Consider the following 104,321-nt stretch of genomic DNA (forward strand, 5'->3'; position numbering starts at 1 on the left):
AGCGCGTTCGTAGCCATGCGTCAGTAGTGCTCGGTTCAAACAGGATGCTGTTGCCAACTGCCATCGTCGAGCGGATGCTCGCTGCAGCGCCAAATCGTCGACTCAGCGATAGTCCCCTCGGGATCCACCGCTGTAAAGCTGCAACGGACGGAAGGAGGGGGGACTACAACGGTTCCCGTTCCAACATTGGTGTGCATGATGATGTTTACCGTCGTCTCGTTCGAAGGAGGCGAGATCTCAGCTGCAAGATTACACAGCAAATTACCCGCGGACCATTCCGCTCGCTTCATTGTCTGTCGACGTTAGATTGGACCGTTTCGGTGCGTCACATGTGGACGCTCATATGCTCCAGCGAGTGGTTTCCACTAATGTCAGCAAACGGCACATTGAGTCGTGAGCATTGAGACCTTACTCAGACGATTGCCTTCGATATGCCATTGACGCTTTGATCGCTGCGTGGAAGGTTTTTTTCATACTCCAAGCGTTAAAGATAAACAACCGTCAGCTGTAACTAAAGGCAATCGCGGATTGAGCCTCGTTGACGCATAGGTTATTACTTCAACAGCGGCCTAAATCTTGAAATCTCGCTTATCTCCTTTTTAGTATGAACTTGCTCTGAAACTTCAGTGATATTAGTCTAAAAACAAACCAGGATACTTGGAAAGTTGGCTATAGTTTGAAGTATTTCTTTATCCTGTTTAGAAGTTGTTGTTTATGAATATAGACATTATCAACAACTGTATTTACTTGTACAGTTTATCATTCTTTGAAGTATAGCTTCTTTGCCTTAAGAACTTGTGTATTTATACAAATAGTAGTCAAGACCAATCTGGAGACTTTACTTGAAAAGTGTATTATACCTTGACGTATATCTGTGGTCAGACATTAAAGCGATGTTTTATGGTATTGTTGACATCGGTTTTTCGTTCCTCCTAACCGTCTTTTGCATGAGTTTCCCGCGTTTCCAATCTTTTGAAAACGCCAGCGGGAAGCTGCATTTATTGTGTCAGATTAACCAGAAAGAAGGGCGACGCGATTGCTTCTACCGACCAAGCCAACAGAGCTCCCATGGGGTCCCACGGATCAGGTTCCGGAAGAAGAAACCAAAACACAAACTTGCACATCCCTCGCTTTTGCTGCATGTTTCGTGCATTCGCTTGCGCCTTTCTGGGCACTTGCTATCGATCGCGCTGACTCATGCGAGCTGATGAAGTCGCGGGCTGTATACGTAGAGAGAGAGAGAGAGCGAGGCCATCGCGAACCTCTGCAGAGGCTCCGTGGGGATCTCGGTGTGTGGCCACGGACAAACCACTGGTTCGGGAGGGCGGAGGAGGACACCAGGGTTTGGCGGCTTACAGGTGGCTTAATGATGCATCTGGTCGAGTTGCTGCCCAGCGCTGCAGCTATGCTATGCAATGCAGCAGGCGAAGGTGCGCGCGCGCGCAGCGGTGGGTCACATCAATTACCACCGTGTCGACGATGATCCGCGCGGTAGCCTGATGGCTATCGGTGGATCTCCGCCATCTCCGGGGCGCCGCACGTTCGGCGGGACGTACGTTCCCACCATCATGCACTCGAGGCGCGCGCACGCTGCGCTTTCCGTGGTGGCGTCATGGTCATCGCACTATCCCACTCCGCGGCTCCCAATCGCTGATGACTCGTTGAAATCACCCTCGGAGTCGGCGGTGTCATTTATTGGTGCTAATTTCGGTACCATCAACCCGCCGGTCCCGGTGATGAAGATTATTACGCATTAGGTGTAAGGGCTAATGGATTCTCCCGTTGCCGTTGTTGGGAAAGTCGTACGACGATGCTCGGGGACGACAAATGAGGAAAACTTGCCAGGCCAATTGCGCAGGTGTCGAGTGCGGAGTCACGATTCGTTCAGTCCTATGCACACTCTTTCACTCAGTTGCTATATGACCACCTCGATTTCCGTGAGTTTGAATGAGTACTTCTGAAAATTAGTTATAACTCTTTACATCATTGCTTTAAAACTAAAATCTTGCTTATACGAGGTTCCTAAGTTATCATACCCCGCCTAAAATCTTTTGGTGAACCCTGAAAGTACTATGCAGTGATTGTCCTAATGCTCCAGGACCAGTAGTAAAGTATCGAGCAATAAAGACCACTGGCGATATAAGCTTGATCATGAATTGAATAAAAATATTACAAGAAACTTTAAATTAAATTCATTTACAAGGTTCATCTTTTTGGGATTAATAACAGAAACGAAAGTGATTAGCTAAATGTGCGCTTGTCACTGTCATTATCAGCTATTGCTGTCAAAATGGAAGGTAAACGTAAAGATCTCCTTGACTATCCAACTCTAATTTGGGATCATTCTTTTGATACAATAAGTCACACTATCGGCAGCTTGAATGTTTAACTACAACAAGTTGGAACCATATTTGTTTGTCGAGTTCACTCAAAGTATCTCAGAACGAACTTTTCCAGACATCCTGTGGCTTGGAATGACATTTGTTAACAGTTGCTAGAGAAATCTGGGATAGGTATGATTGATGACATCCATTGGAAGATAACGCCACTATGCCAGTTACAATGTATCAATGGAGTTTGTATCAATCCACGTTCGATCCGTCCAGTAGAACTTGACTAGGTTGATGAAAAGCATCTACCAGCTCACTTTGGCTGAGAAGGCGATAAATTGTGGTCTTGCAAAACGAAACATCTATTACACTCTCGGCTCCACGCCCTCCAACCCGTGGAGCTGGAGCTCCGGGAGCACAAAGAGACAACCCACGTCGGCTCGGCATAATTCTAACGATCTGTAAACAGCTCCCGATTCGCCTCACCTCTGTTGCGCACCGTAGGCTGAAAATGAGGAATCAAGGCGCTCCAGATCCTTGTGTTTTCTCCTGGGACACAGCTGACCAATCGCTACGGTGGTTCCTATACATTGTTGTGTGAGGTTTCACCAGGTTTGATTTCGCCGCTCCCTCCTCCGCGATCGACAGCGTATATCATTAGCATCAGGCATCAGTTCGCCCTGCCTTCTCTCTGCACCTGTCAAAGCCCTTTTGTACGCGCAAGGTACACCCGGCAGTAGCGATTGGTCGAACACATTCGCCTTTTGTTGGCGTTCGAGCTGCTTTCGAGTGGAGTAGGGGAGTACCAGCGGCTCCGGCTACATTGTAGCTACATCTTAGTGGTTTTCACCACCGCAATGATAACGGTGATAAAGCGGGTGCTCTCGTGGGGAGGAAGCGGGAAGGTCTCGCCCTAGGAATCAGCGGCGTTATGTGAAGTGGATGCATCGACTATTCTCACCAGATCTATAGCTCTTTGTATCTCTGCTCTACGACGGGCTGAATTAGCTCAGCCTGGACGGTCAATAGATGGCTTTAAGATAAAGCTAACGTCTCCCAATAGACTTGGTTGGTGATTACTCCCCAAAACGGCAGATATTGATAAAGAAGGAGTACTTAGTAGGAAGTGTCTTAAAAATGGTTGCTATAGCTTCCCGCCGGTTTAAACGTTTTCGGCATATCTCTGCCGTAAACCAGTTTACCAAGGTGGAGGAACCTCGTGCCCTAAACCGATTACAATTTGCCTAACTGTACCTTTTTGCAATTGAGACGTGCCGAGGATGCCTTCCGAGTGTTGCGCGAGCGTTGAAATGTCGTTTAAGATTATCGCGGCTGGATCCCCAACCAACCGCACATTCTTTGCGCCCCTTTGGGGGGCTCGAGCGCTTGAGCTTTACGCCCCGCTCTTGCTGTATAGCGGTTGCAGTGCATACATCGGAAGTGGCATGGTAAATGAGATTACAGATTAACCGTTCGCCGCAAGCTGATGGTTATAGAGGTTCGTTTGGTGCGCGCGCGTTCCTTGCGAGCGGTGGGATGCGTAGATTGATGCGCCGATACTGGAGTTAGGTCCGTGGTCAACGTCTCTTGTGCACGTCCTTTCCGTGCAGATAGCTGCCGATTACACCCCGGCTTGGGTTTGGGTTTGGGACAACAAATTGCGGAAAGATTGTTTCATCATCCACCCAAGTCGGTGAGGAATGTGGCGCGCTCGCACGCATAGGGCTCAGGAGTTAATGGATTTCCCCGCAACCGCCTTACATTCCCTAGTTCCACAAGAGACTGAGGTGGCTACACCTTTCCCCAACTTCCCATGCACCCCAAAACGTCATCAGTAGCGCTCGGAACAAGCGTGGTGACGTACAGCGCCCCAGTTTCCGATGGTCCCGGGACCGGAGAGTCCTAATGTCGCTGAGCCACAGGCTCAGTCCGCTGCTCCGTACTCTAAGGCTAAGGCGGGGGAGGGAAGGCTTATTTATGGAAACCATTTGTTTATTAAATGCGCACATCGTGCCGGCCCCGTAAGAGGGTTCCGGAACGTCGACGCATGCGTGATTGCGTGATTCCGGTGCGCGCATAGGCCAACTAATTCCTGGGAGTCCCTCGCCCCGTCTGCGGCGGCTTTTGGTCCTTTTGGCTGCAGGCCTTTGGTGTTAGGTGCAGGAGCGCCTTCTAACGTTTGTTGTCGGTCCCGCGGCACACGCTGATAATGATTTTATAGCCGCTCGGACCGTGCCTGAGGTCGAGGGAGCGTCACGGGCAGCAGTGTGCGGAGAGGAGATCTACTGTGGCGGCCAAACGCCTTAGGGGTTTCTCAATCAGCCTGAACTACACCGAAAGCCAATCCGTTAGGTGCTTCTTATCTTCCACCCACCCACCTATACCATACACCGTCTCCTGCGCCAACCCTGGCCTCCCTCCACTCCCTACCCCAGCCTTCACCTCTTCCTCCTCCTATAGCTCATGGAGTGAATTATTCGGTTATGAACCTCGTACATTCGCTCGCGAACGAGATCCTGTCCTTCCTAGCTCTGCACACCCATTAGGTTTAGGTCCGAGAAAGAAATGGTAACGCTCCGGTTCAACACCAATCTGCGACTCCCCCTCCCCCCTCCCCCACGTCTCTTCCCTTCCCTCCCGCTTCCTCGTATAAGCAATGGCGGGCAGTTTGCTGCACGCGTAATCAAATTAATGATCGTCTCACTTCATTCGTTTTGCCCGGTTTTTTCCGCGTGTCCGCTTCTACCACGCGCACCGTTCTCACACGTGCACCTCCTGTGCCTCCCTGCCAAACACAAAAAACCCACCCACCCACCCACCCGGTATAAGCGGTGTGGAGTCCATTTGTCTTCCTGCCTTTTCCCTCCGCCGGTTGCGCCGGAAAAACCGAAAAGCTCTGCGCCAACAAATTAGATCGCTTGGAAAGGGACGCTGGTAGTGGGTCAGTAGATAGTTGGGAAATTAATTTCTCTTCCAGCCTCCCAATTTATAGCCCTAAAGCCAGGTACTCCCCCCCCTTTCCCTGCCTTTGGCATTCTTAGATCGATTACACCTTTTCCTTCGGCAGATAGAAAGAGAGTGCGTTGCATTGCACATGCACTTGGGTGGTGGGTGTATGGTTTTAAATTACGAGCTCTTTATGTGTGTGTGTGTGTGTGTGCATGGTGGAGTGAAGTGTGCAACCGTTATTATAGCGCGCTCGCGGGAGGAACCTCGGATGTGTACTTGCACATTCCGAAATCCTTCGATCGACGGCGCTGCACCTTCGCCCGCGGTCACGTACACTCCAGGTTGTGCTGCTGCCCATGATAATCATGATTTTTCACGACGACCCGACCGCAGCATACCGCCATTCTTCCCCCCCACCCCCTCGCGAAGCGTGTGCTTGTTTCGTGGCTTCATGACGTTTTTCTTTTTTTCTCTCTCTTGTAATTAGTTTTTGTTTGCAACCTATCGTACGTCCAGCTCCGAAGGCTCGAAACTCTGCGAGAAGAACGCGTTTGTCGATTATTGGCTGTAATAGTTCAGGAAGTCATCAAGCCCAACAGCCGGCTTTGCGAAAGCGAACAGCTTGCCTACCAGAATGTTTAAGTTTTACTGTCTTTTTGGAGTTTTGTAGAAAAACTTTCTTCTTAAAGTGAACAGACAAACTAGAAAACGGAAATGTTGTCGTTGTTTTGTAAAGTTTTCTACCTTTTCGTTTCTTTCTATTGAAATGTTTATTTTATTTGACGACTGTTTGGTTTTACTTGCAACGCCATCTTTAATCTAGTGCAGTCTTGTTTGAGGAAAAGTGAGTGAAATCTGTGAAACAATTCGCAACTTCTATCGATACAAATTGTAAACAACAACACTCCTATCTCCATGATTTGATTCTATGGTAATTGTAATGTCATGTCATCAGAAGCAAATGAATTTAAGACCTAAAAGTGAAATACTCATGACTCATTTGGAAGTCTTTAGCAAAATAATTACGTTTGCGAATCAAAAAAATAAAAACTAAACATTCAACATTGCTTTACACAAAGAATAAGTACTGAAAGTATAACGAAAGTACATGCTACAGGGTTGCCCTAGTGAACTATTGGAGTTGTGGTGTGAGAAGTGAGTTGGAAGGAAAGAATCTGATCTGAAAATCGCGCTCTACATGTCGATTACAGACCGAAATGACGTGAGGAAATGGATTAACCTACCTAATCACACATCGCTGGTCCTATCCTTCACCTTGCTTCACCTTTTCTCTCCTTCTGGCCGGTTAATTTGCGTAAACATTCTTCGCAATGCTGGATCTGTCGTTTTTTTGTGTGTATTTATTTTATTCCATTCACTCATTGCGTGCATGCTTGTTTCGTTCTCCTGCTTTTTCATCTCATGTTTGTAGTTTTTCACTTCATTTCACTTTGGTTACTTTTACGCTGTGCGTCTTTCCGCGTAACGCCGCATTGTGGTCGGCTCCGAACACATCTCGTGGATGATTGGATAGCGGCGTGTGGTGTTGGGTAGGGAACAGGTGAGCCATCTAGCTCACTCTGCGGAGGTGTATCTGGTAGCTCAGCGAAGAGCATCATCCTAATTCTTCTAAAAGCCAGTGGCTCAGCAATGTCAGTTGTTCAGTTAGCTTTCCAACTCTCGTAAGCTCTGAAATTGATCTTTTTCGAGTGTAAGGGGCTCGCTCTGCTCTGCTCATTCAAAAGAGCTACTTGACGTAACACTAGCAATGCGTGTACCTCCTTGCCCTTGCGAGCGCTTCCCTTTTTTTACTCGAGGGGAACGGTAATTTACAAGATTATCACACCGCCATTAACATATTGCATTATGGGGGTTTTCTGTCAGTTTCGCTGCGTTTCGTACGCGATTCCGGGACGCGTACGGTACGTGCCGGGTTTGATTTGCTTCCCTTCAATCCCCTTCCCCCACCCCCTCTTCAACACATCTCTACATCATTATCCTCCGCGTGCTTCCCCGATCGGTGATTTTCCCTTTTCCTTTCGTACGCCGGAACGAATTATTTGCAATGCATCTACCCCGTTGCTCGGAAACGTGCATTTTTATTTTGTTTTTTGCTTCGCATAGCACGGGTTTTCGGGGTTTCTCGCACACTCAGCACTTCGCTCCGTCCTGCCAATGTTGAGGCGGTAGCACCGAGTTAAGACAATCTGCAAACCGACTCTCTCAATCCCCTTATCCGGGATGGTTTCTTCCGTCCCATGTAAACGCCTTTACGCCTAACATACAGGGACAGCTAGGAGCGTGGATTGTTTAGTTAACTAATCCCTTCCTTTCCCATTCTCACCCTCTCTTCATCCTTCGCCGAGATCTTAATAAAACCAATCGTTTTGTGGAAACTAAAAGTTGGCCCTTGAATAAAAATAATAAATATACAAATGGTCGTGTGCGTGTACGCGGGTGTGGGTGGATGGGTGCCGGGCGGAGGGGGAAGTGTTACCGGAGATTTAAAAAAAAAACCCCCACTTGTGGAGAACAGTTAGCGCGGGTGAGGTTTGTTTATGGGGCTGCATGATAGCTTAATATAAATAATTCCATGAACCAGCTATACGCACGCACACACACACACACACATGCAAACCCCGCACGAAAAGAGCCCTTCCACCTTCGTTCTGCACCTTCACGATATGCAGCGCGATCGGGCGCATAAATTCGCGTCCAACGCGACCAAACCAAATGGCAAAGGGTGTCCAACGGCTTGCGGGTGTGTGTGTGTGCGCATTTATTGAACTCTCTCGGTGGTTTGATTGAGTTGCTCAACTTATGTTTAGTGCCGGCGTTATCCGGTTGGGCATTGCAACATCTACCTGGGTGATTTGTTACGTTCGTGAGACATTACATCCGCGTTATTTCTAAATGTTCTTGCAACGATTATGGGCTTCTTTTTTTTGTTTTATTTTCCTTCCCTTGTGACATTAGGAAGAACTTTTTGTTCATACAACTTACATCTGTTAGTTTATTGATCGAAATTCAACATGAAATGGAAATTCTTAGTTCGTCAATCAACAATAATAAAACATATAGCAAAACTAACAGGATTATGTATAAATAGTAATTAACAAAGAAGGAAATACACAGTTTATATTAGTTCTAATTGAAGAAAAAAACATTAAGAAGTAAATCAAAGAGAATAAAACTTTTCAATCAGCTAACTTGAAAGGTGAAAAGTACAAAGTGCAAGAGAGCATTGCAACAACACTTCTAAAAGTAAAGTAAAGTAAGTAAGAAATGTGAGAGTTTGTGAAGCCATCCAAGACGGAAGGCGACAAAATAAAAGGAAACACAACCAAGTCATCAAATCGGCAGAGAATCTGTGTTCTGCACGTCGCAGAGCCTAATGCAGTTTCCCTCCGAGCATTTTCACGAGCCGCCAAAACGTTGGCCTCAACCCGTTTCGACCCGGATAATCGCGCTGGCAGCAGCACCCAGCGGCAGCATGCGTTTCAGCGCAACCTTTCGGATCCTGCGTTTCACGCCCGGCTGCATTCCTTTTTATTTCTTATTATTGTTTGCTTCTCGGCTTTTACTTCTTGCTTACTTTATTGGTCTTCCGTGCGCTGCGGCGCAATGCAAAGTGTGTGCGCGCACGCAGTTTGTTGACCACCACTTGCGCCCTGCTTTGGCGGGCTCCCGACGGCCCAGGCCTTGAGTGGGTGTGGGTGCTGCACGGTGGGATGTGAGGTGGACGTCTCGAAACAAAACAAAAGTCGAACAGTTTCGATCGAAATGGTAATAAGCCTAAAATGAAAGTCGGATAGGTAATAAAGAAAAAGTCTTATAATCAGTTCCAAACATTGGTGGATATTTGCTTTGCGTTGAAAAAGTAAAAAAAGTTTCATTTTCTTTTATAGCCAACACGCCATTATCAAATAGTTATGGTTTTGTCAATTCGAAACGAACTCGAACTTTTCTTTAAATATTTACATGTATAAGGTATGTTTTAATAATATACACATAATTTTATCATTCGGGCAGCTACAAATATTGAAGTAACATAGAAAATGAAGAAAAAGCGAGGGTTTCAAAGTACGATAATGAACAAAAGAGTGTCAAAATGTATTTGGGAAATAGTCACTTCATAGAAAAACATATCAACAATAAGTTCTGACAAATTCAGCTACCCGATTTTAAGATAGAGTCTCTAATGTGGTGACTTCACTTAGTAAATTTCCTTTTTCATGCTACGACGTCATATGGATTTTTAATAAACTTTTTGATGTTTTTGAATCAATTTTGGTTAAAAACAGTCAAACTCAGTGGGGATTTCATCATAACTTGGAAATGTCCGCTTGATTGTTACTGCGTTGTCCCACGGTGCGCTGTGGGCGTGGGTGCGTTGGAGTTCCTTCGCGCGGCAAATCGGTGAAAGCTGTGCCGTGGCGTGCTCCGTTGCTCCAGGTGGAGGACATACACATACAACCTTTACTCTTCCGGGCCTGGCAGCACCAGCAGCGGCAGCAGTGCATGGTTAAGTTAGCCAGTTAGGCAAGCAGATAAATAAAGTAATTAATGAGTCCATCACTCGCTCGCCAGCCCTACCATATATCCAGGCCTCTGCAACTCGCTGTCTGTCCCTCTCTGGTGCTCACACGCGGATATACCAGTACGGTGCGTTTGGGCCACGGCGCGCAACCCTGGGCGTGCGTAAATCGTTCCGCGGCTAACAAAGACACACACACACACACACACACACGGCACGTCAGAACTGAGCCCTCGCCACCGCCAAACGCCCGCCAGAGTAGCCGGAGCTACTTGTGAGCCCTGTTCCTGACTCCGCAGGGAATCGTGATCGACGATGCGTGGGCCGTGCCGACACAACGAGCGTGCAGCCCAGGCACACACACACACACACATACACACGCATATTGGGCAGGGACTGAATGATGACCTAGCAAATAGGCGAGTGGTATGCGCCCGCGACATTAGAATAGCACACGCACGGCAAAGAATGATGGCGGGTCTCAGGAGGAGCTAACCCTTGGGTGCCGAGCTTGATCCAAGCCCGCGCAAAGGACACCTTACAGCCGCGAATAGCTTATCCACCATCGAACGCTCCACCAGCTCCGTCCCCGAGTGTACGCAAATTTGATCGTAGGATCTTCTGGATCCTTCCCAGCCTCTGTTTTTTTTTGTGTGAGTCGGAGCGCGAAACCCCGATGAAATCCCGCACGATACCGGGTGCCGCGGTAGGATTTCGCAAGCGCACAGCACAATCACAGTATGCACTTTATTAAGATTTATTCGCCCAATAGTGCCACTACATGCGCCTGGTACACATTTCTCCCCGAAGGTATTTTTCCGCCTCGAAATATACATGTACACACAGCGATCTCACACCAATCTCTACCGGGTGGAACTGGAGGTGGAGGTATCAGAAGTAGTAGAGAGGCCCCCTTTCCCCCCCTCCCTGAAGGTAGCTGAAGCCAGTGCCTCAGCTGTGTGGCTGTGGTGGAGGGAACGCGAGGCCTGGCCTTACAGTAAATATTTCACTTCCCGTAATTTCGCAGTCGTGACCGACCGAGAGTGGCCAAGGAAGGGGCCGGTTACGTGCATACGCAGCGATCGAAAGGCGTGCAGCCTGTGCCAGCGCAACGACATAGACCCGCAAGCTCGCGAAATAGTTGGACAAGTAAAAATAACAAATCGCATAAAGTAAAAACCAAAGGGTGCATTTGCGCGGCAACTCCTCTTGTAACGCAACCGCGTGCGGCACGCGGTACGCGAAGTGTCACATTCCATCGGTAATTAGTGTGCCGTGTGTGCGCACTGAAGAGTGAGCTGGGGGGAGGAGAGTTAGCTGCTGCTGCTTAGTTTGCCTGCAGAATGCCTGCGGATGCTGGGATGCTGGGATTTCCGACATCCTTTTGGTGAGGGACTTGTCGTTTTGATTTCGGAACCCCGTACGTGGGCCGCTGCGCCGTACGCGCAGCTCCAGGAACTCTTGAAGGTCAGCGAATGGTCACGCTGAAGGGTAGCGCGCGCAGGGCCTATGCAAATCACCTATCGCACTGAAGCCCGCACACTCTCCCGCTAGCCGCAGTTTGACATGGCTGGCGGGCTGGCAAACCTACACACCAGCTCCTCTCCGATGCGTCACCTGATAACTGTGCGCGCTGTGGGATGGGTTCTATCCATTAGAGTTCCCTATAGTTTCATCGCCCTGGTAGTCATACCGCGGTCCTACTGCCTACGCACACCGCACACCGGTAGAGCTGGGCAGCAGAAGGGTGCCACGTGAAACTCAACACTGCATCGGATAAGCCGACGGTGTACACACGGTGGCGAAAGTCCATCACACACCTCTCGTCGTTCGAGAACGCGCTGTATCAGCATTCGTTGATCTAAGGCTGGGACGCGCTCTCTTTCAACTCTCCCGTTCTACAGCGACTCTGCCTGTAGTGCGACACCAAACCCGCGCCCCTCCCTCCTGTGCTCTATCAAATTTCCAGACCCATGCCCCAACTTCCCTTCTTCCGAACGCACTCTTGCGTTCCTACGGGAAAAAAAAACTGCGGGGCGACGAAAGCCGACGGAACCGATCATCGACGCGATAGCCCAGATGAGAGTGCGCACGATCAAATCCGCACTCATCGCCGCATCGGGTGAAATCGGTCGCTGCGATCTAACCGGGGCTCGGGTACTTCGATTGGCGCTGCTGATAACTTGCTGCTGCCACACGGTGCGGGTGCATCTGGCGCCGATGGCTCGATTATGGTGCCTGGGGTTCGCAAGGGTTATCGATTCCCTTCGATCATTCGCAGTCTCCGGCCGGGGCTCTCAGCCGCACACAGGGCATAGGCAGCAGCAATGGTCCGGGACTGGTCGGTGTTGAGTTGGGACACCTGCAGAGAATGTCGTTTGCACCATTATAGCACCGCTGCTGCGTGCGTTTAGATGCGGTGAACGATCGGCTTCTAATACCAGATCATGTACAATGTCTTTCAATAAGGACTATACAACTTTGACAATAGATTACCCCTTCAGCAATAACGCTATAGATGTCTAGTAAGCTGTAAATTATTCTGTGCGGGTTAGTAACAAATTAGCTTGGAGGGTTATAGCGTCCTTTAACTCCTCACTAGTGTCAGAATTGTATTATCAAGCAGGATAAGACTAGTTACCGCAAATGATAATGAAAGATACAGCATAGAACACTCAGCTTGACCTAATTGGAGGTAGTACAATCGGTGTTCTGTAGAGCTGAGTCAGATCAGATTCAGATTCATAAATCTGAATGACTCTTTGAACCGATTTTGCGAATCGTCAGAGATTGATGAATTCCAAAGAATCAATTCTCATGAATCTTGGTTAAAAGGTTCGTATGGTTAAATCGCTAAACGACTCATAGAAGACTATTGCCTAATGAATTGTTTTGAGTTATGAGCTAGAATTAGTCTAGTTCATTTGAACTCGTGAGAATATCTTGCCTGAACGTCAAATTACTTCAAGTAACCTTACAACTTTAAACCGAATGTTCCGTGCCTTCTTTAGCAAGCTTTTGGCAAGGTTTCGTTCTGCATTGCTTGGGAATAGTTAAAGTCTGTTACGTGAACAGCTGGAGTGAACAGGTCTTCAAACATTCTAAACATAGATCTAAAACATTCTGAAGGTCTCAAACACATACACACGTGCACGTCCAACAGCGTTGTATCCGTCGAGGGGCAAGCGACTACTCATCACTGCCGGCGGTGTTGTGGGTGTCGATCCCTGTTTCGTGGGTGATGAACCGGGGGGGAAGGGAACTCGAAGTACGGGACCTTCGCGGACCGTGTACCGCCTGTTACGAGTGCATGTTCGCTGTCAGGTTTCTTTTTTGCAAGCATAGGTGTGAAGCACATGTGGCGATGTTTGGTGTGGTGGGTCTCCTCTTCGTGGGCTGCGGAAGAGACAACTCGTGGGGAGGGGGTAAGAGGGGAAACATCACACGCGCACCATTGTTGCCCATCTTGCCGTACCGTACCTTCGAAGCAGGATCACAATCTCATTTTCTTCCGTTCAGGGAAAAGCTTCCGCCGAATTCGCGGTGAAAGGGAAGTACAATCTGAAGGAGTACGGAAAAGAAGGCCAGAAATGAAGTTATGTAAGAGAAAGCTGTCGTTAGAAAATTTTTGCGTTTCGAATCACCAATGAATTTTCACTGAGACATCTAAAAGAAAAACAAAACAGAAGGCAAAAGCTAAGCCAACACCCGAAGCAAGCTCTATCTGCAAACACAAATGTATTACATGAAGGTTAATACGAAAGCTTTCGTTGTCCAAAACCGGGATGTTAAGTTTGTTTATCCCTTTACGCAAAACAAAGCAAAAGAAAAACAAACAAATGATACGAAGTTTGGAAAAACAACTTCTGATTGCTGAAAGACTTGTCAATTTGGTGCATTTGTTTGTTTTATCTACTGCTTGAAAAGTTTGACACCTAACAGTGGTTTTACTCTATTCTTTGGAGATGATGTTAAGAGTTCCCTTTTGTTTTCATTTCAGAAAGTAAAGAACTTGTTTCTAGACTGTATTTTGCTTCCCGTACCCGAAATCCTATAACGTTCTATTTGTTTTTGTGTTTGTATATTAAGTGCATTATTCTCTCGCTTATCATGTTCTTCAGTTGTTTGTTTGTTTGTTTATTTTCTTCTCTACAACGTGTGACACCTCCAGTGTTCTACTTCCTTTTTCACCCTTTTTGGGATTTACTTATACATACACATACCTTTTTTTCCCTTTTTTTGTCAGCAGTACACCGCTTTATCCACGTTTCGTGTCGTTTAATTAATCTTTTCCGAACTGTTTTGCTCTCTTTACTTTCCGGTGTCGCCCCGCACGAAATGCAGCAGCGCAAGCTGTCACCGACATGGGCAGTGATCATTACTGCTTGAGGTGGAACAATCATCAATCCAACCTTCTCGGGGTGTTCAGTCAGTTGCTCCAGGACGAGAGTTTGGTGGACGTCACACTCGCTTGCTCAGAGGGCGCCTCCATCCGTGCCCACAAGGTAAGTTTCCCCCCCCCCCCCCCCCCTCTTTTGCTTCCATTGCAGATTGTAGACGCTCCTGTTGCATGTGGAAGGGCCCGCGCAGGTCAGGGTCTGTGGTCTCTTCTTCGGTGGAAAAATGGCGTCGCGTGAGTCATTGTGCGCAAGAACCCTTTTCCTAACTCCTGCGGCAGGAGCGGACGGGGAACACTCTCACGTCGTGTGTGTCGTGAGCGTCGTGAAAATATCGCGGCCGATACCGCCACCGTTCTCCTTTGCCTTGCCGGTTCGCCCAAACCGGGTGACCCGGCGTAAACAAAGAAGACCAAAGATGCACTTTTGCTGCAGCTCCCGCGCGATTAGGGACCCACCTTCGCGGTGCCTCACCTCGGTTCGAGAAGTTCGTGTCCCCCATCCCCGTCCGCGTCCGTGTTTCCTTTCCTTCCACAAAAAAGTGGGGGTGGGGAAGGCAGGCCCGGGGCTAGTCGATCACGATTCTCCTGCGCCGCACTGCGCGGTTCTCGGTTTTCGGGCCCTCTCAACAACCGTCATCTCGTATCCCATCCGCCATCATCTCTCCGGTATCATGATTGGAACGCGCAGGTCCCGAAAGATCGGTTTCAAGGCGAGAGATAATCTGCCAGAATAGTACATCCTCTCCGCCATCGCTAGCTTTTGTTCTGCTTCTCGAAAGGGTCAATAAAGGGTGGGGGTTGGGGGGGGGGGGGGGGGGTTGTAAACTTAAACGTGCCCACTCCCCTCAATCCCCCCCATTGCCGGTCACTTCTCGTCTACACCCACCGCGGGTACCCAAGGCTTTATGATGCGTCTAGGTTCTCGCGAGAAAGCTCATCACAAAAATTACACACAAAAAGGCAAAAGTCCCGGAAGGGCTCCTGTGGAAGGTGGTGTGTAAGGGGTGGGGGGGGGGGGGGGGAGTGGGGGGGGGAGGGACGGTACCAGGGCAAGCGGTGAACCCACGGGAAAAACAAAACGAGCTCTCTAGCTGAAGGAGTAACATAAAACTAAAAGATCACGAAACACGCCAACAATCGCCAATAAGTAACGCGCGCGCGAGCGCACGCTGGGTCGTCGCCTTACAGCGGCCTGTATAGTGTCCCGGTGGCGTTCGCCACCACCACCCATGGAAACAACCCACCCTCCCAGTCCCTACGTACGTCACTGCACCCTCTTGTTTGAACGCTCCTCTAGTGCTCTTATAGTCGCTATTTCTGGGAGTCCGGAAGGATCCCGAAGTAGGGCGAGCTTGAGGAGTTGCGGTACAGGTTATTTTTCCTCTCATTTTCTCTACCGCTCCCTCGCTCTCGAGCTCCCCCTGCCCCCGGTTGGCTTCCTCCAAAGACGCTGCGCTTTGCTATGCGCTTTGTTTTGCGCTCGGTGTGCCCTAAAGGCATGTAGTAAATTTTACGAGGAAGAAGTAGGAACTTGAGCGCGCGCGCACGCGGACTCACAGCCGCCGGTACGTGCTCTATGAGCCCTTCGCCCTCTTCCACGATGGGGGGAGTTGGGGGGGGGATGGTGCATCAAGAGCTCGAGTCGCTCTAGAAACTGGGCCCCCGGAGCCTTCGACGGGAGAGATCGCCCGGTTTTAAAATCCGCGAACGTGACCTAAAACGACACGTTTCCTACACTTCGCTTGCGCCGCCCCCGCAAAGAAAGGTGCAGTGTGTGTGTATGTGTGTGTGTATGTGGGAGTCTCACGCGCACCGTGTGTTTGCAAGCTCCGGTTTTCATCGCCAGAAGCAACGAAACCGGCGGAGCAAAAGCGCGAAACGCCTTGTGATCGTGATCCCCCTGCTTCGGAAAGTCGACATTACTACGACGAGCCGTGGAGGTGGAGGTAGTCGTCATCTCTAGTCGGTGCGTTCTGGACAGTTTCTGGCCGATGTTTTATAGCCCCAGGGGAGAGGGGGAGAAGGGGGGGGGAGGATGTCGGGGGAGTGGTCGGTGGCGAACGAGCGCGTTGGCGTTGGTGGGCGCGGGTGGAGGATGATGATCCTCCGTCGAAGCGGGTAATTTTTTAATGTCGCTCTCGAACGCTGCAATGCCCTGCAATGGTTTTATGATTATCTCTTCCCCAGTGGTGGTGCTGCTGCCTATCTCCTACAACATATCTTTCCTGAAGACCTCGACACACCTCCTCTCCCTGCCCTCTGCTCGCAAGCAACAATACACAATGCTAAGCGAGGTCGCACGAAGACGGTCCGTTCTGGTCTCTCGGCGTACGTCGACTCACCGCAATATGATGGAAGGTCTATCGAACTTTTCCTCGTGCTGCTGCTGCTGCTGAGGTTGCTGGTGATAGGCTCCTGCGCGGGCGGTTTTTCTGCCCACCCACCCCCTCCCGCCCTTGGAATGTTCCTTGATGTTGAGATTATGTTCAGAGTATGATTTTGATTTTGGTTCTAAGCTTCCTTAACCTGCACACGCTGCGCTCAGAAGATTGAGTTACGGGAGGTTAGGATTTGCACGGAAAATATTATATCGTTTTGCCGTTGTAGCGCTTCAGGTTTCGTAAAGCTGAAGAGTTATACTTATTTTGGGTGGGGAAGAGCTAGTTCTAATACAATACTATCTAAACTGTAATTGGACCGTTCTCACTACTAATTTTGTCGACATTTTTATCTCATGATGGCTTTCGAGTAAACAACACGTCAGACCCCTCCATTTTCTAATAACGTTGTTTACTATTTGTTCTAGATTTTGACAAGTTGTGTCGAGAAGGCCATAGTTATATCGGAATGGACGCTATTGACCTGTGTTTGGTTCGTTTAGACATGTGAATTTGAGGCGCAAAATTCTTCTTTGGCGGAGTTTGGTTTTTATTTGTTCCAAAGAGTGGCATCAGTGTTGTATCTTCTAGCGGATGAAATTCTAGTATACGAGACCTCTAGGTAACTGTTCTGAGTCCTATACATCAGTCAGATGCGTTGGACCTAAAGCCAGTTCCCTCAAAGACATGGATGCCTTAGATATTAAAGATGATGCGCTAGTTCAAAAGCGTGTGAGTTAAGCGCAAAAATTAGTGCAAACGGTTGTACCCAAACATAATTAATAACATCTCCTGTATCTCACCCGTGTGTGTTAGCGGGGGAGTTATTACCGGGTTCTACGCCGTTTCGGAAAGGGGGGACCCCAGTGGAAGCGGCGAAACAACTTCAACGGTTTATGATTTTTGCACAAAACCGCCTGGAGCATTTGTTTTGTTGGCCATGTTACCGACTCGATAATGCTTTCCAGCCTCTCCTCTGCCTGGTGGTGGCCTTGGGACTGCGAGACGGCGCTGATGACGCAGAAAAAAAAACAAAACGTAAAAGTAAAGTATTCATGTCACTTTCAGAGCACATGAAAATCACGTCGCCAAAGGGCGGACTTCGAGACGTGTGTGTGTGTGTGTGACGGCGGGAGTGGAATGCGTTGTCGTTCGCCTCCGGTGACTTCCGTACCGAGGATCAGTTGAGCTGCCAATGACGCGTCGGCACTCGTATGCTCATCTGCAGGACGCGAGTCGCGAGTCTTGTATTTCGATCATTAATTTGCCCGCCGGAGCCAAAGGTTAATTGATGACCAAATATCCGCTGCTTCTGCCCACCCAACTGCTGCTGCCGTCTGAGGACGTCGCGGTTGGAGGCGGGGTCTGCAGCTGCAAGCTTGATTTGCATTTTCGCCACAGCGCGTGTACCGGTATGAAGGATCTGATAACCATTCCACGCCACCACCGAGCTCTCGTCGTCGTCTGGCGATCGTGACGAAACGGCGCTCGGCGGCCTATCTTCCACTCGGCGGAATATCCGGGTGGACCTGATGCTAATTACCAGATCTAAAAGGCCCCCGCTTTCCAGCTCGAACAAATCGCGGCAGATAAGCTTTGGGCCGCGTTCCTCAGACGGTGTCATGTTTTTCGCCTCTTTCTGTGTTCTGGCTCCGGTGGCGAAACATGGCCCCTGCGACAACGGCAACAACCGCACGCCGACGAAGAAGGTGCCTTATGGAAAATATAGAGTAAGAAGGAGTGTCGGAGACAATGCGGCGGGCCCAACAGCAACACGTCACAACACACCGTCCATCCGGAGGCCAAACATGACTTCGGACTTCATTAAGAAACATGAGGCGCACATGAGAGGGCACACGCGAGCTGTTCCACCGGAGTATAATTCTGGTTGCCTTTTCCGCGATCCAATTTACAACGCGTCGTTGCTGGCGCGGCTCGTCGGAATCGGTGTCTTCAAGCCTCCGGCACATGCGCTGTAGCCTGGTCTCATTTGGGGGAAAACGAAATCATCACCGAGCGATGTGGCAACACCGACTCCTCGGTTGCACAAATTGCTTAAGCTGTTAACTTCAGCCTCCCCGAGCGCCCTCTAGGTGTGTTTTGCGTAGGTCCTGTTCTTTGATGGAAATTATTCGCCTTGTTGCAGACTCGTGTTACAATTCTGCCTACATTTTACACACTCATCACCAACTAAGGTGTATTGTTGTGTTCCGATTTACTTTCTGGTGTGATTTTGTTAGTTCTAGGATTCAATGTGGAGTTTGCAAACCTGTTGGTGCTGGAACACGGACACAACTTTCAGTTAAAAGCAATTTTCTACAACTATGTGCCATCTCTCGGGGAGAAATATTGATTCCAACTTTCACATTTACAATATAACTGTCATCTGTCAACGCAACTTCCAGACAAAAGAAACTTCATAAACTCGGATTTGGTATTTTGTCGACGTCTAGTAACAATGACAAAAACAAAAGCAGTAAACTTGTTACAACTTAATTTAACGGATATTGCTGACACTTCATTGCAATCTCCACTCTGGTTAGAGAAGATGTCAAATGAAGTTACTGCTTGTTTACATCTCCGTTAGACGAAAGCAATGCAATGAAAATGTCAGATGTTGTTTGAATGCAGTTGCAATTTATGTTATTGCTGCCGTCTTCCAGCACCATAACACTAACGATCAATATATTTATTGCTTCATTTGCACTGCTCGTAGTTATATGCATAGTTAATCCTTCAATAGCCGGTGACACTTCCGCTTATGACCATTGGAACTTGTTGGACTGAAGTGGCGGACTTTTCGATACCATCTTTCGGGCGCTCCACCATCCAGCGCCATTGCGTTTGGAGGGTGTGTAAGTGGGGGTGCGTAGTCATAGAAGCTGCGCACACGCAGACACACACTCTGCGCGCAGGTGGTTCCGTTTCGCAAGCTTTCGTTCAGCTACGCATTTTCGGCGGTTTCGCTTGTCTTCTCCGTCTTGTGGCGCATTTCTGCGGGTGGCACCAACACCAAGAACAATGCGTCTAAGACGCACGTAGGCGAAGATATTAAACGCGTTTGGCAGGTGTGGTGGCTGTGTGGGGGAATTGGGAAATTAAGTTAGGTAGAACTTTTGCGATCGGATAGAGAGAGGAGCCCATCCGGGGGTATAACCATTCGCGAGCCTGTTTTATGTCCAGCGTTTGGGGTTTTTTTTTCCCCCGTCTGTTCTTTCATTCCTTGCGCCGCGATCTTCTTGGGTGGATCTTTGTTACATTTTCGCGTCACTCTCCCATTCTTTTCGTTCGCTTTTCTATGTTTCGCAAATTTAAGGTTTCCGCTGCTTGGCGTTTGAAGCTGGTTGTATGTTTTTTTATCGCCATTTCGCACCACAACGACGCGTTGCGTGGTTTCGGTCCCGGCTGCGTGTGTTTGCCAGGGTTTCCGCGCACTGGTTCACGCATACACGCGCGACTGATGGTTGTTCTATGATTTGCAAAAAAAAAAAAAACACAGCACATCCAACGTCATTCGAACGCCTTTTTGCACACAAAACCTTCGCGCTTGTCTCGATCCAATTTCGGAGCCCCTTTTTCGGGAAGCCCTTTTCGATGAGTATTTCTAAATAATTCGGCGAAAGACACGGAGGGACTGTGTTTGTCTTTCCTCCATCTTTTTGTTTTGTTGTTTCGTTGTATGCCTTCGAAAAAGGCGTTTGGAGAAAACACAGCCAACAATCTCGTTCTCGATGTTGCAGGATGTTAGAAGCCTAAAAAGGAGTAGGAAATATTTAAACCCTTTTGCCTTTTGCCGGGTGCGTGCTTCACTAGGCAAAACCCGCCGGCGCGCTGAAACTACAAACTGCAGGCTGCTGAACAGAGTGAACGACAAAAAAAAAAAAGCGACGGTGAACTTACGGCCCGCGAGCAGATCGCTGTGTCGCTCGGGTTGTTTTTGGTGTGTCGTGGTATCTCCCGTCATTGAAGCATCTATCGTGTGCGCGCTATCGCTCCCGCACCCGTTTCCCCGCCTTCATCTAGGCCCCCCCGCCGCGTTCTCTCGTGGCACACAGCAGTTTTGGCGCAGGGGCATTGAACTTCGGGTTTCGGTGGTGCAGCAAATGGTGTGCGTGCGCCGGCAGCAAACGGTCAAACGCGAATGTCAAGGTGCTCGTACGTTTTGCGAGGCCTGCTGATGAGGCTCACGCGCGCGCGTGCTGTTAGTTTGCTGTTGCGCCCCGAAAATAACACACAAAAAACTATAGACTGCGCTCGGTGGACCGTGGCGAAAAGATGCGAACGCGGGCAGCCGGGGAGGGCAAACTACAAGGAAGAAGGAACACGCACACCACACCGCCTCGAGGGCAATTTGGCACAAATGACAGCTGTGTGGCGCGCGCGAACGCGTCGATGCGGGATTAGTGCGCGGCTGTTTTTTTTTTCTTTCGGTTGCTCAATTAAACGCATATTTCGAGTGGATGTGCGATGGAGTGGAAGCTACCAAACGGTAGGGAAGCTGTACCTGCTGATACGGCCTGGCCTATCGCTCGCTTATGGCTCGTGTTCTATTCTCGTGGAAGTCGTTAGCCGTAATTTCGGGAAGCTCCAATTTGCACTCCAACGCGCTCGCGTTGCGGGCTCGCGCACGCACACACACAACACCCGGCGAGCGCGAGCGCTCTAACGCACATTTTGGCAGCACGCACGGCACGCAGCAGCGTCTACTAATTGGACGCGCTCGTCCACCATGTTTAAGCCATTCTCCGAACTCGCTCGAAATTGCCCGGCTCGGTTGCGGGGCGCCAGGAAGGGATCGTTCGGGTAGGGGGGGGGGGGGGGGGGGGGGGGGGGGGGAACATAAATGGAGCCGAAGGGAACGCGAAATAGGGTTTGGTGTATAGGCGCGCGCTATCCTGTTTCCTCGAATTCGCTATCCCGCGAACACCAGCGATGTGTGATTGTGTGCGCGATGGTGTTTTTGGAGCCGTCGGTGGCTCAGATCCCCGCTCCTCCGCTCCCGCTCCATCTCGCATCCTATCCGTTTTTTGCACGCTAGCCACATGTCAGCCCGTCTATAGCGTTTGATCGGGTTCCTACCAGAAATGTTTCCAATTTTGGCCACCGAAAGTTCTACCTCGATTGTGTATTGGACCTTTCACGGCAACTATTTGAGAACGGATAGCATTTCTAGCGCGTCTCTAACGCACCCGGATGTTATCTGACAGCTGGCAGGTACACGGGAACACTAATGATACCAGCGCGTCAACTTGACACCTGGAATTCATTCATTTGAATTCATTTGTCCACGTAACGGGTTGATATATTAAAAACAACAAAAACGGTCTTAGGTATTTTTGTTTACATTATACGAAGTTTTTATACTCACTGTGTGCGAATTTGAAGCCAATATTTTTGGCACTTTGTAGGTTTTTATCCCTTAAAGATATTTTCATACCCATGACATAACGCGTTGATATTTTAAAGTGTGCTAATGGCGTCATTTTATAGTTATGAAACCGGTTTTCGAATGTGGGTGTTTTACATTTTTTTGAGGTAAGATTTTTTTCTCCGCAAGTTGGTAAAAATGTTTCTCCAACTCGGTCTCTTACCCCTTTTCACTAACAGAGGCGATAAGTCGTGAAGCCAAAAACGAAACATAATGTGGCAGACTTCAAATTCACCTTTTCACCAATGCTGTTTGAAATATGAAAATATCTCCGTCAGGTAAAAAGGCACGAAGTGTCAAATTGACACTGCTGCTGATTTGATTTGGTACACTCTTTTTTCCCGGTATAATTAGTGTTAAAAGCCGGGATTACGTTAAGCGTACCCTTGTTTCAAGCCAAAAGCCTTTGTCAATTTCAAGTTAAAGCTCGTTAGACACGAAAAACGGTTGGAACGATTGTGTTCACGGACACGATCCAGAAAAAGCAACGACTTCTAACATTTTTGTTATTTTGATTTATGTAAAAGTGATCAACGATCCCGTTCGCTTTAATTGAATTTCTCGACGGGTTTAGCATCCCCGTGTAGGACAGTTTGCGCGAAGTTTGCGCGTGTGTTAGTCTGGATTTTTGGGCGATTCTATCCCCCCGTTCCCCCTCCTTCTTGTTCGCTTGGCCAATCTTCCAATCTTTCGCAATCACAATATTAGTGGAACCAGAAGTATCACACAGCCGGATTCGCGGCGAATCCGGGGCGGGTTTTCTAGAGGCCTCTTTTGCCTGCCTCCTTCGTTTACTTTGCTCTTGAATCTTCGGTGTACCCATCCGGGCGGACCCGCTTGCGTCCCTGCGTAGACACACACACACACACACACACGCACTCCTGCGTCCTTTCCACCCCTAAGTTTGAAGCACCGAAAACCGTTGGTCGTGGGTTCGAGGAAAGATAAGCAACGGTGGAGGGTTGCGGTGCTCAATTTCGGGCGCGTGGGGTCAACGGCCTGAGTCGCTGATGATGTGTGGCGAGGGGTGTGGTGGTGTGGTTGTGCGTGTTGGATGGACGTGGGGAGAGAAGGTGGCTCGCAAGGGTCCGCAATAGTGTTGGGTCTTATGAATCTTTCGACGAGATTCATTCACATGAATCTTTTACGGAAGATTCATTCAGAATCATTCATGAATCTCTCGGGATTCATGAATCTCTCGGGACTCATGAATCTCTTGGGATTCATGAATCTCTCGGGATTCATGAATCTCTTGGGATTCATGAATCTCTCGGGATTCATGAATCTCTCGGGATTCATGAATCTCTTGGGATTCATGAATCTCTTGGGATTCATGAATCTCTTGGGATTCATGAATCTTTCGGGATTAATGAATCTTCAGATTCATGAATCTTCATGAATCTTCATTGAGAGATTCATGAATCTTCGTTGATTAATGAATCCTTAGGGATAGGAATCTTTAGGGAACAAACTAAAACAGACAACGACGATGGTTTGCCCCACCGTAGGAGGTACAGTCTGACAAGAAAGTATCCGTACAGTCATCAATTTTAACTTCAAGCCTAGTTATCTCAACGACTACGTGACCTAGGACAACCATTTAAACGACATATCGTAGATAAACTTCTACTATATCCAATGAGGTCTTAATATTTCGAAAAAGTTACTTGTAGGTCACTTTGTTTTATAGAAACCATAAAAAAGGCTCAAAATCGATGACAAAAAAGTATCCGTACATGATGAGTATTGATGATGTGCCATCGGTACCTGATGTGCCAATATGTTACAATCAATGCCACTTGCCTCAATAATGGCCAGCAAGTGCCAAGGCATCATTTTTTTTTTTCGAAAGATGCTGTAAATTTGACCCGATTTCTATAATGTTTCTAAAGGGGTCTACTAAGATCAAGATAATGTCCCGTTCATGGTAAATCTAGGTGTCTTTCGACAAATGTTGTACAGAGATCGATTCCGTAGACTTTGGGAGTATCGTCAACACTTGTACGGTCTCATAAAGTGGTAATTCTTGGACAATACATGGTCTATTCTTGGGATCGTTATTTTACTCAGAGAGCATATTATTGAACATTTAAAGTTTAACCTAGCCCTGGCTTGTCCAAGTGACAAAATGGGCGAAGTATACTATGTCCCACAGATGATTCATTTTTAATTCAATAATTCCAGTTCGATTAATGGTCTTAATGGAACACCATAACACAAACTCTCAACTACTGTGTTTTATAGTTGGAACAACGTTGCTCGTAATGATGGTTGAGTTCGACGTCTGGTGTGTATTGTTACTCGTTTTTTGGCCAAAATTGCTTAATTTTGTCTGTATATAGTGTATAAAACATTGAGCCTACACGCCAATGGCATCAAAATACAGCGATTTGCAAATCCCCAGTCTTTCTTATTCTTTCCTAGGAAATGAAAAGTTTGCAACTTACAATAATGCAATGTAATTGTTATTTACAAAAAACCTTCTTAAGAGTTGAAATCCAAATCATATGATTGATGCACTAGACACTTCGTTCGTCATGTTTGAGGACTCGAAGTATGAAGTACTTAATAGCTTTTCGAGCAATCACCCTCCCATAGCGATTGAGTAACCACGAAAGGTGTCTGTTTGCGGGGTTTAGTCTAGTTGCATCCTGGTTAATTCGACAAATTATAAGTTCCTGAGACTTAGCATGAGATTTTTCACAGGGTTCATAAACTTGCCAAGTTAGGTTCCCTTTACATCACAAGAAAAAGATAGCTCTGTATCGGTTGCAGCTGTTTGCCTAGTTTCACCGGCCATTTCACGTTAAAATATAAAAATAGTAGATATAAAATTGTTGCCGCCATACTTTTAGACACTTGATAACTCTAAATAATGACTAGGCTGATATTTTGACTACTAGAACCTCACCAAACCGGTGTTTTTGGTCAAGAAAGTCGGGTGTACGAATACTTTTTTGTCATCGATTTTGAGCCTTTTTTTGGATTTCTATAGAACAAAGTGACCTACAAGTAACTTTTTCGAAATGTTAAGACCTCATTGGATAGAATAGAAGTTTATCTACGAGATGTCGTTTAAATGGTTGTCCTAGGTCACGTAGTCGCTGAGATAACTAGGCTTGAAGTTGAAATTGGTGACTGTACGGATACTTTCTTGTCAGACTGTATATATTTTCCCATCATCTCCTATTTTAATGAAGTGGTTGCGGTTGACAAAAATTCAATTTTTTTGCAGCTTTCATGTAGTTACGATTACCGAAGAATGCACTTGGAACGCATGATCGGTTCGCTTAGCAAGAACGCATACTCGAAACGCATACTCCAGACGTTATATATAATAATATATATATTTGATAATATATCTTTACTATTAATTATATATATTATTTATAGACATGTTAACCGTTACCCGTTCAACCGCCTACCTGGGTAGTTTTTGGATTTATGTTTTTAAATAACTCTGGATTGGATTGGCGTATCGGCATGAAACTTTTAGAATGCCTAGAAAAACTCACTTTCTATCGTTTTACTAAATAAAAAAAATTTCCAAGGAATTTAAATAATTTTTATTCGAGTTTTTCGGTTGATACCCCTCAAACGTTCAACCGGACTACCCGGGTAGTCCATACATTTTGTATGGGAGATTCCGTTTTCCTGTACTTCAGACCAAATAACTTTTTATCTAGACGTCGGGAAGATTCGAAATTTTAAGTTTGGTAAATTAGCTCGCGAAAAACGCGACGTCGCTTTAGCTCTTGTCAAATGTCAATTCAAAACGTAAACAAACCGACAACTGGACAAAATGTAGACAAACCGAAACACAAACGCGAACAAAACGAGCAATATTCTCCACGAAACATCGGAGTTTTTGTTTTACTACTTATTTCTACTCTTCTGAAATGTAGTTCAGTTATAAAACTCCGTTTTAATTGATATTCTTACCAACGTTTTTCCGGTGCCGAAACGAAAACAAACTGGCCGGTTGATAGAAATTTAATTTTTTACTGCTATCATGTAGTTCCAGCAAGAGTCCCAGCAATCTGCCATGGAAAAACTTGCTGTTACTACATGACAGCTGCAAAAAATTTGAATTTTTGTCAACCGGGTGCACTTCATTAAAATAGGAGATGATGGGAAAATATATACCTCCTACGGTGGGGCAAAACATCGTCGTTATCTGTTTTAGTTTGTTTTCTCAGTGAATTTCTTTTGCGCCAAACTAACCAAGGTTGAATGAAATACGTAACTAAACAAATGTGTCAAAATTCAACAAACTTTTTGGGCCGAATTTGTGCTCAAATGTAATATATATTTCCCAAAACTCCCCTACCTCTATCGCGCTTTGCTGTTCCCTAAAGATTCCTATCCCTAAGGATTCATTAATCAATGAAGATTCATTAGTCAATGAAGATTCATTAGTACCGAGAGATTCATGAATCCCGAGAGATTCATGAATCCCGAGAGATTCATGAATCCTGAGAGATTCATGAATCCTGAGAGATTCATGAATCCTGAGAGATTCATGAATCCCGAGGGATTCATGAATCCCGAGAGATTCATGAATCCCGAAAGATTCATGAATCTTCATGAATCCCGAGAGATTCATGAATCTTCATGAATCCCCAAAGATTCATGAATCTTTCGTTCAGCGATTCAGATTCATTAATTTTGTTGAAAGATTCATTCAGATTCATGAATCTGAATCTGAAATACACAACTCTAGTCCGCAACCTTGAACCGATCGCTCGGTTTCGCTCTCCCCCTGTGTCACCCCGTCATCCCCCCCCCCTCCCCCCCCTCCCCATCACCCTAGCAACGCATGGCTTGGGTTGGCGATTCGTTGGAATTAATATGAATAAATGTTTCCCTACCCTGTCGTGGATCGCCGATCTGAAAATTCGCCATCATCGGGAGGGAGGAAGGGGGGATGTTGGTGGAACCTAGAACCGCGGGGTAGGTAACCGGCGGACATTGTAGCAACGTGTTTTTCATCTATCAAACGCTGTGCGAACGTCGCTCCAACTTCCCTCGATCGGTGTGGAGTGTCGAGAGGCAACGCATTTTCCGTCTTTGTCCGCCGATTTTACACGCGTGCCCCCGCGGGTGCGTGTTGCGTGTGTCTGCGTCGACCCGGTGCTTTGTGAGTGTGCGTCTGCTTTTTTTTTCGGGATCGCCTCAGCCCAAGCGCGCGGGCCTTAGGTTGGCTTCTGGTTGCTACCCAGTTTTGGAAAGATGATATAGCAACAAAAAAAGGGAGAGAGAGAGAGAGAGAGAGGGAAAGAGAGGGAGAGATGGCGCGATGAGCGATACCCCAACACATACACACAACACACACCCCGTGGAAGCATCTAATATTCGTTTTTATTGAAATTGATTTATTTTCGACCTCCTCCTAATCCTTCCTAACACACTGTTGCGTTTGGTGGGGGAGCTTAGAGGTGTGTGCGTGTGTGCGTAAGCACCTCCTTTCCCCCATCCCCCCCTCCCTCGGTATGTGCGAAAAGTGCGCGCCAAAAAAAAAATGCTGCGGTGTATAAAAGTGCGTACGGTTGCGTCGACTCAGCTTAGTTCGGCCAAGTCGGAACCTGCGTACACCTCCATCGGAGCCATCTTGTGTGGTTCCTTGCCCTCTCGAAGGCTGGTATAAATGCAGGATTACAATCCGAGACCCGGAAAGAAAATGGCCGCAAGGCTTCCCCAAATTCGTCCGATCAAAAATCAATCAACACCGAGTGTCCGGGAAAACCCTCACCAGCGTCAGCTTCGTTCCGGCTCCGGTGCGGTTGTGTTCTCTTCAGTGCTTCTCAACGTCGATTCGTGCCAACCCGCGGATAAACCTTACGCGTGTCCTGCCCCTGCCCCCGAAAAAAGCGTTTTGATTATCGCAAGACCTACCAAGTCCTTGACCGACGCGAGGAATGAGCCACTTAACGTGCAGTGTGTGTACTCCAACGGTGTGGAGTACAGCTCATCCAGCACCGGGCAAACATTGCCCCATCCTTCATTAATTACCTTCACACCACCGATAAGTGAGTAAGATGAGCTCATTTCTCCACCGGTGGCGGAGACGCATTCCAAAACTATTTTCACCGCAGTGTATTATGTGTGTGTGTTTGTGTGGGTGTGTGCATGTAAAAACTGCCGTCAGCCTCCTCCTCCCGTACCGGGGGATCCTCCCTGAAGACCACATTTTAATGTCATCTGTGTGACACGGTGGTTGGCGTTGTTAGATTTGCGCGATCCGCTCCTGTATTTTATATTTGCGCTGATTCCGGCGAAGGTGTACTTATACACCATCGACTCCGGGTGAAGCGCTTGCGGCAGTGATGCTCAAAGCGGAGAGATGTCTTCTTCTGTCGTCCAAAACCCCCTTTTCCCGCGTTCTGGCGACTCTCTCGCTCGTAGTGGAGGTTTAGGTTGAGAACCGCTGGGTGCATTTGGACGAAGTGGAGGGGAAAACATGCTAATAAAAGGAGTGGAAATCACCCCTGTGATGGGGAGGGGGGGGGGGGGGGTTTTGCCTACTCATTGATCTCACTTACCCCCGTTTCGCGGCACGCACGGTCACATTCAATTAGAAAAATTGACAACCCCTGCCTCCGTGGTGGACGCACCGAGATAAACGAGTGAGGGAGAAAGAGGAGCGAGAAAGCAGATCTTGATAGGAACCACCATCGTCGCCACCCCGCGCGCGCGTGTGTGTGTGTGTGTGTCAATGTGTTTGAATATTGGGATGTCATTTTGGATGTGTTCCTCATTAATATTCACTCGCCGTTCACCCGCCCCCCCAAGTCTGGCAGTTCCGCTTGTCAGAGAACGGGTGGGTTCAGGAAAAATGGACGCCGACCACAGAGCGAAGCGGACATGGGCCCCTACCGATGGTGTGATCCATTAGTCCCCGTGCGCGTGGAGGTACCTTTTGATGTCTCCTACCACGATCGCGAGACACACCCCCTCCCCAACCCCCCCATTTCTTCTCACAAAGGGGGAAAAAAGAAGGACGGGAGCAGCAAATATGCATCACGAGTGCGCGCACGGTAATGACTCCTCCCGGGGAGCTACCACCTCTTATCCATTACCACCGGGTGGAGGGCTTTTGCCTTTTGATCTGCCTTTCTCATCGCGCCCTTCCCCCTGCCCGTGCGGAATGTGCCGCAAATGACCACGCTTCTGTCTGATCGACTTCTGAACTACGCGGTTCCCAGTCCTCCGCACCTTGCTTTGCCTTTTTCCCTAAGAGATCGACGCGCTCTTCTGCTCGCGAATCGATCTCCGGATTGCGGGCCTGCTCGTGGATTCTTCACGTCAAGGGTGAAGGCGGCGGAGAGGTTAGGTAGCAAAGGAGAGAGCCTGGAGGTCGTTGATTGGGTCGTTGCCGTTGTTTGCACTAGAAATTTCACTTTGTAAAAACCCCGGCACAACGATCATCATTTCTTCTTTCCTTGGAGGGGTGGGTAGGGAATGGAAATCGGTGATGTGCGGGGGTGTGGGGGCGCTTCTTTGCCTACGTGTTTTTCCTCGGGTTTTTACCCTTCCCTTTCCCAGGTGTCAGAAGTTTTGTGTCAGAGCTGCAAGTCATCAGCACTTACCCCTGAGGACGGCAACTATCGGCAATTGAACCATGGAACAATATGTCCCCCCCCCCTCCCCCCCCCCCCACGGATAATGCTGTGGAAATCAGCCGATGTAGTAGGAAAAACTCCTCCTACATGTGCATTTGCAACTTGCTAAACAAAGTTCCTAACAAATGGTTTCAAAGGAGTCGCGTCACCTGTCACCTTATCGGACCAGTTTGATACCCGGATCTAGTGCGGTGCGTCCCAAGCAGGGATTCGAATCCTAAACAGATCCCAAGAATAATAATGCACAACCTCACATTTTAATATAATGTTTTAGAATCCCTGTTTGGGAGTCCAATTGCCGTTTGACAGTTGAATCTGTGTTTGGCATTCGATTCCTTGTTAAGGATCCAAATCTATGGTGACTAGTAATTCTTTCAATTCTTTGTTCTCCATTCACTGTTGGGAACTCATGCTAACTCATTCACTCCTCAGTGATTCATTTCCCGGTCAAGAGTTTAAATCTCTAGCTCTAACACTTCATCCCAAATTCGTTTGAAATCCCAAAGGAGTGACTACCAGATTCGAATCAACGACGATTGTTCAGCCGGGTTCATAAAAGGTTGAAAGGATCATCGCTACTCTATAATTTCTACAATCAATTGTAGAAGTACAGATGAAGTACATCAGAGAGACTAATTCCTGTTTAAAGGTACAGGATGTCGAACTTGACCTCTCTCCGGTAGGAGCTACTGTTAATCCAGAGTCCCGAGAATCAAACCCATGACCCTCTAGCTCGCCATGAACACCCCCGACTCATAATAGCTACCGTCTCCTATAATTTATCGCCAGTCTGTTGCCATGATGGACAGCAATCCCGCGCCCGAGTTAGGCGGGATGACATCTCAGCTTTCTCCTTTCGGGAAGAGTGGAGTTTGGAAAAAGGACCACTGCGTGCGCTAATGGTTGGCCACCGATGGGCGGTTGACAGGACAAACCAACTTGACAGTGAGGCCTCTCCGGTCGTTTGATGTACGGAGATGCGACGTAGTTTGCCGCGCGTTTGTGTAGTTTGACGTGTCGGGAGCTTTTGCAGAGTCGTCAGAGGCGGCTTCTCCTGGAACTGGATATACTTTTATTGCCCACGTCGATGGCTGCACTTTGATGGCGGCGCGATTCACTGCTATTGCGGGGTTGTACTAACCGCCTACTTTACCCTATATATCGTCATGTACTATTTATAACAAATAATTTTAAAGAAAGTACAACCTGAGAGCTTCAAGCCAACACAGTTACTTGATAGAGAGACCAAGAATGAGTGTTTTGAGAAATAGGCGATGATGCGATCGGCTGTCAAAGTGTTAAGTTATTGACGTCGCGCTCCGGAAGCGGACCACAAAGCGGACAGCAGCTACGCCCGTCGAGCGAGATGTGATCTTGCTTGAGCTTATCAATTAACATAAATAGGGCTGCTGCTGCGTTGGGGTCTGTGCGTGTGTGTGCGGGTTGTCTTTCGGCAGACACACACCCCGCCGCGGCATCCTCAGCAAGCGAACGTCGTTGCCTTGCCCTGCGGAGGAATCTCCTGGCAGATTAGACATTCCTGACGCCTAGAGAGAAACTCTGCCAATTCTTACCTGTCATGCCCAGCCGTCGCTACATTGTGTGTTGCGTTGTACGTCCTACCGACGCACAGCATATTTGATGGTTTTGACTGATAAGGTTGTCGACCTGGAATATTGATTTAAGCCGCACCAAAACACGATGACGACCAAGCGTTTCAACCTAACACTTCCCCCCTGTCCTTTAATGTGTATACCAAACAAAAACAAGGCAGAGGAACAAACCACTAATCCCATTTTTATGCTGTTCGCAATTCCCCCCCGCACCACCTCGCAGCGGACAGCGATGATGTGGTGAGGCCGTTCGAAGCCGCCAATAAATCAATCTTACAGCGAAAGCGGAACCTAGAATCTCTTATCTATTTATTCGCCCCTTTGCTAAGGGGGGGCGCGTCTTCAGCGCTTGGTTGAGGTTTGGGATGCCGTTAGCTGGTTTCGCAAATGCTAATCACATTCGTCACAGATGAGATGCTAGATCTTAAATAGTTTGAGGTCAGCAATGGGTAGCGAAAGTTGGTTCAGTATCAAATGGAAGTTTGTTTATGCGTCCTGGCGGATTAGCACGTTGACTGTCAAGCGTTTTTGATACTTTTTTTTAGTGCAACATTTTTTGATAAAATTGGTTTGTAACACTTATCAAATCAACGGTTTTTGATTTAGCTTTCCAAAGAATTGGATTTTATTTAACTAACACGTTGACTGCCTCGCGTTTTGACACTTTTTTTAGTACAATAATTTTTGATAAAATTTATTTTTAAACCGACAGTTTCGGACTTAGATCGACATTCCCAAAGTACTAGTTTTAAATATTACTATAGTTTTTATGTTAGATTTTTTATTTACTTATGCGGCAAAAACTTTTAAGAACTAATGACAGCTGGCTATCAAAAATGTCGAACTCTTTTAACCGGCGAAAAAACCCGCAAACAACCACTATTATAGATGACAGTTTGGAAAGAAATTGGGTACAAACCCTGGCAAAACAAACGGAATCAACCACAAGTGTTTTTTTTATCGCGAAAATAAACTAAATGTTTGTTTTTTAAGACAGTTACTACTGCTTAAAATGAGTCTATAAAGTTTGCTATTTGTAAATATACCAATGCTATTTGTAAATGGTTAAATTACACTTGTATATTATTTCTTCATCTTATATATTTGCTTGCAAACCAGTTTGGTTATTATCAACTTATTTGGTTTTTATTCCTATTGGGGTATTGTAACAATTCTAGGGTAAAAGAAATCAATTAACGGCAACATAAAAGACTCATCGGGCATTAGCCAACCCCGGAAACGGTTGCTTCAGGTTGTGCCCACATGATGCCTACTGTGCAATGGTGGGACGCAGTGGGGGTTAACGCTCATACGCTGTTGCGATCCTATGCAAAGGGCCTCGCTAGCGGACAAAGGGAACGGCTAAGCGTGCCAGTTTCCAGCCAGGCAATGGCGGCGGTGCAGGTTGCGGCTGTCATGCTGTCAGTGTTAAAAACAATTGACCGACCCGTAGCCCGGGTTGGAGTGTTCCACCGGCCTTCGATGGCAGCAAGGATGCAGGCCAAGTGCGGCCTGATAGAAGGGCTACCGGCAAGCAACATCCCTCCGCCCCGCAAGTGCGCTCTATTTCTCGCTGCAAACAGAACCTGTGTACCTTGTGTGTGTGTGAGCGTTATTTCCTTCGCTTCAGCCTCGGCTGCGCTGGAATTCTATCCGCACGCGCACTATTTTCTCACCCGTCTCCCTGTCGGGCCGCCATCTTTTGCTGATCTCTGCAAGGTCCGGGGAGTGCATAGAAACGGTAACACCAACCTGCCTTGGGCTTGCCTTTGCCCTTTGGCAACACTGCCCGTCGACGAAAATACAAGAAATAACGCAAATCTCACACGGGGTAATAGGTTTGCCTTTACTTCGATATTCACATTTAGCATTAAGGCCTTTGAATATCACTAGATCGAAGTAGATTGGTTCTCATGTTCCCATGTTCTCAAGTTACCAACAGCTGATCACCGATCTTCAGTGTACTAAGCTCAACAACAACTGTGTGTTAAATATTTCTTATATGAGATCTTAAATATTTCTGTATTTAATTACCCTTTCCAGTTTTAGGATTTTTCAAACCTTTTTATCTAATTTCCAATAATTTCTATTGACTTCGATGCCCTTCTGCAGCTGCTGCACTGTGGGATAACACAGAACAACCAGGCGGACATGTCAGATTTTGTTTCATGAATTTCTCGAAAATTTTGATTGTTTTTATTTCCAACTGTTTTTCCACGTAAAACGACAATATTTACATTTGACATTCTAATGGCCTAGCTGCAACATTTTCACTCGTTGACTGCCAAACGTTTTTAGCCCAAATTTTTAGTACAATCTTTTTTGATAAAATTTGTTTATAACATTTACTAAACCGACGGTTTACGAAGGCCGAGCAAAGAGTTTGCTTTCCAATAAATTGATATTAAATATTACTTAATAAAACTTTTTAGAACTAATGACAGCTGGCTATCAAAAATGATAGCTATGGCCAATGCATCATGTTGTTGCACCAAAAACAACTTGCGGAAACGTAATGTTTTCAGGACTTATTTTTTACTTTTACTTTACTTTTTTTAAATTCATTTTCCAACTTTGAAACCATTGTTTTGGTCTATTTTTCCACAAAAACTATTATTTTAGTGGTTGCAGATGTTTAAATGCAAAACATATTCTTGAAAATCTCTTCTATATATACTGAAACATACTGAAAAATATTACATTCTTTCAACTCAGCTGTGGTTAGCGTTGTTTAGTATTTAGTTAAGTTAGTAGTAAATATGACACTTTTCTCACAAGCTCAATTTAAACATTGCTGTTGATTTTTGTTCTAGTTGACTATCTGGCTGACATTTGATTCATAGAATCACTTTTATCCACCCCTTATCCCAACGTGCGAAGGGACCAGCAAAACACCAGCAGTTGCTTCTGAGAGGTTTTATTTCCTCTTCCTTCCATGCTCTACCCTCGGGAAAATGAGTACAGAGTGTAGGGAAAAAATAAAAACTATAAATATTCAATTCCCGATCGCTGCAAAATGTCCATTTAAATGGCAGTGCTGCCAGTGTACCGTACGCACGTTGTGACAACATCCTTCAAACATGAAAGCGAAAGCTCGGAGGCACAATATGCTTCGGTCCGCACATTGTCCTTAAGCTTTGCTGCCGCTTGCTTGGACGGGGAGGTGAACGGCCGGGCCGACCACCCGCCTTCGGAAAGGCGACACGCGGAAAACACGACGTCACCGCGCGTCTTGGTGGTGGACAGCACAATAAGCCACCGGCGACGTTGGGGCTGTAAAGAAAAGTGCCCTCAAAAGAGGGGGAAAAACAACAAGGGAACCTAACGGAGAAATGGGGGAAAATATGCTTTCAAAGTGAACCTACCAAATGCAACCAAAGCGAGAGAGCGAGAGAGAGAAAGAGAGAGAGTCAAACTGCATTGAGGTTGAGATGTTTCCTAACTTCAGCAGCATCTCGGTGTCAGCGAAGTCACTTCTTGGGAGATTTTTCAAGAAACCTATGTACAAAAGGCCTCGCAAACGGACGCCCTTCAGTTGTTGGCCCTTTTTTTTTACATTGCGTTGGTTCGGCTCGCTTCACCTTTTGGTTTTTTCCTCTTCTTTCCGCTCCCCGCTCCGTTTGGTGCAAGGTTCGTCGCTTACGCAACGTGCGGGGGGAACAATAATAATGATGAAATAATTCAAACTTCCTTCGCTTTTGCTTCCTTCCTGTTCTCCTCGGGCGTTTTGGTCGAGCGGGGAACAACTTTATAATCAAATCATGTACCCGTGCGCTTAACGGGCGCCTCGCAAGTATGTTTACATTGCGCACTACAATGCTATTTACTTAATCGGTTTCTGTTCGGTGCAAGGGTAATGGTTAACGTTTAGTAAACTATCAATTAAAACTACGAAGAACATTTGCAAACAGGTGAACAACAACATTCAATTACCTTTACCTATCAGACGGTGTTTTTGGGTATTATCATGTCATGTCAGTACATGAATTGCTGAAAATTATGCATGCTTTGGCTTTAAGTGTAGTTTTACTTTTTTTTTGATGTCTCTTGACCAACATTTTATCAGCACTTGAACTAAAGCCTATCGTTTAAGAGGAATACCCTAAATAATAACACAAATTGCCTATGTTTTTATAGAGCAAACTAAATTTTCATTCATTTGAACTTATCTTTCTTCTTCTTCACGTTAATCGAGTTTGTTGGAAATAAATAATAGTTCCAATCGATTATATTTCTTGAAACGTTATTTTTTGGTCTACTTTTAGTTTTGGTCTACTTTTGATCTACTTTTACTACTCAAAAAGCAAACAAATTTGCAAATCGACTTTTTTACCTACTCTTTTAATCAGTCTCAATGTTTGAAAAACGAACACACTTATTTAGTAAAATGGTATTTTATGTTTTGCTAGGATTTTGTTCTTCAATGGAGTAGTAATCTTTAAAATAACTGTAGCAACTTATACAACTCTGTTTCTGTTTTCTACTTTATTTCCTGTTCAGGAACTGTTTTCAGTTAATCTTTTCAATATTGTTTAAAACATTTAATTTATCATCATCATCATTTTTAATTTGTATTTCTCACTTTTATTTAACTAACGATTTGTTTACCCATATCTCTTTGATGAAACGCTATCGAAAGAACGTGGAAGCAATTTCCTGATCGCTGGAAATAGTTGAACTTCAATTACCCACTGTTTAGCCTCCCTGTTATCCCGCTTCCTCCTGCTATGTGAATGTATAAGGTGATCTTTTTTCCGTAAAATTCGTAGTTAGCTTTCGTTTCCATACATTTTCCTCCGGACGCTTGCCGGGAAGGCTACCCACTCGCTAAAATACGTCCCCCCCTCGTTTCCCAGCCACCTTTTCCGCTTCATCCCTTCTAGGTTCCTTCTTTCTAAGATGCCGAAGGTGCTGTCGTTAGTCGTGTTCATGTTTTTAGCGTGGCTTTGTTTCGCCCGCCACTGAGAGGTGAGGTGGAAGGGAGGGAGAGGGCAGGAGCCCGCGTTACCAGGATGGCTAAATACCACTTAATATATCAGCATATTTGCAAGGTCTCGCTAGACACGAATTTTATTTGTTTTCCTGTGCACCGCTTGCACCGTTTCGCACCTTCACACCACCACTACCACCACATAGGGCTGCGATGCCAATCGGTGCACCCACCCGCGTTCTGCGCCCGCCCCCGCCCTCCCTTTGCACCGTTGCACCGATGCATTTTGTTGTTATGAGACCGTTTTGCAAGTGTGCGACGCTGCTTTGCTACGTCTTTTCCTTCCCGCTCCCCATTTCCACCTGCTCAGATTTTGCTACCGGTTCTCTATCGTTCTCTCTTGCTCTTTCTTTATGTTTTTCATATTGTTCGTTCTTTGATTTGACTGTTACCTTTTTCTACCGGACACTTTTTGGTTGGTCCCTTTTCTAAACGAAGGGCTAACTTGTTCAAGGAGCACACTTTACGCTTGCAATTGGTCTCAAAGTTAACAGTCATCTTGTTTAAATCATTTTCTTGTTCTATCAAAGTATTTCAATGCTAGTTGTCTACTAAAATATTATTTAGCTGTTAGGAAAAGGGTCTCAAATTGTTTAATTATCGATGTGAAATATGCCTACGCTATACAATCTACAATTTGTGTATGTTTTATGCTATTTTGAAATCGGACTCTTCGACACCTCGTCCATCATTTGTATCTAGAGAACGTACGAGAGTGTTAATTAGCTGCAGGAAGTAAAAAACCCACAGCATCTCATTAGAAAGCACAGTTTTCTTCCATCTTTCCCGCGCTTTGGCTTGGGATGGCGTTGAAAATTGGGCACACCGACACACATCAGCAGCGTGGAAAATGGGATATGCACACACCCTCAGCACGATTACCATTCATCAGCCAATCGAACGCGCCAAGTGTGGCGAACCATTGGGTGGCTAATCCCACGCCCGTGAGGGGGGGAGGAGGGTGGGGTGGAAGTAAAGCATCGGATGTGTCCTTTTTCGGTAGCGAAAAACGCACGCGCACCAATCGATATTCAAAGCAGCGCGATTAAGTTGGTGCGCGTCTCGGCGGCGGCCAAGCGAAGCCAAGGAAGAAGGGTTCGTCGCCTGTACGCCGTGTGTCGCTCGCGCAAGTCTTTCGTATTTCTGTTGGAAGCCCTCCGCTTACGCAATTGATTGGCGTGTGAATTCATCCGGGACGCAGCCTCTCTGGGAGGAGGAGGGGGGGGGGGCGATTGTGTGCTCTCCCGTTTGACAAAAAAAAAGAAGAAAAAAAAGAAGCGTGACGCAATTTTCGCATACCGCGGATGTTGTTTCTTTCTTTTTCCGCACTTTTATGCTGTTCTGTCGTTTTTTCCCCCCCGTTCGGATCAAATTTGAATACGGCAGAATTAAGTGAAACGGGCAGTGAAGGGGGGTCCAGGGGTGTTCCAGGTGTTGCGCGCGCGAAAGGTGTCACTTGGCTTTGGCACTTGAAGCACTGCGAACGTGTTTTTAGAAAAACGAATTCGAAGCGAGAAAAAAACAGGACACCCAAAGTGCGCGGTGTTACTCCACCGGCACGCAGTTTTTCTTTATTCAAATTTATTTACCTGCTTCCTTCCTGTCAAAACATGGCACACAAATGGTCCGTTCGATCTAACAGTAAGATATACGTACTCTCGTTCGGAAAGAAACGAATTGGGGGTGAAGTGTTCGCCTTAGAGTTCGATCACTTGAATGACATTTCTGTTACGAAACTGACCTAGACGGAAATGGCAGCGAACATAGGAATGAATAAGAGTAGAGAATGGAGAAAACAGGACAGAGCTACATTTGTTTGTTGTTTTGCGAGAATATTTTTCGGAAGCTCGTTGAATTTAGTATAAGTATTTCAAAGAAGTTCCCCATTTTACGAACAACACGTAGTTTACGTTACGAGGAATAAAAGCTTATAATAATATACAAAATAATGGAATATTATAAGGATTATTATTAATTATTTAGGCAAAAGTCTGTATCTAACTATTGCTAATATGTTTTTTCTAACAAATCGTTTCGTTTCACATATATTTTAAACTCATGTTAACTACTTTACAAACAATTCGATGCCGAAAAACTGAAGTATGGAACCTTTACACCATTAGAGTAATATTCACAATTCACTTAGATAAGGATACGAAAATAAAACAAACTGCCCCCATATTTTATTTAAATTAAAAATCGATAAAAAATCAATGTGTAGCAGGAAAAGGCAAAAACTAAACCATCATTGGAAAAAATATGAAAAGGAATAGGTAGAAAAAAGGATTAAATGTAAGAAAAAGAGAAAATTAGAATGAACTAAAGCAAGTTAGTTTAGGGATAGAAAAAAGATTCAAAAAGTATGTTTTAGACTGACAAGCTGTTATAACTTGCCTCTCATCATTAAACCTTTGCAGAGGTCTTAGCATAAAAAAAAACCATTGTGCTCCAGCTGTTCCGTCGGGAATGCACATACTGTGAAAGGGCAGATCAAAGATCAAGCTAGAGAAAAGTAAGAAGAAGAAAAAAAAAGAGCTGAAGGACGGACAACGGTATCGGACTAACGCAGCGAATACGGAAGAATACGGGGCTGCTTTGTGACAGTAATGAAACGGCCTAATGATTTGCTAAACGGTCCGGGAGCAAAGTGGGAAATAAATTATTCGACCCATGGCACCAGTCACCAGGCCACGGACACACACACACACACACACACTTCCCAGATATGCATGTGTTTTACGATCCCCAACGCCGCGTTCTTGGAGTTGTTCTGTTTTCTTTTTTTTCGAGGCACACTGGTACTGGTTGGCACTTTTCGCAGCATGCACAACCCCGGAGTATATCTCCCCCCTGTGTTCGTTGGGAGGTACGATAAGGAGCACCCTCCACCCGGGGGTCCCTTTGCCAGGTTGTGCGTCCAACGCAAGAAGCGAAGGGTTACGATTTGAGGAGGGAGGAGATGGCGGCGGGGAGTACGTTGGCAGCAGTTGGCAGCTGGAGGTCGCCGTTTCATGTGTCGTTAGAATTATTCGCTTTGGCGCTCGTTGCGGACCACAGTGGGGACACCGGTTGGACATATGCAGTCGATGTATGTAATCAATCGGAAAATACTAATTCAATCCATTGCAAGTTGAATACCGAAGTTGAAGTAATTGATAAAACGGGTCGAGTGTTGTGCTTTTTCACTTAACAATAGTCCTATTTCGCTAAAACTCTTATTACCGGATATAAGCTGAGCGTGAACAACTGCAAACATTCAAAATAAGCTTTTTCAATTTAAATATCAAAACAAAAAGACACACAAGCCACCATTGCATATGTTTCTTAGACGAAAATATAAACAAAAAACATGTACAATATAAAAGCAGTGTGAAACGAAACCTAAAAACTATATCAAAGTTATTAAACGAACTGTTTTCGAAAAGCAAGCAAAGGTTAAACTTTTGTAACAATTATAGTTCACTAGTTTATAGCTCTAATACTATACTAGTGTAAAGAACTTATAAAATAAATGAAAAAAGCAACATAAAACTATAGTAATATTAAAAGCAAGTTCTTTGGGAAGCTTAGTCTTTGATTGGCCTTCATAAATCGTTGGTTTAACAAATGTTAATAACAAATTTTATTAAAAAGGATTGTACTAAATAAGTGTGCTAAAAATGCTTGGCAGTCAACGTGATAAAAAACAACAGAAAAAAACATGCAACTCCAACTTTGGTGAAGAGGATAAAATGGGAATGAAAATTTGATTTAGTTGTGACATTTTTCCCGCAGTAACATAAGCATGTCTTGCAGTAAACTTTGCGCGTTTCAACTATCAATTGAATTGTTGATGTTGTAAAAAGATAAGCAAACATTAACATGGGTTGCAATTGACATTAACCCAACGTGCGCGATTAAGACGCGATTGATAAAGCAAACTATGGCCATAAAATTATCGATAATCCAATCCGGGTGAATGTGAGCCTGAACCGCCGGTTGCATCCTATTTGTTTGGTCGTAGCTTCGCCTCATTATCATACTCCGCGCTGCGTTGCGCCGGAGCAATTAAATTAACAGTAAAATAAAAGTTTTCCAATGACAGCCGCCTGCTTGAGCCGCGCGTCGCCGTACCATCATGATGTAAGACACGATTGTGTTTAGTATTTTTTCAAATTAATTATCAACGGATGATGCAATTGTGCAGGGAATTAGCGGGGGACGGACCGAAAGGCATAAAACGATGATCTTGAGGCGATGGATGATTTGAAATGCATATTTACGCTTTATGGTTGTAGCGAGCGCTTTTTTAGAAAGGTTGCAAACAGCTGCGCACTGCGTGCCTGAGACCTTATAACTATCGAAGGGTTGTAAATCATCAGGAAAGATAAAAAGACCGACTGTTAGAATGTGGACATAAAAATGTGTAACCTTGTTTTAATAGATTGAAGTTTATTTCAGCTTCAATAGCTGCCTTTGCCATGATCTTTCCACATTTCGTCTCCTTTCTAGTAGTTGTTGTAGTAAAAATTCTATTTTTCTTACTGGACAAGGAACGTTTCAATACATGTTGGTCCCAAATCTGGCTTCCTTTCTGTTTTACACTCTCGGCGGTCTTTCCACTTTCAAAATATGTTTTTTCCCAAATTTAATTCTTTTACATTTTCATTGTTTTGTTGTATTTCCTTTTCTAAATAAGTTATTGTTTCTTCATGCTTTTATCTTACTATACCTTCGTATATACTTTGGCGAAGTTTTCGTTTTTGTTGTTTTGTGTTTTCATTATTCTATTAGGGTTTTCATTCCAACTTTCCAAGCTCGGATGTTTCCCACATACTTTTGATTTACATCACATTAACCTTCTTTCTACTAGTTGTTGTAAAAAAAGTTTTCCCTTTCTCAGCTGATCTACTCAGCTTGGTCCTAAATCTGGCTTCCTTCTTTTTTTTTGCTGTCTTTTCATTTTCAATGAAGTTTATGCTTTTTTAAATCTTATTCTGGACCAGTTTCATAATATTATCTTCTCGCTGTATTTTTAAATAAGTTTATGTATATTTAAACCGTATCTAGGTCTACTTTTGCATAGTCTTCGACTTAGTTTTCGATTTTGATATTTTTGTTTAAAATTGATCGCCTTTTTCATTTAGTTTTCATAATTGAACACTCAGTTACGGATTAAGGTTTTCACTTCAGCTTTCCGAGCTCGGATGGTTCCCAGAGACTTTAGGGTTTGCAACACAACCACACGCTGCTTAAGCCAATTGAACCGTGTATGTACCAGACGTATACTCATGCCCGCCATGAATGAACAGTCACTGCAGGTTCAATCGATCCTGTCGAAAGGCGCAAAGAATAAAAAAAAAAAAAAAAAGAAGGAGCCGAACAAAGCACGCCCTTATTATATCACTACAAAGTGTGGCCCTTTGCATCGCGTCTCTCGCCACATTGTGTACGCCCCTGGGTTTTGTGCAACCTTGCATACCGTGGTTCCTGTCTTTTGTTGCATTCCCGGCTACCGCTGCTATAAGCCGCGCAGCGCAGCTGTAGGAGCCGTCACACACAGTTCATCATTCGCATACTGTTGACGCCAGTAATTGAGAGAGTGAGTGCGCGAGCTCGCCTCGGCAAGTGTGGGAAAGTCGTCCGCAGGGATGTTAATGATGTGCTTTTGATGTGAGCGCGCGCGCGCACGCTGCACGAAAATGGAAGCAAGCGACGAACGGCCTTACGGCGCAGAAACAGCGCACGCGCTTCATCAAGTGCGCTTTCGCGCGGGGGGGCAACAAATCTGTCTTCATTTGTTCCTTTTTGCCCAGCTCTTCGTTCAAGGGGGTGAAAAAAAAACACACCCGAACGAAATTGCACCCAAATAAATCGGTCGGAAAAAGGACGAATGATAAAAGCTCTCTCTCCAAGCAAGCGATGAACCCTTCGCTTCGGTTCGATTTATGTTAATAACAACTTTGTTATACAAATCACCATTTCGTTAAACACCGGTGCTTTTCCAGGTGCACATGATGTACCTTTGCTTCCCGTCTCTATCCCCTCCCCCTCCTCCCCCCACTACTTGATAGCTCGAGGGATTTCGATTTGTCACCTTAAGTGCCGCCAAGTGCGAGCCCGCCTCCGTGCACCGCCCCTAAGTGGCACCGAACATTTTCCATTTCCCTCATCAAGCACTCTCGGAGGGGGGTTGGTTCCTGCTTCACATCATGTTTCATTCCCTGTACCTTGCTTCTTGTTTTCTTCTCCTCCTGCGTTTATACATTCTTGCTTCGCTTATTTCTTTTTGCAAGCCGTTTGCAGAAGATTCTTATTGCACAGGTGGCCAGCAGAACAAAGCCACACAGACATAAAAAAAAGCTCCGCGCCGGCGACGATGACGATAATGATGATGATGATGAAGGTTCCGTCCGGGATTTGCAGCCGGTTGCGAAAGAAAGCGCTCGTCCTTCGCCCTCTCCACGTGACGGAAAGAAATGGAATAATTATAGACTTTTATTATCAATTTGGTGTACATTAACCGCAACACCTCGTTGCCAGGCGTTCCTACAACACCTCCCTCCCCTTCGCTCGTTGCAATTAATTGTGTGCGAACCTGTTGCGCCGCGGGAAAACCCCTCCGCGCGGTTAATGTGTGCTTGATGTGTTGGTTGCTTGTTGTTTTTTTTTTCTTCTCTTTTCTTTCACTTTTTCACCTCAATCTATTGCGGCCGTGTGGTGTCCTGTGGTCGTCGTGCGTTGTCCGTGACTCACCCGCCACCCTTGGTTTCCCGGCGGACAAGACAAATGATCGTCCGACGCGGGAGGAGAAAAAAGGGCTTTCTGATTTAGCGATGGTTTTTCTTCTCATTGCGCTTTTATCTCCCGTATCCACGTTATCCTGCATGCTGTGTTTGTGTGTGTGTGTGCTTCCCATTTGAAACCGACCGACGCTCTCTAGCTCCTGGAGATTCCGCTTTTCCCTCGCTACGCACGTTCGCTAGTGTGCGCACTCTCGTCGTCATTCATCAATCCGATGTCTACCTCGGGCAACGTTAACTGTTCGATGGGGGGTAATCAGGTGTGCGACACGACGGGGTGATGTGTGCTGTCCTTCGCTGCCTTTTTTTGTGTGCTGCCCCTCCGCCGTTTCCATTAATGTCCTGCGGAAAACGGAACAGCTATATTAATGGAGCAGCGGGAGCAACCCGGAGTCGGAGTTTGAGTAATATCGTTGGGCGGCGCTCGAGCTTTTTAGTTTTGATGTGCGGCTACTGCGCTACTGGGAGCCCTCATTAATTTTACGCCAGCCTCTGATCTCCGAAGCCGCCTTTGGCACCCTTAATCCCTCGTGGTTCGTTCGGCGATTTTTATAAGCTTTTCTGCGCGCGCAGAAAAAGGGCCAAAGGAAAAAAAACCGAAACTGCCCGATACTTCGTTGGAAAAACGGGCCAAAAGAAACACACAGACACAGGTTGTGATTTTAAAATACACACTACGCGAACTTTGTTTGCTTCAATTGCTAATTTAATGTTTTTGTTTTATTTTTCTATCGTCAGATTGAAGACCCAATTTCCCCTAAATGTATGCAATTACACACTTTGTGAAATAAGAATATCACAAAGTAAACCGATCTAAACATCTACCAATCACGAACTGAAGTAAGACGGTTTAAAAAAAAGATTTAAGTTAAGCTTACGTCCTATTTAAGCGAACACAACAATAGCGAAGCAATGAACTAGAGAAGAACAACATCCAAAATCCTGCAGAGTTGTAACTTCAGGTGGAAAAAGGAGTAATCAATGTAAAAAAAAACAAAGCGACTAACGGTAATCAATTCGACACTAGAACACATTGCTTTGGAATTTAGCGATAAAACTTTTCTATTGTTTTGAAGATTTTTAAAATCTGTAAACGACTGCTTTTTATATATTTGCGGGCTATCTTTTGGCATTTTTAAATTTTGATGTACCTCTTTATCATAATCATAATGTCGTATTTCATAGATCTCAAGTAACGCCAGAAATTGATCTAACAGTTGTGGTTTTTTTTTCAAATTTTCCATAGGTTGTTTCTGTCCTGTGCTTTGTTCCATTATTCCATAAAGTTTTATATTTTTGTTCAATTTTTCCCTTGTTTAGGTAATGTTTTCTAATACTTAGACTTTGTTTTTGAAATTTTGGTTTTGATTATTCAACTTATGTTCGCATCCAGTGACGGAGAAATAAGTAAAAATAAAATTCCACATTTACGGAGCTCTTCCTGGTGGCAAGCGATGCATGTGATTGCATTGATTACGCTGCTGCAACATCGGCGCTGAAGGGGATGACCTTCCGTGCAGCTTTCTTTTCTGCTTACCCCGTCGCGCCTCTCCCTTCACCGGGAGGATGATGTCTTGCTCTTCCTTGCGCTATGCTAATCCGCGTCCAATCATGACCGTTCAATCATTCGTTCGTTTCGAACGCAAAGCAGCCGAAGGCCTCTCCTGTATGGGTGCATTTGCGGTTTTCGGGATGGCCTGGTGTAGCCGTTGCCGGCGGCGGCGTCTCGGTTTGGTACCGGGTGATTGATTTTTGTCTTCGTTCTGCTACACCGGAGTTGTTTTTATGCAAATGACAGCTTGGAGACAAAAGAAAAAAGCACCTCAAGCTAATGAGAAACCACCGTAAACAAGTGTTGAAGCATCTCTTACTATGTTCTTACTCTGTTTACGCAACAAACGAGGGAAGTTACTAACAAAATGTTGGAAGTTTTACTTAAAACTTAAAATTCACTTCAGCTAAGATGCACAACAAAGCTCTAAAAGGGCTCTAATGAAAATGTTACTCCAAAACGCAAGAATGTAAACGGGTGCAACAGTGAACCAAGTGAAAAAAAGGGCTTTACACATTGATTGGTTTGCTGCGCGCCTTCTCCGTTACAATGTGGTTTTATGTATGTGTATTCGGCGTTCGGCGTTCGAGATGAATTATCTCGCTCACCCTCACCCTCTCTCTCTCTCTGCGTTTATCCAATCTTTCATATTATGCCACCGAGATGACGCCAGGACATTGTGGACGTACCCAGAATGCATTTATGTGCTGAAACACACACACACACACGCGCGCGCGAAAAAAATGTTTTAACAGATAAAAGCAAAACTGAAACAAAAATTGATGATTCACGGAACCTGATGTCGGCGTGCGGAAATGCTCTAAAAACGCCAAAAAGATTAAACTTTGCGTTGTTTTTTTTTTGTCTTCCCTCCCCACCGTCCGTGCATCGCTCCGAGATGAAAGACTTCAACGGATCCGCAAGCAGGAAACCTTAAATAAAATTAATGCACATATCCCGAGCCTTTTTTCGTGGTTAATTTTTCTTGGTTGTGGAAGCATTTTCCCAGCGTTCGATTCGTTTGTCTGAATTGAAGGGTGTTTTTTTTTCGTCTACCTTTTGTTTGTTGCATCGCCCTTTCCCCCCCCCCCCCCCCCCCCCCCCCCTTTCCCTTCCTGCGTTCGCGCGCAATAACTTACTCGAGCGTCCTGCGTGTGAAGCGCGCTGCAATTGAAAATTATCAACCGTGATGAGTTAAAAAAGGATTGTAATTATCGTAACAGTGGCGCGGACCCCTCTCGCCGACTGATTTATGCCTTGTCCGCCGCATCTCCGCCAACTTCACCCTCCTTCTCTCCATTTCGGTTTTCTCCAATCCGGTGGGAATCCGGCGGCGAAAGATTGTAATCTTCCCTTTTGCGGTAGCAAAAGTGGCGGCAGTCGCTTTTTTTCGGTGACGCGTGTTTTTTTGTTCTGTCTCTTCTTCCCTTTTTTGTTTATAAATTGACGAAGGAAATCAGATTAAGCATTAAGTGTAACGCGCACAGCCGGTGGAAGCGATCTACGCACCCCCCCTATTGATTACTTAAAGCACAAATTCTGTAAGGAACATGAAAATGGCGAAATTCTTTTGCTGAAACTGTTGTATTCTTTGATTTATCTTTTGTATACTTTTCTCTTCTTTCTATTAACCATCACGTACTTTAATTGATCAATTTTTGATGTCCTTTTTCGTTTCCGTTTTACGGTTTTTATCATTTGTTGATAATTGTTCACACTAAAATTAAACAGAAAATATCCTTTAGCATGTTCCCAATCCAAGGTTCTCACTAGAGAGCTACCTTCAACTCCTTTACGTCAGCATCACCCTTGATTGTGACCTATGACACACTTATTGGATTGTTTTATGTTACTTCACCCGGGCAACGGTGATGCTTCAGCTTCTTCATCAATTGATTTACCATGACCATCATACATACACGTCCTCTGTGTGTGTGTGTGTGTGTGTGTGTGTGTGTGTGTGTGTGTGACGAGACATGTTTTCCTGGTTTTGCATTTGGTTTTCTGTGTTTTTTTTTTTTGCTTTCTTTTAAGTCCGTCTGCAAACGCGGTCAAGTTCCGTCCCGGAGCGAAATTGGTCGTAACTTGTTTTATGATCATCACCCCTAAGTGAATTATGTGCGTCGTTTGTATGCGTGCGAAAGAAGCGACGTCTTGGAAAGGTATCGATCAAAGCTGTTCGGATAACCCACCTCCCCCACGCCCCCTCCCCCCCCCCCCCCTTTACCTCTCCTTCCAACGGGTGTGGTTTGCTTATGAGTATTAAATTATTTAAATTCTTTACGACCGCCCGGACGAACCGGGGGGGGAAAAGAAAGGAAGAAAGGATGACCAGAGGTCCGTGTAGATGCTCGCGCGCACTCCAGTTGCTGCGCGCCCGGGAGTCTTATGGCGTTCTGGTGTTTATGCTTTACGACGACCTCGGCCGAACCTCCTGCGAGCCTCGACCATGTTTCCCTTCCGGAGGGATTGGTTATTGTTTTTTTGTTTTGCTTTGCTTTAAGCAGACCACAGCAGGAACTCTTCGAAGGAACTCAATTACCGGCATCCCATGTATTTTTTTTTACTTTTCGTTTCGTGTGTGTGTTGCATTTCACAAGCCTCTGCGCTTCTGCTGCGTCTAATATGTTCGCGGCAAAAAAAAAACAAGACACTGGAAACTTTGGCCCCGGAGGGAGGGAGTTCGAGTAAAGTTCGCGGAGAGCGATAGGACGGGCGGGTACGGATCCCATTTCCCGTTTTACGAGCACCTTTTACGATAATTTTCAAATGTAAATTATAATTGCATCCCGCGGTAATTACTTCATAAATAAATATGCCCACGGACCGTCGAAGCAGACCTTGAGACGGAACCCAGCAGCAGCAGCGTCGTAAATGTCGCTCGCGCAGCAGCTCCGGGTTCCGGGACGACAAGGCCTCTTCAGCGTTTGGGTCTTGATCCATCCGAGACAACGTCGGATGGGCAGACTGCCAGAAGCCGGATCGCTTTTTGGCTTCCTTCTAGCTTCCGACGTTAGATTAGGCCATTTCCCCCAAGCCACCCGGAGTTGCGGAAGGTTATAGGGTCCGAGGTGAGGTGAACGGACGAACTCTTCGACCTCGCCCTGCCGTAAAAATACAGCGTCAAACGGGAGACGCTGTAAAGGAATATAACGCGCGTCGTTTCGACTCAACAAGGATCAATAAATCAATCGTACCGGGAGATGTGTGGGAGATTTACAACGCTCCTGAGTGCCGCATCCGTGCTCTATCGCTTTATATATATACAGCGAAGGAGCGTTCCGCGGGGATTGGTAGACCGGGATCCGGCGGCGAAAGATTGTAATCTTCCCTTTTGCGGTAGCAAAAGTGGCGGCAGTCGCTTTTTTTCGGTGACGCGTGTTTTTTTGTTCTGTCTCTTCTTCCCTTTTTTGTTTATAAATTGACGAAGGAAATCAGATTAAGCATTAAGTGTAACGCGCACAGCCGGTGGAAGCGATCTACGCACCCCCCCTATTGATTACTTAAAGCACAAATTCTGTAAGGAACATGAAAATGGCGAAATTCTTTTGCTGAAACTGTTGTATTCTTTGATTTATCTTTTGTATACTTTTCTCTTCTTTCTATTAACCATCACGTACTTTAATTGATCAATTTTTGATGTCCTTTTTCGTTTCCGTTTTACGGTTTTTATCATTTGTTGATAATTGTTCACACTAAAATTAAACAGAAAATATCCTTTAGCATGTTCCCAATCCAAGGTTCTCACTAGAGAGCTACCTTCAACTCCTTTACGTCAGCATCACCCTTGATTGTGACCTATGACACACTTATTGGATTGTTTTATGTTACTTCACCCGGGCAACGGTGATGCTTCAGCTTCTTCATCAATTGATTTACCATGACCATCATACATACACGTCCTCTGTGTGTGTGTGTGTGTGTGTGTGTGTGTGTGTGTGTGTGTGACGAGACATGTTTTCCTGGTTTTGCATTTGGTTTTCTGTGTTTTTTTTTTTTGCTTTCTTTTAAGTCCGTCTGCAAACGCGGTCAAGTTCCGTCCCGGAGCGAAATTGGTCGTAACTTGTTTTATGATCATCACCCCTAAGTGAATTATGTGCGTCGTTTGTATGCGTGCGAAAGAAGCGACGTCTTGGAAAGGTATCGATCAAAGCTGTTCGGATAACCCACCTCCCCCACGCCCCCCCCCCCCCCCCCCCCCTTTACCTCTCCTTCCAACGGGTGTGGTTTGCTTATGAGTATTAAATTATTTAAATTCTTTACGACCGCCCGGACGAACCGGGGGGGGAAAAGAAAGGAAGAAAGGATGACCAGAGGTCCGTGTAGATGCTCGCGCGCACTCCAGTTGCTGCGCGCCCGGGAGTCTTATGGCGTTCTGGTGTTTATGCTTTACGACGACCTCGGCCGAACCTCCTGCGAGCCTCGACCATGTTTCCCTTCCGGAGGGATTGGTTATTGTTTTTTTGTTTTGCTTTGCTTTAAGCAGACCACAGCAGGAACTCTTCGAAGGAACTCAATTACCGGCATCCCATGTATTTTTTTTTACTTTTCGTTTCGTGTGTGTGTTGCATTTCACAAGCCTCTGCGCTTCTGCTGCGTCTAATATGTTCGCGGCAAAAAAAAAACAAGACACTGGAAACTTTGGCCCCGGAGGGAGGGAGTTCGAGTAAAGTTCGCGGAGAGCGATAGGACGGGCGGGTACGGATCCCATTTCCCGTTTTACGAGCACCTTTTACGATAATTTTCAAATGTAAATTATAATTGCATCCCGCGGTAATTACTTCATAAATAAATATGCCCACGGACCGTCGAAGCAGACCTTGAGACGGAACCCAGCAGCAGCAGCGTCGTAAATGTCGCTCGCGCAGCAGCTCCGGGTTCCGGGACGACAAGGCCTCTTCAGCGTTTGGGTCTTGATCCATCCGAGACAACGTCGGATGGGCAGACTGCCAGAAGCCGGATCGCTTTTTGGCTTCCTTCTAGCTTCCGACGTTAGATTAGGCCATTTCCCCCAAGCCACCCGGAGTTGCGGAAGGTTATAGGGTCCGAGGTGAGGTGAACGGACGAACTCTTCGACCTCGCCCTGCCGTAAAAATACAGCGTCAAACGGGAGACGCTGTAAAGGAATATAACGCGCGTCGTTTCGACTCAACAAGGATCAATAAATCAATCGTACCGGGAGATGTGTGGGAGATTTACAACGCTCCTGAGTGCCGCATCCGTGCTCTATCGCTTTATATATATACAGCGAAGGAGCGTTCCGCGGGGATTGGTAGACTTTCTTTCCACAAAGCTTGACACGAATAGAAATGGCCGGTTTTTGGAAAAAGTGACACACATTGCAAGTAACCTCAAACTACTTTAGTTACATGTGTGCTGTACCAATGTCCAGAGAAATCATCATCTAGCGTTATTTTTGTCGACTGGAACCTCAATTCCTGGTTATCAATTGAATATCTTACCGCTAAAACCTCAATTCTTTAAATAGCGCATCAATGTTTGTCTCTAAGAGGTCTCCTTTTGACAGAGAGCATCAATGTTTGCCTAGAAGGGATCAAGTTTGTGTCCCTGTTTGAAAACAAGAAAGTTGAACAAAGCTTTGGTTAGTCTCGACCTAAGCTCAAACAATTATAAACAACCATGTTTACAGACACGAGTACATTTTTACTTGATTTTCTTTTACTCAACTCGATAAGCGATGAACTCCGCGATAAGAATTTTCATAGAAGCTCTCTCACCAACTTCACTTGTTTCGTTTGTTGTTGATACTCCGGCGGTAGATGTGTCAATTTTCGGACATTATTTCTCATCAACAATGCATAGTTTCTGTTTTGAACCCATCTATTTTAAATCAAAACAAATTTTAATCTTCTTATTGAAACTCTTGCGAAAGAATAAACATGAAATTTGAGCGAAAAGTAAATGACTACGAGACAAAATACGTTTGCGTTAGAGATAAAACTGTTTGCTTTAGAGACAAAAGCTATAGAAGATAGCCTCTTATATCTTCCTTTCTTTTCCTTAACATAGGCAATGCCTGGTTGTCAAATTGTTCGCGCGCACAAGTTCGCAACGTCTACGGCTTGCTTTACATCCAGTATGATTGTTGTCAAATGACAACGTTGACAGGACTCCAAAATGGTGTGATCGGATGAAAACCATGATAAAGCTTAAACTATTACTTGGGTTGTTACATAACCTACCTTGTCGAACGCTTCGGTGAAGCTTCCCCGATGTACGCACAGCTGCTCATATGCTTCTCTTCCGTTTCGTTGTTTTCTTTTCGGTGTTTTCCCATCCAGGTTGTTCTATCGGCCTGTTCGTCGTACTTTCAATCGCTATTCCTCGACCACCCGGCCCGGCACCCGATTGTCATACTGAAGGACGTTCGCTTCGCCGAGCTGCGCACACTGATCGAATTCATGTACAAGGGCGAGGTAAATGTCGAGTACTGTCAGCTTTCGGCACTGCTAACCACAGCCAAATCGCTGAAGGTAAGTTGCTTCCCTCCACCGCTCCGGTTCGGATTTCGCGTGCAGCGATGAACTAACGCGGGATGTTGTTGTTGTTTACATTCGACCGCAGGTCAAGGGTTTGACGGAGATGACCAATCAGAGCAGCCCGCTGACGGAGCCGAAGCTAGAACCAGAACGACTGAGACCGCACAGCAGTAGTCATGGCGTCGGTGGAAGTGGCGGCGGCGGCGGAGGCAGCAGTAGCAACAGCAGCAGCAACAGTGCAGCAACCGGAGTGCTGGCAGCATCGGAGGCCATCCTTCCCACCAACCTCTCGACCACGATCCCGACGGCCACCATGGCGCACTTGAGCAGTGGGAGTGCGGTAGGCGTAGGCGTAGGCGGCAGCAGCAGCAGCACCACCAACACCAGTAGCTCTTCCAACACCGACGTCACCACGACCGCTCCAAGCGTCACCCACAGCAGCAACAGCGGCAGCACCAGCGTCACCACGATCACCGCCTCCACCGGTGGCAACAACGATGCCCCTGGCGGCTCCGAATCGCTGGACGCTGGCGGTGCACTGGACACCAAACGGTCCCATCATCACCAACATCATCATCACCATCAACATCAGCAGCAGCAGCATCATCCTCACCTGCACCAGCAGCTGCTGCTCGCGGAGCAGCACTACGCGCCGCATACGGCCCGTCTCACACCCGGCGGCGTTGCGGACCTAACCTCGTTCGGCAAGAGCCACCCGGGCGGGGTGGAGGACGAACCGGAAGCGGCCCGCTGTCGGGGTTCGCCGACGCGCCTCAAGCTCTCCCCACCGACGACGGGAGGTGCACCGCTCTCGCTGACTCGCAAGGCTCCTCGTGATAACCCGCCGGTGGGTGCGTGCTCCTCCTCAGCCTTAACCTCACCACCACCACCACCACCACCAACGGCGGCGGCGGGAGGCAGCGTGGCGGTGATATCGGCGCCATCAGCCTCCTCATCAGGGTCGTCGAAATCAACCAGTTCCTCGTTCTCCTCGCCCACCAGCCGGCCACGGGCCGTTTCGTCCACGACCAAGGATGGGAAGGCGACCCTAGTGTCGCATCCTACCGCGGGCGGTGACGAGGGTATCCTGTCGTCGCAGCTCGCCGCCGCCGCCGTTAGCAGCGAGAACGATGGTAGCGCAGCAACGCCGCTACACGAGCAGGAACCACCGGAACACGGCGACGATGACGACGACGAGGACGACGAGGACGACATTCACCATCACCCGGAGCAGCACCCGCACGGTGAACAGGGTGACTGCGATGGCGATGCCGGTGGAGGAGGTGAGAAGGATTCGGAAGGGCAGGCACCGTTGGTGGCGTTGGCGGAAGGTGCGACTACCAGCATGTCGCTCGCTGAAGAGAGCCACGGCCGGGTCGGCGGGAAGTCGACGGTTGTTAGCAGCAGCGGTGGAGGAGGAGGTGGTGGCAGTGTTACCGACAAAGTGACCAGCGACGGCACGAGAAGCATAGCAAACGCCGACGAGCGAACGACAGCTGAGGGAAGGGTGATAACCACCAGCAGCTCCACCGCGAGCTCGACGGAACCCCCGCCACCGAGTAGCACCCCGCCAAGGGTGAAAGGTGGTCACGGCACCCGGCGCACCGTCTCCCGGAGTCCCTCGGGGGAGGCTGACCGTCCGGTAGGCAAGTCGAAAGAAGCGCTCCTCGTCACCGACGACGATGACGTCGATGAGACGAGGGTCGATGGTGCGGCGGACAATGGGGAACCAGCGGACGAGCGTGCACTGATGGCCGGTCACGGGCGGCACGAGCTCCGGGTGGGAGTAAGATCGGCCGACCGTTTGGAGCAGCGCCGTCGACGCCTGAGGCCACAGCAGGTGCAGGGAGAGCAGTGTGGCTCACCCAAAGGAGGGGGCGATGAACCGCTGATGGGCGGCGGTGTAGGTGTGCACATAGTGGACGACGATGTGGTCGTCGGTGCCGGTGCCTACGACGATGACGACGACGACGACGATGATGACGACGACGACCACAACGACGATGATGACGTCGAGGACGACGATGACGACGATGCGGAGGGTGCGGGTCCGCACGATCTGCACATCTGCAGCACGGGCAGCACCGGCAGTGCGGGCAGTGGCAGTGGCATCCTGCGCCACGGGCACCGGCACCTCAATCTGCTACATCTGGCTGGTGGCCACGCGCATCATCCGACTCAGCTGGAGCTGCTCCGGTCGGCCGAGCAGCATCACCAGCAGCGGCAGCTGCTCCAACGCAGACGGCGCTCCTCGGAGGACGACCTCCCGCGACACCACCACCACCACAGCGGGACGACGAACAACACGCACGCCAGCTTCACCAACAACTCCGACGACGAGTATCAACCGCCGGTCAAGATAAAGCACGAAGTCGGTACGTACGAGCTCGGAGGCCTTAACCTGCACGTGAACGATGATGATGATGAGTGTCATCAGCCAGCAGATTAGTGATGAGAATAATAACTCATCTTACAGATTAGAATCAGATTGAATAGCCTCAACGTTGAGGTGCTACTACTCGACACAAATATCCAGAACAGGGATTCAAATCCCAAAAGAGTGAATGAGTCATCCTCAGTCAAGTTATAATCTGTAGCAAGGAATCGGAATCCAATCAGAGATTCAACAAACTTCTCTCTTCTTGTGAGATTCGAGATTCCTTTTACGTATTCAAATCTTCGTTGCGACTAGAAACTCTTTCACTTGGGATTTTGAAACTCTACCTGGGATTCGAATCCCTCATTGGGATGCACATCTATGTGACATCTATTAACTCTTTTACTGCCTCATTTGCTCTTTTGCCATCCGATTCCCTTGAAAGGATTGAAATCAAAAACAGAGTTGCACAAACATTCCGCGAGGATCTAAATCCATCAACTCAATAGTGAAATTCGGCTCACACTTCGTTCTTAGTCAGGAACCACATCACTGCACCAGATAAGAACAATGTAACGATACTGATTGTTGATTCCCCTTTTGCTCCGCTTTACCCTACAGCAGACTTCTCCGCGTTCCCCGGACTGAACATGACTATGGGCACGACCAGCGCGAGCACAAGCCTTTCCGCCGTGCTGAACTCCACTCCCGGGACGACACCCGGGAGCCTCCTGCTCGCTACCGACCTGAGGCCATCGTCCAGGGGTATCAGCGAGCAGCTACTCGCGGCGACCACCAGCACCACCAGCAGCAGTACCGTCACCGGTGGTTCCTCCGCGCAGCTCTCCTCGATCGAAGGCAAGAACGGTGAGCAGCTGCAGCAGCAACATCAGCGCAGCTCCCCGCAACACCAGCAGCACCATCCGCACCAGCGGTTGGGAACTCACCGCGCATGCGAGTCGTCGACGGCCGTCTCCGCGGCTACGGCGGCGGCGCTGGCCGTGTTCAACGCGAGCGGTCTGTCCAGCCCGCTGCCCGAACCGATCGCGGGACCCTCCGGCATGATGGGACCCGTCCAGCAGGTGCCTCTGGTTCGTAGCAGCAGTACTTGTTTACCCTTGCGACACTAACCTCACTTTCTGTCCTTCCCAAACAGTCGCTGAAGAAGGAGATCGACTGGGACCGGAGCGACGACAAGTCGTCCGGCGAGAGCTCCCTAGACTTCCGCCATCCGCACGACTCGGTAAGTGGCCGAATCGCCGGCAAACACACCTCTCCTTCTTCTGCAATGCCTTTCACTTGTACGTTGTTGTACTCAAGCTCCACCTTCCTTCCCTGGGGAAAGGAACTCCGCTAGTCCTCGTATAGTTGTGTGTGTGTGTGTGTGTGTGTGTGCGTGCGTGCGTGCGTGAGTTTCTGTATGTGTGTTTGATGTGCCTTCGCACAAGTGTGTGTGTGTGTGTTGGTGGCGCAGATATATGGAGTGCAAGCTAAAAACTTCGGACTAGCAAAGGAGGGCAAAGCAAGTGGAAATAGTCTCCGATCGACTTGCATGTGTTATTTGATGTTTTGTCGTTGTTGTTGTTGCCGCGTGGTGTGCCTACCTACGCCACCCGGTCGCCAACATTTATATGCGCAACACACACACACACACGCGCGCGCGCGGTACAGCCTTTATCAATCGTATATCAAATGGTAGCTCTCTGTTGTATTTCCAAGTTGTTTTCCTTTGTTTTCCTTGTGTTTCTCGATATGTTTTAAACAGTGATCTCATTGTTCTGCCAATTTTTACCTACAACTACTACTACTACTACTACTACTTTACCATAGATGTGCGTGTTTACGTGTATTGTTGCTGTTTTATCGAGACATTGAAGTTGTAAATGGGAGTGTTATTGTTGTGTTGCCCGGCCTCGCCTTCGCTTGCCCCTTTTTGCGGATGATGCGTGTGTTTGTTTGTGTGCGTATGTGTGCGTGTGTGTAAGGCAGGTCAGAAAGAGAGAAAAAGAGAGTAAGCGAGAAAGGGAAAAGGAGCGACTACTACTTATTGACTACTATTGTTTTGACATTCCATCCGTGTGTTTACATAACGAAAAACTTCATCAAAGAATCTGAATCTATGCTTCTTTCTAATGTATGCGAATACATTCGTGTGCATGAACTGAGTGGTGCTCCATGTGCATAATTCTGTCTGACTGGTGCATGGTGTAACGTCTGGCGGAAAATAGCAATATTAGATACACGAAAACTCCCAGGAGACGTCAAAACATCAGAAATTTTGTATTCTCGTTTTGGAGAAGCAGAAACTTTTCGAATCAAAGTACTTCTATACAGACTCAAATACACACCTCGTTTAACCTGCTCAGGAAAAACTCGTCCAAGCATAGAAAAGAAAAATGATGCTGGTTTTACTTTGTGGCTTTCGATAGCAACCCTAGTCTAAAAGTGAATACAAAACAAAGAAACACATCAAAATTGTCGGATCTATCAGTAAGAATGCATAGAGTAGAACCAGGATATCGACACAGAGGATCACATAACTAAACACATCAAAATCCTACCCTTCCTATTCAAAACAACACGTTCTGCACAACAAAAGGTGCCAATTGTGCGTGTAAACATCCCCATTCGCAGCAGTTCTTATTCCTGCTACTTGTCTCAACGTTAGAAACGCTAGTGTTTGTCTGTGTTACTTGTGTGTGGCAGGGTCTTTGAACAAAAACCAAAAGAAATTAAGGTGTTGTAATCATATCTTTATTTTATACCATACACTATTGTTTATCTTTGTTTATCTGTCTGACACAGAGCCATGCATGCGCCTTTTAAGTTTTGTGTTCCCCATTTTGTCTAATTTCCCTCGTTCCGATTCTGTTCTCTCATTTCCTCCTCCTTCTGCCTTGCCTTGCTTTGTTTTACCTTGTTTGACTATTGATATTGTTTTCTTTGTATCTGTGTATAAGTGTACATTTTTGAATGTTTTTATCGATGTCTCACTGTCTCTGTGTTGTTTCTGTCGTTTCTGTACGCCGTGGATATCGTTTTCGGTCCTCTTAAATGTATTTTCCTGTGGAAGCGTCTTGATTAGTTGGTTCTTTTCTCTTATCCGGGTAATTAAGTCCATTATCTCATTGTGGCACACGCTGGCAAACTTGTGCAAACAGACTTATTCGTATTACAATCGAAAAAATTATTGCAATGGTACAATGCTATATGTGATGGAAATTTGGTTACCAGAATTTTTGTTGCATATTTTTATTTAGTCGTTTAGGGTTTTACTCTTGAAGTAAAATATTTTGAATACACTTTTAGTCACATCATTCGACTATCAATCGTACGATTTGATGGACGCGGGCAATGCTTCCTACAGCGAGCTGTCATTTACTGTCGCTCGTCCGTTTTTTTTTTGTGTTTGTCGTTCAACGCCAGATTAACGCTCAACTTTGACGGGTCGGATATGATTGAGTTTACCTTTTATTATTGCTCCCCCTTCATGCTCTTCCCACCTGCCCGAACGGGATAATAAATTGCAAAAGCTTGTCGTGCGAAGTGCCGGATTTAAATTTTAATTGTGGAGTGCGAGCCGCAGCTCACTGTCTTCCTTACGCCACCTTTCCGCAAGACATCGCAAATGCGGCGGATGCGTTGTAAACTGCGAACGAGCGGGTCAACCGTCTGGCTGGCCAATGTATGATGTGTGTCCAGTTTGATGATTTTTTGAGCTTTGTGACGTGTTCCATTCGAACGACGACTTTACGTAACGTGAGGGAAGTGTGTTTTCCTCCCCCGATACGGTAAAATATTCATACATCGTCGTCAGCTGTCGCCACATTGTGAGGGTAGGGTTTCCGGCGCTCTTATCTGAGGGTTGAGCAACGAGCAAATGTCAATCCATTTTTAGCTTTATCCGTGGAAACACTGGGAAGTTCTTTTAAAGTTAGCAAACATTGTGAATGTTTCGTACATGCACATAAGAAAAAAGCTTGATCGAAAATTAACACCGATGAAAAGATTTTGATCATCAAAGAGAACTTTGATATTTTCAAGTTGTTTGTGAGTTGAAACTGAAACCAGCAGCTTTGCAAATCTTCAAAATATTCGTCACAATGATGGTGATGCAAAAGTCAATGAAGATGTTATCTTAACAAAACGAAATAAAACCAAACCGATGAACCAATATCCGATTGGAGACGATTTAATCGAAAAAGCAGCAAATCGAGTTCCAAGGAACAAAGCAGAGCCTTCATTCGAAATTTTCTTTTGCCCATCGTAACAATCCGTTGGAGGCAGTTTTCGCCAAATGGTGATAGTTTTCTTCCCGAATTTCCCAATTTCGCCTCGGAAATGCAACAAACAGTGTAGAATGGTGCTCCCTTTGTTGTGTCCGAATGTTTACAACACGAAGTTGAACTTGATATCCAGCGATTAGAAAGCCTTTTACATAAAAATGTTCAATGTAAACTTGTGTTCCATTTCATGCGCCGGAATGTATGCAACGGTAGTTGCATCTTCTTCAACGGACATTTTATAATAATTTTAATCCAAAACTTGGTGTATTATGAAACAGATGTGCAATATTTTTAAACTCCAGCACACATTTGGTTACGTTTTTCTGCCACTTGAATTTACAATGGCCGCAGAAATTTAACTCTTGTATGAAATCAATTTAGAAATCTTTTCCATTTACTAGTTTTAACATTGAAATTTGACAAGTTTTCGAGTGTCATTGTGCAACTTTGGTTGGAAATATTTTGTTTCATGTTGTAACCCTCAAACCCCCCCACGTTTTGCTTTAGAGACGGAGACGTTGATCCGCCTGCGACTTATTTTAGAAAAGTGTCGATGCTTGCTCGCATTCGCTTGCGTTTGCAGCCGAACACTTCCGCTCCCACATTCCCGAACCGATTTCCCTCGACAAGCGTCGAACCGATCGATGACGGTGCTGTGCCGGTGTTGGTAGCTGTCCACTATTTTGTTGCCCATTACGCCTGCAACCGTAGGTATATTTCGACATTTTCCCGACAACACACAAAGCCGTACACAAACCGTACTGTTGTCGCACCGTTGTTTGAGGAGAGGGGGGAGGGGGGGGGGGGAGGGGGGGGAGTGCCCTTCTACAGTTCCATGCAGCTGCAATTACCGCGCGCTGCGTGTTTGGGCAAAACCCGACGTACTATCGATCCACTCCGTGTAACGTTGTTCTCGCGCCGCAAGGTCGGCGAAGTTGTTGCATGTGGGCTCTTCCTGGGGGGTCTGAGTTTGGAAACAACATGCACTGCAAGATAAGAAATGCATTCCCCAGCCCCGAAAAACATCCAAGCACTAAAGAACGAAGCTGAAATGTTTTTAAGGAGAGAATAGTCTCTTGTGAGTTTTTGGAATTTTTGTAAGAAAGTTAAATTGCCTTTACATAAGCTAGAGCTGTCTTATGAATCTTCGAGATTCATTTCATTCATTCACATGAATCCATCACCTAAGATTCATTCAGATTGATTGATGAATCTTTCGAAATCTTGATGAATCTTGAATGATTCATTCCAAAACGGGGTGTCTTTTCGCAGATTTTGAGCTTTACTTTTCTTTCCTTTTAACATGAGCCAATCTTTGGAAAATTAATCTCTCATTGGAAAGATTCATGAATTTCTAAAACAAAGCAAAGCGTAAGTGAGATTCATGAATCTACATCTCTTTTTGATACGTAATCTTTTATCGTGCAAAAATACAGTACCTTTTAGTACATAACACAAACACTAGTGTTTAACACAATGTTCTATTTATTAGACAAAGGCAGGCTTGACTGACCATCTGTACGTTACACGCTAACGTTACAGGTTCAAGGAAAATCCAAGGTCAACATCATTGCAAGAAGTCGCAGACTTAATTCTTCTTCTGTAGATTTTATACACCCTGGTAGATTTCCTAAAAGCCATTACGGTTAATTTGACAAAACATAACAAACACTCTTCAGCTAATTCAATAGTATCCTTCAGCTTTTCCCTTAACAAAACGCACATCATGAAAATCCACCTCACGAAATGTCAAACTCCTCGTCGTCATTCTCTGGGACGACATTGTAATTTGCGTCGCACGTAAATAGCTTCGACGTCAGCGTCTGCTTCTCTGGCAACTGCAACACACTCTCTCACACACACACACACCACCCAAACGAGACGAAACGTCAGGCAGTCTGGTCTTGGAAACACCAGCTGCAGGATTGCTCTCTGCGTATGAGTATGACGACCCAACCAGGACCTATCCCACGCGGAAAGATGATGTACCACTGCGCGCGCCCTACATTAAACGTCAAAAGAGAAGTGGGACCGGTGCCCCGCTTCCACCAGGAAACATCCGTCATACTAAATCGTGCTCCAAAGCAAGGATGATGTGGGTTGATTTTAGGAGCTCCAATGGAACCTAGAGTCCGGTTTATGGCATGATGTGTTGTCAGTTGGTTTTTGGACACTTCAGAACAACGAACAAATTATCCTTCCGTTCGTTCTTTCTCTCCAATAAATGGTTCCGTCTCACTTTCTTCCAATTGAATCCTCCGAACCATCGTTACTTCAAACGTCCTCTCAGTAGACTTTTCTACCACATCCTACTTGCATTCCCTCTAGAGAACCTCTATACTGAAACACCGAACATGCAAAAAGCCTCTCCACACAACTGTCACCAATATGTACCAGATATGCGATAGGAAAAAGGGGGAAAAACAAGTAAGCAAAGCAAACAAGAAAAGAAATTTACCCAACGAAATAGATTTTCCAATACCTCAACCCCGTTTTTCCCTCCCGCGCTCGCCTAATACCCGAGCAACCAATGTTCGCTGTTGCAGGCTTCACCTTCCCCCCATCCTTCCCCCGAAACACATGACCTTCTTGTGCCCGACCGGCTGGTGTTTGGTTCCAGCCGGTTGATGGCCTAACTTACACCTGGATATATGTGGCTACCCTTCCCATCGCACCTGCCACACTTCTCACATGCATGCATCAATGCACACACGCACACATTCAGACGATACAAAGAACAATCAAAACGCGGGCGACCGAATTACGTGACCACCAGACACAAGACGGATCGATATAATAAAACGGGGACGGCATATTCCGGGCATTGGGTTGGGGGTTTGAATTTCGGTGTGTTGTTCGCCTAACGAACCACCAGCCCGCACGACAATGCATTCGTTGGAGGAGAGGGGGGGGGGGGGGGAGAGGATTGGGATTGGGACGCAGGGGTGGTGAGAGATAAATTCAGAACGCGTGTTACACAGTGCGGAGGAAGGGACGTTTTCCAATCGAGGTTGATTGCTTTGTTGTGTAGGTGAGTTAGGAGAGCAAAGGGGTGGGGGGGGGGGAGGGAAGCTAGAGAGCTAATAAATCATACTTACAAACACACACTCGCACGTTAGTGCAGGGTAGACACCAGCAGCACACAAAAAAGAGAAGCACACTGCAAAACGAGGACACGAAAATGTAGCCAATTCATTGAGCTTTGAGCCAAGTGCATAGCCTGAGCGAGAGAGCTGGAATAAAAGAGGAGAGAGGGAAAGGGAGAGGGCACACAAGAACAAAAGAGAGGCCTCGAAAAAGATAGCATTTAGGATGCGAGAATGGTGATGGTGGGATGCAAGATAAGTGGGTGGGTTGGGTCCTCACTTGCGATCGATTGAATATTGTGTGTCATATGTCCCTGTTGAAGCCTCCTCCTCCCCCCTCCCCCCGGTATCAGACCCAGAATTTGCGTCTCCCAGCGTCATTGTTACCTGTTTCCGTTCTCCGTTTTTCTCTTATGCGAGCGAACGCGACTGGAGAGGAGTCCACTCAGCGTGCGATAGGCAAAATTGTAGCAAGGTTAATTGGCAAACCGTCAGGTGTGCAGCGTCGAATTGCAAAAAGGGGCCGATGCACGACCTTCCGATGCTCTGGTGCGGCTCAAGCATTATTTATGGTCGCAAGCGAATGCGTTCCTAATGAAGGACCAGGCGCCTCCACTTACCAGGCACTAGGCGCCTCCACTTACCGGGCACCAGGCGCCTCCACTTACCAGGCACCAGGCGTCTCCATTTCGGGTTCGTGGTCAGGTCGATCTCAGCCGACGTTACTAATTGTAAACGTGTGATTCTCATTACAAATTCCTCGATTGCTCTTCCTTGGCAAGCGTTGCTCCACCAAACCATTGACTCTGCTGAACGCTTCAACCTTCAACCTGTTCCCGCACTCTACTCCTACTCGTCGACATTCGTAAATGTGTGCGCCAAGTTTTATGCATAGTGTTTCACGTTGGGTACATGTTATCGGTGTGTAAATTCTACTGTTTAGCGATGTTTCCAAGTTGTTCTTTGTTTTCAATAATTGACTATCTGTGTTTTTAACCGTCGCCTGCTCCTATTGATTGTACCCTTTTGTTTGTTCGTAGCTGATTGTCATTTTGTTTGCTTTTTGCCTTCCTCCATCGCTCCCTTCCATTCCGTTCAACCCTTTTCACACCATCACTATCACCTTTATCGCTTTCGAACTATTTTGCCAACAAGCGGGGCACAGCTCAAAGGCACCATTCTCTATTCTTTCTACATTTGCTTGATATATGGTTTTGATTGCTTCCAACCGTCTTATACCGTTCCCCTTTGCTCCTTACTTTCTCGTCTCGTTGCCGTTTCCTGTTCTCGATGTGTTTGATTTCATCTTTCGTTCGGGTTTTTATTTTTGTTGCTGTATGCGTTGTTGTAGTTTTTATTTCCTTTTTGGTGTCGCTCTGTCTCGTGCTCTCTTTAACACATTGAAAAACAAAAAGAAAAACCCCCACCTGGACTAAATACTTTCCGTGTGTTTTGAGTCAATATTCTTTTCACTTTTTTCCTTTTTCTTATTTATTTTCCTGCGTTTTCAGTTACTATGATTAATTGTCAAGAAGTTGATCTACGTTTTTTGAACATGGTTGTGCTAAATATATTTATTCTATATTTATACATAATCGACTCAAACTGTTTTGGACGTCAAATGAATGAAAAAAAAACCAAACCAAGAACTTTCAAGCTAAAAACATTTCAAAAATTCAAACCAAAATTTTATATACACGTGCTCTAGTATTAGCGTTTCTTTGCATATGTCTATTATTGAATAAATTTCGTTTGTTTTCGTTATTCTTTTACAAATACTTTTCATTACTTTATATCAGATTGGCTTTGGAAAACACACTTCCCTCCCAAATTCTTTTCAAATAAATATCAATGTATAGTAAGTTCATGCTACATATTTCAATATGTACGTTTTCTTTCCGTCGAAATTTGTAATTTAAGTTTTCCTTCAAACGTTATCATTTGCTACTTTGACTGTTGTTTCTTGTACGCGTTTTCTTTTGTCACTTCTCTTTATTCTTCGCTGATTTTTTTATTCTTTTTCTCAAAATCATGTATAGACATAGAAAGCTCAATATATTTTAGTTTCGATAGCAATACAAGCTCACATGATGTTTCTTAGAGCAATGGATTTTCGTTTCCGTTTTTCTTTGTTTTTCCATTTTATCTCGTGTTTTCAAAATCCAAACTATTCTGTGTATATATCAATTCGATATTCGTTACGTTGTTCTAAACAAAGTTGGATTTTTGTTTCTTTCGTTTTGCAAATTTGAATTTACATTTGTTACAACAACAACAAAATAAAATAAAATAATAAAAACATTGCCGAAACACTGAAAAGCAGAAAGTATCGCGCGATTCGGAAGCAAAAAAAAACGACTCTGTCATTTCTCAAGTCAACACATCGGTTTTTTTTCGGAGTAGGCGAAAGGTGCTGAATTGTGAAAGGAAAAGAAAAAAAAGCAATAACTGCCAGTGTGTTTGGCTTGTTTTTTTTCTTTTCTGTTTCCGTGCGCTCGAAGTGTCAACACACAGTTACAAACTAATCCTAATTGGTCACTAATCGGTCTTCATCGTTACACCAGTAACGGAAGAGGTAACAACGAAACAAACGAACAAAAAAAAATAGTTAATGTGCTATAATCAATCGGTAACACAGCTGTCAAAATCTGTCAAATCGATAGGCCTAGCCCTCGACGCCGATACCGACGCCGAACGCTGACGCTTCTTCGCCCTCCCCCCATCGGCTAACATGTTCGAACAGCTCGAGCGTAAAACTCCGACACGAAGCAGACGCTTCGACGCGCCCGTCCAGCAATGGGTGGCACACGTGAAAAATGGTGAAACTTATGCTTGCAATAAGAAACCACAAGAAATCAAATGCAAACCAAATGCAAACAAACGAACAAACAAAATCAAAAGCAACCGCAGCAAAACCAAAAAAAAAAGAAAAACAAATCAACCAGACAAAAATCGAATTTCAACTTCTTGTCAATATATTTAATACCACAACAAAAAAAAAGAATAACAAATCGAAACACCTAAATACTATCCAACTCACAGCAATCCAAACCAATCGAAACAAAACCAAACTATTAGACGAAATCTCTTCCTCCATTATAAACAAACGAGCCCCTTGTTAATAAACATAGAAAGTAGAACGAGAAACCGAAGCAACATAGCATACACTGTACTGGAAATTGCGTCTCTCTGACATTCCCCTTTCATCACCTCCTTCGTCCTCCACCCCTCCTCCTCTTCTTCGGCCATCCAAGGTTGCTCCAGGACGGACTTTCTCTCCTCCACTGATTCGTTGGGTTGTCATCTTCGACAGTCAGCTTAGGTTCCAGTGTCAGGTCTTCGGGACCACTATTTCGCCTACCCTCATATTTGATCATGTTATATGTTCGATTTGTTACCTTCCAGCTTGTTTTCATATTGTTTCCTTTCATCCACAAATATAAAACACCTATATCGTCTGAAGTGTTCAGCTTCTAAACTGTTCGACCTTAGGACGAGTTGGTTTTTCCAATACTGTGTGATGTTTTTGCTAGCAAAAGGGGAGAACCCTGCCCCCCAAACGTTAAGCTGTTCTTTGCACTTACTTCATATCACGTGACAACCATTTTACACACACACATACACACAAACACTCTCGCAGTGCTTAGTCAATACACCATTTTGTGTTTGCTTAGTCTTATACCTTTCCACTATCGGGTCCTTTGCAACATCTCCTCCAACCGCGTTCAACATTCGATGCCGAGGGTCCGGGGTGGATCCGTTGTTTGTTATCTGCCCAAGAAAGTTGATCAGATTTCTACAATCCGTTCTCAGAATGATTGATGTAGTGAAGCAAAGTCTATGTCTAAGCAGAAACCGACTGGAAACCCTTCAAATAAAGGGAAATTTTGTGAAAACACTCATATGTGGGGTTGACAGAGGGTTGGACCTGTTTTCTCGCTGTATAAATTCTCTTCCGTCCAACAGCGTTGGCTTCTAAGAGGTCTAAGAGCGCTTATGCCAGATCTTTCGTGTGCTTCTATTTCGCGGAAAGGTACATTTCTGAGGATAAGGAAGAAAGATCGCCACCCGCACAATCCGTACTTGTTGATTGTAATAGAGATATTGGGGGATACACCCCTTAGCCTATTTCTCTTCCACCCTCTGAGGCCTGATCGCATCGTCAAAATAATTATCCGCAGCTCAGTTTGCTGCACGGAAGTTCCCGGTGTCCTGCACGCACAAGCAAACACACGCCAAAACACACAAACACAACACTGAACGGTGTGGGTGTGCACGATTCGATCATCATTCTCATCCACCGCATCCTTCAAGGTTCGCTTTTCTTTTGGAGTACATTTATCGTTCCGTTGCGTTGCCAGTTCTGCCCGTTTTCAGTTCGTTACCAATACCAAGCTAGCTGATAAGTTCGATTACTCATAACCTAAAGGCAGGCTTTTTGGAGAAGGGCTCTTCCCGCGTTTCTACCCACTTTACCCAGGACATTTTCCACTTTAGAATTTTAGAAAAATTTCAGCATTTTCTGTTGCTTGTTTTTCTCTTCCTTTCTAATTCTATCGTTCACCTTCTCTTTTGTTCTGGTTCGAGTTTGACCCGTGTTTCCACCTCATCACCTTCACGTTCCCCCCCCCCTCCCCCCCTCTCTCACGCTTCCTGCCAGATGTCATGCCAACGGAATGTTGTTTTCCCAACAAGGACTAAATAAAATTGCCATGTAGTCTAGTGTCGTACTTTAACAGGAAATTAGAGATAACAAAACAGTAGCAAGACATCCAAAGCAGCATGTTGTACACAAACACACACACACACACCTTTCGCTAGACCTCCTTCCCTTATTTCTCCTCCTAAACAACTCTTCTTCCATTGTGATGTAAGGATGTTAAACGCAAACCGCGCTTCTCTTATTAGGAAAACGCGACTGACGAACACAATATCGCGCAAATACACACCCACAATTCGTTCACTCAGCTCCGAACAACCGAAACAAATGAAAAAAAAATATATGAACAAACAACCCCCCCGAACAACGAACATGAAAATAAAACAAAAACAAACAAACAAACAAACCCCAGAAACACCCGAAAAAGAAGTTGACTTTCCCGATTTTTGTTTGGTTCTTCCCTTACAGGAAGCGTTGGAAATGCTGCACGGCGGCGGAAGCGTTGGTGGTATTGGTGGTGTCGGTGTCGGGAGCACCGGGAGCGGTTTGAGTGCCGCCAGTGGCGGCAGCGGCGCGGCCGGCGGTGCTAGTGGAAGTGCTAGTGGTGGTAGTAGTGGTGGTGGTGGTGGTGCTGGTGGTGGTGGTGGTGTTGGTAGTATCCTGGGGCTGTGCAGCAGAGATGTGGCGCCCGGGGAGCCGGGTGTGGGTGGCGGTGGAGGACGCGGGTCCGCCGCTAGTGTGGGCAGCAGCGGGGGTGGTGGTGGAAATGCGGTCGGTGGTAGCGCCGGCAGCGGTGAAGGTGCTGGCGGTGATAGTGGGGTTGCTGGTGGTGGTGGTGGTGCAGGTCCCTCCGATGGTAGTGGTGGTAGCGCGGGTGCGGGTGGCAGTGGTGGTGGTGGTGGTGGTAGCGCCGGTCCACCGGGTTTGCTAGGTGAGCACCACCGACACCATGCGACGTCGCACCACCATCATCACCATCAGCAGCAGCAGCAGCAACAGCAGCAGCAGCAACAACAACCTCAGCAGCAGCGGGAAGGTAGCGGAGGGTCGGGCTTGCCGATCCTCACCTGTCTCTACTGCGGCGTCACGTTCCACCACCAGAACAAGCTGACGCGGCACATCCTGACACACTCGCTCGAGTCGCTCAAGTACCGCGAGGTGACGCACCTCATCCACCCGAGCCACCTGGCGCTCCACCACGAGCTGACGCAGGTGGCGCTGGCGGCGCAGCAGGCCCAGTCGCCGTCGCCGTCGCAGCTGCCCTCGCCGCACTATGGCCATCACCGTGGCAGCGGGCCGCCCACGATCACGCTCGAGCAGATGCTCGCCGAGCAGGCGGATGGCATGTCGGAGCTGGAGCTGGCGGCGGTGCTGGCGGCGCAGCCGGTCGGCGGGCTCGGGATGGGCCCGGCGGCGGCGGCGGCGGCCGCGCTCAGCGGTAGCCCACTCGGTGGCGGCGGCGGCGCGCCGGACCAGGGCAACAACGTGGTGCTGTGCAAGTTCTGTGGCAAGAGTTTCCCGGACGTGACGTCGCTCATCACGCACCTGCCGGTGCACACCGGCGACCGGCCGTTCAAGTGCGAGTACTGTGGCAAGGCCTTCAAACTCCGGCACCATATGAAGGACCACTGTCGGGTGCACACAGGTACGTACCACAACACGCAACACAGATCCCCGCACGATAAAATAACGAAACAGGCCACCAACATCGAGCAGCAATGCGTAGCCCAGATGGTAGAGGCGCAGCGTTCGATTCTACCCGTCATGGGTTCGATTCTGGCTGCCTCTCTACGTCTTTTAAACAACTTCCAGTTACAAATATCTCAAACAAAGCTGCTTGATCTATTCCAAACATAGTTTGCATGAGAAGAGAGCCATTTTTTTATTAACTCACAATTATAATCATTCAACTCACACAGAATATCCTGATGATTTAGCTCACCCAGAGTGAATTGGCTCACTTAAGTATACCTTTTGTCTACCAAATCCGGTCACCGAACACGTCATTATAAGTGAGTCAAATAGAGTTGTGTAAATCTGATTCACATTCATGAATCTGAATGAATCTGTACGTTTTAGGGATCCATGAATCTTTCGTCGGGAGATTCATGAATCCTAAAGACACTCCAACTGAGGAAAAATCACCAGCCAAAAATGGGTAGCGGGACTCGTGACAGATCCATAAAAGATTCATGAAAGATTCATATGAATGAATCTCGCCAAAAGATTCATTAAGCACAACACTAGAGTCAAAGCATTCTTAATGAGCTAAATTATTCTGATTGAGCCAAATAGTTCTTTGTGAGCCGAATCATTCTGAGTGAGTTGCGCCATTCTGACTGAGTCGGACACCTTGGTATCTCTACGTCGAGCGGCATGAGCACTTAACATTTTACACATTTTTTACATTTTGAACCCAATCTCATGGCTCACTCCGTTCCTTTCTCCTCTACTCTCTATTCAGGTGAGCGACCGTTTCGGTGCGGTATGTGCGGCAAGACCTTCTCCCGCTCGACCATCCTGAAGGCGCACGAGAAGACGCACTACCCGAAGTACGCGCGAAAGTTCATGTCCTCCCCGCCGCCGATCGACGGAAAAGACGACTCGCCGCAATAGTGCGACGACCTGCATCTGCTGAACTTTCTCCTCCTGTACAATCTGCAACAGCAGCAGCAGCAGCAGCAGCAACAGCAACAGACCCAGCAATCGCAGCAGACACTGCTGTCACGTCAGGTGCTGCTGCAACATTCACATCCACTACTGCAGCAGCAGCAGCAACAACAGCAGCATATAGCTACGACGAACCAGCAACATTACCATCACAACGATCACTATCCGCTGCTGCTGCAGGGGATGACACATGAGCAACAGTTGCTCCTTCAGCAGCAACAACAGCAGCAGCAGCAGCAGCAGCACCAACAGCAACAGCAGTTGGAGCACCAGCTGCTACCACCGTTAGCGGACCAACCGGAACCGAATCGAGCGAAGCGAAAGAAACCGCTGTATCCGAGGAGCGACAACCTCTTCGGGTTCACGTAGGGCCATCGGCTTCCTCGACACCAAACTACAAACAAAATAAAAAAAAACCCACATAAGGCTGTGACAGGGCGAGAAAAGGCAGCAGACGCACAGACACACACACACAAGACGGTCACTGCGGGGGAGGAGGGAGGGGGAACTAAGCCGTTCCAGTTGTGGTCGTCACCTCGCGAGTCGTCTCATCGTGAACGGTCACGAGGAATAGCGAGACAGAGAAAGAAAGAAAGAGTATGAGGAAGCTTACAGAAGCTAGTAAACCTTAGCGTAAGATTATCAAAACAGAAGCCTCCTTCGCTCCCGATACACTAAACATCTCCTCACACTGACACATCCATACACACATACACAAACACACACATCGTGTACACTTACTACAACTATTAACTACTAGCGATTAAGGAAGATGATGTCCCAAGGCACAGGCTGAGAGGCTGTACACGCGGTGTGTACCACAAGCGGCAATCGTATAGTTCGGAACTAGGAACGGAAACTCGCGATGAGAGATGCATGGATTGGAAGGGATGGAACAAAAACACCCCCCAGTGAGCTGCGGGGAGAAGGGAACGTGAGCTCCTCCTGGGAACGCCTGCAAAACATACACTCCTCGTGCTGATTTTCCAAAAAAAAAAAGGAACTATTTGTTGATGGTGGTGACAAAGCCGTTTAGCGTAGGTTTAATTTGATTGTACATATATATATACATACATATATATAACGCTCGACACAGCGGTTGAACCCCAGCGTCGAACAGTCGGCCCTTGCGGGACCGGCGAGGGTGGGTTGTAAGATTTAGTTTATTTCTTTCTTTGCTCTTATAAGTCAAGTACACACACAAACACACACACACACTTTTCTCAAACCGGCAACGTGTCCGATACTGGGACGAAACGGCGCTTACCGGAATGCTGAGCGGAACTGAGCCGCGAGAGGGTTTTGTTTCGGCGAGGCAACAACATTTGCGCAAAAGCATTTGTTGTGCAATTTACATTAGTTTTGTTGAGGTAACGTTCGTTTCGTGGGTTTTTGCAAAGAGAAAAGCAATAACAGCAATCGAATAGAGACAACATGAAAGTTAGGGTGAGGGAGGGGGAAGGGTGGGCAGCCATTGAAAAACGATAACCAGGCGGGAAAGGATCAGGTGTGTCACAAGCGAGTTGAGGTAAATGTCAAAACGGGATGAGATAGAAGGACAAATGAAACGAAAAAACAAGAAACAAGAAACAAAAGCAAACAACCGAATAGGCAAACCATTGTTGCGCAATCACTTACCACCCTGCGAAGTACGGAATACCTCTCCGCAAGGTCCTCCCTTTTTTTTTCAATTCAGCCTTGAACTTTTTTGTCACTTTGTTACCACGTTTTAAAAGACATCTGTGATCTTATCCAATACGAATAGATTGATTTTAATTGCGATTAGTTCCATGTTACCGCGCTTAACATTTTCATTGCAAATTGATTTCGGTGGTTCCTGTTAGGGTAGTAGTAGTCGATTGTTTGCTCGATTTTGTCCCAGCCCCCCCCCCCGCATCCCTAGTGGGGCTCAGAGGTGTCCCACCAAAAACCCCGCAATGGATGGAAACCAGCTGTTCGATAGCTCGTCCATTTCCATTTCATGTTCCTTCACCGACACCCGTTCGGCCGCCGTAAAGGTTATCAGTTTTTCTTTGGGCTCGCGCGGTTGGGAAAATTTTTCTTTTTTTTCTTTCTTTTTTAAACGTTTTCCTTTTTAATTCCTCATCTAAACGTTAAGCTGTAAGCCTTTTACTTTCCCGTTTGGTTTTTTTTTTTTCATTTTAAGTTTCGAATTGTAGCGGTTAGAGGAAAGAAACACGAAGACGGAAGCTTGAAAAATTACACCGATTTGGCAAACCTTTTGTGATGATTGTAGTTCAAATTTTTCGCGACACCTAAATTTTTTGCGTTAGGCTAAAAGAAAAGGAGACAAAATTTAGTTTAGGAAAGGAGGGGCGGAAAACAAAATTTACGTTTTTGTGCTTTCCATTGTTAGGCAAATTAATTTTACGCAAAACGGAACGTTACACGGTCTCGGGTTGTGGGAAAGCATACGACTGGAAACTGCGGGCAGCCATTTTAAAAACCCCCGCTTCGGCAAGTCATTTGTAGAATGGCACGCACAAACACTCACACAAACACGTGTTGACAACAAAAAAAAAGCAACAAACTCGTTTCGGAAACTATTGGCTGTGATTTGGATCGGAGGAGAAAATGAAAAACAAAAACAGTGGAAAATCTACTCATAGAAAAGCGCAAAAATAACAAACGAGCTTGCCCGAGCGGAGGTTTGCGGTCAGGATGGACCACCCACCCGTCACAATCGGGTGGTTTTGGCTTTCATCCGTGCCGTTGAGTGTCACCTGCTTGCGTGAAAGTAAGCCGATAAGCAGATCATGTGTAAAACAAAAAGACAAGACAAGAGCGCGGTTCTGCGGGAAGGAAAAAGATTTGATAAGAAAACAAAAGAACGGAACTCACCTTTTTAGCCCCATCTCGTTACGTTTGGCTTATTGATATTAGGAAAACACAAAATTTGTACAAAATTTTATACAAAATTTACTCTAAACTTATACAAAATGTGAAACCCATTGGATCTCAAAACGCGACACATGTGATCAGTTATGTTTTTTTTTTTATACAAAATTTCTTTTGAAACCAATTTTTAGGATATGTTATGAACTCATTAAGAACAAGTTTTTAGGCTTTAAAATTCTAAATTATTACCGAAGCGTAAAACCCGGGCGAAAGGCGTTCAGTAAAACAAACAAACAAACAAAAAACACATTTATTAAAATGGCAAAAAAAAACAATACACGAACTTCGTGCGAACTGTGCTTTTCCCAGACAAAATTGTGATCTTTCGGCCATATTATGTTTTCGTTTTTCTTAGTCAAAATTTTTTGCTTTTACGATTAACCGAACCAAATGTTGCGTAAAAAAGAGAGAGAGAGAGGGAAAGGGAGAGCAAAACAAAAACTCCCAGACAAACCGAATGAAGGGAAACAATTTAATTTAGTCTTCTTAATTAAGCTGCACTTTGGCGTAAACTATCCAATAATAAAAGAGAAAAGAAAGAGAACGAAAATAAAAAAAAGAAAAGAAAGTGCGAACGAGAAAACAGAGAAAGAAAACAAAAGACCCGTTTGCAAGCGTTAAAACAAGTGAAGCCGGCGCGAGCAGAATGCGTTTTGAAAATCGTGCCCCGTTGATTGCAAACGCGGCAGAGGAAAATTAAGGTTAGTCAAGTTCGGCAACGTCTCGCGTATGCAATGCATAGTTTCCGCGTTGATCAAGCATTACACATTAAGAATATTTAGCGTAAGATCTTTATAAAGACGGACAAGAAGCACACAAATTCGATGCCATTTATCTCCACTTTTAAGTTTGCTTGTTCCTTGTAAGAAATTCGTTTGTGTATGTGTTTTGGTAGAGCGGCATATAAGCGTAAGGCATGCTTGCGGAAGGCACCGGCCAAAAAATGCCGAACAGACATTTAAAAAGCACACACACGGTATGATGAAACAAAAACAAATTTGCATGGTATCGAAACAATCAGCACGAATATGTACGTTTGCCCGCAAGAACATGGCTTGAGAAAATTTACTCTGCAGTACACATGTAAACGAAATGTGACTCCGTTGCGCACTCCGTGTGGAAACTCCTCTCGAAAACTCATCAAGCACTTGAGCCAATGCGAATTCGTAGTATGTGACGTATTCAGAAAGCTCGCAATAACAGGCATAAAAACATTGACTCATACGCTTACACAAACACACAAAAAACACATATACTCACTGACACACACTTAGGCACACACACACCCATCGCGGGTCTAGATGGGTGAAGAAAAATTAAAAATTAAAAATACTGGGTTTAGAAATTCACATTCCAAGGTCGCGCAGGTCTAGGCAGGAACACAAAGTTGCAAACAAGCAAAAGGCTTAACTTAACACCGAACGCGTCGTGTTAAACATGTGTCTTGATTACACGCTACAAAACCTCGTTTAGGGAAAAACAAAACTCTTTCTTTCGCTTCAGAAAGAGCAACTGCAGCAATATGGGTTTGCAATTTGTTGTTACGAAACTTGAAAACCACACTTTTGAATCACACAAGCGCACTACTTTACCGTATTGTGCTCTCAATTCCACGTAGGCACGTCAAACATATCAGCACCGTTAGTCCGGATCGTTCGCCACCCAATAATATCCTCCTAATGACACCCACTCCCCTCTCGCTGCCCTTCTTCGAACCAAAACAATGTGTGGCTCAGACTGTCTTTACAGTGTAGTGATGGGAAAAGTTTTAATCTGCCGGCTGCTTTGGCTCCACCTTACCCGCCAAGGAGAGACAGATTATTAACGTTAGCTCAGCTTTTCCTTCGTGTAACATAGCAATAACAAGAAGCAGAAAGGGCGGTAGGAGTATTTTCCTGCTTCGCAGCCTCCTTCGCGCTTTCCCATCATGAAAAGGTGCAAAGCCGAAGCAGCAGTTATATCAATATATATCTAATATACATATATATTGTCAGTATATATATATTGTTACGTCAATATATATACATATTGATTGATGGTATATGTATCGTACCATAGCACAAAGTTCCTCTTTTGTTTGTTAAAATTGTTATTTAGCTTCTACATAGATGTGCATATATTATTATTTTATATCTGTGTATATTTTTATTTTTCTTTATTTTCAAATACATGCTCTCCTCCTCATTATCCGACTGCTGTCAGCCAGTTAAGGCACGCAATAGAAACGGACAAGATAAGAAAGTAGACAATTTTACACTCCTCTTAAAACAAACAAACAACACTCGATAGTAACTAATTGTGTTTGAAGATCCGAAGGTACCATTCGATCTTTTCGATGTGAAAATGTGTTAACCATTTTTTTTTTTTTTATTACAAAACTTACAACAATACCGAACCGTACTGGTGCGTTACTGCGTGTGTGCGTATGTGACAAACACACCAGCGGCACGCGCAATCAGAACATATAAAATGTAATATTTATTTCACTTTTAATATTTACACCATAAAACGCAGTTGCGCATAAACGTTAGAGGGGGGGGAGGAGAAAGATAAGGCAAGAGCAGAGGGCACGGGTTTCTTTGTTTGTTTGTGTTTTTCCTTTCACTTACAGTGTGGCATGGTGTAAAACCCCGACGCTGTAGTGGTGCGCGGGCAATAGAGGAAGACAGCAGGCAAAACCCAAATGGCGATTGATCGAGCGAACGCATAGTAAAACAATAGACGAGTAAACACTAGAGGGAGAGTCCTTACAGGATAGGAGGGAGGTGTACTAGGGTGTTTGTGTGGGTGTGCTGGAACAGAATCTATGTGAGGCGTTTTACAAGCATAATTTTCCTGTTGAAAAAGCAAACAAATATTAAGAACTGTAGACATGATCGCGACTTGTAATGAAAGAGGTGGAAGTGAACAGAGGAAAAGTAATGGTAAAACTAGAAATACAATTGAGAAGAGCGAGTGTATTGTACGTACTGAAAGTATATTTAGTATGCAGAAGAGTACATATACATTTTAGGTAATGTTTGATTGGTTTATCTTGCTAATATTAGTAATAATGGATGATCGTAGCATACCAGGATATTACGAAAACAGTTAGTAAGGATAACGTAGACGCAGGCTGCCGGAAGGCAACAAAAAAACCTATAAACATAAGGACAGCGGGGGTGAATTACAGGGGAGGATTCAACTTTAGCAGCTAAGAATGAACAAAATTAAGGATAGAAAGTAAGCAACACTGCAAAACACTAGAAGGTAATTTCTAATGTCTACTTGGGAGAAGTAAGTATGCCAGATCCTTCAATACCATCTAATCTAGGAGCAATTACAAATCAGCGCGAAATCCCCGTAGGTAAATGCATCAGTACAGCATGTAAAATAAGTCAACAAAACAAGAAATAAGCTTTAGTTTGAACGTAGCGACTGTTCAACGGAACGATCAGTCAAGAGTAAAAGAAAAGAAGCCCGGTTAGGCAGGAAGAAGGAAGGCACATACATTGGCACATAGCACCACAAAAAGACGCATATGAAAGACTGTCGAAGCTTGATTGCACTGTTTCGACGAGAGAACGGAAATTATTTGGCGAAAACCACAGCACCCAAGCAAGAGCCCATTTCAATTGTTCGGGGCGTGCTACAAGAAAGGAGCGTTTAAAATAATCCTTACACCGTAGGTATATTTAGAGAGATGAATAACAGGCATTAGGTTTGAATCATTTAGGCATCAGAGGAAATAAAACATACACAAATTTATCAACAATAAAATTGAATACATTTCGAATAACACGTCGAACGTCGTACGGCTTGACATTTAGGTCCTTTCAAATTGGTTTTCGCATATCTCACGTACACGCAAGAACACACACACACACACACACATCTTCACTTGATGAGAGTAATCTTTAGATCGCGCATACTAAAAGCAAACGTTTAGAGTGACAGGCTTAGAAACACGCATGGTTGTTAATGAACAGCCACACATATTCTCATATGACCCTCGACCCTTTTCGGTGTAGCTTGCCACCTGGATTCGTTTGACTGAAGCCTCTGTAGTGAACCACGCCCAAGTGTCTACCCTGTAAGATCCAACAAGTCCAACTAACCTACATCTATCCTTGTCCATATCATGGGAAGTGCTCAGTGAACTAGCAAAAAACAGAACAAGCAAACAAACACTGCGAGATATAAGCATGTTTTCTTATGAACTTACCCATACATTAGTTTATTTCCTCCCTCGGCGGAAGTTGGAAATTCCACGGCGGCACCAATTTGTGAGCATTTGCTATTTTTCTTGTGGATGACGAGCAGTATCATACGCGTGAAGGTTGGAAAAACTTGTAGATAATTATGCATGCAGGCCACGAACTGTAACCGGAGTATAAATATGCATATTATACTTAAACAAACTCCAGTTACTCATCAAACAAACAAGTACCCAATTGAAGGTGATCCTCTCGAAACTAAAGGTATGCTAAACGGTAGAGTGGGAAGGATAAAGCATACAGTAAACTTTTAAACAGATACACACATATACATACACACTCACACATAGACAGAGGCTGAACAAATAAAACAGGAAATGAGGTGTATAAACAATAATCTGTGATTTCGATAATAAACACAATGAGTTTAACAAAACATTGCAGCACAGAGGACTTGTGCTGACGCGGGTGGCAAAGAGGATAAATGAAGAGATGAATGTGTCAGATAAAGGGGAGATAAAAGCACGGTGTAAAAGAGTGGAAGAAAAAAACCAGAAGGACGAGAGAGAGAGAGAGACAGAGAAAGGATGCAACGGTATATCCAACCCTTTTTCTAACGCCAAGCATAAAAAGGCAAGAAGAAGCGAAATAAAATAATTACTGTTAGTCAACACTATTAACAAAACAATTGTGCAAGCACGGCGTCGGAGAAGCAATAAACACACAAGAGAGAGAGAGCAAAAATAAACACATTTTTGAGGATAAATTAACTAACTACTGTTGCGCGGAGCGGCGCAAGCAGAGTAAGCAAACAAAGTTCACGACGGAAAGTATCGTATCGTGGTCAACCAACATATTTCTTTGGCAAGTTTTATATACCGCGTATGTCACGGTGCGCATAGTGCACTCACTACTTATTTCCTACGGCTAGGATAGAGCTAGATGCAAAGCATAACCCTACAAAGGATATAAATATAAAGAGCAAGAGACAAATATATTATAAACAAAACGGAGGAAGGTAAACGGATAAACTCAAATACTAAACGCAAGGGAGACAAACAATTGGCTGTAACTTTTTGGAACTGAGATATTAAAAATTTAAAAAATTATTATATCGTAAAGAGAGGAAGCTTGAGATCCGTAATCATAAAACCGGAGATGGCTCCACGCAGAAGAAGAAAAAAAATCTGTTGATGAAAGCTAGGCGAACACAGCATGGACGCTCCCGATATTCGTTGCCTTGGCACACCAGTGTGCATGCACGCACTTTCACACCGTAGAACACACATAAACACGCGACACAAACACATACACTGGGTTGGCAGGACGATGTAAACGATACTCAACCATTGTTTCGTAACGAATCTAGTCTAAATTCAAAATTCGGTCGCATCGCACGACAAACGAGGGTGGAGAGGGTGAAAAAGGATATACCAGCGACAAACTCTCTCTCACACACACACATACCCCTGAGGGCTTTAGTTTCCCGCCGTCTGACGATTATGGCTGGTGCACTAACTTAGTCGCGACTTTCCATCACCTCTCTTGTAGTAGTTTCAGCTCTCACATCCCGGGCTTGCTGCTGCTGATGATGGGTCACTGTTTGACAAACACACACACACACACACATACACCCATACAAACACACAGTTGTACACACGAACCGGAAGGCGAGCTTAGGAGCCGGCATTAGGGGAAGGAACCAGGCACAAAAGGCACAATGCAGGGCCGGAGCGGAAGCAAAAGTCGGGGTGCTGCAAGTTGCCTAAGTTTTGCAGCAGTTGTTGCTAGTTGGTACTACTCGTAGTGTTAGAAGTAACGTAGGCACATATCAGCCATTGCAAAGCAAAGCGGTCGCGAAGAAGATGAAACAAAACCCCTTCGATGAAAATGGAGGGCTAGCAGGAGAGTGTAGAATTTCTGTAAATCGGACGATCTTGTTTACGTTAGTTTTATTCAATCTTTAATCCTCGAGAAAGATATAGAGAGAGAAAAAGCATACGGAGTGAGGCAGGAACAGTGCAAGATCAAATCGATCAGGGCGAAAGGACGTGAATCGAAGGTGCCCCAGATAAAAAGGGCTCGGAAAACTGCACAACACTCGCGACACATGCCCCCACACACACACAAGAATCCTCTACTAATTGTTTTCAAACACAGTAGACAGTACGTATCTCGATTATCCGCGGATAAGTCGCAAATATGCGAAAGATCTAAAAACACAGTACAAAACAGCACTTGCTGGAGAAGTTCATTTCAAAACCGATGTGTTATTTACTTGATTCGTAATATTTTTAAACAAATAACAGTGATTAGATAACTGTTATTGTAACTGGATACAGGCTGAGGGAAGTCACTTGAACAGTTGGCACGTTTCCTCCATTATCTTCTTCGAAATAGTTTTAATAGTAGCTAGTTTATTTTAATGTTCTTGTGCATAATTTTCTTCGTATTGGTAACCGAGCTTCACTATGCTACATGTCATCATCCTTGCTGAATGCTTCTAAACCAGCGTTCTACTGAGGAAAGGAAACAAATCGTTAAAATTCGCGAATGTCCTGAAAAGCGACCGCGGATAGTCGGGAAACTACTGGAGCTAGCATACTACACCAACCAAACCCACACCTACACACCTGTGCAGTGACGAAAACCCGATTCTTAAGGACAGCGTGCGCAAGCAAACACACGAAGCAAGACTCTCCTCAGATAAAAAAAAAAATGGAAAAACAAAACTAAACCACATAAATAGGATAGAAAGGTGTCTATAGTACAGTAAGAGTTTACAAAATGGCAAAACAATAAAATCAACCAGCAACAAACCAGCAAACAAACAAACATCAACAAACAAAAAGGATACAAACAAGCAAACGGATAACCACACATGCAGGATATCAACAGATAATTATTGAAATAATAGCTCAGGGCAACTCTAATTCTTCCATAGCGTATCAATAGAGCAAATGAAAACCCCTCACATATATACAAAACCCACACACTCTATCCAGACACAGGTACACGAACATACGGAACACATAAAAACACAAACACACACATACACACATTCACACACAAATAGGAATGCAATATTTGCGTTCGCCCACAACAACCCCCCCCAACAAAGCAGTAGAGCCTGGCGTATAGGCGCAAAGGCATATAGCAAAAGCAGAGACCTAGAGTAAAACACTTAGATACCGACGATAGCCACAATCAGATACGATATCCAGCGACCGTGGGGAGGAGGAATAGTTTACAAGGGGGAGGCACCCGAGGGAAATTGATCAATTCTACTCAACGTACAAATAAGAAATACATTGAGACACGCCATGTTGTAAGAGGAGCGTGCTTGATTTCAACAGTTAATCACTGGAAACGGGAGGACCCTGGAAAATGCGCCTGGTAGCACCCAAAACGACACTGCATATTGCAGTGGATCTCGAGGACAACGCCTCAATGCCCATTGGAGAAAACAGAAGAGAGAGAGAGATGGAGAAGGAGATCACGCTATGTAATAAGCGAGTCCACAAAAAAAAAAAACGGAGCAATAGATAAGTAGGGAACGGAAAACAAAAGACAGATGCAATTAATTTGTAACAATGAGTTGAGATCAGCGTTGAACACTGTGTTAGTCCTCCAATTCGCCAAAACACAACTTGACCCAACTCCGTTTTGGATGCACGAAAAACTGCAAAACGGAGAGCATTGAACGGTAATTCCAAACATGCACCATTTCTCCAAACAAACCCAGCAAACAACAACAACAACAACCGACAAAACGAAAATCGCAATAGAAATCGCTCGCACTCTTTCTAAGACTCGAGAGGAACGAAGAGTGGGTGGCGATGGTACGAATGGAGGTAATGAAACAGGCTGAGCGATATTCTTGTTTTGTTCGTCGTTTTCGTTATACAATAGAATCAAATATACAAGTATATACGACTTCCGTTAAAAGTATACACATAAACATATATAAATATATATATATATACACATAAAAAAAACAATATATATATATACATATACAAGCCGCAACAAAAAACAGGTTGAACAAATGGTGAAAATACAATACAATAGCTACAAACTTAAAAAAACAATAGAACTGGTGAATCTTATAATGAATATAATTATGAATTTATTCGAGGTTTTTATTATTCTTTTTTTACGGGCACGAAGAAGCGCAGAACCGGGACGGGACGCAAAACGCCCGGGAGTTGCAACATCTGCAGCTCATCTCTTGTTTCTGTTGTTTGCATTGCGATGCGATGTGGAAGGATTGCAAATTTGTAAAGCGCGTGAAAGAGTTACAAAACAAACAGTTTTATGCCTGTATAACAGAGCTGTCGTACGTCGTCGACGGTGGGGTGAGAGCGAGCCAGAAAATTGAAATCTATTACAATGTGACTAAACATGTGTGGGGATGCAGGAAGAGAAAATAGAACAAACAGTGCGTGGCATGAGGAGTTAGACAGACCTCTGACGGAATGGGATGTAGCGATGATTGGGGAAGGAAACAACCTACAACTTGCGATAAGGCTTATGCGAAAGCAGAGAAACCAGGAGGCAAACGGGAACTTATATAAAAATGTTAAGTGGAAAGTGTTTTTTTTTTAAATGAGTAGAAACGAACCCCGCGCAACTTATTCACAGTAGTGTGTGTGTGTGCAAAGCGCAGGTGGGCGGGTTTGGCGGGGTATGCTGCCACAGCACAGACACAAACGTAACGACCATAGAAGGTGGAAAAAAACAATGTAACTTTATGAAAAACGATAAGATAATACAAGAAGAAGCAAATAAATTATCCCTAAAAAACACCAACCAGTCGAACGCGGCGAACTTGTGAAAATATCCACGAAACAAAAAACACACGAACCAACATCGACCGAGAGCAGCCTCGTGAAGGTCAGGTGAAGAAACACAAAAGGGTACAGAAGATACAGCATAATCAGTTAAGTGCAGCAGCCAAATAGACCAAAATAAACAGGTGGGTTTCTTTTCTGTTTCGCCCTTAGTCATTTTGGTTTCCGTTATTTTTTCTTTCTTTGCAGCCTTTTCTTCGGTTTTTTTCTTATTTTTTCTTACTTCCATTTGTTTGTTTGATGTTCATCTTTTAAAATTTCTACACAATAGGTTCATTCGCTCGAATACACACTTCGAATAATTTCTTTTAAGACTACAGTATTTTTTTATTTTCTTTTGAGTTTTTCTTTGTTTCTTTTTTCAAGTTGCCGTGTTCTAAAAACATGCTGCTGTAACATAAACGCAGCATAGTACAGAACAATCCGTGCTTGCTGCGGAATAGGAAAGAATTGATTTAATCTTAGGATTTGAAAGCACATTCGCGTTTCAACACCGATCGAGCAATATGTTCATTACATAGTGTGCTTCTAGAAGTGCAAGTGTCGCCAGGCATCAAACAAGTTGTATTTTTACGTTGCACTGTCCAGTGTTACTCTTCAGCTTCTGCATGTTTTCGTAGGTGCGAACCCTTTCCCAGCCACATTCTGAGACCTGAGCAAGACCCGAGCGTGCATCACACGGCAGCTGAAACAGAAAACCTTCATCCACGCACACACACACACACACACACATACATACACACTCACAGAGACCTAGAAGACGGAGAGCCACAGCCAGCAAAACAAGAACGAACAAACAATAACAAGTCAACAGATAATTTGAGTGCCAAGCTTTAACAGAATACAAAACCAAATGATGCATACATTTGTAAATTAACGACAAACCGGAAACAACTAGCACCTACCTGCGAACCCCGATGGGTTGAAACCTGCATACAATTGCATTCCGTTTCGGATTATTAACGCGTAGATATCGACTCGTAGGGCAATCGGAACGGATAGCGAACGGAAAATCGACTGCCAGCTTCGGTTTGCTTACTATTACAGTGTACCATTTTTTCGGTTGATCCTTCGCGAAAAAGTTGAAACAAAACAGAATGCAAACTCTGATGAGAGCGAGAAGCCAGTAGTGGTAGTTGCTGAACTGGCTCGAACAAACGTGAAAATAGGGCTAGGATAATTTCCAACTCAACTGCAAAACAAACAAACAAATGCATAAATCAACATCATACACAAACACACACACACACTCACACAAGTACACATAACACACACTGTAGTGCCTGTTCCGAAAAAATAAAACACATTCGTATATAGAAATATACACACATATATATGTATAAAATATATATACATGTGTATTTATTTAACAAAATATATCTATACATGTTTATACATGCATAAATGATCATTTATATGTGTGTACATGTATACATATGTTTATAAATAATATACTGATAAAACTATCAATTATATATCGACTAGCAGTGAGGCATAGCGAGTAGCGAGACAAAAAAAACAGAGAAAATTAACGAAACGCTAGTAAAGCATCCAAAAAGGGGGTAAAAACCACTGTAGCGACTCTCCAAATCTCTCACCCCATTCCTAGGCAGCAATTTGAAACGTCAGTGCACAAAACGTGCTACAAACAGTGGGAAAAGATCTGGACAAACCGGTATGAATCTTTGATTTGCTTTTCTCAGGCCCGAATAAGTTGATGCACCGTTTTCGTTGGCTCGTGAGTAGTTGCATGTTTTATTTTATTGAACTGTTAAAACCATGTCCTTGAAGAAGGAACGTGTCGATCGACACACACACACACAAAAACACGCAAACTTTAAACAGTTTTTTATCGCATAATGTCGTAGACGAGAAAGAGGCAAAATGACAGGAACACTCCAAACCAATCACCCTATAACTTCCCACTCCCCCGCCCCCCTTTCCTTCTCGTTCAACGTCCTTCATCAACACCTCCTTGCGAACGGGTCGATAGTAAGCGATGCTAGTAGGAGAGAGGAGTGGTCACGCATCGAAAACCGAATCATTAGTAAACCTGTACCAGAAACGGAAACTGTATTGACCTCAAGCGAAGCGAAGAAGACATAAGCAGGCACCAGCTACTTTTACTGACACACGATGCACTAGAAATAGGGAAAGAGAGACAAGGGGAGGGATAGAAAGAGAGTAAGACCCTAGAAAAACACAAGTGCCACACAGTCACGACTCCACAAACCGGTCAAACTTTGCAAAACAGATTGCATCGTAATAGACACCTGTTATCTCCGTTGATCCTGCGATTGTGTCGTAAAGGCTCTTCTGCTCCGGTGTTACACGTACCTGTGACATCAGCCACACATACACACACACACATACACAACCAGCAAACAAACAGCAGTTATCGCTTTGGTACGAAATCAAACACCGCGTTAACTAAACCCTTTCCCTTTGCTCACACATCAATCAGTCCAAAAATCCCTGCCTTACTACAACCGACCTCTTCCCCCCCCCTCCCCCTCCCTTCTCACCCCCTAAACAGCTTAGGAGACGACGCCTGACAGTTCCCCTCGTGTGCTGACCATCAAAGCAAGCGAACACATACACACAAATCGACCAAGTATCCGATTTCAGAACGGAACGGAAATTACTGAAACAACAACACAAAAGAAAAAAAGAAAACAAATAAAAATAGAAAACACATTAAACATACGCTGAGACGGATCTGCGGACACGTTAACCGAAAGCAGAGCGGAAAAGGAGAGAAAAACAGAATAACATAAAACTTATTACTCACAACACTTTAGAATTGCTCGAGATGAGGAAAAAAAAAAGACAAAACAAACATTTAACTCGATTGTAGTAAAACAAAAAAAAATGCTTTAAGATGGCAACACTAAAATTAATTAAAAACCAGATCCAAAAAAAAAAAGCTAGACCACTAAAATTAAAGAGAATGTTTGAATCTGCAAACAGATGCATGCGAGGAACGAAGTGTAAGAATACCGACTCTATAACAACGCGGACGCTCAAATCTTGTAAGCAAATCGGTTTAAAAAATTCAGAAAAAGGCTGCGTTGGTAGGTTTAGATACGGCGTACATCTTATTCGCACCATATAGAAGATACTAAGATGATACCAGCAAAAGGTGCTGATGGAGCTTTGTTTTGGTTACCACATTTGGCTTCATTTAGTTTGTTTTGTCTATTGATATTTGAGAAAAACAAAATAATAAGATATTACACTAACCTGGCGCATTTGTGGGAAGAAAGCAATTCGCAAAAATATTTGAAAGGAAAACATTATAACACAGTTGATGAAACCCGCAACAAACAATACTTTTTGCTTCCAATTCAGGCTGACACGGTAAGAGCGCGAATAAGTCGAAGCGCAAGAGCAAAAGCAGTCAAACACATATTCATTAAAAAGGGAAAAAAACATAAACAAATACTATATACATACCGAAAAAAAAAACTATCACCCGACTAACATTAGGAAATCTAAGGTACAGAGTGTTTAGTAGTTGAAGGAGAAACTTCCGGCATGCGGAAAACTGGGGAGGGGGACAAGAGAGTCTGATATGATTGTGAGATGTTTTGATATGAAAAACAAAATGCAGTGAGAGAAATAATGAAATACAGAGAAGAGTATCAATGCGAGCAACAAATTGAAAATGCATATCATAGCTGTAAAACAAACAAATACACTTCGAGATAAAACAAAAAAGAAATTGTGGCATAGTGAAGCGTACTTACTAGCGACGAGGAGGAAAGGGGGGCAGGCAAGGAAAACTACTAAGGGCGCCATATAGAGTGTGCGGCCCATGAAGGCAAACATACATTGATCAGTACGGTTTGTTCGGTGCATCAAACCTATCGCCCAACCAAAACAGACGGATGACACGCCGTGCACGAGAGGGAACTAGAAGTAAATGAATTAAAAACAAAGGGAAAACCCAGATGGAGGAAGAAAGGCTTTTTTTATCTCAAACCCGGGAATACCAAGTATTCCACTCTCGTCGCGAACGAATCAATTAGTCTGCTGATCAGAAGTCCGAAGTCGAGATGCATGGTGCAGGGAGGGCAAAAGGGCAGGTGAAACGAAGGTCTTGCTGGCGAAACAAGCACACATTAAACAAACAAAAAGAAAAAAAACAAAGTTGATAAGCGATTTTCCCTTTGCAATCCCGTAGCGAGAGACAACAAAAAACAAACACCAACACACATCAGCACAAGTGAAGCACAGAAATAAAGACATGCTCCGTGGGCACCCGGGGGGCGCGGTTGTAAAGCAATGGAATATGGTAGTTTGCAAAGCACCCCCACCCCCATTTTGCAAATCGGGGCAAAACACTCACTAAACAGTAAGACCGGAGCAAAGAAGAGTGCAAGGTGTTGTTTGGTTGGGAAGAAAACAAACGATGGCTATGGAGGTGAAGGCAACGCCGAAAGCAGGAAATCGAACGATTAAGGAAAAGTCAGGATGCTACAACAAAAGGAAAAATATGCAAAAAGATGAATGGCATAGGTAAAGTAAGCAAGCAGGCAGGCAGGCGCACGGTACCGCGAAGGAAGCGAATCAATAATTAACTAAGGAGAAAGTGAAAGTAGAGAGCAGGAGGGAGAAAAAATAAAAACCAGAAAGAATGAATGATGGAAAAAATAACTAAAAACAACAAGAAAAATAAATTGAGAATAAAACTAAGGCTTTCGGGCAGGTGTTCTATCACTTCCTTTTGACGATGACAGAGAGAGGTGGTGTGGAGCTGCTTTCGTTTAGTGTGATCGTCTATAAGCGAGGCAGTGGTTTGTGAAATGAAAATAATAACGCTGTATTTCTCTCTTCCCTTTCGCTTTCTATGTGTCTCTAACCTTTTTTCCCGCAGAAGCTGGGACGCTTTCTCGTCGGTCAGGGCGGGTATCCGAGGTCGGGCATGAAGTCGGCGCCACCAGCTGGTATCATCGGGTTCCCGGGGGCCGCCGTCGGTGCGATCCCGTTCGTGTTTCCCTTCGCACCGCTCGGGCTCGGACTGTTCGACACCGATCCGCAGCGGCTGCTCTCGCTGCTGCATCACCAGTCGGCGCTGGCAGAGGAGGCCCTGCGGTACCGTAGTCTGCTGTTCGGTGCCGGTGTCGGTGGCTCCCCTAGCGCCTCGCAGCCCGGTGTCGACTTTCTGCCGCTGCTGGACGAGTACAAGGAACCGCTGAATCTGCATACAGCGGGTGCGTCGACCACTACAAACACCGTCGGAAGCACACCGGCAGCGCTGGGCAGTCCGTTCGATGTCGACGTGGCAAGCAAGTCGACCAGCACGTCGACCAGCAGCACGTCCACTACGAAGCTGTCGAACACGATCCGTGTGCGCGACGGCCTGGTGAAGGAGGGCTTCACCCTCGACGAGGGCGACGAGATGCTGCTGCGCAAACCGCACACCGCACACACCGTCGGGTCCAGCGCTTTCCCGCTGGCGGCCTCCACGTCCTGCTCGTCTTCCGCGTCGTCGTCGTCGTTCTGTGACCCCGAGTCACAGCTGGCCCTGTTCCGAGACGTGCACTGCGGCGACGGTAGACGCTCGCCGGCGGCGACGACGACCACCACGACGACCGCTACCGCAACGGTGGTGGCGACCGGCGACACCAAGTGCCACATCTGCATGGCCAACTTCCCGTCCGCCTGGCTGCTGGAGCAGCACGCCGCCCTGCAGCATCCGCACCTGACCATCCACGACGACAAGCCGTACCTGTGCGGGCTGTGCGGACAGAAGAGCCGGTACGCCTGCTGCCGCTACCGGACGGTGCTGACGAAGCACCATCGGTCCGAGCCGGGCGGTCGGAGCAGAGTGCCCGCCGACAAGCTGTTCACCTGCGACGTGTGCGGTATGCAGTTTCGCTACTTGAAGTCGTTCAAGAAGCATCGGCTCAACCACGCACTCGAGCGGCTGCACGGCAAGAAGGGCGGTGTACCGGCCGGGCCCGGCTCGGTCGACAGCGAGCCGGCCGTGTCCAGCACCAACGAGGGTGCGGGCGAGGCCACCAGTAGCAGTGGCCTGGTGGCGGCCGACCTGGACCACCGGGCGTACAGCGACGAGCAGGACGACACGGTTTCGGACTCGGCGCGGAAGCAAACGTCACCCGGGCTGAGTGGTACGGTGCTTCACCACACCGGTGTCCACACCGCGGTCAGCGAGTGTGCACCGTCGTCGGCCGCCATCGAGGAGTCGCAGCCGAACATCAGCAGTAGCAGCGGTAGCAGCAACAGCAGCAGCACCGGCAGCTGCACTGCGGCCAAGGTCAACGACTGCCACAGCAACGGACTGTACGGTAGCGACGCGACGGCTGTCAATGGTAGTGGCAGCTGCCAGACAGCTACCAGCAGCAGCAGCAGCACCAACCTCCGCTCGGTACAATCGTCGATGGACGTGACAGGCGGGGAGACGCAGTTAGCTGGAGAGCTGAAGCGCTATCAGACGGCGTCGACCGCCGTAGCCGCCGCTCACGCGTCAGCCGCCGTCCGCTCGATGGAGGCGGAGTCGAGTGGCGGCCTGCTGCAGCACTGCCACGCTCCGCCGGCGAGCTCCGCCTCTTCTGCCGCCGCCGCCGCCGCCGTAGCTGCCGCCGCGCACGCCAACGCCAACAGTGCGCCCGGCTCGCTCAGCCACACGCTCAGCAGCCTCATCAACGCCGAGACGATCCCGCACCATCGGCTCCTCGGGCTCGATCCGCAGGAGGCGTCGATACTGAACTTCCTGCGCGTCGACGCCGCCGAGAAGCAGCGAGACCGCCGCTTCGCCTGCCCCTTCTGCGGCAAGTGCGTGCGCTCGAAGGAGAACCTCAAGCTGCACGTCCGCAAGCACACCGGCGAGCGGCCGTTCGTGTGCCTGTTCTGCGGGCGTGCGTTCGGCGGCAAGTCCGACCTGACGCGCCACCTGCGCATCCACACCGGCGAGCGGCCGTACCACTGCGAGGCCTGCGGCAAGTGCTTCGCCCGGGCCGACTACCTCTCCAAGCATCTGACCACGCACGTGCACCAGCTGTCGCCGCGGCCTTGAGAGGAGGGCCGGCGGAGGCGCCCACGCATGTCGGTCCTCTGTCGGAAGTGAGCAGAGTCGGACTGCTACCATCCACCACCAACCACCACCATCACCACCACTACTACTACTACCTACAAAGAACGGGAGTTGCAGTGCTACCGGCGATACAGGGAAGGGACGAGCAAGGCGCGATCCTTCCCACGGTCCCACTCCCTCTCGTCCAACGCAACGTAAAGCAATACCACAACTCATACAACCGTACCACAACCACACACACACAAAAAAACAAAACACTCTTCAAATGCAACCCCTCGTAAAAAAAAAAAAAAAACATAACCTATACCTATAGTAGCACTAAGTACCACCTACAACTGGCGCTGGAGATAACGTCAGGCCGTATATAACATCCCCAAAACACACACACCACACCTACATAGCCTGTTTAGATGGCTGTCGCGAACTAGGAAAGATAGTTTATAAGTGAATCCATAGGATGGTTGGCGCAACAGGTTGCAGCTACCTTATATATCTATATATAAGCAAAGACTTGAACTAGAACCCGCTGTAGGAGGCGTCTCCTGAGATGGAACAGTTCGATACCTCTTCTACAAACCTTTCGGACGGTTCTGTTTCGAACTTCTCTTAACACGTATGTATTGCTAAAAACCAGGCGTTCGCCTATTATTGTCGTTGTTAATAAAAAAAAAAACACACACACACAAAGACACCGAAAAACTAGGCACACTCTCAGACACAGACAGACTAGGCGCCATCAGGCCAACACAAATCGATGTGCTGTACGTGATTTATGTGGAACAATTTTACCTCAAGCAAAACAAAATAAAACCAAGGAAGAGGGAAGGGATCGTCGAACACACAGCGTTAGGTTTCGGTGCCGGGAACTCTCGCAATTAGCTACTAGCGCGAGCTGGACAGGAGGGGGCCGACAAATAGGTTAGGGATGCTCAATGGCAAGGAGGACAGCAGGAAGCAGGACGGTTAGTATTTTATTTCTGGTTTGTTGGCAATGTTTGCAACAATGCATGGGACAGCTGCCAGATCCTACTACTGCTGCTGCGCGATACGATCGTATAACGCAACGCGAACGCTGCCAGGGACAGACATTTGCATCGGTTACTTTCCCCTGTGTTTGTGTCCATCTGGTTTTCGGGAGTGGTGACTTGTTAAGCGGACTTTATTTACAATAGGCCGACAGCAGTGATAGCAGAGGACCTGGTCTGGTGGACCTGTTCTCTTAGGCAGGGTGTGGGGAAAAACAATAAGCACGGCAAATGGGATGCGTGGGGAGGGGGGGGGCATTCAGGCAGGCAGCAGGTGACCGAGAAAGAGGCTGGCAATTTAAATATCTGTGATTTACCGTTCCAACAGTGGCAGATGCGCAGGTGCGTAATGGGCAACGTTGGATACCAACGTTTGCTAGAGGCGGAGATCGATCTCGGAATCTCTAGCTAGTGTATTCTATTGGCCTACGCTATAGACGATTGGCCATGGAACCCTGTGCACCGGAGTTACCAAAAGGGGGGGGAAGAGTTAGGAGGCGTTCCACGTTCACCGGCGCTTGAGTACAACGTTTTTCTTTTGCGAAATGTCAGTCATTTGATCGGTACTTGTTTATTCGAACGATCAGGCGTCGGTGGACGTGCAGCTTCCAGGAGAGACTAGGTTCAGATGCATATAGAGTAGTGAGTTGCCGACCTGACCGATAATGCCGATAGAGGATGATTTGCAAACATTCTTGGAACTGATTTAGAAGGGAAACTCCAATCTACAAATTCTCTTAACGCACACCCATCCACACCGGAAATCATCATTCCGTCTTTACCCAGCGAGAAGCTACGGTGCGATCGCCACACTAGCCACCTGAGGAGCCTGAATTGTTGTGGGCAAGTGGCTCTCAAAGTGGCGGGTAGGACGGATGGACAAAATGATACTTTTTAACTGCTAAGCAGCTGCAATTAGCAACGGACTCGAGGACAACGCACGCTGTCAGTGCATCGTATCGCTAGGCAAGAAGAGTGGGTAGAACAAGATAAGACAGAAACGAACTGAATGTGATTATTTTCTATATATTCAAAAGATTTAAGCTATTTATACTTATACATCAATACAGAGATTCAATAGTGATTTTACACTGACTACCTTGACAAGGTAACATATAAAGTAAAACTTAAACACAACAAATGCAACCTATCTCAACGCAATGGGAAGAGCAGAGTGGAACTAGCCTGGAACTAGCCTACAATGCCAGCAAACATTGATAAGTGTCAGTAAGGAAGCAGGGCATGTGACAAAAATGACATGCCCAGATAGCAAGCGGGTATTGTAAACGAAAAAAAGGAAGGTCTTACTCCAAACAAAGTCGGTTATTATAAACGTTCGCTAATTGTTAACGACTTTGTTCGGCGTGAGGGTTTAAGGTACGATAAACAAAGGCAGAGACTGAAAGATAACCGCGTACTTGTAGGAAGATTAAAAACTGAAATTGTCACGAACAGATTTCAATAGTTACCGGTGAAATGCAATTCGTTTTCCCGTCAGCCCACCAACATGACAAGTGATGGAAAACAGTCCAACAGCGCACCAAATCAATCAACCGATGCAAAATGCCACCAAAAACCGAAAGGAAAGATAGCTAATTAACTTAGACAGCAACGTTCAAACGGAAGACGGTATATACAGCATACACTCAGAATCGAAAACAGGTTTTAAGTTACTTTTATATATATTATATATTTATATACACTTGAACCAAGACCGAGGTTTTTTTAAAAACAAAAACGGAGAAGCAAATCCATTAGAGTAACAGAAAAACAAAATACTGAAACTAAACAAAAAACAAAACCATAACGAACAAAATAGGTAATTTGGCTTAAAATACGGCCGACAATGGTGCCGTCAACTGAACTGAAACTGTATTATTTGAAACAATCGCGCCATTCGTTTCATCTCGCCAACGCACTACTACATTTTAAGGCAATATACAATTGTATTTTGATACGCAAAATGAATGAATGATTCCTAAAGTCGACGGCTGCGAATGCGGAAAACATTTTAAATCGGGATAAAACAACGAACGAACGGTACGCTCAGTTCAAACGGGGATGTTTTTAATGCGGTAGGGGATGGAAGGGGAAAGTAAAACGGTAACCGATAGGAGGAAACGTAAGGAATATTCCTAGGAGAAACACAACAATATTCCTAAGGATCAAGCTATGAGCAGAGGTGGTAGTAGCCGAAGGCTAGCAGCTGGTTTTTTTTTTTTTTTGATGATAAAACCAATGTCAAACAGGAAAGTTTAAGGATCTGTTCGGAACATCTAAGTATGTAAGCAAGAACGTCACAAAACCTAATTAATGAATCCAAATCAAAATCAATGAGTTACAGCAGCAAGTTCCACAACCGGTTCAAGCATAATGTAATATTCCAAGCCATACATAAAAGCTCAACATGGGAGAAAAATTGCAATGTCACTGTGCCAAATGAAATGTACCTCAGCAGCACGACCCACAGAGTGCAACAAACAGAAAACCGACTTCTCCTCTACACTTAGTTATTCTGTATACCTTAATTGGATTCAACCCGCTAAACCCACTTCTGACGTGGTCTTATGCAGCGAATCAGCAAAAACATGCAGAACTTCAACTTGTTCAGTTTTACTATAAACAAAACTTCAGCAGATGATAGAAACGGGAACTCAACATCAACCGTAACGCATCTATCTGATCACTTCTGCTCATGGCGTTACAGTTGATACCTAAGGATTTTAACGTGTAGGACCCAGACAGGCGAAACAGGTGCGTACAAGAGTGAGTGTGTTAGCTAATTGAGTTGGTTCCAGGGTGGAAGGAACGATGGTTTAGAGGAATGACCGGATGATACTTGATGTGTATTTTTGAAATACCTTGTACAAATGTTTTTAGTCCAAAAAAAAGATATCTGTTGAGGTCAACAGGATGCGTCCATTAGCTCCTGTGGTTTTTGTTTCGGCACCTTTATCACGGCATTAGCATAGTATTTTTGACTGAAGTAGTTCTCCGAGTACTCCGTGGCGCTAACAACGTGTACTGTGAAGGGTAACGATTGTTTCTCATTCGGTTTAGTTCTTTGCTCCGGATTTCCACAATCAGATTTCGCTATGCCACCCAGCATGGAGGGAAGCAGAAGTGTACAGAGAAGGGAATGAGATTGCAGAAGTGTTTGTTGAAGTGCACTAGTTTGATGGATAGGTAGATTATAAATGAGCAAACCAACGAATCATATTTATCGTAGTTCTAACAGAAGTAAGTAAGTTTGTTTTGGTTTCGTTGTACATTATTATCAGTTTTTAGATTTGACAGAGAAACTACATGTGCGAATGTTGTGTGCAAAACTAAACTAGTAAGGTAAGAAAAAAAGAAAACAAGTTATAGATATTCTTATATGTGTACTATTCGAAACAGCAAACCGTGTCGGAGAATGTCCATCACCACACATCCGCTCCAACCGTAGTTATAGCTCAGATATAAGTACGAACAAACTTGGTCTCACCCCCCAAAAATACATGCACTGGGCATGCGTGAGGCGATGGCATAAAACGAAGGCCGGCTTCAATCATTCAACACCGATAACTCAGTACAGCGAAACGGTTACAATATATAGACCGCTGATACCTACCAGCGCACAAAGAACTCAAACCAGGCAAAAAAAAACCCCAGAGGGCAAAACAAAAATCGAATAACTGAAGCAATATTCAAGTGTGACTAAGCAGAAACTGTTCGCATTGTCATATGAACGGGATCTTTTAGATGTGTAAGCTATAGGATGTAAGCAACGTATAAGATTCTAGACATTACTGTGTTGCAATGAGGTGGAGGAGGAGGTTAAGGTGGTCGTATATTTAACACGTCTGAAAAAGGGAGTCCATCCGGGCAGGGGTTTTTAGAAACGCAGGTCGACGGTTGATGGGCAGATGGTAGAACATCTGTGCGGCATGGTGCCTGCCAAAGGCCGAGTGAGCAGTGATATATTAAGTATTAAAGTAGACCAGGCCGGTGGACTCTGCATGAGGCCGTCGAACAGCCGATGTGTCGAACTCTAGATGAAAGTATTTTTGGTAGCACCCACACGAATGACCAATACTCCGGGTGCAAGGTGCGACGTGATTGCTACCAGTTTATGAAGCTGACACCCTGTTGAAGGGTACAGTTACTGAACCTTTTCCTTCAGGCAAGCCACCCGGTTCATTTGTAGTCCAAATACGCTAGACATAAGGTAGGCTAAATGACATCTCATCAGAACAAACTACACCGCCCAGTAGGACATACATGTTGTTATTTTAACCGGATGGATCTTCGAAGCCTCGGTCATCGGGCGACGGGATGGTTCTAGATTAATATTGTTTACCTTCCGGAGTTTAAGTACACCGACGCAAGCCATACTACTGAACCGTTTGGGTTTTCTGCCATATTTAAGTTTGGTCTCTTGTAGAAGTAGTTAAACTTTATTTAATACCAGCGTTACCAAAGTGTATAACGGTTTTAAAGATACAATTGATCTACAACCACGGGTAGATGAGCAAATAAATAGATAAAAGTACGGAGTAGGAAACTACGCCCGGAAACCACCACGAAACAGTTCCACACAAGCATACAGAATCCACCAAAAGGAACCAGACTGCAGCACATCCAAACTCCTCACAGAGGATACTACTGATACTGCCAACAAATATTTTCTTGACTCATACTCAGAAAACAATTAATCTAATAAACAGATGGCACTACCGTTTCGGGATCCAACGTTTTGTTGGTTCCGTGCGGGGTGCGTACCGGGTAGGGAGAGAGGGAGGACAAACACAGATTCCACATCACAATAGCCAACGCAGCAACAGAACGTTACCGAAGTAGTCATTCTCACGATAAGTTACCACGAGCACACAAGTAGCGCCACCGATTATGAAGCCTTGAGCGCTGGCTTGTGATTGTGGTCTACCTTCCGTAGTGTTTAAGTGCATCCGACTGCCAGCAGTCGACCGATTTACAGGTTGATATACCGTCACACCCTACATCCAGAAAGTTGAAACAACAAATAGGCATCCATGAAGCGGCAGGTGGCAACGTACACCGAGGCAAAACAGCTCAACGCAATAGATTTACATAACATTTTAACCAGATTCAATTATTTACTCATATACAGTGGTCAATTGATTTGACAATTGATTTACGTTTTCTATTCAGAACTAACTAAAATAACTGTTTTAATGTGTGTCAAAGTGTTGACACAGTTATTAAGTAAAAAAGTGTTGACATTCGTTGAGCAGGTTCTTCAGAACTCTCGACAGTCATGGTTCTGTACTGCCCAAGTATTCTACACTCTTTCTCTGGACAGAAAAAGGCAGGAAACTCAATGTTTGAATCTTTACTATATGCGTTACCGTTTTATCATGTTCTTGTTTTTATGTCCACGACTAGATTAAACAGTTGAAACGCAAAAGTACTAAAAAAAACCATCAATTCAGCTCACCGAAACGTACTCCACTAGAATGTAGGACAGGCAAACACCAGAAGACCAGCAATGCATAGGCGATTGGCGATGACACTGCTTGAAAGCGACAAAAGTTTTGTTGACTTTTGCAAAATCAATAACGATGATTTTCCATTCGACAACGTTCCGGATCTGGTACTGAAGGCGACCCCCGTCTACTAATCGGCTGAGCAGCACTTCTTCCGGGATCCCCTGAAAGCTAAACTAACCCACGACGCCTGCTCTCTCTTCGTGTATGTATAATTCGTCGTCACAAAATATTGGAAACCTGTACTCACATCATTTAAGAAACCCAAATTGAAAACACAGAACTAAATTAGGAGTTAAAAAGAATATAACAAAATCTGTACATTTTTTGGAGGGGCAATAGACTTCGTAGTTAAATCAATTTTGAAATTCTCTTTTTCCAGCAAGTAGTTACCCTTGTTCTTAAAGCGATAAAGAAGCAAACATATATCCTTAACGTACGGTAAGCAGATGCAAACGGTTTGCCAGGAGTTAAGTGAACAGTAGAGCAAACTAAGGGTGAACGGCAAAGCGAGCATGGTGCAACGAAGGGTGTGCAAAGTTCAATTAGATACAAAAGTGACAGAAGACACAAAATGCACCTGCAAAGAAGAAGAAGGAAAAAAAAAATACTACTCGATGTTGTGAAACACTTAGGCGCTTACACCTTACTACCTTACTTACAATACAATATGGAGCATTCCATCGAAGTGGGCAACAAAGTGGCTGAAGTGCGCAACGTTGTAGGGCTCGGACACGTTCGAGTGGTGACTTACAGTTTGGGTGGAGTTGTGAATACTATTCTGGAGTAATTTTAAATCAATTGAGATGAACGTATCGCACACTACGTACGACGTATAGTAAATACGTAGCCTAAATGCCCAGGTTTACTTAAGCCTCGGTTAGAGCACGCAGTATTTAACATGTACAGTTACTACCTAGAGTATTCGTACAGTTACAGTTTATAGCGTTAATTCTTGTCGTCTCAGAACATATTTGACCAAGGCCAAACAGTTGAACAGTACGTTTTACTTCAACTAACCTATCAGTCTTTATATGTTTTATTTTTATATATTTAGACGAAGTTACGTGTTTACCATTTGTTATACAAAAAAGTAAAAGAACAGTTGCCCAAAACTTGTATTGTGTTTAACTGGCTCTAAACAGGTAGTTTATAAGTGGTTCAGGAATTGTCTTCCATTTTTTAACAATTTCTCTTTAAATTTCTGTTTGTTTAAGGAAATGTCTCATTGCATAAGTCTGTAATACTCCCAGTACTAACACTTGGTACTATTTTTCAATTTCTTTTCCCAGCCCTAGGTCAAGTATTGACTGAGAGAACAAGTCTTCAAAGAGATAAATTGTAACTGCACGGATGAAGTATTTGTTTTTCGATATTGAAAAATAAACAAAAACGTCCTTTTCCACAATTCTACAAAAGTAAGAAAATATTTTCATTTCCCTATATGTTATATCCCCAAACTGTTTGGATACAATCGCTCCTTATGTTGTAGGGATAAGATCTATATAAAAAATCCACTGGGCCTGCAGCAGAAACACTGCAGGCTCGAGTGCGTGTCAGTATTGAGATAAGTGCAATACAATAACCAGTATGCCGGCACACAATCAAATGCGCAACACTCAAAGAGATGTAAATTTACTTTCCTCCTCGTCAGTGTATATTAGAGAGCAATAATGGTCCATGGTGGAGATTGACTAAAATTGAACAAAACTTCACAAATAAATAAATGCACTTCATCAACGATGTGTCTAGGCGTGTAGAAACGGTTGAGTCCAGCTGCGTGGATTCGCCAGGAAAGGAATTCAAATCAAAGACTTGTATCGTTTTAGTTGGATAAGTCCAGGTTGGAGGGAGCGAGTCAATATGAAAGATTGATTGTGATAAAGATGAAATTATAATAATAATGATAATTATTATAGGAAGAAAAACACGCATACTCTTGCTGAACAGGCAAACAGAATCGTTAAAAACCATAAATGAAAAGTATAATAAATATTGAAAATTTACTTAAGCTAAGTACACAGAATGTGATGCGGAGGGTGTACTTTAAATCTCTAGCACAAACCAACCAAAAATAATGCCGGCCATGGAGCGTAGTATGTGAAGTATAGCAGGATTCAGGATAACGACGAGGCGGTTCCTCTGGCCCCAATGAGGAACGCCCTCAGCCGCAGCAGACTCAAGAGCAATCGTGAAAAATTAAACTTCTTACAAGCGCCGTTCGCACTACGGCGCGAGCAAGGAAGATGTTCCTAGAGCCTGTGTAAGAGATTCTGTTACGACGGTGGAAAACAAGACGAAACAAAGAATTGCACCGGAAGAAAAAAAAAACTTATTCATATTACGCACCAAATACACCTACACTGAACGCGCGCACAAACACAATTGCTACAGGATAATTTACAACAAGTGGTACTTTGATCGAAATGGTTTCAAAGCTGCAAATGATGTTAAGGACAGCGGGCGTGAAATGAAACTAAGAAGTGGAGGGAAGAAACAACCTAGAACTATATGAAAATATTTAAGTACAGTTAAAGGGTGCAAGAAACAAACATGGGACGGTGGTAGCGCGCAGAGAAGCTGACAAGCGGCAGCAAACAGCACCGAACAAAACAAGTAGAAAATGAACTTGCAACACAAATGAAACGCAAAACCATGTGGTAACGAAATGTTTTATATTCTCCGCCCATAAGTATTCCAAATCAATTATAGTGTGTGTTGTATATCTTTCACCGCAATTTTCCTCTTTCAAGTCGGGAGTATAGAAAATTGACGAAAGGGAGCGATGGAGCAACCGAATCCAACCGAGGGAAAACAACCAACCACAACACTTGACACCCGCTATGTGCTACACACACAAAAAGGGTTTCACTCATTGAAAAGTAAGGCATTTTAAGCAGAAGGAGTGAATTAAAATCAATGTAATTATTGAAGAAATCTGTTATCTTACCGTGCAAGTGGACAACGTGAGAAACCTCCGCAAAAACTAGGTAACAAGGTAAAATGCTCCAAAAAGTTCCCTTGCTCAACTTTGTTTGTGTCTATTACCGTAATCTTATTGCAGTAGTTTTACTAAAAATAAAACTAACTAACAGGACATTTTTTATTGTTTATATGTTTGTTTTTTTCATTTCTAAGAACGTTGAAACGATTCCAAACCTTTATCTCACGCTTTCAATTTCTTAAATTATTTTGAGAAGGTTTCTCGCGTTGTTTATCATCTCGGATATGCTGTAGAACATACACTAAGAAACACACTCACACACACACACACGCACATATACACACACAAACACACGCGCACACACACACACACACTTTACTCCTGCCCTCCATCTTTAGTAGAGCGAGGAATGAATCGAAAAGGTTTTTAAATTAAAATGACTGAATATAAGAAGAAAAAAAAAGCACACCGGGGACAAAAAAAGAGATTACGATGAAGGCTAATTTGGATGCAACTGTCATTTTAGACACTTTTTAAAACAAAACAGTACATTTGAATCAATGTACATAAAAACAAGAGAACCCTAACTTGATCAGCACATTCAACACTTCTTGGCCGTAGCAGGTGAAACGGAAGGAAAAAAAACGCCAACAGAGAGGAGAAAGAAGTATAGCCACATTCATCTACATAAACACACGTGTACGCGAAAAAAAAAAACCCTATTCGTAATAAGAGAAGCTTTAGGTGTCCAAGTTATAGAGTTCGGGGAAATGGGGAAAATCTGTTTGAGGCAACAAATCTTTTCCAATGGAAAAAAGCGAAGCACCGGAAGTGTTAAAACTCACATGCGGAAACAGACACACGCACACAAAACAGAACACTGGAATAGCTAAGACCTACAGACACAAAGCACACGAACGTCCACATACACAGGCACACAGAAAATATCTACACACCGGCACAAACATGCACACGAGTAGACACACAGACCAAGTCCACTTTATACCCAAGAAACACGTGTAGCAAGCGCAACCGGAAGTTGAAGTGCGAACAGGTCGTTTCCACGTTAAGTAGCACCACAAAACATATACGGTTTAAAAACCAAACAGTTTTAACTATACTTGAGGTCGACTTTTTCTTTTAGGTGAAGGTATCCTAAACCAATGCAAACAATGAAACAGACAGTTGATAAATGATTTCAAATTCTAGGTTCTAGTTTTCCTTCCAATCAATTAGACACAAGCAAAGGTGGCGTCAAACGGAAACACATAAAACGGAAACTAATAGAACACTTGCAGCCTTCATTGTTGCGCGCTGTAAAAAAAAAGAAAAAATGCAAGAGAAAATAAAACAAGTCGAATCACCTCCCCTCCATAACACAGAGAAAAGCGAAAACAGATACAGAATATTGTGCAGGAAAATGAACACAATAATATTTTTTGATACGAAACATTTTTACAACCATAAGACAAACTGATAGGAGAGAAAATCGCAACCAGCCACGTATGTCACGAGGAGGTAGAGACAGCACACGTAAACCACCACACAGCAAAAAACCACCCGATCCGCCGTAAAGTAACTGTTTCGAGCTAATTTCTTGGATGCGTCTCGTGCTTATCGCCATCATTTCGGGCCCCTTTCCGGCATTGAAGCCTGTATACCGAATACAGTCAATCTTTCGTTCCGTTCGGTTACAACAGGCAGTCACATTTGAAACGAAAATTCCAACCAACCAGAACCCCATCCGGTACGTAACGAAATTACTCGATTGGAAAAATGGCCGCCAAAAGGAGGCTGAAACCGGGGAGCAGATACATGGAGGATTAAATTAATCTTAGAACCCAGCAAAACGGGATTCAACACAGGGCCAACAGAAGGGTCAATTTCATAAGGACGAAAAACAGCCGTTAATTGGGCAAACAACCACAGCGCAACCGAATAAGGACAACTCGTTGGGCAAATTTAGTACATAAAACATAAAAAAAAAAAAATTGAAATCAGTAAGTTTGGCGAGTGGTCAACGGAACTAAGCTAGCAAGTAAAGGAAACAAAAACGAGAAGAAGGTCCAAGTTGGGTTTCGATCGGTGGCTCGAAACCGATCAGAAAACTTTCGCCTAAAATACACACATACACAGCGAAGCTCTCCTCTCGCTTGGATGATACCACAAAATGTGCAAAAAAAACATACAAACAATCACACATACACATCCGCACACACACACGTACACGGACACACACACAAACACACCAACACACTGGGCATTGTCGGTTAGGCTAGGCGAAGCAAACGTATATTTAATTATGTGGCAAACCAAAAACTTCTTAATTCTTGTTGTAATAAATGTTATATTTATTGAAAAATACGCACAAAAACAATGTTCTCTTCTTGCTCCGAAACCGGGGGATTCGGGAATGTTTGCATTGTAGAGTGTATGTACACTGCATCACCGAGCCGTTCCGATTCTCAATATTTCTAGCAAACGGTGAAGGGGGAACGTCGGGGCTGTACGCGCGCGTTAAACTTTCGGTACCACAATCTCTTAAATTTATTTTTCTAAAGTTGTTCGAGAAGATAGTACGAGTGGAACCTTACGAGTCGCATAGAACGCTATAACAATATGTAATCGATGTCTATTTTCTCTCTGCTGTACAAAAGTTGTTCTGCTGATACTAAAAAACTCTTCTACAAGAAGTATAGCGTAGATATGGAATAGGTAAGTGAACTGCTGCGGGGGGAAGGGGGGGCATGGTGTGATGCTATCAGATGGATGCAGCTCTCATCGGTTGCTTCGGTTTGTTGTTTGAAAGTTTGTCGGCCGCAGAATGTCGACCATCACTCTCTCTGTGGCTCTTGGAAAAATAACTACCCTTCACGGTGCGCGAAAGCGACACCCGTCTAACAGTGGCATTACGGTAATGAGGGGGGGGAGGTACGGGGAGACTTACAAAAAGTATTTAGTCTTACAAACGTTCCGACACGCGCCGGGCCGGCCTGGTGCGGCGCTGGTCAGCCACTCGTCGGAACCATCACAGCAATCGCAAACGCCATCGTTAACCCAGGCGCTCGGTACGAACAGATCCGTGCCGCGGCCCGTGTTGTGGCGCTTTTGGAAGCGGCAGTAGAAGCGACCATCCTGGCAGGCGTTCGTGCTCGGCTCGTCGCTACCGTCCTCCGGGCAGTCGCAGTAGTCGTCGTTCACCCGCTGCCAAGGTATTTCGCGCCCTGAGGCAAGGCACCGGAACGCGACCAGCTGCGGTCGCTCCGAGTAGCGGTCCAGGTCCGACAATCGGATGCCACTGCAGGGCACAATCCAATACAAAACAGTTAGAGTCCATTTGGAAGGCAATTGAAGCATCTATATCTTACCGGAGGATCTTTCGCTCGTAGCTTCCTATTTTCTCCACGTACGCAAACTTGGTGTCACCCAACGGCCCTGCCCGGATCGCCGCCGTCCCATTGACGGAAGCCAGCTCCGGTCCGGCCAGCTGATGGGCCCGCTCATGCTGACCACCACCATCGTTCCGTGCCGCGTCCGCCCGTCCCACCAGTTCTGGCGAAGCAATGGGATTATCATTACTATTTGCTGTTAATGGGCGAGATTTCGGTCCCGCCGGAGCCGTCTCCAGCGGTAGCAACTGACTGATGTACACGAGCTGGTACGCGAAAAACAGGATGCCCATGCCAATCACGCCGATCAGGGTGAGCTTCAGCTTCTGCTTGTAGAACGGCTTGTAGTAAATGTTGTCTCGCTTAACCCATGTTTTGCGCATTTTGCCCCTGCAATCGCACCGTTGGCCCAATCATTGGGACTTACGCGTATCAACTGTTTGGAAACTGTGCGCACGGGTATATTTCCTTGTTTTGGAGCTGGATGATTTATCGCTATCGCTAGTACAAAAACAATGTTGCTGGACTCGCCAAACCGATTTGACACTTCAACCGTTTGACAGAAGAGCTACACGGCTGCGGTAAGGTGTATAGACCAAGGTGGCGCTACATGTGTCAACCTTGATCGGAAATATTTCACGGCTGGAAAACACGAAAACCACTAGAACCCTTGCATGGCAAACAATAAAGTGGTTCTTAATTCTGCAACAAATATATGAGGGTATTACAATTGGGAGCGCGGAAACGATACACTTCTCGACACTGCCCCATACAAAAGGTAAACAACACTTTGAAAAAAGCGAAAAAATGGCTGGCCGTCTCGACGATCCAAAACGACGCCACCTACGTGTCGAGACGATGCGCGGAAACGAAACGACGCGGCTAGCCATTTTTTCGCTTTTTCCAAAGGTGTTGTTTACCTTTTGTATGGGACCGCGACGAGAAATCTGACAGTTCGTATCGTTTCCGCGCTCCCAATTAAAATACCCTCAATAGCTGCATTCCAGTAACTTTCTATTGATCAATATTCCCGGTTGACAGAAATTGACATTGTTGCTGGTACTATGTAGTTCCAGCAAGAGTCCTAGCAATCTGCCATGGAAAAACTTGCTGGTACTACATGACAGCTGCAAAAAATTTGAATTTTTGTCAACCGGGATGTTTTATCAAGTTTTAAAAATACACTCGCCAGATGCCGCTACTGTACCCCACACTAGAGCTCAGATTTGACAGATTTCATCTCTGCGCTGTCAAATTGCGTGTCCTTTCTATGCAAGTTTGTAAAGACAACCGCAGATTTTTGTTCATAAATTTGAAAAACCTAGCACGCAAGTTTTTACAAAATCGGAAAAAATGCGGGCAACTTGCATACAATTTTATCAGAAAAACCGCAAAGTTTTGTTTGTGTTTTTTGCGGTGTAATTTTCGTGAAAATTCACACAAGTCTTGGACACTTGTATGGAAAGTGCCGGACTCAACTCGTAGAAGCTTGTATGGAAACCCTTAAATACAAGTCTCGGACACAAGTCTTGGACACTTGTATGGAAAGTTTCGAACACAATTCTTCCATGCAAGAACTTGTATTAATCGTGCATGGAAGTTCTTAAAAATCGGAAAAATTGCGTGTCCTTTCCATGCAAGTTTGTTTAGAAAACCGCAGATTTTTGCTTAAAAATTTGAAAAACCTAGCATGCAATATTTTATAAAAATCGGAAAAAATGCAAGCAACTAGCACAAAATTTTATCGAAAAATCCGCAAATTTTTGTTCGTGTTTTAAAACGTGTAAATTTCGCCAAAATTGCATGCAACTTGCATGCAAGTTTTGCCCACTTTCTTAAGACTTGCATGCAAGTTTTCCCGGAAGTGCCCCAGAGAAAACCTCCGGGAAAACTTGCATGCAAGTTGAAAAAAACCCGGAAAAACTTACATGCAACTTGCATACAAGTTTTCCCGGAAGTGCTCCAGAAAAACATGATTTGACAGCTGTCAAAATTGACATTTGACAGCTGTCAAATTTGACACTTGACACCTGTCAAAAATGACATTTGACACCTGTCAAATTTGACAGCTGTCAAAACTGACATTTGACAGATGTCAAAATTGACACCTGTCAAAATTGACACCTGTCAAATTTGACACCTGTCAAAATTGACACCTGTCAAATTTGACACCTGTCAAAATTGACAGCTGTCAAAATTGACATTTGACACCTGTCAAATTTGACAGCTGTCAAATGTCAAATTTGACAGCTGTCAAATGTCAAATTTGACAGTTGTCAAATGTCAAATTTGACAGGTGTCAAATGTCAAATTTGACAGGTGTCAAATGTCAAATTTGACAGCTGTCAAATGTCAGTTTTGACAGCTGTCAAATGTCAGTTTTGACAGCTGTCAATTTTGACAGGTGTCAAATGTCATTTTTGACAGCTGTCAATTTTGACAGGTGTCAAATGTCATTTTTGACAGCTGTCAATTTTGACAGGTGTCAAGTGTCAAATTTGACAGCTGTCAAATGTCAATTTTGACAGCTGTCAAATCATGTTTTTCTGGAGCACTTCCGGGAAAACTTGTATGCAAGTTGCATGCAAGTTTTTCCGGATTTTTTCAACTTGCATGCAAGTTTTCCCGGATGTTTTCTCTGGGGCACTTCCGGGAAAACTTGCATGCAAGTCTTAAGAAAGTGGGCAAAACTTGCATGCAAGTTGCATGCAATTTTGGCGAAATTTACACGTTTTAAAACACGAACAAAAATTTGCGGATTTTTCGATAAAATTTTGTGCTAGTTGCTTGCATTTTTTCCGATTTTTTAAAATATTGCATGCTAGGTTTTTCAAATTTTTAAGCAAAAATCTGCGGTTTTCTAAACAAAATTGCATGGAAAGGACACGCAATTTTTCCGATTTTTAAGAACTTGCATGCACGATTAATACAAGTTCTTGCATGGAAGAATTGTGTTCGAAACTTTCCATACAAGTGTCCAAGACTTGTGTCCGAGACTTGTATTTAAGGGTTTCCATACAAGCTTCTAAGAGTTGAGTCCGGAATTTTCACGAAAATTACACCGCAAAAAACACAAACAAAACTTTGCGGTTTTTCTGATAAAATTGTATGCAAGTTGCTCGCATTTATTCCGATTTTGTAAAAACTTGCGTGCTAGGTTTTTCAAATTTATAAACAAAAATCTGCGGTTTTCTTTACAAACTTGCATAGAAAGGACACGCAATTTTTCCGATTTTTAAAAAGCTTCCATGCACGATTAATACAAGTACTTGCATGGAAGACTTGCGTTTGAAGCATTCCATACAAGTGTCCAAGACTTGTTTTAAGGGTTTCCATACAAGTTTCCAAGAGTTGTGTCCGAGACTTTTCATACAAGTGTCCAAGACTTGTGTCCGAAACTTTCCATACAAGTGTCCAAGACTAGTTCCATACAAGTGTCCTTTGACCTGAAATGTCAACTTTGGACGAATATTTTTTCGAATATTTTGAAGTTGTTTTACTAACCAAAAAAAATCTTTTCGAATAATGCAATAAGAAGTCGACAAAGGAGTTCTTTTATTATTCTTTAAAGGGCTTTCATTTATTCTTGAACTAGAAAAATTGCCCGTTTTCGTCCGGGAAGACAACATTTTCAGTAATCAGTTTTCACTGATTCCAAAAATTCAAGAGTATAAAACTCAAAATACTGATTGAAAACACTCTTCAGCCTGCATTTTTCCCCATCCGGATGAAATCGGGTTAATCAGCTAGTGATCAATATTATAATAATAATATTATATTATTATATTATATTATTATTATTATTAATACATAATATAATATATCTAAGCACTTGTGCCCCTGAAAACGGTTCTTTTTCCGGTTTCCAACTTTTCATTAGCCACAATGTGTTAAAGTTTTCTTAAGACGTAAGATACGAACGTCTGTAACAAACAGTCAGTGCCGCATGTCAACAACGGCCCTCCCCAATTGCTCCACCATGGCGATCGTCACCGCTCGAGGAGCTCCTACGCTTCTCTCAGCATGCCGAAGATTACTTTCTTCTGGCAAGCTGTTTTTCTCGAGATTCGACTCTTCCACCGAATATTGAGAAATGCGGTCATGCGGTGAAAAACACGCCAAAACCGACGTCCATCCGTAAGGGAAATGCTCTCACGCACACGCGCAACGACGGCAGCTTCTCGCAGGCCGCCACGATGAAGGCCGGTGCCGAGCCGAGAGACCGCGGGTGGAAAACTCGTCTCGGAAAAATCATCCTGCTCGCCGCAT

General features: G+C 45.2%; 2 protein-coding genes across 2 annotated transcripts; one reads left to right on the forward strand and one right to left on the reverse strand.

Moving 5' to 3' along the window:
* Nucleotides 1–14,180: 14,180 nt before the first annotated feature.
* On the forward strand, nt 14,181–87,169 carry LOC131290562 (uncharacterized). The gene is made up of 7 exons (XM_058319719.1): nt 14,181–14,321; nt 50,883–51,074; nt 51,166–53,091; nt 53,122–53,455; nt 54,082–54,548; nt 54,614–54,700; nt 85,007–87,169. The coding sequence occupies exons 1-7, from the start codon at nt 14,181–14,183 to the stop codon at nt 87,167–87,169; spliced, it is 5,310 nt and encodes a 1,769-aa protein (XP_058175702.1).
* A 12,426-nt stretch (nt 87,170–99,595) lies between these two features.
* On the reverse strand, nt 99,596–100,575 carry LOC131290860 (uncharacterized). Its single transcript, XM_058320044.1, has 3 exons — nt 100,306–100,575; nt 100,032–100,215; nt 99,596–99,961 (listed from the first exon to the last, which is right to left on the reverse strand). The coding sequence occupies exons 1-3, from the start codon at nt 100,433–100,435 to the stop codon at nt 99,607–99,609; spliced, it is 669 nt and encodes a 222-aa protein (XP_058176027.1). The 5' UTR covers nt 100,436–100,575; the 3' UTR covers nt 99,596–99,606.
* Between the last annotated feature and the right edge of the window lie 3,746 nt (nt 100,576–104,321).

Source organism: Anopheles ziemanni, chromosome X (genome assembly GCF_943734765.1).
Source record: "Anopheles ziemanni chromosome X, idAnoZiCoDA_A2_x.2, whole genome shotgun sequence".
Taxonomy (NCBI): domain Eukaryota; kingdom Metazoa; phylum Arthropoda; class Insecta; order Diptera; family Culicidae; genus Anopheles; species Anopheles ziemanni.

What these genes read in the sequence shown, in the direction of transcription:
- LOC131290562 (XM_058319719.1), top strand. Translation starts at nt 14,181, where the DNA reads ATGGGCAGTGATCATTACTGCTTGAGGTGGAACAATCATCAATCCAAC. An exon ending in ACCACAACGACGATGATGAC is followed by an intron (nt 53,092 to 53,121) that starts GTCGAGGACGAC and finishes GACGATGCGGAG; the next exon opens with GGTGCGGGTCCGCACGATCT. An exon ending in CAAGATAAAGCACGAAGTCG is followed by an intron (nt 53,456 to 54,081) that starts GTACGTACGAGC and finishes ACCCTACAGCAG; the next exon opens with ACTTCTCCGCGTTCCCCGGA.
- LOC131290860 (XM_058320044.1), bottom strand. Translation starts at nt 100,435, where the DNA reads ATGCGCAAAACATGGGTTAAGCGAGACAACATTTACTACAAGCCGTTC. An exon ending in GTACCAGCTCGTGTACATCA is followed by an intron (nt 100,216 to 100,305) that starts GTCAGTTGCTAC and finishes TTGCTTCGCCAG; the next exon opens with AACTGGTGGGACGGGCGGAC. An exon ending in TACGAGCGAAAGATCCTCCG is followed by an intron (nt 99,962 to 100,031) that starts GTAAGATATAGA and finishes TGTGCCCTGCAG; the next exon opens with TGGCATCCGATTGTCGGACC.